At 39.2% G+C, this 144,179-nt stretch overlaps 2 protein-coding genes and 2 pseudogenes across 2 annotated transcripts; 1 reads left to right on the plus strand and 3 right to left on the minus strand.

The window, feature by feature from the left end:
* Positions 1-50,958: 50,958 nt before the first annotated feature.
* LOC114893191 lies at positions 50,959-51,779 on the minus strand (annotated as a pseudogene).
* A 9,303-nt stretch (positions 51,780-61,082) lies between these two features.
* Positions 61,083-67,523, minus strand: HINT1 (histidine triad nucleotide binding protein 1). Its single transcript, XM_029215584.1, has 3 exons — positions 67,268-67,523; positions 64,710-64,814; positions 61,083-62,734 (listed from the first exon to the last, which is right to left on the minus strand). The coding sequence occupies exons 1-3, from the start codon at positions 67,376-67,378 to the stop codon at positions 62,570-62,572; spliced, it is 381 nt and encodes a 126-aa protein (XP_029071417.1). The 5' UTR covers positions 67,379-67,523; the 3' UTR covers positions 61,083-62,569.
* Positions 67,524-72,149: 4,626 nt separating this feature from the next.
* Positions 72,150-114,000, plus strand: LYRM7 (LYR motif containing 7). Its single transcript, XM_029219195.1, has 5 exons — positions 72,150-72,226; positions 79,654-79,726; positions 82,077-82,147; positions 86,966-87,047; positions 113,873-114,000. Exons 1-5 carry the CDS (start codon positions 72,209-72,211, stop codon positions 113,941-113,943), a joined length of 315 nt encoding a protein of 104 aa, XP_029075028.1. The 5' UTR covers positions 72,150-72,208; the 3' UTR covers positions 113,944-114,000.
* On the minus strand, positions 101,534-105,179 carry LOC114891668 (annotated as a pseudogene).
* Positions 114,001-144,179: the final 30,179 nt, after the last annotated feature.

The following is a 144,179-nucleotide window of genomic DNA, read 5'->3' on the forward strand; positions in this document are numbered from 1 at the left end:
CCTGCAGTTATAGTACTCTAAAAAACACACTTCTGGAAACACTGAATTAGATATAGTCAGTCAAAAATGGAATGACTTCAGGCACATTTTTTTATTAAAACTCTTTTGTTGAAAATATACAATTTAAGTTCAAAATTATATGCCACCTGACAGCATTATAGCACAGGTAGTCAAGAGAGAGAAACACATTGCATTTGTTCTGCAACTGTGATTGAATTTTCAGGGTGTCTGTAGTGATTGAATTTTCAGGGTGTCTGTACTTTACTAGGAAACTAAAGATTCAAAATTGGATCTTCAGCTTTGCATGTTCAGCTGTTCAGTTATATCAGTTGTATTCAGTCTCTGTGAAAATGAGTCACATGACCAAGCTCTTGAGACCTCAATTTAGAAAATGATTTGTTAATCATAATTAATGATATATTTTTTCTAAAAATGTTTTATGTAATACATATTTTTCAAAATGTTTCTTTTATCTGTAATAACAGTATTTCTTTGTCAAGTAACCTGTTAGAGATTTGATTTCATTTATTGCACTGTGATTTTCCAGGAGGAAGATAAAATATGCAACTATAGGAGTTTTTGTGGAATAGACTAGAAAATGTCGCTGACAACATTTGGGATTTCAAGAAGGCACCAATGTAACAGCAGACCTTTCTTCTCATTTTTGTCAATGAAATTAAACCTGAAATCTGAGACCTAATTAGACAACAGAAATTATAATGGGAAATAGTGCTGTTACAACTGGCATGACATTTTGAAAGGCCTTGAGAATAAAACAAGACAGGCCCCAAATAAACTTATGGCCTTCCAGATCAAAAAGGTAGGTGACCCACTTCCTAACAGACCACCTATTAACAAGGACAATTGTAGATATTGTAAATAAAAAGAACACTAGGTAAAAAACATTGATCCATCTTACAAAAGAAAACGAAGACAGAAAAATCCCTCAATTAAGATCAATGAGAACGCTCCGGGAAAGGAAAAAGCTCCCAATATACTGCCTTCACCTTAAGCATTTAAGGTGAATTAACTATAAATATAAATGGTCAACTACATCAGTACCTGGTAGATACCAGCACTTCTCTTTCTACATCAAATCCTGCCACATTTGCTCAATCTCTTCCTTGGAGTAAACATACCACACAGGTGGTGGATATTTTAAATAACCCACAGACCTTCCCTTTTTCTCAGTCCTTGCGCAACGACTGAAAAGTATTTCTTTCTGCTTTGTGACACCAGTCCTCCAACAGGGAGAGGCTTGCTTTGCAAATGGAATTGTCACATTAAATGCACACCAAAGGGACTATTTCTAGAGGCTCCAAAGGACTCTTCTTTTCATAGTCAAGTGTGTCTGCTCTGGATATACCTTTGCCGTCTCAATTACATTTGACCCCTGTTGTTGTCCATTCATAATTACCCTATTTCTCTTTTCTTTCCTCTTTCTGATAACTGTTAGGTCAGAACAAACTTATTCTAATGCCATTCTTAGATTATCCCAAACAGTAGCCACTGCTTTTAATCTTACCGACTGCTGGATATACCATCTGTCACCAGACAAAAAAAAACCTCTGCACAATTCTAGTCTCATCAAATGAGAACAAAGGGAATGATAGCTAGTAGCATTTCCACTTGCACCTACATAAACAAATGACCTTAAAAACCTACATATGACTTTGATGGTTACCGCCTCTCAGAAAAAGGACAAATTATTACAACTGATCAGTTAGAGGTAATTTTAAATCTGAATTCAACAACCTTCATTGAATGATGGGCCAAGAAATTGTCACTTAGAACAGACTAATAGAGATTCAAATATGTAACCAAGCTAAGGTAAGGCCCTAATTCTCATCTCATGTTTTGAACAACTCCTTTTTTCCTCTGCTCCTACTGGCTACTACTTCCTTTACAGCCAGAACGTCTGGTCCAGTTTGCCTCAGACTAGCATCTCATGTGTTTTAGGAATAATACTCGGAAATCTAATTCTATAAATCACCAAGGGTGAAAATTCCAGCTTAGACATGAGCTACAAAATGTGGCTACCCCTGATTATTCTGGCACTCTACCTGGAAGAATTACTGACTCAGTGTTGACGCAGTCAGAGCAGTGTTCCCAGTGGTGAGCATCTTACAAATAGAAAAGACCGAAAGAAACTTTTCACTAACTCTGGCAGAAGTTATTAATGATACCACCTCTTATTTAGACGGACAACAAATCATTCTCAACCTATTGGCATGAGTAACTCTAGATTTCTTATTGACTAATCATGATGGCATCTATGCCATTGCTAAAATTTCTGTGAGGGTTGGTCTGTTAGGAGCTTACTCTGACAAGCCAAAGAAGACAATCCTGGAATAGATATGGTATGGATTGGAGAGATCTAGGTTTATTATTTTTTCATTTGCTTGTCAATTATATATCTGAAGTTTGGGGAACATACATTCTTTTCTCACTGCATTGGAGTGACACAACATGTAGAATAACTCTATATGTGTTTATATCTCAGTTTTTTATTCAGCTCCTTACTCTGTTCCATTGATCTATTTATCAATCCTTAATTAATATCACACTGTCGTATTTACAGTGAATGTCAGATCCATTGTATCTTTACAATAAGTCTTGATATCTAGAAGTATAATATCTCAAGTTTTATTCTCCTTCTTCAGGGTTATCTTTGTTATTTTTGGCCCTTTGCATTTCCATATACATTTTAGAATGAGCTCACTAATTTCTACTCAAAAAAAATCCTACCTGGATTTTGACTGAGATTATGCTGAATCTATAGATTTTTCATTATTGAATCTCTCAATTCATGCACCTGGTATATTCATCTAAGTCTTTGGTAGGTTGTTTTGTTGTTTTTTTTTTTTTAACTACATAGCATCTGTCTCCAACAAACTACCTTTATTTTCCTTTTTGTTGACTTATTTTTATATGTCCTTCCACTGAAAGCTTAAAAAGCTGATTAAAAGCCTGTAACAAATGAGTTAACTTGTTGAATTTAACCTTCTTTGGTAGAGTGATCAGGTAGGTTGTTTGTTGAGAAACTCTGGTATACAGTATTTTTAGATATTTTCTCTTGGCCTAATCAGTTTTCCTAAATATACGCCTTTTATCTTCTCTTTGGAGGGTAAAGTACTACCTATTAGAGTTCTAGGGAGTGAAGGAAATTGGGATCTCAGTAAATAATCTGCATAAGATCACTTAACCTATCTATTTTTGTTACTGCACCAATGCCCTTAACTTTGCCTTCTGTTCCCTAGGCTAGATGCCCTGTGTTTACTCTCTCCAGTCCTGAATTATCATGGGTAGAGTGGAATCAGTTGCCCAGAAACATATAATGGTGAGTACGTTCAGAAATATCTTTTTCATTCAATTTTCATTAAATCAGTATTATTTAGCATTCCCTTTGAACTCCATTTCAGAGGTATTTTGTACTGCCGGTTTCCAAGTCTTTGAATATTCTGCAGTGAAAATCAGATTGTTTCTCGGTTTTTACTCTTATTGGCTTAGTATTCAGCTCTGTACTCTGCTAAGTTGCTTATTGTGTATCTCTTTTCCAGCCTCCAAATTTTTGTGTATGTTTTCTCTTTTTTTGTTCTCACTGTCTTTCTGAGTTTATTTTTTTAATCCCTTCTTAAAATTCCTTGCAGTTTAAAAACGTAATAAAAAAAATTTTAAGCCCTTACTGTATTTTTAGTTGCATTTGAGGAATAAAATTTGATACCTTTGTTCAGTTAGCCACCTTAATTTGGAATGTGACATCTCCATTTTCAGGATATTCCTAAAATTCCTTACTGAGATGTATTTAGCACCCTAGTTATACCAGCATTGTGCTTACAAATACATGTTTAAATTAGCTATGCTCTTTTAAAAGGGAGTTAAATATCATCCATATTTTAATGATCGTTATGCTATTTTAAAGGGACAGTTTCTGACCTTTTTCTAAAATTTCAGATATATGATAAAGTTAGCTCTTATATTTCCCTCAGCACTGCCTACACACACACACACACACACACACACACACAAACACAAACACAAACACACACACCACAGATTGTCATTTTAGCCTAACATTTACTTTTTAGTTTTTATTTATGTTATTAGCATTATTTGGGATTACATAATAAATCATTTTAAGGGTCACATAAGTTTCAGCAGTATTAAAAACAGATATTATTTTTGAAGTAAATAAGCAATTGATCAAATTCTGATTATTTATATTATGTACATCTAACAAGAGTACATTTATCATATTGAAGATGTTGAGCTGTAATTGTCCATTAGTGATGTTGTCTTATTTAACAAGACAGCTATTATAGATGTCTGGATAAAAGACGATATAGGATGGATTACGAGGGTAGTTTGGACAAAGGAAGAAGTGGACAAATTCAAGAGGTATTTTGGAGGTAGACCCCAAAGGATTTGCTGATGGATGTAGAGGGTGATAAATGGAGAGGATACAAGGATGGCTCCTAGCTTTTGGTCCTTGCAATTGAGTGGGTTGTGCCGCCATTTATTAGGATGGAACAGACTATGAAAAGGTAACCTGGGAAAGGAATAAGTTAACAATCTGTTGTACACATAATTACATTTAAGATGCTTTTTAGGCACTAAGCTGTATGAATAAGGATGTTAGGGGAAAGGAGCTGGAGTTTAGAGAAAATCTCCCTCTCTCTCTTTCTCTACCTATATATATATAATGTATACATATATAATATATATAATATAATTTGCTGATTTTATAAGTATATTAACAGAAACAGATTTTTCATATCCTGGCACCCAAACTACATCTCCTACCTTCCCCTACACCAAAGCGACAGCTTCACAGTTGTGGTAAATCAGATGGAATGCTACCCGGGAGAGCAAAATTATATGAGCACACAAGCACAAGGAGGTTGGCAATAATATATAACAAGGCATAGTTAAAAAAAGAAAACTGGTCCAGCACACATTCACTATTTACCTAAAACCAGTTTTCTATATCCTTTAGTACAGAATCAATACAAAGTTTATGTGAAAACTCTAGCGGCAAATATCAGGCTGAGTTTCAAGCAAATCCTGTATCATGAGATCTGGACTGATAATGTAAAACTCTATTTTTCCAGGAGAGAAAAAATGAGAAATCCCCCAAATCTGCGTCCATTAGATTAATTTAGAATTGATCTTTGCCTTCTCTCTTGTTCCCCCATTTATTCCTTTTAGGAATATGTGAATCATAAAATTTGTGTTAATAACTTCAAGTTGAAAGCAATTAACTTGTGATTAAGACATTACAACCGCTGGAGCTTAAAACATTAAAATAAATCCCAATCTACATGATGAAAGTGCTTTTATTCGTTCCTTTTACAGCTGAAGAATAGAAATGAGTATGATGACTATCCCTACACTTTTAGATTTTACTACCTAGTATTTTCCTCTCTCAGTACATCCAGATTTTTATGGTCACTCACTCCAGATAATTGCATAGACTAAGAGTTCAGCACAGTTCCCTGAAAAATAGTTATAACCCAAGCCCTTCCTCCAGCCTGATTCCAACACATTAGTGGGCTAGGATACTTCTGTGGAGGATTGCTGATCTAGGTGATAGAGGCAAGCATATAAATAATTCCAATGAAGTGTTAAAAGTTCAAGGGTATTGCAACCAAAATCAGTAGACTCTCTCAGCCCAGCCCACTAAGGAACTTCTGGCATGTGCCTTCCCTCCCTGCCACCCCAACCCTGTTAGGCAGAAGCAAGTAATAAGTAAGGGCAGAGGACTAAGGAATCTGACAGGAAACTAATCCATGGAAGCATCCGTAGAGCTGTGAGGGATATAGAGAGTGAGAAGACTGGGAAAATAGCTAGTTTGAAAAGTAGTCCTGTGGATTATTTTTTAATACATTTATTTATTTATGTATTTATTTGGCTGCATTTGGTATTCGTTGCTGCGCATGGGCTTTCTCTAGTTGCAGCAAGTGGGGGCTACTGTTCATTGTGGTGCATGGGCTTCTCATGGCAGTGGCTTCTCCTGTTGCCGAGCACAGGCTCTAGGCGTGCAGGCTCAGTAGTTGTGGCACACGGGCTCAGTAGTTGTGGTTCGCGGGCTCTAGAGCACAGGCTCAGTAGTTGTGGCACGCAGGCTCAGTAGTTGTGGCTCACGGGCTCTAGAGTGCAGGCTCAGTAGTTGTGACACACAGGCTTAGTTGCTCCGCAGCATGTGGGATCTTCCCGGACCAGGGCTCAAACCCATGTCCACTGCATTGGCAGGTGGATTCTTAACCACTGCGCAACCAGGGAAGTTGCAGTCCTGTGAATTTTGAATTGAGTCTCCTCTAATGTTCTTCAAGAGACATAAGTGAATATTCGAATTAATTTTAATTACTTCTGGTTGATCAATTATTTGAATGTGACAGTGCTGAGATTGGCAACATGGAGCTTTTGGATTCACTCAGGTTATAAGGGAAGTACATATGGAAGGTCTAGGATATGATGAAGAAAAAGGGTTGAGAAGAAAAGTCAAGAGGGGCAAGTCAGGTTTCCAAGCATGAGCAGTAGCAGAGACGAAGAATGGTAAGATATGACTCAGCTTCATGGTTCATGGCTCAAGCCAGACACAGAGAAAGAGATGGGAGAGTAGCAAGTAAACAAGCCTAGCAACAGTCAGATGCTGACTGTTTTTCCCACCTTCTCTTTAGAAAACCACGTATTTGAGTGTACATGTCGTAGGGACACTCTAGACTTAGCAAGAAGCTAAGCCACCTAGAAGAACAGATAGTGGAGACAGCATAGGTGAGATTAACCTATGCATATTTGATTGCCCTAATGTGTCTTAACTAGAGCATTTGTAAGCCTGACAGGATAAACTCAGATTTTGCTCTTCCTCTGAAGAAATAACTCTCTGTAATATACCAAAAACTCATTAGAGAATTAAGAAGCAAAATTTCTGTCTCTAAAGGAGGCTAAAACTGCTAAAATAGAATCCTGGGCATCCATCCCAGTTGCTTTTAATGGCACCAGGAAACTAAGATAATCCTCTTCCTCCTTGCTTTGGCTCATTTTAACAGCCCTGAGCCTTTCTGAAAGCCAGCCCTTTCCACTTTTGTCCAATGACATTTCTTTGTGCTCAACTGACCAGTTTAGGTTATTTTCTGCCTCTTTGGGATTTTTTTGCTCCAGGTCCCCTGTAGTTTTAACATTACATTCTTCTAACCATTATTTATCTTTCACTTTCATAAGTCAACTTTTATTCACACTTTAATCTACACCTAGTTACACAAACTAGAAATGAAAGGGTCATCCTTGCCCTTGCCTCTCTCTTTTACTGGCCTTATTCAGTCATGGGAATTTAACCTCCTAAGTATCTCAGGTTTATCCGCCTGCCCCCACTACCTTGGTTTAGGCCATCATCACCCCTGGTCTGAACAGCTGCTACACCATTACCGAGTGCTCCTTCCTGCAGCCGCAATCATGTCACTGCCCAGATTTAAATCCTTTAATGCCCTCCCCCACCCTACAGGGTAAAACCCCAGCTCTTAAGCATGGTGGACAAAGTCTTTTAGGCCTGGTCCCCGTTGGCTGTCCCTGTATCTTCTTCTCCCTCTCCTAGACACACTCCCTCTGTGAGTCAGTAATACTGAGCCTCTAGAAATTCTCCAGATGCACCCAGCTCCTTCCTAAGCTCTGTGCTCTTGCACATGCTCTTCCCACACCCAAGATGCCCAACCTCAATTGTCTGCCTTCAAGTCACGACTTAAAACCGCCCTAATTACTCAGGTGGACTTGGGAATTTCCTCCTGAACTCCTCTCACTCCTTGTCTACTCTTCTGCTACAGCACTTGTCACCCAGTAGTATCATTATCTGATTGTGAACTCAAGTTCTTCTTGCACTGTGACCTTTTTAAGGGCAGAGACAGCATGGTGCCTGGCATAATTGTACAATGAGTAAATAAACAAAGCAGAAAAGGGATCACTTAGAACACAGAAGGGCAGTTTTGTCACAGGCCCAAAGCCACAGTTCAGAGTCCCCAGAGATCAGTGACACATCAGGGTAATGGCTTAGGGTTGTCTTTATGTCTTTAAGGAACAAAATCTAGACAGATGGTCTCTGACATGAAGTTCTATATGGTTCTTGTTCCAGTCTATTAGATCATTTTTATGGTCTCTTGTTCTGTGCTCATATTTTCACGTCACCCTTTTTTTTGAGGGAAAACTTATAATAAAAACATACCTTGTCTCTTCTACTTGCTGTAGCAATCAAACTAAAAGTTCTCAGTCACTAAGGTTGAATAGATTCCTTCAGGCTAAACCACTCCCCAGGATTCCTTCTTTCACTTTATTTTTTTGGCTTCTGTAGATTCTTTCATTCCTTGCTGTCTCAGCAACTCATTTAACATAGTGATTGTTATGTATTATTTAGCTTTTGCAGTCGTTTCATTGGGAAAGTCCTTAGGATAGCTAATCAACAAGCTTGCCTTCCTTTTGTCCATGTAAACAGACCCAGAATATCCTGATCATGGATGGACACATAACAGAGGCTGAGACTTAGTCTTCAGTCTCTCTGGGCCCTTGATTGGTCCAGGCTGAGAATGTACCCCAAGTGAAGACAGAGAACCGCAGGAGTTTTCTAATCCCAGCCAAGGGCAAAGGGATTTTTTTTTTTCCTCTCTTTGGTTTTGAGCTGTGAGAATGTGATACCAGACATCTTTGGTACTCATTTTCTCCCCTGCCATGAGATGAAAGCTTGTTTGCTATGGAAGTGGTTAAAGCCAAGCAAAGACCAGCAAAGATGAGAGATGAGTTGAGAAAGAGTGATAGAGGGGAAAGAAAGAGCGCTTTGGAGGTATTAGGTTTTCAGTTCCAATTCCTGAGATCCTTGGAGCTTCATGAGTTCCTACAGCCCTGCCTTTGATACTATGACAAAACCAAATATCCTTCCTATAAACTCCTTTTTTATGCTTAATTTAGTATCAGTTGGATTTCTAACACTTTTAGCCAACTCATTCTAATATAGGTCCTCCTTTTTTATTTTTGCTCTGAATATATGATATTGCAAACACTCAAAGTTTTCACTAATACCAAGAGTCCCTGCTTTTTTTTTTTTTTTCTGAAGACCATTGTCTCTTTCAAATGGAGTTCTGACTGACCACACTACTGTAGCATTATGGCATGGGAATGTGACAACCTTTTGGGGTAGCAGAGGATGTGGGAGTCACTGGTTTATCCTGGTCTGTACTGACACCCTGCTTTTTGAAACTAAAATAATAGAGTGGCAGAGTTCTTATAAAACCAAATGATGATAGAATTTGTATCAGTCAGGGCCTAGTCACTAAACAGAGTAATTTAGTAATTAGATAGGAAAAATTTAATAGGAAGAATTATCAACTTGTAACAGGAGATTGGAGTAACAGGAGATTTACCCCTTGGTAAAGAGGACTTAAAAATAAAGCAATAGCAGCTATAAGGAACAGCTACTACCCCTTGGTCTGAGGCAGAATACCCAAGGAAGGAACACGTTTGGGATATTCTGCTTCTCCCCAGCTAATGCTGATATTCAGACCTCTTTGGGGAAGGTGCAGCTATAACCCTCTGGGTGGCAAAGGAGTTCACTAAGAAGCTGTGGGCCAAGATTGGAAAGCAGGAAATAGGCTGCTGGGATGCTGAAGAAACTCACTGGCAAGCTTCCCGTGGAGAGGGGCTGTTGTTGAATTTCCTGGGAAGTTAACTGGTCATCAGTGGGACTCATTGGGAAGTCACTCACCCAGGGGGAACAGGGTGCTTGCTGGGAATCTGGCTGGAGTGTCTACAGAACTCATGGGAAGGTGTGTGTGCAGAATGCTGCTGAGCTTGCAGAGATGTTATCTGGTGCACCCATGGAACTTGCTGGAAAGATACCTGCCTGGGTGCCCCCTGAAATCTGCTGTTTGTCCTGCATGCTAGCTGAGTCACTTCAGTGCCCTCCACTGGCATAGCTTAACATCATGCCAGCTGTCAAAGGAAGAATACACATAAGATTTGGCTCTAATACAAGGTTTGTACAAATTAGGTTTCTGTATAGGGCAAGGAGCAGCTGAAATGCCACATTTCAGAGTCTATTTTTTTTTTAACTGATGTATAGTTGATTTACAATGTTGTGTTAGTTTCTGCTGTACAGCAAAGTTATTCAGTTATACATATGTATACATTCTTTTTTCATATTCTTTTCCATTATCGTTTGTCACAGGATATTGAATATAGTTCCCTGTACCATACAGTAGGACCTTGTTGTTTATCCATTCTATACATAATAGTTTGCATCTGCTAATCCCAAACTCCCAATCCATCCTTCCCTACCCACCCCACCTTGTCAACCACAAGCCTGTTCTCTGTCAGCGAGTCTGTTTCTGTTTTGTACATAGGTTCATTTGTGTCATACTTTAGATTCCACATATCAGTGACATCATATGGTATTTGTCTTTCTCTTTCTGACTTACTTCACTTAGTATAATAATCTCTAAGTCCATCCATATTGCTGTAACAAGCATTATTTCATTCCTTTTTATGGCTGCATAGTATTCCATTGCATATATGTACCACATCTTCAGAGTCTACTTTAGAGTCTACTAGTAAAGACAGTGTGTGGTCTTGGAGCTGGGTGTGGAAGCATCTGGGAGAGCTGGGCCGGAGGTCACGGGACCAGTTCTGGGAGCTCAGACATTATCACATGAGCTATGAACACACCTTGTCCTGCCCTTCATTTGTAGATAGGTGAGACCTGGTTAAAGTGATCCTGAATGGGAACAATGAAGGTAAAATGAGGAGAAGAAAGCCCACCAAAAGGCAGTAGACAGAGTGGCATGTGTAAAAGCAGAGAGGCTTACCCTCCAGGTCCCTAGCCTTTAGGCAATGCTGGGTATACAGCATATTTCTGAGCCTCAGTTCTTCTGTAGCGCCAGCTGGCTCATTTCCTGCTTCCTTTTTCTCTTCTCTGTGGTGTTTCAGCTGCTTGTCTCCACAGTCCAGTGCAAGCACTGAATCCAGGCCCTTAATAATGTGCTGATTGCTACAGGTGATTCTGACTACATGTAATAATGCAGAATTAAATTCACCATTCTAATGAAAGAGGGAAAACAGAAATCCATTATACAGGAATTCAAATTTAGTTCTAGTATAAATTGCAAGTATTTTAAAAGAAAAAAAAAGAAAGAAGACATTACAATTGATACCACAGAAATACAAAGGATCGTAAGAAACTACTATGAATAATTATAGGCCAAAAAATCAGACAACCTAGGAGAAATGATAAATTTCTAGAAACATACCAAGACTAAATCATGAAGAAATAGAAAATAGAAAATTTGAATAGACCAGGTAATAGTAAAGATGAATCAGTAATCAAAACTCTCAACAAATAAAATCCAGGACCAGATGGCTTCACTGGTGAATTCTACCAAACATTCAAAGAAGAGTTAATACCAATCCTTTTCAAACTCTTCCAAAAAATAGAAGAGGAGGGAACACTTCCAAATTCATTTATGAGGCCAGCATTACCCTGATACCAAAACCAGACAAGAAGCCCAGAAGAAAAAAAAAATTACAGGCCAATATCCCTGATGAACATAGATGCAAAAATCCTCAACAAAATGGTAGCAAACTGAATTCAACAATACATTAAAAGGATCATACACCATGATCAAGTGGGATTTATTTCAAGAATACAAGGATGGTTCTATATCTGCAACTCAATCAACGTGATACACCACATCAATAAAATGAAGGATAAAAATCATATGATTATCTCAATAGATGCAGGAAAAACTTTTGACAGAATTCAACATCCACTTATGATAAAAATTCTCAACAAAGTAGGTATAGCAGGAACGTACATCAACATAATAAAGACCATATATGACAAGCCCACAGCTAACATCATACTCAACAGTAAAAACCTGACAGCTTTTCCTCTAAGGTCAGGAACAAGACAAGGATGTCCACTCTTGCCACTTTTATTCAACATAGCGTTGGAAATCCTAAATCAAAATAATTAGGGAACAAAAGGAAATAAAAGACATCCAAATTGAAAAGGAAGAACAAAAACTGTCTCTACTTGTAAATGACATGATATTATTTATAGAAAACCCTAAAGATTCCACCAAAAACTGTTAGAATAAATGAATTCAGTAAAGTTGCAGAATAAAATATTAACCTACAAAAATCAGTTGTATTTCTATACACTAATAACAAACTATCAGAAATAAAAGTCAAGAAAACAATCCTATTTAAAACTGCATCAAAAAGAATAAGATACCTATGAATAAATTTAACCAAGAAAGTGAAAGACTTGTACACTGAAAACTGTACATTGATGAAAGAAATTAAAGAAGACACAAATAAATGGCAAGATATTACATTTTCGTAGATTGGAAGAATTAATATTCTTTAAATGTCCATGCTACCCAAAGCAATGTACTGATTCAATGCAATTCCTATCAAAATTCAATGGCATTTGTCACAAAAATAGAACAAACAATCCTAAAATTTGTATGGAACTGCAGAAGAGCCCAAATAGCCAAAGCAACCTTGAGAAAGAAGAACAAAGCTGGAGGCATAACACTTCCTGATTTCAAACTACACTACAAAGCTATAGTAGTCAACAGTGTAGTATTGGCATAAAAACAAACACATAGATCAGTGGAATAGAACAGAGGGCCCAAAAACAAACCTGTGCATACAAGATCAGTTAATTTGTGACAAAAGAGACAAGAATTTACAGTGGGGAAAAGTTAGTCTCCTTGATAAATGGTGCTGGGAAAATTGGAGAGCCACATGTTAAAGAATGAAGCTGGACCACTTTCTTATACCATACACAAAAATCAACTCAGATTCAATTAAACACTTGAACATAAGACCTAAAGCCATAAAACTAAAAGAAAACAGGGATTAAGCTCCTTGACTTTGGTCTTGGCAATGATTCTTTGGATTTGACACCAATTCTGAACAGCAGAGGAAACAATCATAAAACAAAAAGTTAACCTACAGAATGGGAGGAAATTATTTGCAAATCACATATCTGATAAGGGGCTAATATCTAAAATAAATAAAGAAGTTATACAACTCAAAGCAAAAAATAAATAATCCAATGGGCAAAATTAACAATGAACAGAGGAACTGAATAGACATTTTTACCAAGAAGATATACAAATGGCCCAAAGGTACATGAAAAGGTGCTCAATATTACTAGTCGTCAAGGAGATGCAAATCAAATCCACATTAAGATATTACCTCATTCCTGTTAGAATGGCTGTCATCAACAAGACAAGAGATAACAATGTGGAAAAAAGGGAACCCTTGTGCAGTATTGGTGGGAATGTAAATTGGTGCAGCCACTATGGAAAACAGTATGGAGGTTCCTCAAAAAGTTAGAAATAGAATTACCATATGATCCAGCCTTTCTACTTCTGGATATGTATATGAAGGAAATGAAATAACTATCTCAAAGAGATATCTGCACCCCCATGCTCATTGCAGCATTATTTACAATAGCCAATACATGGAAATAACCTAAGTGTCCATCAACAGATGAATGGATAAAGAAAATGTGACACACACACACACACAAAATATTGTCATTCAGCCATAAAAAAAGAAGGCAATCCTGTCATTTGCAACAACATGGATGGACCTTGAGGGCATTATGCTAAGTGAAATAAGTCAGAGAAAGATAAATACCATATGGTCTCACATATATGTGGAATTCTTTTAAAAACACCAAACTCATAGAAAAAAACAATCAGATTTGTGGTTACCAGAAGCAGGGAGGTGGGGGAGAGAAGGAATTAGATGAAGGTAGTGAAAAGGTACAAACTTCCAGTTACAACATAAATAAGTACTAGGGATATAATGTACAACATGATAACTATAGTTAACACTGCTATATGGTATATATGAAAGTTGTTGAGAGATCCTAGGAGATCTTATCATAAGGAATTTTTTTTCTTTCTTTTCCTTCCCTTTATATGTATAGGAGATAATGGATGTCAACTAAACTTGTTGTGATAATCTTTTTTTTTTTTTTAAGTTGCTAAGAGAGTAGATCTTAAAAGTTCTCATCACAAGAAAAAAAATTTATGTGAGGTGATGGATGTTAACTAAACCTGTTGTGGTAATCATTTAGCAATAAATACATAGAGCAAATTCTTAGGTTATATATACCTTAAATGAATACACTGTTATATATCAATTATATCTCAATAAAACTGGGGGGAGGTAGGACTTCCCTGGTGGTGCAGTGGTTAAGAGTCCACCTGCCAATGCAGGCAACAGGGTTCAAGCCCTGGTCCAGGAAGATCCCAAATGCCATGGAGCAGTTAAGCCGTGAACCAGAGCTACTGAGCCTCTGCTCTAGAGCCTGCGAGCCACAACTACTGAGCCTGCGTGCCACAACTACTGAACCCCATGCACCTAGAGCCCGTGCTCTGCAACAAGACAAGCCACTGCAATGAGAAGCCCACGCACTTCAATGAAGAGTAGCCCCCACTCGCTGCAACTAGAGAAAGCCTGCGCAGCAATGAAGACACAATGCAGCCAAAAATAAACAAAAAAAAAACTTGGGGGGGTGATGAAGAACAGGATAATTTAAAACTTTTTTTATGAGATGAGTTCAAGATGGCAGAGTAGGAGGACATGCTCTCACTCCCTCTTGTGAGAACACTGGAATCACAACTAACTGCTGAACAATCATCCACAGGAAGACACTGGAACACACCAAAAAAAATACCCCACATCCAAAGACAAAGGAGAAGCCACAATGAGATGGTAGGAGGGGCGCAATCACAATAAAATCAAATCCCATAACTGCTGGGTTGGAGACCCACAAACTGGAGAACACTTATACCACACAAGTCCACCCACTGGAGTGAAGGTTCTGAGCCCCACGTCAGGCTTCCAAAGCTGGGGGTCCGGCAATGGGAGGAGGAATTCCTAGAGAATCAGCCTTTGAAGGCTTGTGGGATTTGACTGCAGGACTTCGACAGGACTGGGGTAAACAGAGACTCCACTCTTGGAGGGCCCAGACAAAGTAGTGTGCACATTGGGACCCAGGGGAAGGAGCAGTGACCCCCATAGGAGACTGAACCAGACCTACCTGCTAGTGTTGGAGGGTGTCCTGCAGAGGTGGGGGGTGGCTCTGTCTCACTGTGAGGACAAGGACACTGGCAGCAAAAGTTCTGGGAAGTACTCCTTGGCGGGGGCCCTCCCAGAGTCCGCCATTAGCCCCAACAAAGAGCCTGGGTAGGCTCCAGTGTTGGGTCCCCTCAGGCCAAACAACCAACAGGGAGGGGACCCAGCCCCACCTATCATCAGACAAGCGGATTAAAGTTTTACTGAGCACTGCCCACCAGAGCAACAGCCAGCTCTACCCACCACCAGTCCCTCCCATCAGGAAACTTGGACAAGCCTCTTAGATAGCCTCATCCACTAGAGGGCAGACAGCAGAAGCAAGAAGAACTACAGTCCTGCAGCCTGTGGAACAGAAACCACATTCACAGAAAAGTAGACAAGTTGAAAAGGCAGAGGGCTATGTACCAGATGAAGAGCAAGATAAACCCCCAGAAAAACAACTAAATGAAGTGGAGATAGGCAACCTTCCAGAAAAAGAATTCAGAATAATGATAGTGAAGATGATCCAGGACCTCGGAAAAAGAATGGAAGCAAAGAACCAGAAGGTGCAAGAAATGTTTAACAAAGACCTAGAAGAATTAAAGAACAAACAAACAGAGATGAACAATATAATAATTGAAATGAAAAATACTCTACAAGGAATCAATAGCAGAATAACTGAGGCAGAAGAACGGAGAAGTGACCTGGAAGACAGAATGGTGGAATTCACTGCTGCAGAACAGAATAAAGAAAAAAGAATGAAGACAGCATAAGAGACCTCGGAGACAACATTAAACGCAACAACATTCACATTATAGGGGTCCCAGAAGGAGAAGAGAGAGATAAAGGACCTGAGAAAATATTTGAAGAGATTATAGTTGAAAACTTCCCTAACATGGGAAAGGAAATAGCCACCCAAGTCCAGGAAGTGCAGAGAGTCCCATACAGGATAAACCCAAGGAGAAACATGACGAGACACATAGTAATCAAATTGGTAAAAATTAAAGACAAAGAAAATTATTGAAAGCAGCAAGGGAAAAATGACAAATAACATACAAGGGAAATCCCATAGGGTTAACAGCTGATTTCTCAGCAAAAACTCTACAAGCCAGAAGGGACAGGCATGATATACTTAAAGTGATGAAAAGGAAAAACCTACAACCAAGATTACTCTACGCAGCAAGGATCTCATTCAGATTCAATGGAGAAATCAAAAGCTTTACAGACAAGCAAAAGCTAAGAGAATTCAGCACCACCAGAACAGCTCTACAACAAATGCTAAAGGAACTTCTCTAAGTGGGAAACACAAAAGAAGAAAAGGACCGACAAAAACAAACCCAAAACGATTAAGAAAATGGTAATAGGAACATGCATATCAATAATTACCTTATATGTGAATAGATTAAATACTCCAACCAAAAGACACAGGCTTGCTGAATGGATACAAAAACAAGACCCATATATATGCTGTCTACAAGAGACCCACTTCAGACCTAGAGACGCATACAGACCGAAAGTGAGGGGTTGGAAAAAGATATTAAATGGAAATCAAAAGAAAGCTGGAGTAGCAATACTCATATGAGGTAAAATAGACTTTAAAATAAAGAATGGTACAAGAGACAAGGAAGGACACTACATAGTGATCAAGGGAACAATCCAAGAAGAAGATATAACAATTATAAATATACATGCACCCAACATGGGAGCACATCAATACATAAGGCAACTGCTAACAGCTATAAAACAGGAAATTGACAGTGACATAATAATAGTGGGGGACTTTAACACCTCACTTACACGAATGGACAGATCATCCAAACAGAAAATTAATAAGGAAAGACAAGTTTTAAATGACACAATAGACCAGATAGATTTAATTGATATTTATAGGACCTTCCATCCCAAAACAGCAGATTACACTTTCTTCTCAACTGTGCATGGAACATTCTCCAGGATAGATTACATTTTGGGTCACAAATCAAGCCTCAGTAAATTTAAGAAAATTGAAATCATATCAAGCATCTTTTCTGACCACAAGACTATGAGATTAGAAATCAGTTACAGGGGAAAAAATGTAAAAACCACAAACACACAGAGGCTAAACAATATGTTACTAAATAACCAAGTGGTCACTGAAGAAATCAAAGAGGAAATCAAAAAATACATAGAGACAAATGACAATGAAAACACGATGATCCAAAACCTATGGGATGCAGCAAAAGCAGTTCTAAGAGGGAAGTTTATAGCTATACAAGCCTACCTCAAGAAACAATAAAAATCTCAAATAAATAATCTAACGTTACACCTAAAGAAACTAGAGAAAGAAGAACAAACAAAACCCAAAGTTAGCAGAAGGAAAGAAATCATAAAGGTCAGAGCAAAAATAAATGAAATAGAAACAAAGAAACCAATAGCAAAGATCAATAAAACTAAAAGCTGGCTCTTTGAGAAGGTAAACAAAATTGATAAACCATTAGCCAGACTCATCAAGAAAAAGAGGGAGAGGACTCAAATCAATAAAATTAGAAATGAACAAGGAGAAGTTACAACAGGCACTGCAGAAATACCAAGCATCCTAAGAGACTACTACAAGCAACTCTATACCAATAAAATGGACAACCTGGAAGAAACGGACAAATTCTTAGAAAGGTATAACCTCCCAAGACTGAACCAGGAAGAAATAGAAAATATAAACAGACCAATCACAAGTAATGAAATTGAAACTGTGATTAAAAATCTTCCAGCAAACAAAAGTCCAAGACCAGATGGCTTCACAGGTGAATTCTATCAAACATTTAGAGAAGAGCTAACACCCATCCTTCTCAACTCTTCCCAAAAATTGCAGAGGAAGGAAAACACCCAAACTCATTCTATGAGGCCACCATCACCCTGATACCAAAACCAGACAAAGGTACTACAAAAAAAAGAAAATTACACAACAATATCACTGATGAATATAGATGCAAAAATCCAGAACAAAATACTAGCAAACAGAATCTAACAACACATTAAAAGGATCATACCCCATGATCAAGTGGGATTTATCCCAGGGATGCAAGGATTCTTCAATATACGTAAATCAATCAATGTGATACAACATATTAACAAACTGAAGAATAAAAACTATATGATCATCTCAATAGATGTAGAAAAAGCTTTTGAAAATTCAACACCCATTTGTGATAAAAACTCTCCAGAAAGTGGGCATAGAGGGAACCTACCTCAACATAATAAAGGCCATATACGACAAACCCACAGCAAACATCATTCTCAATGGTGAAAAACTGAAATCTTTCCTCTCAGATCAGGAACAAGACAAGGATGTCCACTCTCACCACTATTATTCAACATAGTTTTGGAAGTCCTAGCCACAGCAATCAGAGAAGAAAAAGAAATAAAAGGAATACAAATCAGAAAAGAAGAAGTAAAACTGTCACTGTTTGCAGATGACATGATACTATACATAGAGAATCCTAAAGATGCCACCAGAAAACTACTAGAGCTAATCAATGAATTTGATAAAGTTGCAGGATACAAAATTAATGCACAGAAATCTCTTGCATTCCTATACACTAATGATGAAAAATCTGAAAGAGAAAGTAAGGACACACTCCCATTTACCATTGAAAGAAAAAGAATAAAATATCTAGGAATAAACCTACCTAGGGAAACAAAAGACCTGTATGCAGAAAACTATAAGACATTGATGAAAGAAATTAAAGGTGATACCAACAGATGGAGAGATATACCATGTTCTTGGATTGGAAGAATCAATACTGTGAAAATGACTATACTACCCAAAGCAATCTACAGATTCAATGCAATCCCTATCAATTTACCAGTGGCATTTTTTTACAGAACTAGAACAAAAAATCTTAAAATTTGTATGGATACACAAAAGACCCCAAATAGCCAATGCAGTCTGAGGGAAGAAAACAGAGCTGGAGGAATCAGACTCCCTGACTTCAGACTATACTACAAAGCTACAGTAATCAAGACAATATGGTACTGGCACAAAAACAGAAACATAGATCAGTGGAACAAGATAGAAAGCCCAGAGATAAACCCACGCACCTATGGTCAACTAATCTAGGACAAAGGAGGCAAGGATGTACAATGGAGAAAAGACAGTCTCTTCAATAAGTGGTGCTGGAAAAACTGGACAGCTACATGTAAAAGAATGAAATTAGAACACTCCCTAATACCATACACAAAAATAAACTCAAAATGGATTATAAACCTAAATGTAAGACCAGACACTATAAAACTCTTGGAGGAAAACATAGGAAGAACACTCTTTGACATAAATCACAGGAAGATCTTTTTTGATCGACCTCCTAGAGTAATTAATGGAAATAAAAACAAAAATAAACAAATGGGACCTAATGAAACTTCAAAGCTTTTGCACATCAAAGGAAACCATAAGCAAGATGAAAGGACAACCCTCAGAATGGGAGAAAATATTTGCAAATGAATCAACCTACAAAAGATCAATCGCCAAAATATATAAACAGCTCATGCAGCTCAATATTAAGGAAACAAACAACCCAATCCAAAAATGGGCAGAAGACCTAAATAGACATTTCTCCAAAGAAGACACACAGATGGCCAAGAAGCACATGAAAAGCTACTCAACATCACTAATTATTAGAGAAATGCAAATCAAAACTACAGTGAGGTATCACCTCACACCAGTTAGAATGGGCATCATCAGAAAATCTACAAGCAACAAATGCTGGAGAGGGTGTGGAGAAAAGCAAACCATCTTGCACTGTTGGTGGGAATGTCAATTGATACAGCCACTATGGAGAACAGTATGGAGGTTCCTTAAAAAACTAAAAATAGAATTACCATATGACCCAGCAATCCCACTACTGGGCATATACCCAGAGAAAACCATAATTCAAAAAGACACACGCACCCCAATGTTCCTTGCAGCACTATTTACAATAGCCGGGTCATGGAAGCAACCTAAATGCCCATCAACAGACGAATGGATAAAGAAGAAGTGGTACATATATACAATGGAATATTACTCAGCCATAAAAAGAAACGAAATTGGGTCATTTGTAGAGATGTGGATGTACCTATAGACTGTCAAACAGAGTGAAGTAAGTCAGAAAGAAAAACAAATATCGTATATTAACGCATGTATGTGGAACCTAGAAAAATGGTACAGATGAACAGGTTTGCAGGACAGAAGTTGAGACACAGATGTAGAGAACAAACGTATGGACACCAAGTGGGGGAAGCCACGGTGGGGTGGGGATGGTGGTGTGCTGAATTGGGCTATGGAGTTGACATGTATACACTGATGTGTATAAAATTGATGACTAATAAGAACCTGCTGTATAAAAAAATAAATAGGGCTTCCCTGGTGGCACAGTGGTTGAGAGTCCGCCTGCCGATGCACGGGACACGGGTTCGTGCCCCGGTCCGGGAAGATCCCACATGCCATGGAGCGGCTAGGCCCGTGAGCCATGGCCGCTGATCCTGCGCGTCTGGAGCCTGTGCTCTGCAATGGGAGAGGCCACAACAGTGAGAGGCCCGCATACCGCAAAAAATAAATTAATTAATTAAATTTTAAAAATATATATTTTTTAAAGGTTCAGGAGACTTGAGACTTAAAACTTCTTTTTGTAATCTCAGGGTATATATATATATATATATATATATATATATGTGATTGGGATGAAAAAGACAGAATTTTTTTACAAGTCCCCAGGCAACCAAAATAAAATTCTAAACTGAAACATGGTATATGTCTAAGAAGCCTTTTACTGAAAAAGTATCTACCAAGAAAATGTGAATAATGCTGAATTGAGAGTGACTGGAAGCCCCACACGGTAAGGCAAGCAGGACAGTGTTGGCCCAGGAAGTAGTAGGAGGTGTGATTTGCAAGGGGTGCCCAGGATTCTCAGTGGCACCAACAGGGAGAAAGGCTTCTTTGATCATCAGGATGTAAAAGGTGGAAAAAAGAAAAGAGCCCTGAACATTTTGTGAGTGAAGCAATTTGACCATCAATCTAGGAGGTGTTTGTCCCATGAAATTGCCGTTGGCTGAGGAATAAGGCTTTGATAAGTCTAGGAACTCATTTTGCATAAATGTCCATATTTTATTTAAACCACTTTGCAAGAGACTACTCTTCCCATTCATAGAGAAAGGAAGAGTGGAGTTAATGATCCTAAACAAGAGCCCAAAATTTCAATTACTCTAGATTGGCACCCAACTACTTAAGCTTGGGAAAGAAATGAATTATGTATTTCATGCTGTCCAAATCTGTGGGAGAGCAAGGTATCCCATAGGAGGATTTTACTCCATTAAGCTTTGTTGCAATCCATAAGACTAACCAATCGATGTGTGTGTGTGTGTGTGATGTTTGGGGGAAAATAGTTCAAAAATACTGCATGCAGAAGCAGTTTGAGGTTTCACAATTTGTTGTGGGTAAGTCATGGCTTGGATGATAAACCTACTGATAATTTTGGTTTGGTTGTCTTAGCATTTCCTAGGGCCCATGAGAGATTGGGATAAAATTACTATGGAAGGTTGAAATTAATAAAATGTATTATTTCAATTGCAGGGGCTTTGGGTTTTGTTTTTCTTCTTTTTATTCCAAGTATGGAAATGGGATATAATTTTTTTCTGGTGCAGTGCTTAACTCCACTTCTTTGATGGGTAATTTTCACCTCAAAAACATCAAAGTGTTTTCCCACCCCATCTAAAACTGGAAAATTTGTAACCTATGTTTTCAGAGACTTTGAAATATAAACTACCTCCAGCTGTAGGAGCAATGTGGAAATGGATTGATCACAGTTTGAAAATAATCAAGCTAGACCAACAAAATCTCTAGCCAAAAAGTCTGTTTGATTTAACTATCCCATTGGTATTATGAGTTATTAAAAAATGAAGAGTCTCCCTGGCTGCAGAATAAGTATACCAATTCCCCACTTCCTTCCATTTTTGGAAACTTCTCAGAAATGTAAATGCACAGAGGGAGAAAATATAATAAATATGCTCCCTTGGTGAGAATGAAGGAAAAGTTAGGCAGTAAATAACTCAGTGAGTTCATTGTGAATTCTTAAAACCTCTCTTTCAGGATCATACTCTTTTATTATTTTTTTTTAACATCTTTATTGGGGTATAATTGCTTTACAATGGTGTGTTAGTTTCTGCTTTATAACAAAGTGAATCAGTTACATATATACATATGTTCCCATATCTCTTTTAAATGCAAACTCAAAGCAAAAAAAAGGAAGTTCATCTCAGATTTGTCATTTATGACAGCAGTGTGGAAGGATTAATAAATGTTATGAGACTTCCTGAAGAATAAAGACACTTATCAGAGTGAATAAAAAGTACTTTTAATAGATACAAATCCCATTTTCATCAATATAAGTTTTGAATTTCCCCCAAGGTGAATAGAGAGATAAAGGAGACAGCCAGGATAACTAGTTGGTTGTTTTATTGTAGTATATACTCCAACACGAATGGCAGTTCAAGGGTTCAGTTTTCAGTATTAACTAACATTGTACCTTCTTCATCTCCACACTCCCTGTTTCTAACTCCTTCTCCCTTCTAACCAAGTTGATGCTTGAGAAGTGAAGCTGGGAATGCTTGCTGCAAACATCCGCATATATTCTATACATAGGTTTTTGAGGTGTGTAGCATAGAGAAGTTTTGCAAACCTCTGGTCCACATAATGGTTATCTCTGTGGCCTGGGATCCTTGCATCAACATTCTCATCTCTACTGAGGCTCTGTTGTCAGAATGAGGCTTGCTAGTTGATTGTCTGTGATTTAAGCCTGTGGTCTCAGATGGAGGACCCCTAGAGCTCTCTTCTTTTATATTCTTCATGATTTAGTGTCATTGAAACCCAACTGAGATTCTCCCTGGCTACATGGGACTTTTACTTGCTTACTTTGGGATGCATCTGTAGCTGATTCGTAATTGTCTCTATTCACTTCAGAATATTTACTAGCATGTACCATTCAAACTTCTGCATAAATCCTCCTAGGACATTTTCATGTGCATATTTCAATTACTTGGGGATTATTCCAAATTATGTAGAGCCCAATAAGAAGATCTGCTAGAGTATGCCTGAGGTTGGTCTGGGGCTGAAAGGCTCAGTTATCTAAAACACGTTCTTGAAGTGCCAGTACACCCTGTTTTATAGCATATCTGTCTCTTCTGTAATCTTTCTTGAAATTGATATGTCTGGATTCATTAACCCTGTTCCCACTCAGGAGAAAACTGAATTGGGTTAAGTTGGTAAAGGAGTGACTGTGAGTGATATTTCCTGTTTATATATAAGTAAAGCAACAGATAAAACAGCTTAGTAGATAGAATCCATAGAGTCAACTTAGACATTTTTGTATACGTATTTTTTATCATGATATAATCTATATGGTGTAAAATGCACAATTTTAAAGTGTACAATTCAGTAGTTTTCTAGCATATTCACAAAGTTGTGCAACCATCTGTTTAGTTTCATAACATTTTCATCATCCTAGACTCCTTTTTGACCTCAAAAAAGTACTTTTGTTTTGCAATGGCTTAAGAAGGAGATAGTGTTGTAGACAGAATAATGCACCCCACCCCAAGTGTCTATATCCTAATCCCCAGAGCCTGTGAAGGTGTTAGGTTACATGGAAAAGGTAGATTAAGATTGCAGGTGGAGGGACTTCCCTGTTGGGGCAGTGGTTAAGAATCCGCTTGCCAATGCAGGGAACATGGGTTTGAGCCCTGGTCCGGGAAGATCCCACATGCCGCGGAGCAACTAAGCCCACGCGCCACAACTACTGAGCCTGCACTCCAGAGCCCGCGAGCCACAACTGCTAAAGCCTGTGTGCCTAGAACCCGTGCTCAGCAATAAAGAGAAGCCACCTCAATGAGAAACCCGTGCACCGCAAGGAAGAGTAGCCGCCGCTCACTGCAACTAGAGAAAGCCCGCACACAGCAACAAAGACCCAATGCAGCCAAAATATAAAAAATAAAAATAAAAAAAGATTGTAGGTGGAATTAAGGTTGCTAATCAGCTAACCTTGAAATGGGGAGATTACCCCAGATTATCTGTATGGTCCCAGTGTAATCATGAATGTCCTTAAAAGTGAAAAAGAGAATCAGAAGACTGTTTGGCAAAGTCACAGAAGGAGATGTAATGACAGATGCAGAGGTCAGAATGTTGCAGTTGCTTATTTGAAGATGTGTGGAGAGGCCAGGAGCCAAGGAATGCAGGTGACCTGTAGAAGCTGAAAAAGATAAGGAAAGATATTCGCCCCTAGAGCCTCCAGAAGGAACGCAGCCTTGCCAACATGTTGGTTTTTGTCCAGCAAAGCCCATTTTTTGACTTCTGACCTGTAAGATAATACATTCGTGTCGCTTTTAGCCACTAAGTTTGTGGTAGTTTATATAGGAAACTAATACAGATGGGGAAGGATAGTAGTTGGGAGAACGAAGAAAGGAGGAAGAGAAAGGGAGAGAGACACCATGAGGTACTGTTTGCATGTCTAGCCCCTTTGATGCTGTCCCAGACTGAGTGCTGGCTTTGTCATTCACTTGATCCTACTGATCTTTGAAAGAGTGGTTGAGAGTAGATGCACTTTTCTCATATGCTTGTAGGTCACGTGATGTGCTTTGCCTGGTTAGAGTTTAGGAACTCCACTGTTCCTAATGGTGAAGTGAACGGACTAGAATTTTGACTGGTCTTGAGAGTTTACTGAGTCTCTCAGAAGCTGTTAGGAAATTGAGTTTGTTAGTCAAGGAGAATAAAGAGCTGCACACCTCCGTCCCCACCTATTGACTCCATTTCAGGTGAAGCTAACTGCACGAGAGAAACCCCTGACATCAAGAGGGAGTCAGGTAAGTAACTTGATTATTGCACTGTGACTCAGTTTGCCAACTGTTTAAAACCTGAAATCTGACAAGCTTTAAAAGTACAAGTAATATGAATACTGATGTAATGTGCTTCTCATTTCTTTTTGAGAAAATTTAAAAGGTTTTGTAAAATCTGGTGTTAGTTATTTTTTTCTAAAAGCAAAAAATGAAATTAATCTTGAAATTCTTTATATTCACTTTCAAAAATATGTTAAATATTCAATTATGCGTCAAGATATCTTACTTTGCCAAAATTTTGGCAACAGCTGGACATGCAACAGAAAATATAAGAAAGCTAATTTCTCCTAAATGTTGGTTTGAATAAATACAATGCTGGTGAAGGCTCTGAACTGACACATTTGTGGCCTGCAGCTTTAATATTGTCTTTGAAGACACGGTAAAGACTGTGTCACCTCAGCTGCCTTTGATTTGGCTTCCAAATTGGGAGCCCTGTGTGGTGCTCATACCTAGTGTCTCTGATCCTAAATCCTTAGCCTGAGAGCCATGTTGTTGGGTAGTCTAACTTTGAGATTAGAGGGAATAACCCATGGTTATTTTCACAAGCTGCCAGTCTGCAACAGGGTCATACTGGTAAAAGTGTGGCTCTAGGGCTGTCTCCTAAGTATCCCACAGTACTGGGGCCCTGAGGTCCCAGAGGATTCTCACCCATAATAGCTTAAGAAATTTATTGGAAAGATATTGGGATTTGTCACAGAATGAAAGGAAGAGCTGCAGGAACTCATGCAACTCCAAGAATCTCAGCAATTGGAACTGGTAACTTGATACCTCCAAAGTGTTCTCTTTGTATGTCTATCACTCTTCCTCAGCCTATCTCTCATCTTTGCTGATCTTTGCTTGGCTTCAACCTCTCCCATAGCAAACAGGCTTTTGCCTCATGGCAGGAGGAGAAAATGAGTGCCAGAAACTCTAGTATCACATCCTCACAGCTCAACTCCAAGGAGAGGAAAAAATTCTCTTCCCCTTGACTGGGGTTAGAAGACTCCTGGGGAAGGCCTCAGGAGTGGATTGTCTCCACTTGGGACACATGCTCAGAAAGATTGGAGACTAAGATTATGTCAGCCTGTGTCATGTGTCCATCCCATGGTCAGGATACTCTGGGTCTGTTACAGGGATAAATGGAAGGCAAGTTTGTTGATTAGATATTGGAAGGACTTTTCCAATGAAATGACTACAAAAGCTAAATAATATTGAATACTTAATGGTCACCATGTAAAATGAGTTGTTGAGATGGCAAGAAAATAAGGAATCTACAAAAGGCAGAAACAAAGTGAAAGAAGGAATCCCAAGGAATGATTTAGCCTGAAAGAATTTGTCCAACCCTGGTGATCTAGTTCTTCAAACAAACATGCAGGGTTAAGGAAACAAAGGATTGCAGGAACCCAGGCTAACAGCGTCAGAGCTGTTATCAAAGGATGAGGAGAGGGAAAGGTTACCAGAACCCAAAAGGAGAAAGAATCATAAAGAGTAGGCCATCTCAAGAGGAGCAAGGACCTTAGTTGAGGAACATAGCCCTTGCAGGAAAGAATCCAGGTGAATAATTAGCCTCAATCTCATTCTCTGATCTCCACAGTGACTGTTGATCAAACCCTGCTGAAGCCAGAGGGCTTGGGAGCTCTGTTGAAGTAATTAATTCATAATCTGTTTAACCACATAGGACAGATTATAAAGTAGATCTGTAGGAACAAACAGTAGATGTTCAGAACATATATGTCCTACTTGGCCTGCTTCTAACCTTCCCCCTTTCCCACCTCTTCACAGTAATCAGAATGATCTTTCAAAATAAAATTCACCTCCTACCATAACCCCGATTAAAACCCTTAGGGTCTTCCCATTTTTACCTTGAGTTCCATAATGAATAATCTCCATACCTTGTCCTTCAAGGTTCAGTAAACATAATTTGGATTCTACCCACTCTCCAATCCAATTTATACAGTTTCACTTTTTCCCTTAAAGTCTTACACTTATTGTTCCATCTTTTTGGGAATCTTTTCCTTGACTTTTCATGTGTCTAGCTTCTTTACAGCCATCAAGTCTCAGCATAAATGTCAGTTCCTCAGAGAAGTCTTCCATGACCACCCAATTGCAATGCTGAGTTATTTCCTTAATAACACATAATACAGTGTGCAGTTATGTTATTTATTCACTGTCTGCCTGCTTATAATCTGCCTTGCATAGTACAACATAGATCCGTGAAGATGAGGAATTTTCTTATTTTATTCACCATTGTATCCCCAGTTACTGTACTGGTGCTTGGCACAAAGTAGGTGGTAAGGAATTATTTGATGAATGAATGAATGAATGGTTCCTTGTCAAAATAATCATCTTCAGAACCCCATACTGTGTGTCAATCATTTATTAATATTACTAATTTCTTCATGTGCTTCTGTCACCATGGTGGTGCTGATATTAAGCAGTCATCTGTTTCAAACTGACAAAGACTCACTAGAAATCATAGCACCCTAGAAATCCTTCAAGACTAGGAAATGTAGTACAGTTCTTCAGGGAGTTTTTTGGAGGAAGAGACTGAGCAAACACAATGCTCTTGCTTGGGCTCTAAAGAAGCAGCAAAAGCAGAGGCTCAGATACAATGATCTTCAGTAAATTTCTTAAGAAAAGGAAAAATCAAGGAAAATTTGCAGGATTAGAATACCTGCTGTTGAGAATATGGAAATCATGTATGTATTCTTTGACTATTGTGAAAGCCCAGCCTCACACTAGAGCGTTATCAAAGTGTCAGTAAAGGGCTCTTTTCCTTCCCAAACAACAAGAATGTGGAAGGGGAGAGGAAGTCCCCTTTCTTCTGCTGTGTAGAAAACCAATCACAGAAAGGTGGCATAATTAGAACTTCTACAAGTCAATTTATTTGGTCAACAGCCTCACAGATCAAAGCAGTGATGCTCATGGAAAGTGGGCCAAGGGGAAATATATTAACCATGTACACAGATAACTGATTAGTGATAGAATGAAGGTCTTCAGTCAAATTTGTCATTTCACTTTTGGAACCACAGCACAATAAAACAATCTAAAAATGAAACAGAATAAAATAACTTTTTAATATTTCATCGTGCTTATGCCATACAAATGTATAAGCCTAAATGATATATAATAATGTCAATAAAGAGGATACAGAGTTAGTTAATCAATTTCCTTCTCAATCCCATTACACTTATGAAGTTATTCAATAGACCTTTGTGTACTCTGTGGACTGATAGGTGTGCTAATCTGGGCAGCTAACTCTTAGCCTTGAATCCAAGTTAATTCTGATCATGCCATGCCCTTGGACCTGCCATGCCCTAAGGACAAGGCATTCCATACTGAAGCTGACAGCCCTAATAATGAATATCCAACACAGGTCAGTGTATTTTTGTGGAAACCTCTTGACCCAATGCAGAGGGATGCTTGATGCCTTCATGGTAGAGGCATTTCCCAGAAGCCTGGGAAGAAAATCAGGGATATTAATCTTTTGGTTTTCAACTTATTCTGGGCAGGGCAAAGGCAAGTCTTGAACTCTTATCTCTCTTTGAATGTTCTATATTCTTTGTTGAATATTCAGAGACTTGAGGCTCAGAGGGATGTATGACTACAAGTGCCCTTTGGGCACTCCAGCAGAAATTTCCTGACTGACTTCCCAAACCTATAATTTCCTTCAGAAGAACAGATGATATCTTCTTCCTGACTTGACTACAGTCCAGTCAAAGCATTTGGGAAGAACATAATGCCATTCTTGGTGTTTTAAGTGGTCAAAATCATATGCAAGACTTTGACTTCAAGTTAGTTTGGCCTAGGTCTCCATTCATTCTCCATTTACTAAATCATTCATTCACTTGGCTGATCAACAAATACATGCTGAGAGCTGCTTTATCTGCAATAGAGGATATAGTGAGTGATGGACAGTCTCCATTTAATGGGAGAATTCTAAACGTCATACACACAACAAGGCCATATATAAGTATAGACATTGCTATTGATTCCGCCAGTGGGGAGAGATGACTGCAAATAGAGCAGTAAAGGAAGATTCGATTGAAAAAAAAAAAATGATACCAGGGATCCACTTGGACAGGTGATTAACATGTGAATGCAGAGAAAAAACAACAGATAAACAAGGTGCAGAAGAGTACTAAGGCATGAATACACTGTCAGACCTGCTGCAGAGGTTCTGATGTGGGCATAACAGAGGACATTATTGGAAATGTGTGTTTCAACCAGACTGGTAATCCTTGAATGCCAATTTGGGCTTAATCTACTAAATAATAGGGAAATTCTAAGTGTTCTTGAATAAAGGAATTATAATATCTTTGAACTAGAAATGCCTTTAGAAGTCTAAGTAGTGCTCTCAGAAGACTGATACGAAAATGGGTGGCTGGCTAAATTAGAGGGCAGAACCTGGAAGTGAGGAGATAAGACAGGTGGTAAGGGCTTAAACCTAGAGTGGTAACTTCAGAAGTGAAAAGGAGTCTAATATGAGAGGAGTTGTGAAGTAAGAATTGACCATCTTTAATGACAGGTCATGAGATATAAGGAAGAAGGAGTCTAAGATAACTCTGAAGTTTCAACCCTAGTTGAACACAACTATGGTGGTATTCACCATTAGAGAAGTCTGTTGGGAGGGGTGGGGTTGAGGGTAGATGATGGTGATACTTATAGGTAAGTTCAGGATATCCCAGTGCATTTCCACTAAGTGGCTGGATTTTATGACTGGAATCCAGAAGTGTTCAAAGCTAGGGATGTGGATTTGGAAGTTATTTGAGTAGAGGATTCTGCCAGTATTGAAATTATGGTCCGAGAATAGCCACTGACTTCTGAGAAGCCACAGATATTGTGGCTCTCTTATGTGGACACACAAGAAAATTATTCCCTATGTTTTTGTTATCCCAAGAGAGAAGAGTAGGCAGAGTATACTCCACAATTAGTACTTTGCATTAGAAATCACAATAAATATAATAAAGTCAGTACATATAATATAGAACAGTAAGGCCTATTCTTATTTGTCTTTGCATTCCCTGTGCTTTGCACACAGTATGTGGCCCCCCAAAAACTTGTTGATTAAGTAAAAATAAAAGCTAGCTTTTAAGATAGTTAATATACCTTTTTTTAAATTTTATTTTATTTTTTTATACAGCAGGTTCTTATTAGTCATCAATTTTATACACATCAGTGTATACATGTCAATCCCAATTGCCCAATTCATCACAGCCCCACCCCGCCCCCTGCCGCTTTCCCCCCTTGGTGTCCATACGTTTGTTCTCTACATCTGTGTCACAATATCTGCCCTGCAAACCTGTTCGTCTGTACCATTTTTCTAGGTTCCACATACATGCGTTAATATACAATATTTGTTTTTCTCTTTCTGACTTACTTCACTCTGTATGACAGTCTCTAGATCCATCCACACCTCAACAAATGACCCAAATTTGTTTCTTTTTATGGCTGAGTAACATTCCATTGTATATATGTACCACTTCTTCTTTATCCATTCGTCTGTCGACGGGCATTTAGGTTGCTTCCATGACCCGGCTATTGTAAATAGTGCTGCAAGGAACATTGGGGTGCATGTGTCTTTTTGAATTATGGTTTTCTCTGGGTATATGCCCAGTAGCGGGATTGCTGGGTCATATGGTAATTCTATTTTTAGTTTTTTAAGGAACTTCCATACTGTTCTCCATAGTGGCTGTATCAATTGACATTCCCACCAACAGTGCAAGACGGTTCCCTTTTCTCCACACCCTCTCCAGCATTTGTTGTATGTAGATTTTCTGATGATGCCCATTCTAACTGGTGTGAGGTGATAACCTCATTGTAGTTTTGATTTGCATTTCTCTAATAATTAGTGATGTTGAGTAGCTTTTCATGTGCATCTTGGCCATCTGTATGTTTTCTTTGGAGAAATGTCTATTTAGGTCTTCTGCCCATTTTTGGATTGCGTTGTTTCTTTTTTTTAATATTGAGCTGTATGAGCTGTTTATATATTTTGGCGATTAATCTTTTGTAGGTTGATTCATTTGCAAATATTTTCTCCCATTCTGAGGGTTGTCTTTTCGTCTTGTTTATGGTTTCCTTTGCTGTGCAAAAGCTTTGAAGTTTCATTAGGTCCCATTTGTTTATTTTTGTTTTTAATTTCCATTTCTCTAGGAGGTGGATCAAAAAAGATCTTGCTGTGATTTATGTCAAAGAGTGTTCTTCCAATGTTTTCCTCTAAGAGTTTTATAGTGTCCAGTCTTACATTTAGGTCTCTAATCCATTTTGAGTTTATTTTTGTATATGGTGTTAGGAAGTGTTCTAATTTCATTCTTTTACATGTAGCTGTCCAGTTTTCCCAGCACCACTTATTGAAGAGACTGTCTTTTCTCCATTGTATATCCTTGCCTCCTTTGTCATAGATTAGTTGACCATAGGTGCGTGGGTTTAAAAGGCATTGGGAAGGGTTTACAGTGCTCAGTTTTTATCCTAAGTACTTTTTGCTGAGAATTTAGTAAAAAGCCCACAAAAATTAGAAAAACTCTGGCTATTTTTTTTTCCAAAAGGAATTAAAAATATGAGAATTCTTCCTTTTATACATTAATTCATCATTAGTAAGAGTTTTGGGAACCAAAAAAATCAACCTTGAATCTTTATTGTTACTGTTAATCTTCTAAGGCAGTACTAGTTCTATGCCATAAAACTTTGGACCTGCTTATATATTCTTTTTATGTGTCCTCTAAATCATAGAATCAGAATTTTAGAACTGGAAAAATCTTAGTGCTTATCCACTTTAAATGGTAAAAATTTAGAATTCTAGTAATTGTTTAACAAGTCTTATCTCCTGTGTCTTACCTCTCAAACCCAAACTGGACGTTTGTAAAGTCTATATTCTTTGCTTGTTTGAAAACCCTTGTATTAGCAGGGTATTCAATACATGGTATTTAACAAACACTTGTTGACTTGTATGCAAGTCTGCCAAACAAGCCCTAAACGTATAAACACACACACACACATGTATACACACACATATGCAATACACACACTGTAACTTGCTCAAAATAGGGATTAGAAAGTCTTTGGGGGTGGGTATTAATTAAACTATAGTAAAATATTGTTGGTGTCAGTGAAGGTCCTAGACTTTATGGAGAGCAAGGTAGCAAAGGAAATGCTATTTTTCATGTGAACTTTTCTGAAAGGATTGCCAAGATTGAAAAAACAATGTTAATAGTAAATGATTGGGTTTACAACTTGTCATTGGAAAATTTTGCCCATATATGCTCAGTTACTATATTTATTTTTTATTTTTTAATTTACCAGTGTCTCCACAGAGTCCTACCTACAGATTACTCTAGAAGTAGCAAGTTGATGGTTTCTCAAAGGGATCCTCTCAGTCACAACAGCAAAGACAGTGGCTCTCCCAAGCACGAGGCTAGGTTTCTGTTCCCTTCCATTGAGGAATGCATCAGACAAAATGAAAAGCAGTTTTACAGAGTAAACATTAAGTTGTTGTCCTTCTGATGTATATTGAACATATACACACACAAAATGCTCAGAGGGTATGAAAATTCTTCAGAAGGACCTGTGAATTTAATAAGCACAACTTCAGACAAAGGATTCACAGGGTCTCATATTAGACTGCAGAATCAAATAAGGTGAAGGCCAGCAGACATGCATTCTAATGGCTCAGGCTGACTAGTGTTCATTTTATGGTCCTGCTCTGCCCTGCTGTGGGAATGCTGAGAAGTGCATGAGGGGACAGTGCTCAGAACTTGGAATCAGCGAAAATAAATGCCTTTAGTCAGAGAAATAAGCAGGGCACAAAGGAAAAAACAGAGGCTTCTCTTTTAATCAGAAATCCACACTAAATACTCATATTTTCTGAGTATAGTGTTACTGGATGCAATAAGATAAAATATAAATGACTTAGAGGAAAAGTGATTTGCAAATGTCAGATGGTTTTTAACTCATCCACTTGTAAAGTTGAATTTAATGTTCAACTTATCTTCTAATTTTCCCAAGGTGAAATGTTGTTTGATGGTGTACAAAACATGGTATGGGTTTAAATATAAAAAGTAGGGACAATAATAATAATTAATATTAACTGAGCAATTACTGTATATCCGGCACCACGTAAATATTAATTTGTTTAATTTTCACAACAAACCCATGAGATGAGTACTAGCTCTTTGTACTTTTCAAAGTGCTTCATGTAAATGTTTTCTGTTGCTCCTTACACAGCGCTTCCGAGGGAGACCGGGAACTTCATGGTACACAAGACACCTTGAAGACCCTGAGGTGAGTAGGTAGGACCCAAACCTATTGTGAGATTCAGAATCCGAGTCCAAGTATCCTAGCTCCCAGAGCAGCTTTTATTTCATTTACACAAAGATGTGTGGTTTACAGCCCTAAAGAAAAAACATTTACCAGACCAATCCTGATTAAGAAACACCTATCAAAACTGAATAAACAAAAAGTATTATGACTGCATCTGACAATTACATGTTTTCTCTGTACTATTTTTAATTTTTAACATTGTCAGAAAAATGATGCTGACTAAATTATGAAAACAGTAAGGCTTAATTATTTATTCTATTATTTACTAAGCAGGCTTGGTTTCAGGTAAGTTAATTAGCATTTAAGTCCCATATGAAGGTAAAAGTGAACTTGAACTTTCCCAAAGTTTTTTCCCCCATTGATCTGACCTACTTACCTAAATCCTGTTCCTAAAATCTAGACGTGAGACTTCCTCAGGGGCTAATATGGTTTGGTCCTAACCAGCTATCCACTTCCAGCCTGTTTTTTGGGTTTTGTTTATGTTTTCGTTTTGTTGTTTTGTTTCAGTTTGGGGTTTTGTTGCTTTGGGGCAAACAATGACCATCATTTAGATTTGTAAACCTTCAATCTTGTGGTAAATTATATTTGAAAACTGCATTCTAAATTTAGCTTGATTTCACCAGCAAGCTTCTCAAGATCAAGATATTTTATGTATTTTCAGACTGACTGTGCTCATATGACAGTTTACAACAACAGCTGCAAATTAACAAATGCAAGGGCTGGATCAAATTAACATGGACTTGACAGAACAGGGTTCCAAACTTATGACTGGGTTACAAAGGTTTATCTGCAAGTTAACCAGATGGAAATTGTGATGGGTTTTCCAATCTAAATGTTAATACTAAAAGCATTTATTTTTAGCATAGCATTTTTTTTTAATTTATTTTATTTATTTATTTTTGTCTGTGTCGGGTCTTTGTTGCTGTGCGCGGGCTTTCTCTAGTTGCAGTGAGTGAGGGCTACTCTTCATTGCGGTACGCAGGCTTCTCATTGCGGTGGCTTCTCTTGTTGTGGAGCACGGGCTCTGGCACGTGGGCTTCAGTAGTTGTGTGGCTCGCAGGCTCTAGAGTGCAGGCTCAGTAGTTGTGGCACACGGTCTTAGTTGCTCCGCGGCATGTGGGATCTTCTCGGACCAGGGCTTGAACCCGTGTCCCCTGCATTGGCAGGCGGATTTTTAACAACTGTGCCACCAGGGAAGACCTAGCATAGCATCTTTTTGTCACAAAATTATTAATCACTGGATCCCTGCAAGACCTCTGCAAGGAGTGCCTCCATGCGAGCTCTGAACCTTCATTTGGCTCACCTCTCTGCGTGGGGCATGGAGCAAGGTGTCCACAGGACCACAAGGATGAGGCCACCCAGACTCTGTCACCTTCTACTAGTACCTGGGCTCCCAGTTCACTGGGGGTGGGGGTGGAGGGGTCCTTTGTAGGGAGATGCAAGGAGTATGGTTACAAGAGCCAGGGTATAGGCACCCTGAGCACTGCCTCAGGGAAAAAAGGAAAGAAATGGGTAACCCGTGGACCTGGAACTGAGCTGGGGACCAGCCCTCCCTGCAGTGTCACGTTCTAGGAAATTGAACTTAGCCTTCCAGGTCTTTATGAAGGTGTGTCAGCCAGTAGGGAGTCCAGAAAATAATATTTTATTCAAATGTTTATTGGCTAGATTTTTTAAAACAAAAGGAGAAAACGGACAAAACTTGGCAAAATACAGAACCAGGCAACACACATTAGAAGCACTAATAATAAGGACTTCCCTGGTGGTCCAGTGGTTAAGAATCCACCTACCAATGCAGGGGACACGGGTTCGATCCCTGGCCCGGGAAGATCCCACATGACACAGGGCAACTAAGCGCACATGCCACAACTACTGAGCCTGGGCTCTGGAGCCTGTGAGCCACAACTACTGAGCCCGTGCACCACAACTACTGAAGCCTGCATGCTCAGGTGAGCAGCTAGTCCTGCACACCTGCCTTCCTGAGGTTTTCCCCTCTATTTAATCTATCATTTGTACCCCACAAAATGCTACATTTCTAGCCTCTTCCCTGAAGAAAAATAGAGATTAATTACAGCTCCCTATCAGATCTATGAATTTTTTAATGTGTCACCTAAGTGAAATTTAATGAGTCCCCAAAGTACATGACTAAGGTTTATGAAAAGCACTCACCAAAAGTATAATTGTTCCATGTGAGTGGCCTACTAGAGCTTCTAACTGTATGCTGCACTTGGAAAAAAAAAATACACTTCTGGAAAATTAACACTCTGCTACAAAACATGAATAAAATAAAGCCTTCTTTGCTCTACTTGAGTTATATCTTTATTACTTGCTAAGCCCCAGCCTCCCAGTTTGGAATGGAAGCAGAAATTCTCTAACCTCATTAGTCATTCAGGGAAACTAAAGCAATTCACAAAGCCTCCAGGGATGATTCCCACCGTCTAGAGAATGGCAGTTGTCTAGAAGGGGAAAATCACTGTTGACAAGTGAAAAGACGTCTATCCTCTGGAATGCCATTGATATGACAAGAAAGATGTGCTCTCAAGGCACAGACACATCCTCTCCTCCAAGAGAAGAGCTCCAGTAAGCATGGAGCACAGCATTTACAAATCATCCTCCTGTAAAAGGAGACAGGCATTCTCTTGTTCACTATCGAAAACATCATTGCAAAAGTGTAGAGATAACATAGAAGGACAAGATGCTGAACTGTTAGGGACACTGGTTCCCTCTCTCAAGATCAACGCCAAGCATGTAGAGAAGGAAAACTGTGAGAAATCCTTGATAGGGGAAGTGCTTTGAACTGGTTTGTGCAGGGTATGGTGGCTTTAGCCCCAAACAGGAGGCAGCCCAAAAAGGGAAATATTGGCACTCTGGTTCTATTTCTCCTCTGCTGCTGTCTTGGAACAAATACTGCCCATTCCCATGCGTGAAGTGACTCAGATCCACTGATGTGCTGGAACTGGTATTGCGGCTCTCAATAGCTGATTGTTAACTTGTCAGAAATTTTGCAAGCCAGTTTTTAAATACAGCCATTATTAAAAATTAAATTATATAAATGTACAATTAAATAAGTTGTATTAAAAACAAAGGCAACACTCATGTTTATAGCAGCATTATTTACAATAGCCAAAAGGTAGAAGCAATCCAAGTGTCTATCAACAGATTATGGATAAAGAAAATGTGGTATATATACATAATGGAATAGTATTCATGCTTAAAAAGGAAGGAAATGCTGACACATCCTACAGCATGAATGAACCTTGAGGACATTATGCCAAGTGAAATAAGCCAGACACAGAAAGACAGACACTGCATGATTCTACTTAAATGAGGTACATAGAGTCGTCAAAAGACCCCCGAAGTAGAATGGTGGTTTGCCAGGGGTAAGGGGGTGAGAGGAATGAGGAGCTGTTTAATGGGTATAGAGTTTCAGTTTTGCAAGGGAAAAATTCTGGAAGTTGGTTGCACAGCAATGTGCATAAACGTAGCAATTACTGAACTATACACCTAAAAATGGTTAAGATAGTAAGTTTTATGTAGTGTGTATTTTACCACAATTAAAAGTTTAAAAATTATTTTTTTTAAAAAAAGCAAAGGCAATAAAATCTCAATTTCCTGGTTTTCATAATATTTGATAATTATGTAAGATATTACTACTGGGGAAAATGAGTGATGCGTACCCAGAACCTCCCTGTGCTATTTTGCAACTTATTATGAGTCTATATTTTAAAATAAAAAGGGTTTTTTGAACAATAAATACTCAAAAGTCATCACTTCCTAATTATACTACAATTTGCAATTATCTGTATTCTTGAGATTATTTGTATCTATTGTACTTGTAAGGTGGAAACTCTATATAATATTGTGCTACTGCACATCTCTCAACTCCACTTTCAGTTGGCAACTTGAAATCAGCCCTGATTCTATACCATGAAAATCAACAAACCCTACTAATCAGGGCTTCCCCCCAACAACCCCCAGCTGGTTGTTAAGCCTTTACCAGCAGCCTGTGGTCCAGGTGTACTCAGGATTAAAATTAGTTTAACAGTGAAGTCCTGCACTTGTGAGGATATGAGACAAATAAGTGGGGACTAACTGACCTCAAGCAGTTGCTTAGAAACTTCAGAGTTGGGGAATTAGAACCAAGGAATGCCCTCTTCTGCTGTTTCTCCCAAGGAAGCTGTGATAGTTAATTCTATGTGTCAACTTGACTGAGCTAAGGGATACCCAGAGAGCTGAAAAAACATTATTTCGGGGTGCACTGTGAAGGTGTTTCCAGGAGATTAGCATTTGAATCAGTAGACTTAGGAAAGAAGATCCTTGCTCTGGAGTGAGGGCGGCTATCAGCTAATCCATTTTTCAGGGCCTGAAAATATAACAAAAAGATGGAAGAAGGGAGAATTCTCTCTCTTCCTCTCTCCCTCTCTCTCCCTCTCTCCCTTTTCCTCTCCCTCTTCCCTCTCCCTCTACTGGAGCTGGGATTTCTGTCTTTTGCTGACTTTGGGTTTTAGGATATCAGAGCTCCTAGTTCTCCAGCCTTGAACATTGGGATTTACATCAGTCGCCCCGTGGTTCTCGGGCCTCTGCACTCAGACTGAATTATACAGCCTACTTCCCTTGTTCTCTGGCTTGCAGATGACAGATCATGGGACTTCTTGGCCTCCATAACCTCGGTGAGCCAATTCTTTTAATAAATCTCCTCTTATCTATCTATCATCTATCTATCTATCTATCTATCTATCTACATATGTTCTATTGGCTCTGTTTCTCTGGAGAACTCTGATTAATACAGAGGCAATGGAGAAAGACCAGACCGGCAGCGTTGTTTTGAGAGGTAAGGGGTGACTGATTGTGGGTTTTCTTGACAGTGGGTTTTCTCCTGCTTGGAGCTCTGTACCCTAGGGCTCATCCATTCCCAGGTCCTGAGTTCATTGGAGCTGAAGCAGAGTGGTGTCTGGCTTTCTCCCATTTCCTGCTCTTGGGGTAGAGACATATTTTTTTCTAAATTGTGGCTATGATGGGGCCTGTGGACACTTTGAACTTTTTAAAATGGGAGAGTCAGGAGAAACTTGCCTCTAAACAGGTATTATTTCTGGAATTCTGAAGAAAGCATACTCCGTCCATGAGAGTCAGCTGAAACCATAGTTATAGGAGGAACCGCAGTCGCACTCAAGCATTTAGTTCCTCACTAAAACCAAGTAGGAAAAGAAATTTGAGGGAATGGATTTTGGACTTGAAGAATTTTAGGCTTTGGACTTTTAAGTCACAAGAACAAGAGATTTTGATTTTGGATTTTAATTCCTTTATTCAAATTATCTCTGGGCTTAAATTTACAAAACAAATTTCATTATTAGACTTTCATTTCTCCCTGAGAATTTGATAAAGAGAAAAGATGTATATTCACATTAGATGTAGTTCCATATTTTTAGAGTTTTTATTATTAGAGAACCTTACTATTTTCATTCAGTTTTATGCAGAACCTCTGATATACTGTGTTGAGCAATGTAATTGGACATAGTTTGGCATGGAAAATAGGAAATTAATTTTCAGCCTTTGAAATGGAGTATCTTTAGTGTTGATTGATTAGTGTATATTCTTACCCATTTCCTAGCCTTCTGTGGTCAAAACTACACTCCCACCAACAATCCCAGAATGATGCCCAAAAGAAGTGGTTGGTTTGGGAGGAGCACTCTTATGAAACAGGGACAAAACTGAAAACAGCCTATGGTTGACCATAGGCTTAATTACTAAATCAATGGATTAGAAGAACAAAAAGCCAAGGAATGTAGGAATAGAATTCCTTTCTTCTACTCCCCGCTTCCAAGAGAAGGGCTTTTTCCTAAGTATGCTCTTCTCATTTTTTGCACTCCATCCCAAGGTAGGTGGAGTGACTTCTCTGATTGGTAAATCTGTGAAGAATAACCACTAATGCAAATTCTCAGCTCTGCTCTTCTTCCTCTTAGAAGCCCTCAAGAGGCTCACTTCCCCTGCTAACCCACCCAATCCCTTTACCCATCCAAGGTTAAATCTACTTAATTGTAGGTTAAGTATTAGCAAGGACACATGGTTACAGACATAGAGTCACATCCTCTAACCTCATCTTAACAATAATGAAGATGTAATCAAAATGTTGGCCTCTATATTTACTCTTTGTTTTATTTTCTCAATTTGTCCAAAACTCAGGCAAGGAAGAGGGGTGCTGTTTATTTGGGGTCCTCTTGGGAACCCCAATGAAAGATGTTTCATATGTTCCAAAGAGAAATGCTACATTAGAATTTCAAAAGAATAAATAACAAAAACTATTATAGAATCCTAAATACACCTAATAGCTGAATCTTGACAAACGATGCCTTGATGTTAAGGATTATATCCTCCACTTAGCAAACATGAGCTTTCTCTGATAGCCATCTTCTTTCTCTAAAACATTTATCACCATATTTGATGGGATAAAAGTAACATAAATGGCAAAATATATATTACATGCAGAGCTTGCTTAATTATTTCCAACAGGAGGAAAATTCATTCCTTTGTCTTCTGCCTAACCATAGTTAATAGCAAGCAACTATTTGAATGAGACATTTCCTGAACTTTAGAAAAGAAAATCAATGCAATTCCTTTTTAATATAGCAGATTTTTTAAAATTCACGGCATTACACACCATCGTACAGCAATTATACTCCAATAAAGATGTTAAAAAAAAAAAAACAGTAGTCCCCCAAAACAAGTCTTAATCCTCTGAACTAAGTGAATGTGACCTTGTTAGGAAAAAGGGTGTTTGCAGATGTAATTAAGTTAAGGATCTAGAGATGAGATCATCCTGGGTTTAGGGCGAGCCCTAAATTCAATGACAGGGATTCTTAGAAGACAAAGGTAGAGGAAGATGTGAGAAAGAAACACAGAGGGAGGACTTCCCTGGTGGTCCAGTGGTAAAGAATCCACCTTCCAGGGCTTCCCTGGTGGTGCAGTGGTTAAGAGTCTGCCTGCCAATGCAGGGGACATTCCAGCCCTGGTCCGGGAAGATCCCACATGCTGCGGAGCAACTAAGCCCGTGCGCCACAACTACTGAGCCCACACGCCACAACTACTGAAGCCTGCACACCTAGAGCCTGTGCTCTGCAACAAGAGAAGCCACTGTAATGGGAGGCCCACGCACTGCAACAAAGAGTAGTCCCCGCTCACCGCAACTAGAGAAAGCCTGCGCAGCAATGAAGACCCAATGCAGCCAAAAATAAATAAATAAAATAAATTTTTAAAAAATAATAGTAATAAATAGTTGATTTAAAAAAAAAAGAACCCTCCTTCCAATGCAGGGGACACAGGTTCTATCCCTGGTTGGGGAACTAAGATCCCACATGCTGCGGGGCAACTAAGCCTATGTGCCACAACTACTGAGCTTGTGTGCCTCAACTAGAGAGCCTGTGTGCTGCAACTACACAGCCCATGCACTCTGGAGCCCACATGCCCTGGAGCCCCCGTGCCACAACTAGAGAGAGAAAATCCGCACACCACAACTAGAGAGAACCCTGGCGCGCCACAACGAAGAGCCTATGCCACAATGAAAGATCCCACATGCCGCAACTAAGACCCAATGCAGCAAAAAAAATAAAGAAAATAAATAAATAAATATTTAAAAAATAAAGAGACAGAGGGGAGGGCCATGTAAAGATGGAGGCAGAGACTGGAGTGATGCAGCTACAAGCCAAGGAATGCCAACAGCTACCAGAAGTCAGGAGAGAGGCGTGGAGTGGATTCTCCCTCAGAACCTCCAGAAGGAACCAGCCCTGCTGACACCTTGATTTCTGGCCTCCAGAACTGCAAGAGAATAAATTTCTGTTGTTTTAGGCCACCCAGTTTGTGGCACTTAGGTTAGGGCACACCTAAAAAAACAAATGCAACATCTCACAAGTTATCAAAAAAAAAATTCACAGCATTAACAAAAGTTCCGAGAAAGACATTTTGAAGTGGAACATAATTTACTTTCTTTAATAACAAAAACATGCTCCATAAAAGTTTTATTAAATGACAAAATGCAGTCTACCAAATGCTCTTCTGAATCTGACCTGTACTGTGTGGCCAAATATAATGTGATGTAACAAAATACAATTTTGAAAGGATACACTGTTGCTCTCAAGAGTAAGATTCTTATCAATCTCAAAGCTGGTGATAGCCTTTGGACTGTTTTATTTTTAGGAGCTGCTGATGCTGTTCACAGCAGGACAGATACATCATATAAAGAGGAAATAAGAGAAAGAATAGTGACAATGTCTCTTTTATTTAAATTTAATTTTATTGGAGCATAGTTGATTTACAAGGTTGTGTTAGTTTCAGGCGTACAGCAAAGTTATTCAGTTATACATATACATATATTCATTGTTTTTTAGATTCTTTTCTTATATAGGTTATCACAGAATATTGAGTAGAGTTCCCTGTGCTACACAGTAGGTCCTTGTTTATCTATCTTATATGTAGTAGTGTATGTATGTTCATCCCAACCTCCTGATTTATCCCTCCCCACCACATTTCCTCTTTGGTAACCATAAGTTTGTATTTGATATCTGTAAGTCTGTTTCTGTTTTGTAAATAAGTTCATTTGTATCATTTTTTAAAATTAGATTCCACATATGAGTGATATCATATGATATTTGTCTTTCTCTGTCTGACTTACTTCACTTAGTATGATAATCTCTAGGTCCAAGCATGTTGCTGCAAATGACATTATTTCATTCTTTTTCATGGCTGAGTAATATTCCATTGTATATATGTACCACAATCTCTTTATCCATTCCTCTGTGGGTGGACATTTAGGTTGCTTCCATGTCTTGGCTATTGTAAATAGTGCTGCAATGAGATCATATGGTTTTTATTCTTCAGTTAATTTGGTGTATCATACTAATTGATTTGTGGATATTGAAGAATCCTTGCATCCCTGGGATAAATCCCACTTGATCCTGGTGTATGATCCTTTAATGTATTGTTGGATTCAGTTTGCTAGTATTTTGTTGAGTATTTTTGTGCCTGTGTTCATCAGTGATATTGGCCTGTAATTTTCTTTCTTTTGTGGTTTCTTTGTACGGTTTTGGTATCAACGTGATGGTGGCCTCATAGAATGTCATTCTTCCTTTCTCAGATGTTCAGCAATATTAGAAGCAATCACAACACCTCCATAGTCCTAGAATTCTGCTTACCCTTCATATCATGCTATGGCAGTAGCACTTGAAAGTACAAAGTCTTGCCTTCAATTGGCATATTTAGTACAAGTGATCCATGGAATGATTTAGCTATTTTGGTACTATTTACCATGGGCTGTGAAAATCCAGTTTCTTAATGTTAGCTGGATTCTCCTTGTCTTCATCTTAAACCAGACCAAGTAACTAATCTTAGGTCTCCCCCCCACCCCCACCCTTCCCTGAGGATCTGTTGCCTACAACCATCCCTGGTAAAAATTTCTCCAAAATTTAATTTCTTGTAACAATATTTAATGGCTACCTCGCAGATTTAACTGGTAAAACAGGCAAGAATCAAGAGAACATATGCAGATAATACCACAGCCAAAAATAAAACCAAAAAGCTAGTCTATTGGGGCACCACTACTGCTGCCACTGAACAAAGGAACTAACTGCAGCTTGCACTGTTGTCATCCCTGGTATTTAATACTGGATCCAGCAGTTGGCAACACAGACACTGTTGTGCCTGCCAACTGGATGCTGCGGCCACTGACATCAGAAAGCAATCTGCACTGTCCTTTTTTCTTTGTGTCATTAGTTTCAAATTCAAAATCCCAGATGAGTCCATCTGATTGGCAAAGCCTAAGTCAAGGGCTTACATCCCAGCTAGCAGAGGAGCTAGAATACTAGATGTCTTTTCATTTCAACTTCTCTTTTGGGGACAAGGAATCCCTTAAATTCAAGGGGGTTTCAAATGGTGGACATCAGTAATTACTAGTGTTCATTATACATATAATTTCTCAGTAAATGCCGTAGGATGTAATAGATGTACACAGAGTTGTTTGGTTTTTTATCAATAGTATATTTAATATATACAGCAGCATACTGCCTGCCTCTCATAGCAGACAATAAATAGAAATTGCTGTTAATACTATCATAAAACTGTCATAATTACTATCATAATCATGGTCATCATTATTAAAAAATATCAGGCTACAGGGATCAATGAATAAGGATTAAATGAGATAGCTAAAGTCTTGAGAACACTGTAGAGACCAATGACAAAGAAGCGTAGATAGGCCCTCCTGATGCTGTGACACTATATAAGACCTTCCAGAAATTAGGTGTGACCAAGGGATGGAAGAGAGAAACTCTAAACTGACTAAAAATATGCATTTTTCATCATGATGGATCAGAGACTCAAAAGAGAAAGTAAGTTGTTATAGAAGATCAAAAGGAGGTATATTTTTGCATACTACATTGTAAGCTGATATTTGTACACACTACATCTTTTCCCAGGTGCTCTGTACCAGTCAAGCAAGATGCCTGTATTGACCCCTTCAGGAAAACTTCAGAGGACCTGCCACACCCACTGGCCCTTTGCCCTTTTTATAAGATTCTTTGAGTTCTTTACACACTGGCTACCATGGATACCAGATTGGCTCACCACAGTGAAAGCTGGTAAGCCATTTATAGGCTATTTTGCAGCTTATGAGGGGATCTGGCCCCAGGTTTATGCCTTAGGAGTCCTTGTCTTCTCTTAGGAAGTATGAACTCAAGTCACAAAGAGATACAGTAGCAATTGGTCTTAATGGCAGGAGGAGAGAAAGAAAGTAGGCAAGTTAACATAACGGCAGTGGAGTAAACTGATTAATGGCTATATATCTTCCTTCCATACTAGTATGTACCCACCTTTGCAATGTGACTTTTCTGCTTCTCCCTTGTATAAGTGAGGTCTGTTTCTCCAAATCCTTGAATCTAGGCTGGCCTTTTTAACTTGTTTTGACCAATGGGTTGTGGGGGAAGTGATGTTATTTGAGTTCTGAAGCCTAAGCCTCAAGGGGCCTTGCAGCATCTGTTTCACCCTCTTGAAATGCTGCCTTGAGAACATTATGCTGTGAAGAAACTTGAGGTGGAAGACAACATGGAAAAAGGCCAAGCCATTCCAGTTTTCCCTGCTGAATCCATTCCATCCAACCTACATGAGCAAGCCCAGGTAAGATCAGCAGAACAGCCCAACCAACACAAAAAATCATGATGAATAATAAATTGTACTTGTTTTAAGCAAAGTTTGAGATTGCTTATTACCATGTGACCACCATGTAAGCTGGTCTAGCCTACAGGAGAATAAGGGGCCATATAAAGGAGACTCCAAGGACCCCTGCTGACTGCCAGCACCTACTGTGAGGCATCTGAGTGGGATCATCTTGTACCTTCCAACCTTAAACAAAGCACAGCGACATGACTAGGCAAAAAGCAGCAGACTGCCAAGTTGGTCCATAGAATCTTGAGAAATAATAAATCCTGACTACTTTCTTGTGCAATTTACCCATGGGCAAATGCTGCCAGCTTTACCTTCAAAATGCATGCTGAATCTGATCACTTCTCATCAGCTCCATCACTATCATACAGGACCAAGCTACAGTCATCTCTTGCATGGATTATAAAATGATCTCCTGACAAGTCTTTTTGGAGTGATTAAAATATTCTATATCTTGATTGTGGTGATGGATACATGATGTACATTTGTCAAAAGTCATCAAGCTGCACACTTTTAAAAAGGTAGAGTTTACGGTATTTAAATTATAAATCAATAATCTTGACTTTTAAAAAAATAACGTGAAGCCATCCAAGCTTTCAGGTCATTTTCAAACAGAGTACAATAAATCCATGTTAAACCAACTGCATTTTTCTAGGACAAATGCAAATACTCTTCAGTATGGAACAAAGAGAAGAAATCAGGCTATAAAAACATCAGAATTTACTCTTAGTAAACAAATGCATGTACAAGTCACACTACCTCAGAGAAGCTTATAGAACTGGATATCATTATAATAAATATGCTCAGGAAGAAAACTTAATGAGCTACTATAGGCAAAAATCTCTTTATTAAATAATCCTGTATATCATAGAAGGCAAAGCAAGAAGCAATTACTATCGTCAGCTGGTGCTTTTAAATAGTTTGCTTCATAGATGGATGAAAGGATTGATATACAGAGAACTGATATCAACTCTTGGCATACTTGCAGTACATATTTGAAAAAGGCTTAACCACTTTTTGTTCTTTTTCCTTACAGTTTTATTGAAATATAATTGATGTACCCACTATATGTTTAAGGTGTACAGCATAATGATTTGACTTACACGCATCATGAAATGATTACTGCAATAAGTTTAGTGAACATCCATCATATTATATATATATAAAATTAGAGAAATAGAAAAAAAATTTTTTCTTGTGATCATAAGATTGACCCTCAACAACTTTCATATATAACATAAAGCAGTGTTGATTTATCATGTTGTATATCACATCCCTAGTATTTATTTGTCTTGTACCTGGAAGTTTGTACCTTTGATCGCCTTCATCCAATTCTCCCTCCCCACATCCCGCTTCTGCTAACCACAAATCTGATTGCTTTTTCCATGAGTTTGTTTGTTTTTGAAGTATAATTGACCTGTAACACTTTGTTACTTCCTGTTACACAACATAATGATTCAGTACTTCTGTACATTTCAAAATGATCACAATAAGTCTAGTCACGATCTGTCAACATAGAAAGATACTACATAGTTATTGGCTATATTACTCACCCTGTACATTTCATACCCCTGACGCATTTATTTTACAACTGGAAATCTGTACTTCTTATCTCCCTCACCTATTTCTTTCCTCTCACCACCCTCATCCCCTCTGGCAACCACCTGAATGTATTTCTAATTCTGTTTCTGTTTTGTTTGTTCATTTGTGGTTTTTCTAGAGTCCACATATAAGTGAAATCAGATATTATTTGTCTTTCTCTGTCTTAATCACTTAGCATAATATACTCTAGGTACATCCATGATGCCACAACTGGCAAGATATTATTCTTTTTTATGGCTGAGAAATATTCCATTGTGTATATATATACCACATCTTCTTTATCCATTCATTTATCAGTGAGCACTTAGGTTACTTCCATATCTTGTCTATTTTAAATAATGCTACAGTGAACACAGGGGTACCTATATCTTTTCAAATTACTGTTTTTGTTTTCTTAGATAAATACCCAGAAGTGGAATTGCTGGATCCTATGGTAGTTCTACTTCTGATTTTTTTTTTTTTTTTTTTTTTGGCCATGCTGCATGGCATGTGGGATCTTAGTTCCCCAATCAGGGATTGAACCCATGCCCCCTGCAGTAGAAGCACAGAGTCTTAACCACTGGACCCTCCAGGGAAGTCCTCTACTTTAAGTTTTTTGAGGACTGTCCATACTGTTATCCACAGGTGCTGCATCAATTTACATTTCCACCATCAGAGGACCAGGGATCTCTTTTCTGTACATGCTCACCAACACTTATTATTTGTTGTATTTTTTATAATAGCCATTCTGACAGGTATGAAGTGATACTTCGTTGTAGTTTTGTTTTGCTTTTTCCTGATCATTCGTGATGTTGAGCATCTTTTCTTGTGCCTGTTGACCATCTCTATGTCTTCTTTGGGAAGATGTCTACTCAGGTCCTCTGCCCATTTTTTAATCAGATAGTTTGTTTGTTTGATGCTGAGTTGTATGAGTTCTTTGTATATTTTGGATATTAACCCCTTGTCAAATATATGGCTTGCAAATCTCTTCCCCTGGTCCGTAGGCAGCCTTTTCATTTTGTTAATAATTTCCTTTGCTGTGCAAAAGCTTTTTAGTTGGATGTAGTCACATTTGTTTATTTTTGCTTCTGTTTCCCTTGCCTGAGGAGACAGATCCCAAAAAATATTACTAAGACCAGTGTCAAAGAGCTTAGTGCCTATGTTTTCTTCTAGAATTTTTATGATTTCAGGTTTTACCTTTAAGTCTTTAATCCATTTTGAGTTTATTTTTGGGCATGTGTGAGAGAGTAGTCCCGTTTGATTCTTTTGCATGGAGATGTCCAATTGGAAAAATTGAAGTGACCATTTATTGAAGAAGCTGTCTTTTCTCCATTGTATATTCTTGCCTTCTTTGTCATAGATTAGTTGCCCATAAAAGTGTGAATTCATTTCTGGGCTTTCTATTCTGTTCCATTGATCTATGTGTCTGTTTTTGTGCTGGCACCATACTGTTTTGGTTACTGTAGCTTCGTAGTATAGTGTGAAATCAGGGCGCATGAGACCTCTGAAGCTTTGTTCTTCTTTCTCAAGGTTGCTTTGACTATTCAAGGTCTTTTCTGTTTCCAAAACATTTAAAAATTATTTGTTCTTGCTCTGTGAAAAATGTCGTTGGTATTTTGAAAGAGATTGCATTGAATCTGTAGATTGCCTTGAGTAGTATGGTCATTTTAATAATATTAATTCTTCCAATTCGTGAACATGGTATATCTTTCCATTTGTTTGTGTCATCTTCAGTTTCTTTCATCAGTGCCTTATAGTTTCCAAGTAGAGATCTTTTACCTCTTTAGTTAGATTTACTCCTAGGTATTTTATTCTTTTTGATACAGTGGGATTGTTTTCTTAATTTTCTTTGTGATAGTTCATTGTTAGTATATAGAAACCCAACAGATTTCTGTGTATTAATTTTGTATCCTGCAACATTACCAAATTCATTCATGAGTTGTAGTAGTTTTTTGGTGGCATCTTTAGGATTTCCTGTGTATAGTATCATCTTTTCTGCAAAAAATGACGCTTTAACTTTTTCCTTTCAAATTTAGATTCCTTTTATTTTTTTTTCTTGTATGATTGCTATGGCTAGGACTTCCAATAGTATGTTGTAAAAGTGGCAAGAGTGGATATCCTTGTCTTGTTCCTAATCTTAGAGGGAAAGCTTTCAGATTTTTACTATTCAGTATGATGTTAGCTGTGGGTTTGTCATATATGGCCTGTGTTATGTCGAGAAACATTCCCTCCATAACCACTTTGTTGAGAGTCTTTATCATAAATAGATCTTGAAATCTGTCAAAAAGTTTTTCTGTATCTATTGAGAGGATTATATGATTTTTTATTCTTCCACTTGTTAATGTGGTGTATCACATTGATCTATTTGTGGGTATTGAATTATCCTTGCATCCCTTGGAAAATCCTACTTGATCATGGTGCATGATCTATCCTTTTAATGTATTGTTGAATTTGCTTTGCAATTACTTTGTTAAGGATTTTTGCATTTATGTTCACTAGTGATATTGTCCTGTAATTTGGTGATGTCTTTCCATGGTACTGGTATCAGGGTGATGCTGGCCTCATAAAATGAGTTCAGAAGCTTTCTTCCTCTGCAATTTTTTGGAATATTTTGAGAAGGATAAGCATTAACTCTTCTCAAAATATTTGATAGAATTCACCTGTGAAGCCATCTAATTCTACACTTTTTGTTTGTTGGGAGTATTTTTATTACTGATTCAATTTCATTATTGCTAATTGGTCTGTTCATGTATTCTGTTTCTTCCTGGTTCAGTCTTAAAAGATTATACATTTCTAGGAATTTGTCCATTTCTTCTAGGTTGTCCATTTTATTGGTGTATAATTGTTCATAGTAATCTCTTTTAATCCTTTGTATTTCTGTGATATTGGTTGTAACTTTTCCTTTTTCGTTTCTTATTTTATTGATTCAGTCCCTCTTTCTTTCTTTCTTTTTTTTTTTTTTTTGATGAGTCTGGCTGAAGGTTGTCAATTTTGTTCATCTTTTCAAAGGACCAACTCTATGGTTTGTTTTTTTTTATATCTTTATTGGAGTATAATTACTTTACAATGGTGTGTTAGTTTCTGCTTTATAACAAAGTGAATCAGCTATACATATACATATATCCCCATATCTCCTCCCTCTTACATCTCCCTCCCACCCTCCCTATCCCACCCCTCTAGGTGTTTCTATGGTTTTTTACATCTCTATTTCATTTATGATTTTATTTATGATTTCTTGCCTTGTACTAACTTTGGGTTGTTTTTTTTTTTTCTACAGTAAGTCCCCTACATACGAACCTTCAAGTTGCAGACTTTCAAAGATGCGAACGTGCGTTCACATGTCCAATCACGTAAGTTAGTTCACGTGTCTGGTGTACACTGTCACATGCATGCATCCTCTACAAGTGGTTGTGCTTTTGTGTACTTTAGTGTACAGTACTTTATAGAGTACAGTAGTACAGTATCTTTATTTCAAGCCCAGGATGTCTGGAAGCAAGAGTAAAAGCAGCAATGATGTAGCTGGTACTGTACTGTACTTTTCATGGTACTGTACTGTAAGATTAAAATTTTTTTTTATTTTTTGAGTTCATTTGTTATGTGTTATTTGTGTGAAAAGTATTATAAACCTATTACAGTACAGTACTATATAGCCTATTGTGTTAGTTGGGTACCTAGGCTAATTTTGTTGGACTTACAAACAAATTAGACTCATGAATGCTCTCTTGGAACAGAACTCGTTCGTGTGTAGGGGACTTACTGTAGTTCCTTTAAGTGTAGGGTTAGGTTTATTTGAGATTTCTCTTGTTTCTTGAGGTAGACTTGTATCACTATAAACTTCTCTCTTAGAACTGCTCTTGCTGCATCCCATAGATTTGGATCATTGTGTTTTCATTTTCATTTATCTCCAGGTATTTGCTTACTTCTTTGATTTTTTTCAGTAATCTATTGGTTGTTTAGTAGCATATCATTTAGTCTCCACATGTTAGTGTTTTTTTCTTTCTTTTCTTTTCTTTTTTTTTTTTTTTTTTTTTTGGCTGCGCAGCTTGTGGAATCTTAGTTCCCCAACCAGGGATCAAACCCAGGCCCTCAGCAGTGAGAGCAGAGTCCTAACCATTTGACTGCCAGGGAATTCCCTACAGTTTTTTTCTTGTATTGGCATTGTGGCTGGAAAAGATGCTTGATATGATTTCAGCCTTCTTAAAGTTTACTGAGACTTGTTTTGTGGCCTAGCATATGATCTGTCCTGGAGAATGTTCCATGTATGCTTTAAAAAAATGCATATACTGCTGCTTTTGGACAGAATGTTCTATATATATCCATTAAGTTCATTTCATCTAATATGTCATTTAAGGACAGTATTTCCGTATTGATTTTCTGTCTAGATGATTTGCCCATTCATGTAAGTGGGGTGTAAAAGTCTACTACTATTATTGTGTTACTGTCAATTTCTCCCTTTATGTCTGATAATATTTGCATTATGTATTTAAGTGCTCCGATGTTGGGTGTGTATATATTTACAGTTTGTTTTTGAAAGACTAAAATTGTCACTTGGAAATAAAGTGGGGGAGGGCACACAGAAATAGGTTGAGAACACAATGGTTGGAGAGCGAGGAGCTGTAAATACAGCAACCTACACACCACACATCTCAGAGGAACAGGCTCCCGCACACATGGACTTCATAATACCAGATGGTCTATTTGTTCACAGTATTAAAGGGCATCTAGAATTAGCTACAGTAAGGGATAAAAAGTTGTCTGAAGAATGGGCACAGAAAGGCTATGTCTGAAGATGACCTGTCACTTGGGAGGGTGGAGCTGCTGGGCCTTCCTTTTGACCACTGTCTTGCAAAAAGTGCAGAAGGAGGAGGGGTGGCTTTAGTCATCTGCCATCATTCCTTTCACTGGGTCCTTTTGCCTTGTCTCATCCAGCTATCTCTTCATCTCTTCTTCCATCCTTTGAATGCTATCCATAGTCAGGTCAACCCACTTATTGAGCCAACAGAACAGCTGCCTGTGGAAGTTTGTAAACAGACACCTCTCTTACTTATGTATAAAGTTTTCCACTTTGTTCTGCAGGCCCCACCACTTGAACTTGACAGTAACCATTTTGTATGTATGAATGTATGGGTAGTCTTTCTGATTTACAAGTTCTTGCTTCCAGTTGGGGCTCAAGGGTTCTCAGCCTGTTTTGATAGGTTTAAATTTTGCTGGGTCTTCCTCTACCTTGAAATCCTTTCTAAGTACTTGGTTTTGATCTGCAGTGTCTATATATATGGCTTCCACATGTTTTCATGCCTCAGGTTCCAGTTTATGCACATTCTCCTGGGTGCCAAGATATGGTTTGTGCCAGGTTTCAATTTTAATAAGAAAGTCTTCTTTCATGTACTCATTTGTAATAACAGTTCAGCAATAAGGGTAGGAGGGTAGGCATTCCATGCTTTTTCATGTATATTCATGGCTCCCTCTGGGGCCAGCATTTGAACAAACATGGGCACTTTGCTCTATAAGTGGTAGATATTGTGTGTTTACTGGCCTTTCTCACTGTCCTTCTCATAGGGCTCATTCACCAGGACCTCTATGCCTTTACCACCACCAGTTTCATTTTTGTTGACCTCAGCCACAGAATACAGCTACCCCACTTGATACTCTTCCACAGCCACAGGTAAGATGACTTGATACTCCTTGAGCAGCACCATGTTGCTTCACGGCTAGGCAGCTGCCCACTGCCCACCCAGCCTCCTGCCTGCTTCCCAGTGGCCACTCTCCCCATGGCCTGGCCCAGTCTGGCTGCCTGTGCACCTTCCTTGTGGTCTGCTCTGTCCCTGCCACTCTTGCTCCAATCACTGGTTGGCTTCTGCTATCGCAGCCTCGCTGCCTCCTATGTCACTGTTGGTGCTGCCCAGAGCTCCAGTTCTGCCTACAATTATTATATCTTTTTCTTGGACTGACACTTGATCATTATGTGGTATCCTTCTTTGTCTCTTGTCACAGTCTCTTTAAAATGGACTTTAAGTCTATTTTGTCTGATATAAATATCACTACCCCAGCTTTCTTTTCATTTCCATTTACGTGGAAAGCCTTTTCGCAATCTCTCACTTCCAGTCTGTGTATGTCTTTAGATCTGAAATGAGTCTCTTGTAAGGAGCTTATATATGGGCCTTGTTTTTGTATCATTCAACCACTCTATATCTTTTGATTGGAGCACTTAGTTCCTTTACATTTAAAGTAATTGTTGATAGCTTTGTACTTACTGCCACTCTGTTAATTGTTTGGGGGTTATTTTTATACTTCTTTTTTGCTCCTTTCTTCTTTTGTTCTCTTCCCTTGTGATTTGATGACTATTTATAGTGTTATGTTTGGAATCCTTTCTTTTTTGTGTATCTATATAGATTTTTAGTTTGTACTTACCATAAGGTTTATATATAGAAATATATGTGAGTGTATAATTATTTTAAGTTGCTGATTTCTTAAGTCTGAACACCTTTTAACAACCCTGCATTTTTACTCTCCCCACCTTTACTGTTTTTGACATCCTATTTTGCATCTTTTTATTTTGTGTACCCCTTGACTACTTATTGAGAATATAGATGATTTTTACTACTTCTGTCTTTTGACCTTCCTACTAGCTTTATACATGGTTGATTTACTATCTTTATTGTATATTTGCTTTTATCGATGAGATTTTTCCTCTGTAATTTTCATGTTCTAGTTGTGACCTTTTTTTTGTTTTGTTTTGTTTTTTTGCTTAGAGAGTTCCCCTTAACATTTCTTGTAAAGCTGGCTTGGTGGTGCTGAACTCTTTTAGTTTTTGCTTGTCTGTAAAACTTTTGATCTCTCCATCAAATCTGAATGAAAGCCTTGCTGGGTAGAGTATTCCTGATTGGAGGTTTTTCCTTTCATCACTTTAAAGTGGGTGGCTGTGCAGCTGGGGATCCTGGATCTAGTGTCCACCTGCTGGTAGGCAGGACAGGTTCCTGACATGGCTGGCTGCAGGGTCCTGGGTGTCCCAAAGCTGGCGCTGGCCCACTGATGAATGGGGCTCAATCTCAAGGGTGGCCGGCTGACGGGTCCAAGGTGTCTCAGAGCTGGTGGTGTAAACCTGCTGGAGGGCAGGGCCAGGGCCCTTGGGGTCCCAAGGCTGCTGCTGGCCCACTGGTGGGTGGAGCCAGTTCCCAGGGTTTCTGGCTGCAGAGCCCTGGGGGACCAGAGCTGGTGTCAGCCACTGGTCTGTGGGGCCAGATCTTGAGCAGCTGGTTCAGGGGCCCAGGGTTTCCCAGAGTTGTCCTGCTGGTGGATAGGGCCAGGGCCCAAGGGTCTCAGGGCTGGTGCTGGGTGTTTGTAGGTGGGCTGTGTCCTGACACAGCAAGATGCAGGACTGCAGTTGTCCTGGGGCTCATGTCTACCCACTGGTGGGAAGGGCTGGGTCCTGAGGCCTCTGGCTATAGGGCCTTGGGGGTCATGAAGCTGGTGCTGGCCTGTTGGTGGGTAGGCTGGGTTCTAACATGGCAAATTGTCGTACTTTAGTGGTCCTGGGGCTGATAGCCTGTTAGTGGGCAGGGCTAGGTTCTGGGGTCTCTGGCTGCGGGGTCCTGGGGGGTCCCAGGGTTGGTGCCAACCCTCTAGCAGGTGGAGTCTGGGCCCAGGCTGTCCTGGAGCTATTGCCTGCCCACTGGTGTGTAGAGTTGGGTCCTAAGGTCTCTGGCTGCAAGGCTCTGGGTGTACCAGAGTTGGTGTTATGCCCACTGCTGAGCAAAGCCAGGTCTCAACAACTAGCTGTTGGACCTTGGGGCTCTGAGGCTAGTTCTGGTGCACTGATGGGTGGGACCAGATCCTGGGCCCTCTGGTGGGCAGGGTCAGGTACCAGGGCAGCTGGGGGCTTAGGGGTTCCTAAGGCAGCCAATCTGCTAGTGGGTGAGGCTGTGCCCCTGCCTGGCTAACTGCTTGGCCTCAGGCATCCCAGTACTTGTACCAACATGCTGATGATCAGGGCTGGGTCCCAGCACTAATACGCTCGGAGGACTCAAAAATGGCACTTGTGGGCTTCCTTGCTGGTGCAGTGGTTGAGAGTCTGCCTGCCAATGCAGGGGACGTGGGTTCGTACCCCGGTCTGGGAAGATCCCACATGCCGCGGAGCGGCTAGGCCCATGAGCCGTGGCCGCTGAGGCTGCGCGTCCGGAGCCTGTGCTCCGGAGAGGCCACAACAGTGAGAGGCCCACATACCGCAAAAAACAAAAATGGCACTTGTCAGCACCAGTGTCCTCGTGGTAGAACACATTCCCCATAATGGCTGCTACCAGTGTGTGCGTCCCCAGAGTGACCTCCAGTTGCTTCCTGTCTCTCTGGGAGGCTCTCCAAGATCAGCAGGTGGGTCTGACCCAGGCACCTTTCAAATTACTGCTTCTGCTCTGAATCTTGGAGCGTGTGAGATTTTGTGTGTACCCTTAAAGAGTGGACTCTCTATTTCCTACAGCCCTTTGTTTCTTCCAAAAGTAAGCACCACTGGCTTTCAAAGCCAAACGTTCTGGGGGCTTATCTTCCTGGTGAAAGACCCCCAGGCCCGAAGCTGGGGAGCCCAATGTGGGGTGGACCTCTCACTCCTTGGGGAGAACCTCTGCAATTGTAATTATGCTCCCATTTGTGGGTCGCCCACCCAAGAGTATGAGTTTTGACTATACAGCATTTCTGCCCCTCCTACCCATTTCACTGTGGTTCTTTCTTTATATCTTTAGTTGCAGAAGATCTTTTCTGCTAGTCTCCAGGTCTTTCTCATCAATAATTGCTCTGTAAATAGCTATCATTTTGGTGTGCCTGTGGGAGGAGGTGAGCTCAGGGTCTTCCTACTCTGCCATCTGGGCCACTCTCCCCACTTTTTGTTCTTTTTAACTAGAATTGATGCCATAATTTTTAAATTTTAGTCACTTATTATTTTGTAAGTCATAATATGAGTAGAAAAGATATGTTGTCAGTGTAATAGGACACTAGAAATGAGTGCAATAAGAAAGGCGCTTTTTTTTTTTTTTTTTTTGCGGTACACGGCCTCTCACTGTTGTGGTCTCTCCCGTTGCGGAGCACAGGCTCTGGACGCGCAGGCTCAGCGGCCATGGCACATGGACCCAGCTGCTCCGCAGCACGCGGGATCCTCCCGGACCGGGGCACAAACCCACATCCCCTGCATCGGCAGGTGGACTCTCAACCACTGCGCCACCAGGGAAGCCCAAGAAAGGAGCTTTGACATGTATACACTGATGGGGATAATATTGATGACTAATAAGAACCTGCTGTATAAAAAAATAAATAAAATAATTTTTTTTAAAAAAGGAGCTTTACCTGGAATTAAAATTGCACCCACTACTATTTTCTTTTAATTTTTATTGGAGTGTAATTGATTTACAATGTGTTACTTTCAGCAAAGTGAATCAGTTATACATATACATATATCCCCTCTTTTTTAGCTTCTTTTCCCATATAGGCCATTACAGAGTATTGGGTAGAGTTCCCTGTGCTATACAGTAGGTCCTTATTAGTTATCTATTCTATATATAGTAGTGTGTATGTGTCGATCCCAATCTTCCAATTTATCCCTCCCCCTCCTTACCCCCCAGTAACCATAAGTTTATTTTTTACATCTGTAACTCTATTTTTGTTTTATAGATAAGTTCATTTGTAGCCTTTTTTTATATTCCACATATAAGCAATGTCATATGATATTTGTCTTTCTCTGTCTGACTTATTTCACTCAGTATGACAATCTCTAGATCCATCCATGACTTACTTCACTCAGTATGACAATCCCTAGGTCCATCCATGTTGCTGCAAATGGCATTATTTTGTTCTTTTATTTATGGCCAAGTAATATTCCATTGTATATATGTACCACATCTTCTTTATCCACTCCTCTGTTGATGGACACTTAGGTTACTTCCATGTCCTGGCTGTTGTGAATAGTGCTGCAATGAACATTGTGGTACATGACTCTTTTTGAATTATGGCTTTCTCAGGGTATATGCCCAGTAGTGCGATTGCTGGGTCATATGGTAGTTCTATTTTTAGTTTTTTAAGGAACCTCCATACTGTTCTCCATAGTGACGGTATCAATTTACATTCCCACCAACAGTGTAGGAGGGTTCCCTTTTCTCCACACCCTCTCTAGCATTTATTGTTTGTAGATTTTTTTTTCTTTTTTTTTTTTTGTGGTACGCAGGCCTCTCACCGTGTGGCCTCTCCTGTTGCGGAGCACAGGCTCTGGACGCGCAGGCTCAGCGGCCATGGCTCACGGGCCCAGCTGCTACGCAGCATGTGGGATCTTCCTGGACCGGGGCACGAACCAGTGTCCCCTGCATTGGCAGGCGGACTCTCAACCACTGCGCCACCAGGGAAGCCCCTCATTGTAGTTTTGATTTGCATTTCTCTAATAATTAGTGATGTTGAGCATCTCTTCATGTGCCTCTTGGCCATCTGCATGTCTTCCTTGGTGAAATGTCTATTTAGGTTTTCCACCCATTTTTTAACTGGATTGTTTGTTTTTCTGATATTGAGCTACATGAGCTCTTTGTATATTTAGGAGATTAATCCTTTGTCTGTTGTTTCATTTGCAAATATTTTCTCCCATTCTGAGGGTTGTCTTTTTTGTCTTGTTTAGGGTTTCCTTTGCTGTGCAAAAGCTTTTAAGTTTAATTAAGTCCCATTTGTTTATTTTTGTTTTTATTTCTTTTACTCTAGGAGGTGGGTCAATAAAGATCTTGCTGTGATTTATGTCAAAGAGTGTTTTTCCTAGTTTTCCTCTGAAAGTTTTATAGTGTCTGGTCGTACATTTAAGTCCTTAATCCATTTGGAGTTTATTTTTGTGCATGGTGTTAGGGAGTGTTCTAATTTCATTCTTTTACATGTAGCTGTCCAGTTTTCCCAGCAGCACTTATTGAAGAGGCTGTCTTTTCTCCATTGTATTTTCTTGCCTCCTATGTCGTAAATTAGGTGCCCATATGTGCATGGGTTTATCTCTGGGCATTCTATCCTGTACCATTGCTCTATATTTCTGTTTTTGTGCCAGTACCATACTGTCTTGATTACTGTAGCTTTATGGTATAGTTTGAAGTCGGGGAGCCTGATTCCTCCAACTCTGTTTTTCTTTCTCAAGATTGCTTTGGCTATTTGGGGTCTTTTGTGTTTCCATATGAATTGTAAGATTTTTTTGTTCTAATTCTGTGAAGAATGCCATGGGTAGTTTGATAGGGATTGCATTGAATCTGTAGATTGCTTTGGTTAGTATAGTCATTTTCACAATATTGATTCTACCAATCCAAGAACATAGTATATTTCTCCATCTGTTTATGTCATCTTTGATTTCTTTCATCAGTGTTTTATAGTTTTCTGAGTACAGTCTTTCTCCTCCTTAGGCAGGTTTATTCCTAGGTATTTTATTCTTTTTGTTGCAGTAGTAAATGGGAGTGTTTCCTTAAGTTCTCTTTCTGATTTTTTGTTGTTGGTGTATAGGAATGTCAGAGATTTCTGTGCATTAATTTTGTATCCTGCAACTTTACCAAATTCATTGATTCATTCTAGTAGTTTTGTGGTAGCATTTTTAGGATTTTCTATGTATAGTATCATGTCATTGGCAAATAGTGACAGTTTTACTTCTTCTTTTCCAATTTGTATTCCTTTTATTTCTTTTTCTTCTCTGATTGCTGTGGCTAGGACTTCCAAAACTCTGTTGAATAAGAGTGGCGAGAGTGAACATCCTTGTCTTGTTCCTGATCTTAGTGGAAGTGCTTTCAGTTTTTCACTATTGAGTATGATGCTTTCTGTGGGTTTGTCATATATGGCCTTTATTATGTTAAGGTAGGTTCCCTCTATGCCCATTTTCTGGAGAGTTTTTATCATAAATGGGTGTTGAATTTTGTCAAAAGCTTTTTCTGCATCTATTGAAATGATCATATGGTTTTCATTCCTTAATTTGTTAATGCGGTGTATCACATTGATTGAGAAAAATAACATTTTTAAAAATGAAGGATAAAGGCCACTTTTTCTTAGTAGCTTACTCAAGCAAATTATCTCAGTGATAAATTAAAACCCTTGAATGGTCTGAATCTATCACTTTTGGTCTAAACTTACAACATTTAATGTTAAAGGTAGGAGTCATTTCCCATTTAGCCTCCCTCTCAGTTCAGTTCAATCAAGCTGTGCTACAGAAACTGGCTTACACTCTGCTTATGAGCCCAACTGTTAACTCCAAGTTCTAACCCTGCTTACCCTGTCAGTCTCACCCTCCTAGGTAATTCAAAGGGCAGAACAATCAAATAGGCTGCTATGATTGTTAAAAGCCCAAGCCACCTTATGCAGACAAGTAAGTTCCACCACTCCTGAATGGACCTTGTATTAATTATGGTAAATATTCCTAGCTGCTGTTACCTAATCCCTGAAATCTCAGTGGATTTGAAACTGTAACTCAGATTGGGACTTGAACCCAGCAAAAACCCAGATTGAGACTTGAGCCCATGGGCCGGGACTCAAACCCAGGCAAAAACCGGATTGGGACTCAAACCCAGGGTTTTTTAACTGAGATCACACACCTGGTCTCAGGACTTAATGAAGCTCGGGTTCTTTTTTTAAAATTTATTTATTTTGGGCTGTGTTGGGTCTTCATTGCTGAGCACGGGCTTTCTCTAGTTGCGGCGAGCAGGGGCTACTCTTCGTTGTGGTGCGTGGGCTTCTCATTGCGGTGGCTTCTCATGTTGAGGAGCACGGGCTCTAGGCACGTGGGCTTCAGTAGTTGTGGCTCGCGGTCTCTAGAGTACAGACTCAGTCATTATGGCGCATGGGCTTAGTTGCTCCGCAGCATGTGGGATCTTCCTGGACCAGAAATTGAACCTGTTTCCCCTGCATTGGCAGGCAGATTCTTATCCACTGCGCCACCAGGGAAGCCCGAAGCTTGGATTCTTGTTGTCTTGTCACAGAAAGAATTCAGTGAGAGACAAAGTGATAGGTAAGAAGTGGATTTACTTAGAAACACACTCCACAGACAGAGCGTGGGCCATCTCAGAAGGCAAGAGTGGCCCTCAGGGTATGGGGTTGTCAGTTTTTATAGGGGTGGGTAATTTCATAGGCTAATGAGTGGGAGGAATATTCCAGCTATTTTGGAGAAGGGGTGGGGATTCCAAAAATTAGGCCAGCACCTACTTTTTGACCTTTATGGTCAGCCTTGGAACTGTCATGGCACCTGTGAGTGTGTCATTTAGCTTGCTGATGTGTTACAATGAGCGTATCCTGAGGCTTAAGGTCTAGTGAACTTGTCCGCCTTCTTGGACCTGTTGGTTCTAATCAGTTTATATTGTGTCCTCGGGCTATGTCATTCTTTTAAAAGTTGTGCCCTGCCCCCTCCCCTCCTGTTTCAGCTTAACAAATTCTGATGTGGGTCAGGAATAATGAGGACTCTGCCCCATTCATTCAGGGATTCAAGCTCCTTCCATCAAACAGCTCATTGTCCTCTGCTGGATCCTTTCTGCATTTTGCCAAGACAAAGGAAAAGAGAAAGCATGGGGGATAAATAGCATGGGAGATTTTTCTGGGGCTTGAAATGGCATACATCAGTTCCTCACACATCTCACTGACCAGACTATAGGCACATGCCCCCACATAGCTGAAGGGATGCAGGGAAATGTAACTTAGCTATATGCTAAGGAAAAGAGGATGTTTGTTATCTATTGCTATGTAACAAATTATCCCCAAACTTAGTGGCTTAAAACAATCCTTTGTTATCTCTTAATTTCTGTGGGGTAGGGATTTGGGAGATTAGTCAGGTGGTTCTGCCTTGGAGCCTCTCATGAGGTTGCGGTCATCTGAAGGCTTGACTGGAGCTGGAGGATCTACTTCCAGGGTGGTTTATTCATAGCTGACATGTTAACTCTGGCTGCTGGAGGAGGCCTCAGTTCCTCCCAACATAGGCTTTCCCACTGGGCTGCCTGCGTGTCCTTGGCCATAGCAGCTGGCTTCCCCCAAAGTGAGCAATCCAAGAGAACAAGGTATATAAGCCACAAGCCCTTTGTGACCCACTACACAAGGGTGTGGATGCTAGGAGAGGATGTCTGTGGGCTATCTTGTAAATTGGCTACCACCTGCGTTTGGTGAATATCTGACACAAGTCTGTTTCAGGCAGTTTGATACTGTGATTTATGGTAAGAAATATATATTTGGTCTTCCTCTCCCTTTCTGGCACAGAGCTCCTAAAACCCTTGTAATTATCCTAAGTGATAAGAGGGATAAATGTATCTTTTGTTATGTTAATGAGGTGACTTTTGGACCACCCTTAGGTAACCTAAGGGAATCAACCCCTTGATTGGAACTTTCAGCCCCACCCAGCAACCTCAGGGAGGGGGAAAAGGGCTGGAAGTTGAATTCATTTCCAATGGCCAATGATTTAATCAATCGTGCCTATGCAGTGAAGCCTCCATAAAACCCAAAAGAACATTTTTCAGAGATTCCACATTGGTGAATACGTGATTTGGGGAGAGTGGTGCACTGAAAGAAAGCATGGAAGCTCCTGGCCCTTCCCCATACTTTGTGCTATGTATCTCTTATCTGGCTGCTTCTGAATTATATCCTTTTCTATTAAACCACTGATCTAGTAAGTAAAATGTTTGAGCCCTGTGAGCCACTCTAGCAAATTAATTGAAGTCAAGGAAGAGTCTTGAGAATGTGTGATTTACAGCCAGCTGGTCAGAAGTACAGGTAACAACCCGAGCTTGTGAATGGCATCTGAAGTTGGAGGGATAGGGGGATGGCAGTTGTGTAGGACTGAACCCTTAACCTGTGCAATCTGATGTTATCTCTGGGTAGTGTCAGAATTGAATTGAACTGTAGGACGCCCAGCTGGTATCTGGAGAATTAGCAGATGCTGTGTGGGATACTCACCCCACCCCCACCCCCCACCCCCCCGCACACACTGAAAATTGAGTCTCAGAATGATTTTAGGCAGAAAGGTCGGACACAATCAGCAAGACAACTTAGCGGTTATCTACCTGATTTATTAGCACTAGTTTGACGAAATCAATGGTAAAGTTAATATGCCTAAGGAAACTAGACTCAACCCTCTTATATATAGTACAAATGCTTCTCTCATTATTACATTTTTTACAGTGGCACAAATCCCTCCAAAACTCATCCCCCGCCCCAGAACTTCCATCATAAAAAAGTCATAAAAATATGTAAAGCCATAAAGTATTAGGGGAATAATTTCTTTTATAAATCCTCCTAGGGTGGGAAAGGTTCTTAAAAATATGAACTAAATTAAAAATTGGTACATTAACTATATAAAAATATGAACTAAATTAAAAATGGATACATGAACTATATAAATATTTTAAACACCATAAACAAAGTAAAAAAATGACAGTTGGAAAAAACTCACTTGTAAGACAAATACAGCCAATTTCCCTAATCCACCCCCCCTAAATTTTTTAAGTCACTAATAAAATTAAAAATTTAGAAGAAAAACAATTTGCAATAAAATGTGTCACAATCTACTAAAATGGCCTTAGGGATTAAAAATGGAAGGAACCCATAAACACAAAGAGAATGAGAGAAGAGACAAAGCAGGCAAGAAGTATTAAATAAATTTTAGAAGCTGGAAAGTGCCTACATGAAAGAAAGCAAAGAAGCAAACCTGTTTGCCCTGCACAAACTTAGAAAGGCTAGGGTGCATGGCAAGACCAAAAAAAAAAAGTTTTGTTGTCAGCCTACATAAGAACTCAAACCCTGAGATTCCCCCCCAACTCTACACAGCCAGAGTCATGCATAACTTAAAAATTTTTGCTAGTGTGCACATACACATTCACAACAATGAGTTTTCAATTTGGAGAGTTGATTCTAAATAATATATTTTCAAGTCTTTATAATAAATAGCATTAGGTAACAAGGAAACATCATAGTATGGCTTCACATGGTCATCAAAGATTCTGTGACAAATCTACTTTCATCCCTTCCACACTAGCCCAGTAGTCCAGGAGAAACACGTGAGCTGGACAAAAAGCATTTTTGCTAGACCCACAACTGTCATTTTCTGGATCAATCACATCACATACTCCTTTGTTCTTAGAAAATAAGAGAACTGGATTAGAAAATCTTCTCCTGGACTAATATTTTACCCTAAAAGGATATTTCAAAGCTAAAGCTAATTTTATGAAATTTTTACATTTGTCTTCAAAGATCAGTCACACCATTATAGCCATGTACATATGCTGAGTCCTCCATGGGGAGAAAAAACAAAAACCTCCCAAATTATGAACTCCACCTTCAAACATTCCAACAAATATGTTTTTAAAATAAGTCAAATACAGAATTCAGACCATGCAACAATGTCTTTTATTATGTATGGGTTTTTAAAATTATTTCTGCAATCTCTCCATACACACGCAAAAAAAAGTATTGTTTTGCATATTGGAACTTGCAGACCTGATCACTGCATAGAGAAGGGAAAATGATCCCTACAATACACTTAACCAGGAGGCCAATTCATCTGCCGACCTCCAAGAACATGGAGATGAACATGATAGACAGACTGTCCCCCATCTGAACCTTCATTCACCACCATTCGATAACCCTTCTTCAGGCCCAGATCAGCAGCACATTTCTTGCCAACAATCATTAAATGTCCAAGAAGCTGGAAAAAAAAAAAAAAAAAGTTTCTTAAGCAATGGTAATTTACAACTTCTTGTCATCATGTAACAAACTACCAAGTTGAAATATTAAATTAAAAGACTGCCAAACTGAAACAGACTTTGGGCAAATATTTGGAAACACTTTTAATCCTAAAATAATATAATCTACAATTAAAAACCCAGTAAGGTTAGGTATTGAAATTAGTATTAGGTAATTACTAATTTCAATAAACATATTAGAGACAAAAATCTGCTCAATTAAAACAATTTTTAGGGCTTCCCTGTGGTGCAGTGGTTGAGAGTCCGCCTGCCGATGCAGGGGACACGGGTTCGTGCCCCGGTCCGGGAAGATCCCACATGCCACAGAGCGGCTGGGCCCGTGAGCCATGGCCGTCTGGAGCCTGTGCTCCGCAACGGGAGAGGCCACAACAGTGAGAGGCCCGCGTACCGCGAAAAAAAAAAAAAAAAAACTTTTTAAAATCGTATTCCAAGTGGTATTTAAGTTTTCTTAATAAGGCACGATACCTTGCTTGCTTGTTACGGGGGAGTGTATCAGTCGGGATAGAATTGGTTATGCTGTGGTAACAAACCACCTCCAAATCTGGTTTACAACAAACATACATTTCTTGTGTTTACTACATCTTCATCACAAGTTGACCAGGCTCTATATTCTACATCTTTTTCACTTTGAAACCCATGCTGATGGAACAGTCTCTGTATGATAACAGTGGCAGAGGCAAGAGAGAACATGGCAAACCGGGTGCTAGCTCTTAAAGTTTCTATTCAAAAGACATGTATCACTTCTGTTTGTACTCACTGGCCAAGTTAAGTCATACGACCAGGCCCAACATCAGTGAGCTCAGAAATATAATGTACCCCTAAATAAAATAGTATTTATGAACAATTATATAATCTACTACAAAGAGCACCAGGAAAAATTTTAATTGAGGCCAGTACCTCCTAGCAAAATCAAATAATTATTTTTCTTTAACGGCATTAACAGAAGAGCCAATGAACCCTCTCCTGTACGATAACACTATTTCTTACTTAAGGAAAAATTAGTCTCACCAACTAATCCTTGCTTAGAACCCTTTTTTGTTTAAAAATTTGTGGTGATGACTTCTTTTGGGCATCATTCTGGGATTGTTGGTGGGAGTGTAGTTTTGACCACAGAAGGCTAGGAAATGGGTAAGAAAATACACTAATCAGTCAACACTAAAGATACTCCATTTCAAAGGCTGAAAATTAATTTCCTATTTTCCATGCCAAACTATGTCCAATTACATTGCTCAACATAGTATATCAGAGGTTCTGCATAAGACTGAATGAAAATAGTAAGGTTCTCTAATAATAAAAACTCTAAAAATATGGAACTACATCTAATGTGAATATACATCTTTTCTCTTTATCAAATTCTCAGGGAGAAATGAAAGTCTAAAGATGAAATTTGTTTTGTAAACTTAAGCCCAGAGAGCATTTGAATAAAGGAATTAAAATCCAAAAAAAAAAAGAATTTGTGGTGATAGATGTAAACAAGACTTACTGTGATCATTTTCTTTTTGAAAATAAAAAAATTATTTATTTATTTGGCTACGCCAGGTCTTGGTTGCAGCACTCGGGATCTTCGTTGAGGCATGTGGGATCTACTTCCCTGACTGGGGATTGAACCCAGGCCCCCTGCATTGGGAGCGCAGAGTCTTACCCACTGGACCACCAGGGAAGTCCCACGGTGATCATTTTGTAGTACATACATATATCAAATCATTTTGTTATATACTTAAATCTAATATGTTATATGCCAATTATATCTCATTAAAAAATCAAATTACTTATACATTGCATTGAACCCCTGATGATTTTCTGATTTTCCTCAGTAATGCCCTCAGGAAAATGAAAATGTGATATCACTTTAAAGTCAAAATTTAGTCTCCCAATTTAAAAAGCAAGAAAATTAATCATGTTAGTAAATGTACTTACACTTTCATCGTCATCTTCTGCTGCAGAAATCTGGGATATATGTTTCTTGGGTATCACCAGAAAATGTGTTGGTGCTTGAGGGGAAACGTCATGGAAAGCAAGACACTGGAATAGGGGGGGAGGGGAAATCAAGATTTTCGTATATAATCTTACAGCCTAAACTTATCATTCTTTCACACTAACCCCATGGGAAACACTGTAATAAATGCTAGGAAATCAGAATTGGACACAACACATGTGGTCCTCTGGTCCTTTTCATGGAAATTACAGTCTAATGGTATCTTTTTGAATTATAGTTTTGTCCGGGTATATGCCTAGGAGTGAGATTGCTGGATCATATGGTAACTCTATTTTTAGTTTTCTGAGGAACGTCCATACTGTTCTCCATAGTGGCTGCACCAATTTACATTCCCACCAACAGTGTTGGAGGTTCCCTTTTCTCCACACCCTCTCCAGCATTTATTTGTAGACTTTTTGATGATGGCCATTCTGACTGTTGTGAGGTGGTACCTCATTGTATTTTCGATTTGCATTTCTCTAATAATTAGTGATGTTGAGCATCTTTTCATGTGCCTGTGGCCATCTGTATGTCTTCTTTGGAGAAATGTCTCTTCTGCCCATTTTCCCATTGGGTTGTTTGTTTTTTTGTTGTTGAGCTGTATGAGCTGTTTGTATATTTTGGAAATTAAGCCCTGTGGGTCATATCATTTGCAAATATTTTCTCCCATTCCGTAGGTTGTCTTTTCGGTTTTCTTTTTTTATGGTTTCCTTTGCTGTGCAAAAGCCTGAAGCCTGTAAGTTTGATTAGGTCCCATTTGTTTATTTTTGCTTTTATTTCTATTGCCTTGGGAGACTGACCTAAGAAAACATTGGTACAATTTATGTCAGAGAATGTTTTGCCTGTGTTCTCTTCTGTGAGTTTTATGGTGTCACGTCTTATGTTTAAGTCTTTAAACATAAGCCATTTAAGCCATTTTGAGTTTATTTTTGTGCATGGTGTGAGGGTGTGTTCTAACTTAATTGATTTATATGCAGCTATCCAACTTTCCCAGCGCCACTTAAAGGAAATCTTTTGATTCACGTCCCCACCTTCCCTAGGTCAGGAGTCCTGGTTGTGCAATTTGGTTTTTTTCCTTTATGGTGGTGATCACTTTTGTAATGAGAAATTTGCTGATATTTGACCAACACCGATTTCTTCCAACTTTACTCAATTACTTAATAAATATATCTATTCTCTTTTGTAGAAATGAAGAGCATAAGTAACATTTAGACAAATTACATACCACTTGAATGGTTTTGAATCTCTTGTTCTCTACTGAAGGTGGAAGCTGTTTAATAGAACCTATCCCAGCTTAACTGTCTCAGGAGTTATTCTACTTGGTACTCTGTACAAAAATGCTGTATCATTTAGATTGCTTCATGCTGTTACACCCTGGAACTTTGATGGCTCAAAAGTCAGTATTTCAACGATCATTTATTAAAAGAAACTTAAAATATTTTTAAAGAAATACACATTACTTACAACAAAAGAACTCCCCTAACGGACAAATAAAGATATTTAAATAAATTCACCTCGAGGTAGGTGTTCTGAATCTAAGAACGCTACTGGTAGCATAAAATCTTTCCTTATATTCCATATTTCATAAAGCTAATTTATTAAAGTGCACAAACCTTGTATCTAAATCAGCCAACCTGTCCAGCTTTATGTGAGATCCATAAATATAACCGCCCACTAAATATTTTATACAAGATGTCTCGAAGTCAAATGAACTTGGCCTTTCTAAAACAGTTTCACCTAGAGTGAAGTCAACAAAAACGACATTCTTAATCCCTTGGCATAAAATTGCTTCCTGAAAATATAAAAGGAACCATTCTTCCCGGGAGGGGCCAAAGGAAAGCAAATCCGAGATGCAGGCCCACTCTCATCTCAGGAGTCCTAGGCCCGAGAATGGGCGGCGGGGGTGGGTCCGGGTGGCGTTGGCTAGCGGCCCTCGCCCAGGCCCAGCGCGTCTGTGCCGCCCCCAGGCCGTTCGCCCCCGGCCCTCTAGCGCAAGGCGGCGGGGAGAGGCGCCCGGGAGCTCCCGGGCAGGCCGGCTGCGCGCGGGAGATCGCGGAGATTGGGCCCGAGTCAGGGTGCGATCAGGTTTCTGCCTGTCAGGCAGAGCGCGGGCGAGATTGTCAGATTCCTGACACAGGAGAGGTCCGAGGCAGTCGGGGAGCAGGCGAGCGCTCATGCCGAGGACCCGGCGCGCCCACAACAAGCACCCAGACCCCGCAGCGCGGGCCCGCGGGCGCCCGGCGGCCTGGCCAGCGCTCCGGGCTGATAACGCGTAACCGGAGCGCAGGCACGCGCCGGCCGGCCGCCTCGGAGCGGCCGCGGCCCAGCCCGCTGGCTGTGGGCCCGAGGCAGAGGCCGCGCGAGGCGGCCCGCTGCCTTCCCTTCTCCGCGGCGCACCCCCACCCCGACTCTTCCCTTCCCTTCCCACTACGGGAAACCCGCGTGTCCACAGGCGGCTGCCCCGCCTCAGCCCACGAGCGAGGCGGCGCCCGGTGCCTACCTGGTCATCCTCATAAATGATTTTGGCTGGGATTTCCTTGCGAATGATCTTCCCGAAGATCGTGTCGCCACCAGGCCGAGCGGCCTGAGCCTTAGCGATCTCATCTGCCATCTCGGCCTCCCTCCCGCGCGGCTGGCCGGGGAGAAGGTCGGGAGGAGGGAGGAGCCGTGGGAGCTGGCAGAGGGCGGGAGCTGGCGGCCAAGCCCGCTAGGGGACCGCTGCTCTCTTGCCCCGGCAGCTCGTGCGCGTGCGCACTGGCGACGTGCGCTGGGCTGCTGCGGGCGCGCGGCAGCTCTAGGGGAATCGCTGGGCGCGACTAAGCTGGAGGGCGGTTCCTGATTGGAGGCCCGAGGGTTCCGCACCAAGGTCGTTTTTCTTCCTTTCTAGTCTCTCGGGGAGCGGTGTTACTACAGTAAGCCCTTTGCTTAACTTATGGATGCTTGTAGGAAAAATCGGATACTGTAACTGAAAAGATTTGATAACCTAAGCAGTACTGGCCGTTTTTGCTGGCAGAGGCACCATGATAACTTCATTTGTCAGCTACATAGGTCTTAACTCCAGCAAGTAAGCCCTCCTGCATCCGTTTTTTTCCCTCCCTCTAGCAGTGGTTCGCAATCTTGACTGCACGTTAAAATCACTTGGGGAGCATGTAAAACGTCCCCGGGAACTTGGCCACACCTCAGGTCAGTTAAATCAGACTCTCTGGGGGTGAGAGACCCAGGCATCAGTAGTTTGTAAACCTCCCTAGACTGTTCTGCAAAGAATTATTCCCAGCATTAATCAGCATAATGTAAGATGCCCCACCTTAAAAGAACAACACCTTTCCTAACCCCACATACCCCTCCATGTCTTTGCTCCTTTTTAAAAGAGTTTTCTATATATTGTGTACACTTTACCTTTCTTTTTTGAAACCATTTGCCTCTTGTCAAGGTCACTAAGGACCTCCACTTACAAAATCCTATAGGCAATTCCAATTATACTTGACCCCTTGGCAACATTTGCCACTGTTGACCATGCCCTCTTTTCAGCAAAAGCCTTCACTCTCCTACCTTTCTGGATGCTATTTCTCCTTCATAGTGAGCCTTCTGTTCCAGGTCTTTCAATGCATGCCATTCTTTGCCCTCTTCTCTAACACTTAATCTCCAAGTGTCCTTATTATGAAAAATTATACCTTTAGCACTTTGCCTTGGCAAAATTATTGATAGTGGTCCCCTTTAATCACAAAAGTGTCCTATTTGGTACTTTTGGTATTAAAGACATTCCTGAGACAATTGGTGAAATCTAAATAATGCATACAAATTAGGAAATAGTTTTGAAAGTCTTGTTAATTTCCTCACATACATATAGCAAAATTATCAAAATCAGTTGATCTGGGGTGGGGCTCTATAATTTAGGTTTCTAACAGTTTCCAGGTGATGCAGTTGCTGCTAACCTGGGAACTACACTTTGAGAACCACTGATGTAAGAGAATGTCTTTTTTGTAGGAGAAAAACCTACTGAAGTGTTTAGGAGTATAGCAGTATTGTGTCTGCAACTCACTTTCAAACAGTAAAGAGATCCCCAAAAAAGAAAAGGATAAAGCAACTGTAGTAAAATGTTAACAGTAGGGGAAACTGAGTGAAAGGTATTTGCAAATTCAATCATTCTTGCAACTTTTCTGTAAGACTGAAATTGTCAAAATTAAAAAATGAATATATACTGGGTTGGGTAGTAAATAATATTGTCATCTTTCACTAAGAGGCTTTGCTATCTACAGAGTAATGACTCCAGTATTTATCTCCCAACTTCTTAATTCCAGATTGGTGTATGATACATATTTCTGCCTACTCACCACCTTCAGTAGGATGTCTACCAGGCACTTCAAATTTATTTTTACTCCCTCACAACAAACAATCTAAAAACCTCTTCCTGCAGCATTTTACATCTACTATGATACCATGCACCAAATTGTGCAAGCCAAAAGCCTTGCAATCATCAACTCTTCTTTGTGGATTTTCAACACATATGAATCTAATCACTTCTCACCTCCTCGACTCCACCACCCTAATCCAAGCCTCTATCATATCTTGCCTGGAGTACTTCAAAAGCCTCCTAGTTTGCCTATCTGCTTCTACTCTAGTCTATTTGCTATACAGTAGCCAAGATAACTTTTATAAAATATAAATCATGATGTCACTCTCCTGATGGTAAGGCATTTCATCATAGAATTAAATATAAAATCCTAAACTTGGCTTATAAGCTATTAAGCAATCGGGCCCATGGCTGCTTCTCCTACTTCATTTCCTTCCATTTCATCCTTATTGACCAGCTTCACCCAAAGTGGGTATGAGAGGCAGAAGATTTCCATGTCCTAATCCCTGGAGCCTGTGAATATGTTACTTTACATGGTAAAGGGGATGTGCAGATATGATTAAGTTAAGGGTCTTCAGGTGGGGAGATTCCTCAATTATCCAGGTGGGCCCAGTGTAATCACATGGACCCCTTTAAATGAAAGAGGGATACGGGACAGTGAGACTCAGACAAGGAGATATGATGATGGAAGCAGGGGTGAGAATCAAAGATTGAAGATGCTCCACTGTTGACTTAGAAGATGGAAGGGGCCACAAGCAGATGACATTCTGGAAGTCAGAAGTCCAAATTGGGTTTCACTGGGCTAAAATCATGGTGTCAGCAGGGCTGCATTCCTTCTAAAGGCTCTGGGGGAGACCTGTTCCCTTGCCTTTTCTGTCTTGTAGAGGCCACCTGTGTCCCTGGGCTTCTGGCCCTTCCTCCATCTTCAAAGACCACAGAAGAGCATCTGCAAACCTCTCTCTGACTCTGCTTCCTTCTTCCACTTATAAAGATCCTTGTGTTGGGACTTCCCTGGTGGTCCAGTGGTAAAGAATCTGCCTTCCAATGCAGGGGATGCGGGTTCTATCCCTGATTGGGGAACTAGGATCCCACATGCCACGGGGCAGCCAGGCCAGCGTGCCACAACTACTGAGCTCAAGCGCCTCAACTAGAGAGCCTGCATGCTGCAAACTACAGAGCCCACTTGTTCTGGATTCTGCGCGCCACAACTACAGAGCCCGCCCGCCCTGGAGCCTGCGTGCCACAGCTAGAGAAGAGGAAAACCGCACGCCACAACTAGAGAGAAGCCCATGTGCTGTAACGAAAGATCCCGCATGCCTCAATGAAGACCCCGGGTGCCACAACTAAGACCCGACACAGCCAAAAATAAATATAAATAAATAAATAACTAATAAGTAAATCTTAAAAAAAAAGATCCTGTGTTTACATTGGGCCCATCAGACAACCCAGGATAACCTTCCCATCTTAAAATCCTTAATTTAATCACATCTGCAAAGCCCCTTTTGTCATAAATGGTAATAACATATTCAAAAGTCCCTAGGATTTAAATAGGGACATGTTTTGGAAGCCATTAGTCTGCCTACCACATAGTCCATGACCTTACATGATGAACATGTAGGAATTTCCTGTTCAGTTCTGGGTCCCGCACTTTGAGATGCCAACAAACCAAGACATATTCCCAGAACAACCAGAATAGTCGCTTCTTTTATGGAACAGCTCAAGGAACCATACAGATTTACCTAAGAGAAGAGAAGCTTCAGAACTGAATTGATTTTTGGGCACTATGGAAACTGTACTTTCAAATATTGGCAGATAAGCGGCTTTAGTTAACTGAATACAGGACCCTAGTTAGCCAGAAATTATAAAAATAAATTATGAATGTTTAGGAGATTGGGCTGTGATTCTAAACTGAAAATGAAAATTGGCATCTTTGACTCATTCATTAGCAGTCAGAAGGCACTACTATACAATGTCACAAGATCATCTAATTTGTTGTTTCCTGGATAAAAGACAGTATCCAGAATATTTGGTTTAATTGCTTATGTTAAACACTCTTTTGCAAATCCAATTCATTTTAATTTTTAAAAAGTCAACTATTGCTATTCTCATGATGACTTGCAATATTCTTTAAAATGACATAAATCACAGAGAAGGAAAAGGGTCTTGGATATCCATTGGTCTAAATCTTTCATTCCTAATAAGTCAATTTTACCTAAAAGTTAACCTGGGGGGGGGGTGGGTAGGGAAGACAAACTGATTATGCAATGGGAGCAAGGTTGAGATTTTTTTCTTGATGCTTGCAAGGTCATAAGTTAAATGTACTTAAATGCTTTATGATTGTTTATGATCATGATGCTGCTAATAAACTATCTGTTTCCAACCTCTTGACCAGCAAAACCAAGGAGTAGGGCGAGTTGAGTAGGCAGGATGAGTAGAGGGTAAGACTGAGCTTTCAGGTTAATCATAGGCATTTGTATCCCAGACCTCCATTTGCTAATCGTGTGGACTTGAGCAACTAACTCAACCTCTCCTGCTAGAGGAATGAAGTGGGATAATGTACCAATACCGCTTTTGGGAGTCAGCGTTCCAGTCAACGCCTACTGTAGTTGTTAGTGCTTGGCTCTTATTTATGCACTTTTGCAAGGACACATTTGCAACCCAGAAACGTTTAAATAATGATTCCTTAATAGATAACCCCAACCGCCAAACAGGAGGTAAGTACATAAACGTGCTGAAGCCATCAACTAAGTGTCAATGCACATTCCGCCACCGGCGGTTGCCTCAGAAATGGCCGGAAGTGCCGCTGCCCCTAACTAACATGGCGTCCAGGTGATTTCCGTTCCCCTCTCGGCTGTAATTGAGCTCGGCGGCTCCTCGCGGTTTTCCTAGAGGGTACCGGCTTAGCGAACACCTCACGCCTGTCCCTCCACGGGGGGCGGGGCTACGAAGGAGATGCTGCGTGGTGATTGGTTGAGGCTCGTTAAGAATGTGGCTACGGGGTGTTGGACCGTCCATACCAGGCGGTGACTGGTTGCAGAGAGGCGGGGCGACTCGACCGTTGGAGAAGTAGCTGCAGCTGTGAGGAGAGCCATGAGTCAGGCGGCCAAGGTGACTGGGTCCGGGGAGGGGTTGGGTGCGATGCCGGCGGGGTGGGTAAGAGCGCGGCCTTGCGAACGTAGTCTGGAATCTCTGTAGCTGGGGTTCAGGACCCTCCACGGAGTATGTGGCCTTTACAGCTGAGGAGCCGGTGACCGACCCTGCAGGGCAGTCGAAGGTTTGTGCAGGTGCGGAGGAGAGAGGGCGACACAGGTGGTCCTACTTCTTCGTCTACCGGGTACGGAATGTTTGTCCGTGATGCATGCCGGCGACTTGAGTTCTGCCCCCTTGCCATCTCCACACCGAGCGTTTGTGTGAGGGGCCCATTTCACATCCTTGGGAATTGTACGAGACCCCAAAATCAGTCCTGCGCTGAAACCTTCCTATGAGGTGAAAGGTTTCGTCAGATAACCAGAAGGTGCACAGACGTCTAGGAACCAAGGAAACCGATTCCCAGCAAAACCGTTTGCCAGAAGTAGCACTTAGCGAGACAGAGCAGAAACCTGTGATTCCTGAGTGTTCTGAAGGAGCTTGGGAAGTGATGGCCCCGCCGGGGTCGGGGGTCACATCCCCGAGGACCTGGTGTCGGATTTATTTCTTGTCAAACTGATGCGCATTCCTGGCCAGTGTACAGTTCTCTGGGAGCAGCCATCCCTAACTTTAAGTATTATCAGCATGGCCGGTTGAGACCAGTCCCTGTCACTGGTTGAGATATGGAAAATGGGAAACGGCCTGCTATAGTATAGTAAGGAAAAGCAGTGCTTATAATTGTTGGTCAATAACAGGGAGCCACCAAGAGTGCCTCCTGTACTACTGAACTCTGTTCTTAGTACATTTCAATATATGTCACAAGACCAAGAGAAACAGAACTATAAACGGTTATTCATTCAAAACACTTACTGAGCGTCCATAATAGTTATTAGTAGCACCTAACAGCCAGCATTTAGCCTATACTGTCTAGGCATAGTGGAAGCAACAGTAACTTCATACAGAAATCTGGCAGGTAGGGAGAGTTTAAACAATTAATTACAAGTGTAGTAAGTGCTTTGAATTGAAAATACAGTGTGTGTTTTTTTTTTAATATACAGCAGGTTCTTTTTGGTTATCTGTTTTTTACATATTAGTGTATACATGTCAATCCCAATCTCCCAGTTCATCCCCCCCACCCCCAGCTTTCCCCCCTTGGTGTCCATACGTTTGTTCTCCACATCTTTGTCTCTATTTCTGCCCTGCAAACCGGTTCACCTGTACCATTTTTCTAGATTCCACATATATGCGTTAATATACGATATTTTTCTCTTTCTGACTTACTTCACTCTGTAAGACAGCCTCTAGGTCCATCTCTGTCTCTACAAATGACCCAATTTTGTTCCTTTTTATGGTTGAGTAATATTCCATTGTATATATGTACCACATCTTCTTTATACATTCATCTGTCAGTGCACACTTAGGTTGCTTCCATGTCCTGGCTATTGTAAATAGTGCTGAAATGAACACTGGGGTGCATGTGTCTTTTTGAGTTATGGTTTTCTCTGGGTATATGCCCAGAAGTGGGATTGTTGGGGTGTATGGTAGTTCTATTTTTAGTTTTTTAAGGAACCTCCATACTGTTCTCCATAGTGGCTGTATCAATTTACATTCCCACCAACAGTGCAAGACGGTTCCCTTTTCTCCACACCCTCTCCAGCATTTGTTGTTTGTAGATTTTGTGATGATGCCCATTCTAACTGGTGTGAGGTGATATCTCATTGTAGTTTTGATTTGCATTTCTCTAATAATTAGTGATGTTGGGCAGCTTTTCATGTGCCTCTTGGCCATCTGTATGTCTTCTATGGAGAAATGTCTGTTTAGGTCTTCTGCCCATTTATTGATTGCGTTGTTTGTTTTTTTAATATTGAGCTGCATGAGCTGTTTATATATTTTGGAGATTAATCCTTTGTCCGTTGATTTGTTTGCAAATATTTTCTCCCATTCTGAAGGTTGTCTTTTTGTCTTGTTTATAGTTTCCTTTGCTGTGCAAAAGCTTTTAAGTTTCATTAGGTCCCATTTGTTTATTTTTGTTTTGTTTTTATTTCCATTACTCTAGGAGGTGGGTCAAAAAAGATCTTGCTGTGATTTATGTCAAAGAGCGTTCTTCCTATGTTTTCCTCTAAGAGTTTTATAGTGTCCGGTCTTACATTTAGGTCTTTAATCCATTTTGAGTTTATTTTTGTGTATCGTGTTAGGTAGTTTTCTAATTTCATTCTTTTACATGTAGCTGTCCAGTTTTCCCAGCACCACTTATAGAAGAGATTGTCTTTTCTCCATTGTATATCCTTGCCTCCTTTGTCATAGATTAGTTGACCATAAGTACGTGGGTTTATCTCTGGGCTTTCTATCCTGTTCCACTGATCTATATTTCCTTTTTTTTTTTTTTTTTTTATCTTTTACTTTCTTTATTTTTGGCTGTGTTGGGTCTTCGTTGCTGCATGCAGGGTTTCTCTAGTTGTGGCGAGCGGGGGCTACTCTTCGTTGCGGTGCGCGGGCTTCTCATTGCAGTGGCTTCTCTTGTTGTGGAGCATGGGCTCTAGAGCGCATCAGCTTCAGTAGTTGTTGCCTGCGGGTATGGTTGCTCTGAGGCATGTGGGATCTTCCTGGACCAGGGCTTGAACTTGTGTCCCCTGCATTGGCAGGTGGATTCTTAACCACTGCACCACCAGGGGTGGTGATGTATATTTCTGTTGAAAATACAGTGTGTTTGGTGAGCACATAACTCAGATTTAACCTGTGTGGAGGGATGCAAAAAAAAGAAAAACAAATCCCTCATAAAAGTATGAGTTGAGACCTGAAGTTTTGTTAGAAACTAGCTAGAATAGAGAAAAGAGTATTCTATGAAGAAGAAATATCACATGGACCATCCTTGAAGTGGGAAGTTGCTTGGAAAACTTGAATACAAGTGAAGTTAAATAGAATTCATTCCAGAAACACTCTTGGTGAGAACTGCCATGTGTAGAAGACACCTGTGCCATGTGGAAGATACAAAGATGACTGAGAAGCCTTTCAGGAAGTAGGGGACACAGCAAGTAATTGTAGTAAGTGCCCACTGCTATGGATGTACTCAAGAGGGGCATATAACCCAGACTTAGAAGAGACAGAAAAGTACTAACCAGCTAAAGTGATACCTAGTACAGAAATTATATCATCCACCCTTAAAATTAGCCCATTATTCAAGCCTTTTTGAGGCAAAAAGGCTAAGTAATTTGACTTTCCATATATACTGCCAGAATTTGTCCAATCAATATAAATAAATTAGGAAGAGAAGACAGTCTATGACCTAGCTGTCTACATTTTAATAAAAGTTTATTAACTCCAAGGTGATACTAGCTATTTTTTTTTTTGCGGTACGCCGGCCTCTCACTGTTGTGGCCTCTCCCGTTGCGGAGCACAGGCTCCGGACGCGCAGGCTCAGCGGCCATGGCTCACGGGCCCAGCCGCTCCGCGGCACCTGGGATCTTCCCGGACCGGGACACGAACCCGTGTCCCCTGCATCGGCAGGTGGACTCTCAACCACTGCACCACCAGGGAAGCCCTAAGGCATTTCTTAATACTAATTTTCTTTTTCTTAATACTAATTCTTAACGTAGGGTTACTGGTTGTTGTACTAATGGAATCACTTTGTTTTTTCCCTGAATAGAATGTAAAATGATTAGGCTTACTTACTTCTCACTTTTTTCTTAATCCCATGCAACCTCTTCCACTGCTCTTGTAATATTAAACTCCCTGGGTTTCTATGATGTTCTGCCACCTTTAATGTCCCTATTTCTACCGACAATCTTTGCAAGACAGTCTTGGCTTTTACTATCAAACATCTCAAAATTTTTCCAGTCTCTACACATTACTCAATTCCAAAGCCAATTTCACATTATTAGATGTTTGTTACAGCAGCATCCCGCTTCCCAGTAGTAAAATCTGTGTTAGTTTCCTATGGCTGCTCTAACAAATTACCACAAATTGGGTGGCTTAAAACAACAGAAATTTATTGTCTCACAGTTCTGGAGGCTAGAAGTCTGAAATCAAGGTGACAGCAGAGCCATACTCCCTCTGAAACTCTGGGCAGAATCTTTACTTCTTCCTAAATTCTGATGGTGCCCATCAATCCTTAGTGTTCCTTGGCTTGCTGTTGCATCACTCCAATCTCTGCTTCATCTTCACATGGTGGTCTTACACCTTTGTGTTTCTTTCTTCACCTGGCATTATCCTCTTCTTTTAAGGATACTAGTCATATTGGATTAGGGCCTACTCTAATGATTCATTTTAACTCAGTTATAGCTGTGAAGACCCTACTAGGTCACATTTACATGTACTGAGGATTAGGACTCTAATCCTCTAATGTCTTTTGAGGGGACACACAGTTCAAGCCATAACAATATAGATACACCATGTTTTATTTATCCATTCCTGAGTTGGTAGACATTTGGGTTATTTCTACTTTTTGACTGTTTTGTATAATGCTAGTATGCACATTCATGTGCAAGTTTTTATATGAACATATGTTTTCATCTTGGTTGTATATGTAGGCATGGAATTGCTGGGTCATATGATAGATAACTCTGTTTAATTTTTTGAACAACTGCTAAACTTTTCCAAAGCAGCTGCAGGATTTTACGTTCCCACCAACAATATATAAGAGTTATAATTTTTCCACATCTTACACATGTTATTGACTGTCTGTTTGTTTGACTGTAGCCATCCTATTGGGATGAAGTGGTACCTCACTGAAATTTAGATTTGTATTTCCCAGATGGCTAATTATGTTGAGCATCTTTTCATGGCCTTAATAGCCATTTGTGTGTCTTCTTTTGAGAAATGTCTATTCAAATCCTTTGCCTATTTTTAAATTAGTTTTTTATTTGAATTGTAGAAGTTCTTTATACATTCTAGATACTAGCCCATTATCAGGTATACGATTTATAAATATTTTCTTTCCTTCTGTGGGTTGTCTTTTCTCTTTCTTGATAGTGTCCTTTCCCTTTATCTTTTTAAAATAATTTTTTTAGTTTTTATAAAGGGGATAAATGTGTAAAATTTAAGAAGTCAAATAGTGTTACACAGAAACCAGTAGGTGTCTACTGACTTCTACATACTCCCAATTCCTGCTCCCCAAATATAAGCACTTTTAATCATTTTACTTATTTTTTCTGATATTTACCTCCATGTTTCTAAATAACATGTTTAAACTACTATTGATTTTTTTTTTTTTTCTCTTTGAGGATATTTATTGACCTTTGTCTATGAAAGTTGAGGACTAAGTTCCCCCTTATACCCTATTCCTCTCAATATACAGATTTTGGTGAAGCAGTTTTTCATCTTTGATATTAATATGACTATATAGAACTTGTCCACAGCTGAGCCCTCTAATATAAATATATGATTACGTTGCCTTTCTAAGTCTTAGTTTTTCTTTCTTTCTTTTTTTTTTTAATATGTATTTATTTAGCTGTACCAAGTCTTAGTTTCATCATGCGGGCTCTTAGTTGCGGCATGTGGGAGCTAGTTCCCCGCCCGGCCAGGCATTGAACCCAGGCCCCCTGAATTGGGAGCATGGAGTCTTAACCACTGGACCACCAGGGAAGTCCCAGCTTTTCTTGAAGTTAATAACTGTCTTGTTTTTATTATCATTTTCCTACATAGCTATTTCCGAACTCTGAGCAAAACTGATGTCTACTAGTATCGTTTTTTCCTAGCAGCATCTTTTGTAGAGCAATATAGCCTTTTGCTATAGTCCAGACTAGTTGCTTTCTATGCTGGCTGCAGAAATGCTGACCTATATTTGTCCTTCACCATCATCTCTGCCTCTCCTATGTTGGATTACCTGTGTCCCTCATTCCCATTTTTTTTCTTTGTGATTCATCTCCTTATTTTGGTGGAGCACAATCTTCTATAGCTTTCCAAGAAAGGGCGTATGGCAAATAAGAGACTTTGCATTTCTAAAAATCTTTATTTGCCGTTGCAGTTAGGTGATAGTTTGGATATGTATGGTGTTCTAAGCTGGACATTTTATACAAAACTTGAAGATTTTATACCATTGTCTTCTCACAGTGATGCTATTTGGAAATCCGGTACCATTCTGATTTTCTATTTTTTATACGTGAACTGTTTTTTTCCCTCCAAGATTATTCATGGGTTTTGTGTTGAGCACTTGATGGAGGCTGTTTTCTTTGTTCAGTCTTGTTGGAGATCTGTGAATATAACTGTTGGTCCATCTAGACTACTCCTTTAATTTTCTTATCCTTTCTCTCCTTATTTTGTATCTCTGAATTCTTATTCGACTTTTGGGGTAGTTTTTCTCAACTTAATCTTTGCTATCACTCTTTTGATATCCAAGAGTTTGGGGGCATTTTCTGAATGTTCCTTTTTAAATTTACTCTAACTTCTTTTTGTTGTTATTCCATGTTTGCAATAATTTATGTTTCTGAGAAGGTTCTTTGTGGTTGGTCAGTCTTTGTTTTGTTTTATTTTTATGTTTTCTGCTCCCTGTTTTCTGTTTCTGTTTTGGTATCTGCCTTTGATGTTTTAGGTTTTCTAGTATATGTAAAATACTTAAAATAGTGCCTAGCGCACAGGAAACACTTAGTAAAGTTTAGGTATTGTTATCTGGTGAATGGACTTAGGGAAAGGAGAGAATGGTGGCAGAGTGACAAATCTTTGTCAGTAGTCTAAGCAAGAGATAGGGAGAGGTCTGAACTTAAATTGTTTTGGATGATGGAGAATGTACAAAAGATTAGAGAAACATCCCTACAGTTTCTACATGAGGAGTAAGGTAGATTTAAAGAATGACCTAGAGATTTCTGGCATGAGAAATCCATTGTTTTCCATAACTGAAATTGAGAAGACAGAAGAAAGAGCAATATTGGGGGGACAATATTGAATACCTTTTTGTTTGTTTTTTTTTTTAGCACAGTCTTAGAATATTCAGAAGTCTCAACATTCCACTTCTTTTTTGAGAAAGCACAATTAAACCTGCCTAAATTATCTGAAACATCTTCCTCTGGCCTCTTCTAAGATGTAGTATATTCACGAGTTTGTGTGCATGTGTGTATGACTTTAAGAGCAGATGAAGTTCTCAGGTTAAGCAAAATAAGAACAAATACCAGACTGGTAAAGTTGATTAACTTAGCAAACTAGTTTTGGCAGGGGGAATCATTAACTTTTTAACCATTCTCATATTGTTTTGTTTCAAAGAATTTTGTATTGTTTTTGTAAATACATAAGGCTAATTTTTTTTTTTAATTTAAAGATAAATAATCAAGGGAAAGTTATTTTGGCCAACCCTTGTTTTCACCAACTATTTCGAAAAATAGTCTAAAAAACAAACAGAAAATAAATACTGTTTAATCCATGTAATTATGTAAAATGTGAAATTTTTTCTTTTGAGGTCTGAATTCTAATTTTCTTTATAGGTTTTACAGCTCTTTAAAACACTGCACAGGACCAGACAACAAGTTTTTAAAAATGATGCTAGGGCATTAGAAGGTAAGTTTATATTTTGCCCCTTTGGAGCAAGTCCATTCTTTAGGTGGCTGCTAATAATACAAGAGACCATGTATGGTGGTCAAGACCTATCTTGGGGAATGACCTTCACGATCTCTCCCCTAATGTTTTTTTAAATAAAAATGAGTTTACCTTACCCTTCTTTGAGAAGTATCTACAAAGAAAAAATTTTAAAGATCAACTTTTCTTAAAAAATTAGGAAAAAAAAAAGGATCAGAATTTCAATGTGCTCCATTACTTGCCTTATGTTCAAGCCATGAAACTCATTTGTCTATTATATAATCAAATTTTCAGATCCTCTAGGACCAGATACTACCATATTGTTAATGCTTTGTGTCTTTCTAGAAGTGACAGCAGCTATGAAAGGGAATCTATCACAAATGATTCCAAATTCAGTATTTCACTGTTTAAAGTGGTTTCTGTCTTACCGGAACTCAGAGCTCTAAAGCTTAGGTTCTGTGTTGGTCATACTCAGTTTCTAAACCTCTTTAAGAAGGCACCTTGGGGGAGGAGTGGACGGATAAATTGGGGTATTGGGATTGACATATACACACCGCTATATATAAAATAGATAACTAATAAGGACCTACTGTATAGCACAGATTTTTTTTTTTGCGGTATGCGGGCCTCTCACTGCTGTGGCCTCTCCCGTTGCGGAGCACAGGCTCCGGACGCGCAGGGTCAGCGGCCATGGCTCACAGACCCAGCCGCTCCGCGGCCTGTGGGATCTTCCCGGACTGGGGCACGAACCCGTGTCCCCTGCATTGGCAGGCGGACTCTCAACCACTGCGCCACCAGGGAAGCCTGGGAACTCTTCTTAATACTCTGTAATGACCTATATGGGAAAAGAATCTAAAAAAGAGCGGATATATGTATAGGTATAACTGATTCACTTTGCTGTATAACAGAAACTAATACAACATTATAAATCAACTATGCTCAAATAAAAATTAAAAAAAAAATTCAACCTCCATTTAAAAAAAAGAGGCCACCTACGTAAAGTGTCCCCACTGTCCCTAGGAATTCAAGTTTTTCTAATTTATCGAAAAAATTTTCTTGAATATTAAAGTATATGCCTCATATTATATGTACTTTACACAAATTCCTCATTTAATTCTTATCACAGCCCTGTGAAGTAGTTACTATCATAATTTCTATTTTTTCAGATGAGAAAACTGACAAAATGTGAAAGGATTTACCCCACATCATACTTAGTAAGAGGTGGAGCTGGGATTTAGCCGAAACATTCTGGCTCCAAAGCCTAAACTCTTACCCACCTTACATATTGAAATGTATCGAGCACAGAAGGAAGGTTTTATGGCTAATCTCCATCAGCATAACATTTTTAAATGTTTTAAATGTTTTTAAGTGAAATAATTATAAGAATAGCTAATACTGCATATTTACTAAGCACTGTACATGAATTGTTCCATTAAATGCTCACAGCACACTCTAAGGCAATTTATCAGTTATATTGAATTATGCTGCTTAGTGATGCCAAAGTCTCAGTGGTATATGAACAAAAGTTTTATTTATCAGTCACTTTACTTGTCAGTCAAGGCACCCAGAATTATTTGTATATCCTCTTTGCTGCTATATCTTCATTTTAAGTGTGTCTTTGGCGGGGGGGTAGGGTTAACATGCTTGTATGCATTGAGTTTTGCCATCTTAAAAAAAGCATGTTAATTCAAATCCTTAGATTTACAAAAACAAAGTATTAACTTGAATTTATTAGGATCTCATAGCTAGAGGTTCAAAATGAAATTAGAAATAAAAAGCAGGACACAAAAGTATTAGAGTGCTAAAAATATGTATTAAGTTTAATTACAAATTTGCCAGCCTGTCAAAAGCTCTCCAAGGACTTTTAAAATAAATTTCTTATTTTTATACTTTGTTTTACATGGGGCAAAATTATTTTTTCTACTAGAGAACTAGTAGATATATGTATATAGCATATAGTATTGTAGTATAATGAATAATATGTAAATTATTGGGACAGGAATTATAAATTAGAAAAGCAGGGACTTCCCTGGTTGTCCAGTGGGTAAGACTCCATGCTCCCAATGCAGGGGGCCCCAGTTTGATCCCTGGTCGGGGGAACTAGATCCCGCATGCATGCCGCAACTAAGAGTCCGTATGCCGCAACTAAGAATTCCACATGCCGCAACTAAAGATCCCACACGCCGCAACAAAGGATCCCACACGCCACAGTGAAGATCCTGCATGCCGCAACTAAGACCTGGTGCAGCCAAAATAAATAAATAAATATTTAAAAAGAAAAAGGAAAAGAAAGGAAAGCAAATAACTATATACATATTTTTTCTTTTTCTAGCAGCCAGAATAAAGATAAATGAAGAATTCAAATGTAATAAAAGTGAAACTTCTCCTAAGAAAATAGAAGAGGTACAGTAATTAAGTTTTTCAATTATAATAAAACTCAAATTTTAGCAACTAAGGAAATGATAAAAATAGAGGGATTATATGAAATAAAAATTATTACTTGATAGTTAAAGCAAGCCATCACAACTATAGATAACCTTTACTTGTTTGGTTTGGCTCACCTTCTCAGGGTCATCAGCCTACACCCTTAAGATAGCAAGTTGCCTGGTGAAAAGAACGTGAGTGTAGCCATGATCAAAGCAAGAGCAGCTGAACCAACCCAGAAGTTCACAGAAATGCTGTCTTCATCTAAGGCAAGTGACTGAAACTAAGGAGGGTGAGTGTTGTGGTAACTCACTCAGAATTACACAGAGGGAACGTCTACTCATTTAGCTCAACTAGACAGAATTTTTTTAAAAATTCATATCTTGGCTGTGGAAGTTAACCATCCAGAGTTTATGAACTATTCTTGCTTTGCCTTCTGTATTTGCATTTTAGTCACTTGCCGCAGTTGAAGACAATCTACTAGTCGGTGAGCTCCCTAGTATTCCTAGTATATGTTCATTGAAAAAGTGCACAATGATTCTTTTCCTGTATAAAATCATATGCATATACACATTGTCTCTGTCTTAGGAAGGAACACTGCTTCCTAGGTGTTCCTGTATCTAACTGTATAAATGTAGGGAAAGGACCATTAGGAAGAAAATGAAAAATTATTTGTTGGAATAATTAAGATTCCAAGAATTGGTTTGGTAAAGAGGAAGGTACAAATTAGAGAAATTCTTCCATGTTTAATAGAATTTCCACATAGTGAAAAAAAATTTTTTTATACAAATACTTTTCTACTTAGTAGAGAAAATGCTATTTTTGAAATAGTAAATATCTATGATAAACTAATGAGACAAAATGAGATAGCCTAAGGATTTCTTTCCCTATAACATAAAGAAAAAAGGGGGAGATTTCACTTAAGCGTATGATAGGGCAAACAGGGACTATGTAATTTCTATTCATGAAAGAAGTTAAAATGACATTCTAATCAGATCATGACATGAAGAGAAGTTAAAATGTATATACTGAAATTGGTAATATTTTGCTATTTGGTAGACTGATTATAACAATATGGTACAGGTATACCTCGTTTTATTGTGCTTCGCTCTATTGCACTTCACAGAATCTGTGTTTTTTACAAATTGAAGATTTGGGGCAACCCTGCATTGTCAGATGCTGGTTAGCATTTTTTAGTGATAAGGTGTTTTTAATTAAGGTACGCACATTGTTTTTTTAGACATAATGCTGTTGCACACTTAATAGACTACTGTATATTGTAAACATAACTTTTATATGCAGTTGGAAACAAAAAAATTTGTATGACTCACTTTATTATGATATTTGTTTTATTGTGGTGGTCTGGAACTGAACCCACAATATCTCTGAGTTATGCCTGTAAGTGTTTTTAAATTTTGAAGTCATGATTTAAAAATTTTTTAATTGAGGTCTGTTTATATTAACTAAACTGGAAAAATGAACTACCATCTCCCAAATTAATTTTACTTGTAGAACACTAACATTAAGCATTCCTTTTTGTTATATATAAATTTATTTATTTTATTTATTTATCTTTGGTTGCGTGCGGGCTTTCTCTAGCTGTGGCGAGTGGGGGCTACTCTTCATTGTGGTGTGCGGGCTTCTCATTGTGGTGGCTTCTCTTGTTGTGGAGCATGAGCTGTAGGCATGCAGGCTTTAGTAGTTGTGGCTCGTGGGCTCTAGAGCACAGGCTCAGTAGTTGTGGCACACAGGCTTAGTTGCTCCACAGCATGTGGAATCTTCATGGACCAGAGCTCAAACCCATGTCCCCTGCATTGGCAGGCAGATTCTTAACCACTGCACCACCAGGGAAGCCCACATTAAGCACTCTTGAAATTAGATATTTGTTATATACAAGTGTATATTTTATACTTTCTGTAACTCTGCATATATTAAATACTTAGTAGTAATATTTACCATATTAGGATTTAAAACTGAGAAATTTTTAAAATATATGTTGATTAAATAATTTAAGAATAATAAGCTCGGGCCCACGTACCGCAAAAAAGAAAAAAAAAATAAGCTCATTACCTATTAAATACAATACTTATGAAAAATAACTATATTTTCCAAAAAATTTAGTAAGGGGAAAGGCATTATTTTATACTTTTGCAAATCTCTTTAATGTCTGGCTTAATAGGAGTCAGCTAAATTTTCATACCTGCTTCCTCATTCAATCTGGCACTGTATTTTTTTTTTTTTTTTTTTCAGTACGCGGGCCTCTCACTGTTGTGGCCTCTCCCATTGCGGAGCACAGGCTCTGGACGCGCAGGCTCAGCGGCTATGGCTCACGGGCCCAGCCGCTCCGCGGCATGTGGGATCTTCCCAAACGTTCGTGTCCCCTGCATTGGCAGGCAGATTCTCAACCACTGCGCCACCAGGGAAGCCCAACTGTATGTTTTTTTAGATTGAATTATATGAAGAAAATTCAGCCTTATGCAGATATGTGGTTGGAAGGGGGTAGGTGTATATATTAGCCTTTTCAAATAATTGCGAATATTCTTTGATATCAGACCTCAACAAGTGGTAAATTTCTTTAAAGGTTAGATGCAATGCGGAACTCTGTTATCTGTTAGACCAATGGATGTGTGTGGGTGTGTGTGTTTATCCTTTGCTGGGGTGGTTCCTAGGACTTATACATACCACATCGTGCTCATCCCCTTTGATCTCCCATAATCCCTTGTTTCTCATCTAGCCTTGTTTCCAGCCTTAAACCTAAGACTCAGCTCAGTTTATGCACCTCCAGTGGGTGAGGAGTCGCATTGTTTTTCTTTCTCTCCCCTTCTAAGCCCCTTCTCAGCTCTGTAGGGAGGTGAGGCTTTGCTCTCCTACAGCCTTCTCCATTTCAATTAATGGCCACTCCCTCCTTTTGATGCTCAGACCAAAACCCTTGGTGCTCTCTTTTTCGACTGCTTTCCTTCTCTCACATTTACATCCAATCTGGCAGCAAATCCTGTTGACTTAACCTTCAAAATATACCCAGAATTCAACCACTTCTTATTCGCCCTATTATTATTTCCTGGTTCAAGCCATCATTATTTCTCACTGGGTTGTTACAGCAGCCTCCTAGTGGGTCTTGCTTCTGCCCTAACTCCCTGCAGCCTATTCTCAATACTTATAAAGGCAGTGAGCCTTTTAAAAAAAGGCATATCCCATCACTCCTCTGCTCACAATCCCCATGGCTCCTCATCCTATTCAAATTAAAATCTAAAGTCTCTACCTACCATGACCTATAACACTGTATTATCTGACCCCTGTTAACTTCCTGCCTCAATTCACCACGTACTTCTCACTCTTCCAGTCTCAGTGCCTTCTTTGAGGGTGCTTCAGTTTACCAAGAACTTTCCTATCTCAGGCCATTTATGCTGTTGCTTCTTCCTACGATATTCTTCTCCAATATGCCCTTCTCTAATATGGTAAATATTGATAGGTATAACATATAAATCTGTTGGTCATTTAGTAGACCAACAGATTTTAATCTGTCTTTCCCTTTGAATGGATCTTTCAGTCATGCATGTTTTGTAACATCATGGACTGATGATTTGGAAAATGTAGGTTCACCAAGTAAGGCAGATCTTCCAAATGTTGACATAGTTCAATATGTAATATTTTAAAATTATATCTTAATATCCATCTCATCAGAAAAATCTTTAAGTATTGGGAAGCTGTCAAGCTTACACTGACAGATACAGCTTCTCCAGAATTCTGATTTTTGCTTGAAAGCTTGAATTTTATCATTGCCATTAAATACTGTCAGTTGTTTTCTTAAAGTGACATACTCATTTCACCTATCTGCCAGTTACCCAAATCTGAATAAACAGAGTTTGTCTATAAAAGTAAAAATGGTATTCCAAAGAGAAAACTCTACTTGTGCTCACAACTCAAACAATGCAGACAGCTCTAGTATTATGAAAATAATTTTGACTTTATGGGTCCCCTGAAAGGGTCTCGGGGTCCACAGCTTTGAGACTCACTGTTTTAGTTCAGTTCTTCATTTTGCAATGATGAGTTCTGAAACTTAGTGAGTAGGTATTAACCCAAGGCCATACACTTGATGACAGAGCCAGAGTTGGGAGTCCAAGTATTCTGTCTCCTGATCCAGTACTCTTTCTAGTGTTCAGAACATCCAACTCTACAGTAAAAGAAAGATTTAGCCCCTCTCAAAAAAACAAAATGCACATTTTAAACACATTGTAAAATATATATTACAACAAAAAATACTCCAATCTGTTTTGGAACAAAATATGGAATGGATAGATAAAAGGTAAAAATATACGCATGTCTGAGCTTTCTGTATGCTTGGAATGGTTACAAAAAGTTAAAGGCAAGGGGCTTCCCTGGTGGCATGGTGGTTAAGAATCCGCCTGCCAATGCAGGGGACACGGGTTCGAGCCCTGGTCCAGGAAGGTCCCACATGCCACGGAGCAACTAAGCCCGTGCACCACAACTACTGAGCCTGTGCTCTAGAGCCTGCCAGCCACAACTACTGAAGCCTGCATTCCTAGAGCCCGTGCTCCGCAACAAGAGAAGCCACCGCAATGAGAAGCCTGTGCACTTGCCACAATTAGAGAAAGCCTGTGCGCAGCAACGAAGACCCAATGCAGCCAATAAATAAATAAATATATTCTTTAAAAAAAAGAAGTTAAAGGCAAGTATCACCTAAAAAGAATTGTAAACCTTTAGTTTTCAAAAACAGTGCATTCATGTGAACCATTGAAAAAACAGAGGATTTAGTCTATTTTTTTTTTTTCTTAACAGCTAATAAAAATAGGTTCTGATGTTGAGTTGATACTCAGAACATCTGTTATACAAGGTATTCACACAGACCACAATACGCTGAGTAAGTAATATTAAAGAAAAATGTTGCTTGCAATGTGTTTTAAACTATTGAGCAATTACAGTGCTTTTAATGCTGATTACTAAGCTTGATTTTGCCAGACAATGTGGTATATATTGTACACATTTATAAGGCTGTATTTAAAAATGCTGAATTATGAAACTTTGTTTTACCAGACGTTTTCTTTTATATATTTTTTCTTTTTAATCTTAACCACTGGTTATACTGCAAAACTACAGTTACAAAGGCAGTATATGCATACCGCAATTTATTGCACTTCCCAGATAATGCATTTTTCACAAACTGGAGGTTTGTGGCAACCCTGTGTCAAGCAAGTCTATCGGTGCCATTTTTCTAACAGCATTTGCTCACTTGGTGTCTTGGTGTAACATTTTGGTAATTCTTGGAGTATTTCAAACTTTTTCATTATTACTGTATCTGTTATAGTGATCTGTGGTCAGTGATCTTTGATGTTACTGCTACGACTTGCTGAAGGCTCAGATAATGGTTAGCATATTATAGCAATAAAGTATTTTTAAATTAATATATGTACATTGTTTTTTAGACATAATGCTATTAGACATTTAATAGACTATAGTATAGTGTAAACACAACTCTTATATGCGCTAGGAAACCAAAAATTGGTGTGATTTGCTTTATTGAGATACTTTATTGTAGTGGTCTGGAACCGAACCTGCAATATCTCGGAAGTTTGCCTGTGTGACTGTTTTAATAAAATATATCTGGCATTCCTAATTTTCCTAGTATAATTTGTCACCTACCTAGACTGTGTCTATTTCTTTATCTTTTCTCCTATGATTCTACTATTTTAATTCAGAAGAATTGGGATTATACAAAATGGTAATATAGTTGAGAATCCTCCATTATACCTCCAAACTCCTGGTGGGGCTTCAGCAGACTCTCATTTCACATAATATTTGGTTTTCATTCCCTGAAGTATTTTGGGGGACAGAAACAACAGCAAAGATACAAACAACATACAAACAGAAAAGTACACAATTTATAATAGTATAGCCCAGTGAATTTTCACCAAGTGAAATATCATGTAACCAACATCCACATCAAGTTATATAATGTTACCACTTTCCCAAAAGCACCATCAGGCCCTGATGTCCCTCACCGTCAGCCCCTTGCCATAAGTATAACTGATGTCCTTTTAACACTATCAATTTTAACCTAATATAATAAAGTGTTTGAACTTTATGTAAATGGAATCATATAGGATTTCTGTTTTGTCTGGCTTCTTTCTCTCAATATTATATTTGTGAGATTCATCTTTATCATTGTGTGTAGCAACATTTCTGTGAATATTGTATGAGTGAAACTTCCATGTCATATGGTATGTGTTTATTCAGCTTTAATAGGTACTGCTAACCAGCTTTCCAAAGTAGTTAGACTAAGTTACACTTGAAGCAGTGGTATCTGAGAACTCCAGGTGATTTATCCTTACCAGCTCTTTGATACTGTGCATCTCTTAATTTTAGAGTTTCTGGTGGTTATGTAATGGTATCACATTGTGATTTTAATTTGCATTTCTCTGGTAATTAATGAAGGACTAGCACCTTTTCAGTTGTTTAATGGCCATTTGGATATTCTCTTTTATGAAGTGGCTGTTCAGGTCTTTTGCCCATTTTTCTAAGAGGTTATCTGCCTTTTTATTATTGATTTGAAGAAATTCTTTGTATGTTCTGAATATAAATCCTTTGTTGGATATATATATATTATAAGAATCTTCTGCTTTTTGTCTTGCTTTTTCGTTTTGCTGTTTTTATCTTTTGATGAGAAGGTCTTAATTTTAATGTAGTGCAGTTTATCCCTTTTTTCCTTTATGGTTAATATTTTTCTGAGTCTTGTTTAAGAAATCTTTTCCTGTCTCAAGCAAGGTCATGAAGAGATTATCCTATGCTTATTCCAAAAGCTTTATTGTTTGGTCTTTTTCATTTTGTTGTTTATATCAACTAGAGTTGCATTTTTGTATATGGTATGAGATAGCAGTCAAGATTTATTTTTTTATATCTGAATATTCAGTTGATCCAGCATCATTTATTGAAAAGACCACTCTTTCCCCACTGCACTGTAGGGCCACCTTTATCATAAAATCAAATAACAGAAGAGACAAAGAAGGACACTACATAATGATCAAGGGTTCGATCCAAGAAGAAGATATAACAATTGTAAATATTTATGCACCCAACATAGGAGCACCTCAATACATAAGGCAAATACTAACAGCCATAAAAGGGGAAATCGACAGTAACACATTCATAGTAGGGGACTTTAACACCCCACTTTCACCAATGGACAGATCATCCAAAATGAAAATAAATAAGGAAACACAAGCTTTAAATGATACATTAAACAAGATGGACTTAATTGATATTTATAGGACATTCCATCCAAAAACAACAGAATACACATTTTTCTCAAGTGCTCATGGAACATTCTCCAGGATAGATCATATCTTGGGTCACAAGTCAAGCCTTGGTAAATTTAAGAAAACTGAAATTGTTTCAAGTATCTTTTCTGACCACAACGCTATGAGACTAGATATCAATTACAGGAAAAGATCTGTAAAAGAATACAAACACATGGAGGCTAAACAATACACTACTTAATAATGAAGTGATCACTGAAGAAATCAAAGAGGAAATCAAAAAATACCTAGAAACAAATGACAATGGAGGCACGACAACGCAAAAGCTATGGGATGAAACACAAGCAGTTCTAAGAGGGAAGTTTATAGCAATACAATCCTACCTTAAGAAACAGGAAACATCTCGAATAAACAACCTAACCTTGCACCTAAAGCAATTAGAGAAAGAAGAACAAAAAACCCCCAAAGTTAGCAGAAGGAAAGAAATCATAAAAATCATATCAGAAATAAATGAAAAAGAAATGAAGGAAACGATAGCAAAGATCAATAAAACTAAAAGCTGGCTCTTTGAGAAGATAAACAAAATTGATAAACCATTAGCCAGACTCATCAAGAAAAAAAGGGAGAAGACTCAAATCAATAGAATTAGAAATGAGAAAGGAGAAGTAACAACTGACACTGCAGAAATACAAAAGATCATGAGAGATTACTACAAGCAACTCTATGCCAATAAAATGGATAGGCTGGAAGAAATGGACAAATTCTTAGAAATGCACAACCTGCCAAGACTGAATCAGGAAGAAATAGAAAATATGAACAGACCAGTCACAAGCACTGAAGTTGAAACTGTGATTAAAAATCTTCCAACAAACAAAAGCCCAGGACCAGATGGCTTCACAGGAGAATTCTATCAAACATTTACAGAAGAGCTAACACCTATCCTTCTCAAACTCTTCCAAAATATAGCAGAGAGAGGAACACTCCCAAACTCATTGTACGAGGCCACCATCACCTTGATACCAAAATCAGACAAGGATGTCACAAAGGAAGAAAACTACAGGCCAATATCACTGATGAACATAGATGCAAATATCCTCAACACAATACTAGCAAACAGAATCCAACAGCACATTAAAAGGATCATACACCGTGATCAAGTAGGGTTTATTCCAGGAATGCAAGGATTCTTCAATATGTGCAAAACAATCAATATGATAAAACATATTAACAGATTGAAGGAGCAAAACCATATGATCATCTCAATAGATGGCAGAGAAAGCTTTCGACAAAATTCAACACCCATTTATGGTAAAAACCCTGCAGAAAGTAGGCATAGAGCGAACTTTCCTCAACATAATAAAGGCCATATATGACAAACCCACAGCCAACATCGTCCTCAATGGTGAAAAACTGAAAGCATTTCCACTAAGGTCAGGGACAAGACAAGGTTGCCCACTCTCACCACTTATTCAACATAGTTTTGGAAGTTTTAGACACAGCAATCAGAGAAGAGAAGGAAATAAACGGAATCCAAATTGGAAAAGAAGAAGTAAAGCTGTCACTGTTTGCAGATGACATGATACTATACATAGAGAATCCTAAAGATGCTACCAGAAAACTACTAGAGTTAATCAATGAATTTGGTAAAGTAGCAGGATACAAAATTAATGCACAGAAATCTCTGGCATTCCTATACACTAATGATGAAAAATCTGAAAGTGAAATCAAGAAAACACTCCCATTTACCATTGCAACAAAAAGAATAAAATATCTAGGAATAAACCTATCTAAGGAGACAAAAGCCCTGTATGCAGAAAATTATAAGACACTGATGAAAGAAATTAAAGATGATACAAATAGATGGAGAGATATACCATGTTCTTGGATTGGAAGAATCAACATTGTGAAAATGACTCTACTGCCCAAAGCAATCTACAGATTCAATAAAATCCCTATCAAACTACCAGTGGTATTTTTCACAGAACTAGAACAAAAAATTTCACAATTTGTATGGAAACACAAAAGACCCCGAATAGCCAAAGCAATCTTGAGAACGAAAAATGGAGCTGGAGGAATCAGGCTCCCTGACTTCAGACTATACTACAAAGCTACAGTAATCAAGACAGTGTGGTACTGGCACAAAACCAGAAAGATAGATCAATGGAACAGGATAGAAAGCCCAGAGATAAACCCATGAACATATGGTCACCTTATCTTTGATAAAGGAGGCAGGAATGTACAGTGGAGAAAGGACAGCCTCTTCAATAAGTGGTGCTGGGAAAACTGGACAGGTACATGTAAAAGTATGAGATTAGAACACTCCCTAACACCATACACAAAAATAAGCTCAAAATGGATTAAAGACCTAAATATAAGGCCAGAAACTATCAAACTCTTAGAGGAAAACATAGGCAGAACACTCTATGACATAAATCGCAGCAAGATCCTTTTAGACCCACCTCCTAGAGAAATGGAAATAAAAACAAAAATAAACAATTGGGTCCTAATGAAACTTCAAAGCTTTTGCACAGCAAAGGAAACCATAAACAAGACGAAAAGACAACCCTCAGAATGGGAGAAAATATTTGCAAATGAAGCAACTGACAAAGGATTAATTTCCAAAATTTATAAGCAGCTCATGCAGCTCAATAAGAAAAAAACAAACAACCCAATCCAAAAATGGGCAGAAGACCTAAATAGACATTTCTCCAAAGAAGATATACAGACTGCCAACAAACACATGAAAGAATGCTCAACTTCATTAATCATTAAAGAAATGCAAATCAAAACTACAATGAGATATCATGTCACACCAGTCAGAATGGCCATCATCTAAAAATCTATAAACAATAAATGCTGGAGAGGGTGTGGAGAAAGGTAACCCTCTTGCACTGTTGGTGGGGATGTAAATTGATACAGCCACTGTGGAGAACAGTATGGAGGTTCCTTAAAAAACTACAAATAGAACTACCATATGACCCAGCAATCCCACTACTAGGCATATACCCTGAGAAAACCATAATTCAAAAAGAGTCATGTACCAAAATGTTCATTGCAGCTCTATTTACAATAGCCAGGATATGGAAACAACCTAAGTGTCCATCATCTGATGAATGGATAAAGAAGATATGGCACATATATACAATGGAATATTACTCAGCCATAAAAAGAAATGAAATTGAGCTATTTGTAATGAGGCGGATAGACCTAAAATCTGTCATACAGAGTGAAGTAAGTCAGAAAGGGAAAGACAAATACCGTTTGCTAACACATATATATGGAATTTAAGAAGAAAAAAATGTCATGAAGAGCCTAGGGGTAAGACAGGAATAAAGACACAGACCTACTAGAGAATGGACTTGAGGATATGGGGAGGGGGAAGGGTAAGCTGTGACAAAGCGAGAGAGAGGCATGGACATAAAAAAAAAACAAAAACTTTCTGTTGGGAAAGTAGTCTTTAAAACGGTATAAAAATAATTACATTTAAAGTATAATTAGTATAGCACAGGGCACTCTGCTCAGTGTTATGTGGCAGCCTGGATGGGAGGGAGTCTGGGGGAGAATGGGTACATGTGTATGTATGGCTGAGTCACTTTGCTGTGCACCTGAAACTTTCACAACATTGTTAATTGGCTATACTCCAATATAAAATAAAAAGTTAAAAAAAATCAAATAACTATATATGTGTGCATCTGTTTCTGGACTTTATAATCTCTTCAATTAGTTTGTTTTTCCGTCCTTGCATCACAAACCATAATGTCTTGATTACTACAGCCTTACAGTAAATCTTAATATCTAGTAGTATATGTCCTATAGGACTTTTAAAATTATTTTTAGTTCATGAGTATTTATCAGAAATTATCAGGTCCAGTTATATTTCTAAGGGCAATAAACATGGTTAATCCTAAATTGAAAATTTGTAGTCATTGTCTTTAATCTTAATAATAATCTTTAGAGCTTCTGTGTACTATAGCCAAAATTTTATATGGGTAATTACAGCAAAATATTATCTTTATTATATGAATAAAAATTTAGGTTATTTCAGATAGCTAAATTTGATAGCTACATTTCAGAAGCCTGGTTTTAAATATGATAATATTGGTTTAAATTTCTTTTTTTCTTTTGGTTTTCTGTATAGTTTAATTTTTCCACAAGATTGAAAATTTTGACTCGTACATGATTATTAGTATCTAATGCTATATTGCCTTAATAAAGGCCTCATTCTTTCTGTTAAGTTATATATGGGTCTCTTTTTCCTACTTTATTCCTATGGGTTTAAGATAGAACAAATTTGAGTCTTTAATCTCTGTTTTAAGAAGTTACTTTAAGTAAAATTCCTCCACATATTTTAGCAATGTCTTTATTGACATACAGAAGTGAGAGGAATTAAAATTCTTCTTGCCTAGAAAATAGAGTTATGACTGTGTATCTCTAAAAAAGATCAGATAAAGTCCCAACATGAAAAATAATAGAAACTGAAAATAATGAAATGAAACTTCCTCTGCATAATTAATTACCTGTATGCGTAAATTCTCAATCCATCTCTTTTTTTCTCCCTTCTAAGTAATATCTACAGTGGAAATTAAATACTGAGTAGCAGAAAGAACTCTTTATCCTAAATAATTTCTCTTTTTTTCCTTTTAAAAAAGACTGCTTTCCTTATCCTTGAAGATAATTTCACTATTCTTTATTATAGATATAATAATTTCATCATTTGAGAAAAACTCCTTATTTTTAAAATCTCAAAAATATTGGGAAAACTATTTTCTTTCCAAGCATTCCCTACTTTTTTTGTATTTTTATTTTTGGTATGATCACAGGTACATGAATTTGGATTAATCATAATTTTTAATTCATATCAGTCTCATCATTGGTCCATTCTAGCCTTCCTAGGTTTTCTGTAGAAAAGTAAAAACTAACTATGACTTAGAACAATGAGTTAATTTCAGTATTTTTCTATACTTGCTTTGTCGTTGACTATTGACATTTTCAAAGCCCTCTTTCTAATATGGATATTGGTCAACTGGTTTCAGTGTTGGCCTTTATCAAACATATATTCTATAGACAGTAACCACATGTATGGTTATAGATGGTACCAAGAAAACTCAAGACTTTAGGGCTACATATTTACCTAGTTTCTGAGTAGCGTTATCCATGTTTTTTTAACTTCCTGTCTGGCATATATGTAAGACAAACAAAATAGGAACATGCTTCTGAACATGTGTGATACATTTTTTAAAAAACAGTATATACCCTTTCATATGCTCTCATGGTACCTTGTAATCTCCCTTCAGATTATTTACGCAGCTTGCCATTGGGTATTATCTTTGTGATGTGTATATGTGCTTTATTTCTCTCTCTGGTGCTAGATATTAGACTCCCTGAGGCAGGAACTGTCTCACTCATTATTTTATCTATAGTTATTCATGAATATTCATTAATTGTAGGAAAAAATACCCTTTCTGATCCAGAGTTTACCTTTATTGTTCCATCATCATTTTTCTCCCTAGTGGTTCAATATACTTTGGACCTTTGGACAGTTGCTTTTTTTCCTTTTCTTATCCTTTTACAAGATTTTATGCAGCACACCATTTAGACAGGGTTTAGAGAACACGTAGCATGCTGTTTTTTGTTTTGTTTCTTTTAAATGGATGAATAATCTCATACCATGGATTTGATGTACCACAATGCAACCATTTTAGCATTCATGCCGCCTACAAAGGATCTCAAAGTCACCAGAGAGCAATATGATATTGCTGAGAATTAAAACAAACGTGGGTGGGATGAATGATGAGCTAGTAAAGAAGGAGGATGATGGATAAACATTTCTGCCTATGGATGGAAGGAGTTTTTTGAGATATGTGCTTCAAGGTCAGAGGCTTTAAGAAGACATAGTTTCTGGCTAATGTGCTTGTGCAGAAAAGCAGAGGATATCTGCATATTTAACAAGGTCCCCAGAATTTGAGCTCTTTGAGATCAGAGGCCTATATCGTGAGTCTTCTCCATATTTCACAGAGTGGATATTGCTGAAGAAAAAAAGGTTAAATATATTCTTTGCCTGCATTGTGTTACCTAAGTGATTGTAAAATAAGGTGTTTTTTGTTTTAATTGGAAAATAATAAAGAACAGTACTGAAAGAGAAAAAAAAAAGCTCTAGGAAGCTATTCTTTATTTCAGATGTGTTTTTAAACTTCTGTCCTTTGGCTTTTTATATTCGTCTTTGCCCTAAACTATCTTTATAGTTTGTATTCTAAGGTAGGTTAATGTGATTCAACAACCATTTATTCAATACCTCTTGTGCTAGGCACTAAGAATAGAACAATGGTCAGTCTTTATGGAACTTAGAGCACAGTATTAGAAGATAAACAATAAAGTGTTCAGTCACAGTCCTTTGGCTGCCATATCAGGAGAGGTAGAGGGGCTGTTCAGGTACATAGGCAGAGCTCCAAATCCCAAACTTGGTGGGTCAGGAAGAGGTTCTTAAAGAAAACAATTTTGAGCAACCTAAATGTCCATCAACAGAGGAATGGATAAAGAAGAATGTGATACCTGTATACAACGGAATATTACTCAGCCATAAAAAGGAACGAAATTGGGTCATTTGTAGAGATGTGGATGGACCTAGAGACTGTCATACAGAGTGAAGTAAGTCAGAAAGAGAAAAACAAATATCGCATATTAACGCATATATGTGGAATCTAGAAAAAATGGTATAGATCATCTTATTTGCACAACAGAAGTAGAGACACAGACATAGAGAACAAATATATGGACACCAAGGGGGGACGGGGGAGGGTGGGATGAATTGGGAGTTTGGGATTGACATATATACACTATTGATACTATGTATAAAATAGATAACTAATGAGAACCTGCCTTATAGCTCAGGGAACTCTACTCAGTGCTCTGCAGTGACCTAAATGGGAAGGAAATCCAAAAGGAGGTATATATATATATATATATATACCTATATATATACCTATATATATATACATATAGGTGATTCACTTTGCTGTACAGTAGAAACTAACAACATTGTAAAGCAACTATACTCCAATAAAAAATTAATTATAAAAAAAGAAAATTTTATATGCAAGTTGTCTATTTAAACTCATTTGTATTTTTGTGTTTTATATATTTAGAGACTTTTTATAATTGCAGAGTTAAATATTTTAATGTCCTATAAATTATTTATATCCTAAATGCCTCTGTGATTTTCACACTCTTACAAACCATGCCATTGAAAGATTTTTTTAATTGACAGTTAACATACAACATTGTATTAGTTTTAGGTGTACAACATAATGGTTATATGTAATCATTTCATTATGTATACAACATATATGTGTATATAGTGAAATGATTACCACAGTAAGTTTTTAGTTAATATCCATGACCATACACAGTGACAAATTTTTTCTTGTGATGAGAACTTTTAAGATTTACTGTTAGCGTCTTTCAAATACACAATACAGTATTTTTAACATTTATTTTATTGAAGTAGTTGATTTACAATGTTATGTTAATTTCTGCTGTACAGCAAAGTGATTCAGTTATACATATATACATTCTTTTTCATATTCTTTTCCATTATGGTTTATTACAGGATATTGAATATAGTTCCCTGTGCTATACAGTAGGACTTTGTTGTTTATCCATTCTATTTATAGTAGTTTGCATCTGCTAATCCCAAACTCCCAGTCCATCCCTCCCATACCGGCCCTCCCCTTTGGCAACCACAAGTCTGTTCGCTATGTCCGTGAGTCTGTTTCTGTTTCTAGATAAGTTTATTTATGTCATATTTTAGATTCCACATGTAAGTGATATCATATGGTATTTGTCTTTCTCTTTCTGACTTACTTCACTTAGTATGATAATCTTTAGATCCATCTATGTTGCTGCAAGTGGCATTATTTTATTATTTTTTGTGTTTGAGTAGTATTCCACTGTGTATTTATACCACATCTTCTTTATGCATTCATCTGTTGATGAACATTTAGGTTGCTTCTGTGTCTTGGTTATTGTGAATAGTGTTGCTATAAACATAGGGGTGCATGAATCTTTTCATATTATAGTTCCAAATATATGCCTAGGAGTAGGATTGCTGGGTCATATGGAAACTCTATTTTTAGCTCCCCCCCATCTATATATACATTTATTTCCCTTTCCTGAAAAAAACTTAGTTCAAACTAGTAGCATATGCTCCCTTTCAAATTTGAGTTACGTGCGTTTCCTTTGTTGTTTGGCTTGGTTTGGGGAAGAGAGAGAGTTAACCAAAGCATCCCAAAGTGCCGGGCGACCACCAGCCACACTCTCCACACGCCCAAGCCACGGGACTTCACAGAGCCCTCAGTAGTCAGTCATTGGAGGGAAGCTACTCAGGGTCAGCATTCTAAGGACATTCTAGCCTCGTGGTGACTTCACAGTACAGCTGAATTGTCAACCTGATCGTACGGACAGGGGACTACGGTGTCCCCACCTGCGTGCACTGTGGGACGGGGTGTGCCAGCTTATGTGGGAACACTCCCAGAGGAAGGAGCCTGCTGGGTCCTCAGGGGTGGAGGCAGCACCAGCAGCCTCCCCTAAAGGTCCAGGCAGTGACTGCTGTAGGTTTCGTGGGCCATGGCACCTGTGACTTATCTTCTCCCTGCCGCCGGCGTAGCCACAGAAGCAGCCACAGGCGTTGCGCGGTGCATGGTGGGGCTGTGTGCTGTTAAAACTTGATTCATGATAGCCGGTGGCTGAGCAGGCCCAGGCTTCGGGTGTGTGAGCCTCTGTCCACTTGGTGCTTCAGAGGGACGCCACGGCCTGCCCTGAGCTCTTAGCCACTGGGGCGTGGACATAGAGCAGCTTAGACAGGAGGCGATGCCGCTGGAGCTCTGCGTGCCTCTTCCTGACTGTAATTTTCATCGGCCTCAAACCTTAAGACTGAGGATATTCAAGGTGTAAAAATACTCCAGTATGGGGGGCTTCCCTGGTGGCACAGTGGTTGAGAATCTGCCTGCTAATGCAGGGGACACGGGTTTGAGCCCTGGTCTGGGAGGATCCCACATGCCGCGGAGCAACTAGGCCCGTGAGCCACAACTACTGAGCCTCGTGTCTGGAGCTTGTGCTCCGCAACGAGAGGCCGTGATAGTGAGAGGCCTGTGCACCGCGATGAAGAGTGCCCCCTGCTTGCCACAACTAGAGAAAGCCCTCGCACAGAAACGAAGACCCAACACAGCAAAAATTAATTAATTAATAAACTCCTACCCAACATCTTCTTAAAAAAAAATACTCCAGTATAAATACAGATCTCTTCCTATAATATTTTAAACTTACGTAATTTGAACTTCAATTTTGGTGAACTGACCACCGTCTAGTTGCTTATCCTAGAGCATTAAGTAGAAATAAATAAGTACCGTAGTGCGATCAGTGTTCTCAAATGCTCGCTCTGCTGTCCCGGCACTCGGCGCAGTCAGCATGGTTCGCCCTGACCACGGGTCCCTGCTTTCTGGTGGGCTTGCTGTGCAGTTTCCTTTGTTCACAGAGAGACATGTAGTTCCTAGTTAACCACAGTTAGTAGAAGCGAATGGGTATTGCATAGAACATGTAGCAAAGATGCACACTTGCCTGTGTGTCCACAGCGTCCAGAGCCTGAGGGAGGCACGTGTGTCTGTGCAGAGCTTGGAGCCCGAGCGACGTGCTGTGTTGGGGCTACACACAGATGCCGTGATAGAGCCGACGGGGAGGGGGCCACCGCTTCCTCCTGCCCTGAGCGGGAGATGTGCTTCCAGAGCTACACTTTGGGAAAGAAGCCTCAGGCGGGCTGGGGACACCTGAGACCCACCCGGACACCTCGGCCTCAGCAGTTTGGGAGCCCGCAAGTGCGGGCCTGAGGCAGGGATGGCCACGGGGGCAGCTGTGTGCAGTTGACTTTCCTTAACCCAAGGAGGAGGTGCTGCTGTAACCATCGGGAAGATGGTTTCCTGCAGCGGGTGGTGTCGGCCCCGCAGGCCGGCCCCGGGGTGGGGGGCAGCGTGAGGAAGCGTCCCAGGATGCCACTGGCGTGGTTTCTTCTGCTCAGACCACCTCCCGTGTGCTCCCGGGCAGGCCAGCCCCTGACCAGCTGGGAGGGCTGGACTCCAGGGTCCTGCTGCGGGACGGCTTGGGGGGGTGCCGGGCTGTCAGGCAGGCAGAGACCCACAGCGACTGGGTAGAGCATGGGTCTGGGGAGGAGTCCTGTCCCGAGTCCACAGAGAGGAACCGGCTGGCCCTGGAACACGGGCTTTCCCATCTGTGATGAACTTAGTGCTTAGAAACACTCTGCACGTTCAGAGTTCTCTGCACGTTCAGAGTTCTCTGCAGACGCAATTCCCCAGGTGACTCTTGCCTCTGGAGGGAGGAGAGGAGCCTAGGGTGGGGGTCGGTGTCCTGCCTGCTTTCCCCCAGCCCTCGGGCCTCAGTTTCCTGGTGGTGGATTGGGGGCCTGGCCGGGCAGGTTCGGATCCCCAAGTTTTAGAAACTTTCTAGACGGCAGCGATTCACATCCTCGCAGTGACCCCTGACCTGTGCTCCATCACTTCCTGGGTGACAGTGCGGTGAGGTGCCAGGGCCTCAGGACGAAGCTGCCTGCAGAGGCCACTGCCATCCCAGGGGGAGCCCCGTGCGAGTGGCCGTGTTGGCTGGGAGCGCTGGCCTGAGCCCCTCTGTGTGGGTGGGCGGGGTCTCCCAGGTCCAGCTGTGACCAACGTGCCTACCATGGCAGTGCTGTGGCACTCACGGCCACCTGTGCCGTGGGCCAGGACGTGTGCCCATGGAGGGGTGCCCCTAACTGGCCTGTTGCCCTGGACACAGGACAGATAGCGTCAGGGCAGTTGGATTCCTGGGAAGCATTCCCCAGGGGCTGCCATGGGCTTCCCCCAGGACCAAAACCAGGACCACAGGGCCCAGAGCATTACCTGCTAGGCTGTGGCCATGTCCATGCAAAGGGACACATTACCAAGGGCCTACTGTGACAGCAGGAGGCCCCACCTCTGGCCTCTCAGAGAAACCAAACCCCGCAGATGCTGCCGGCCTCTGGCCCTCCCCTGGCCTGGACCTGCCCTGCGGTTTCTGCACTCCAGGGCAGGGAGGACGGGGAAGGCTGCTCACGGAGGTTCCAGAGAGGCCAGAGGAACCACAGTGGCTGGAGGAGCAAGGAGAGAGCCGGCGGGCAACCCGCAGCCTCTAGTCCAGGGCCCGGCCCCTGGGGGTCTTCCCCGCTCAGGGCCGGGAGACAGGGGCTGCTGGGAGGGAGTCACAGAGACGGAATATTCTGAGTCTTCCCTGAGCCATTCTGAGAATAAACATGCATCACTGTTTCCTATTTCTTCTCAAAGAAGCGAAATGAATTGCCCTTAGTTTCCATTTTGAAATCTTGTGACATCACACTTCGAGTCACTTTGATCGACAGAGGAGGCGTCTTCCTTTGCACTGCAGCCCTCAACTCGGCGCCCGCCATCAGCGCAGACCTGGTCCTCGGTTTGTGTGCCTGAGCGCGTGTGCGTGCATGCGTGTGCGTGCGTGGGTGCGTGTGTAGCTACGTGTGTGCGTGTGTTGTGGGTGCTTAGTGCGTGTGTGTGTAGGTGCGTGCATGGGTGAATGTGCGTGCGTGTATGTGTGCATTGGTGTGCAAGCGTGCACGGTGTGCCCTGCCTCCCATACCTGCGTGGTGCTCTCTGGGTACTGCGGCGCCCTGTCCAGGGCTCCGTCTGCTTTATCGGTGCTGCTGGTTGGTGCCTTGGCGCTTGCGGGTCAGCACCCCCAGACAGCGTCTGCCCACCAGCTCCTTTAAAACACCCCCTTTGCTGCAAACCAGTGGCCGGTGTGGTCTGGCCCTGGGAGACACTTTGGAAAGGGTCATCTGCCCACTTCCTGGCAGGGACGAGGCAGTTGCGTTAGGAAAGGTGAGTCGGGGCCAAAGCTGGGGTCGAGGGGAGTGCAGGTCCATGGGGGAGGGAGGCCTGGTGCCTCCGTGGCCGTCCAGCCCTGGGTCAGAGTTCTGCCTGCAAGCACAGGAATATGACGAAGTGTGAGGCGGTGGGGGGGGGGGACCGGGCGACAGGAGAAGGCCCCACCGGCTACTTGTCTCCCTGCACCTTCTGGTCATAGGTGCCCGCGTGCTTGTAGCCCGGCACGTAGCCCGACTCATCCACCAGGTCCATGCGGCCCGCCCTGCCCTTGCCCCTTCTGGACGGGTCGAAGCACTCCTTGTGGGAGCCCGTGAACTTGGTGGTGTCTGTGAGCCGCGACACGGTGAGCGAGGAGATGGCTTTCGTCACCCCCGAAATGATGGGGGCCTTGCCCTCACTGAGCCTGTGCACCTCTTGGGTGGCCTCCTCACGGCTCTTGTCTTTGAATCTCTTCTTGGCCAGCTCCTCCAGAGCTTCCTTGAACTGCTCAAATGTGATGGTCCTGCAGGACTTGCCCTTGATCTTGCTGAAGACGATGTCCACGTCGGTGACGGTTATGTTCCTGCCATCGATCACCTGGCCGTCCCTGCATAGTTTGGACCAGTTCTTGCCATGCATCTCCTTACAGGTGGCCCTGGTGTACCAGTGCACCGTAAACCTCCTCCAGGGCGCTGGGCTCCGGGCCGTGGTGGCTGCCCCTTCACTGGCGTCCTCCGACTCTAGTGACAGCCTCTTGGCTGCCTTGTCCTTCGTGGGGTCCCCTGGGGACTTGGGGGGCGTCTTGTTGGCAGGCTTGGGGGGCTTGGGCTTGCTGTCAGCCAGGCTCAGAGATGCGGCAACTGCAGCAGGTGCCTCTGCGACTCGCAGGCGAATGACCCAGTCTATTTTTAGTTTTTTGAGGCACCTTCATACTGTTTTCTGTAGTGGCTGCACCAATTTACATTCCTACCAACAAGTAGGAGGGTTCGCTTTTTTCCACACCCTCTCCAGCATTTGTTATTTGTAAATTTTTTTCTGATGGCCCTTCTGACTGGTGTGAGGTGGTACCTCACTGTAGTTTTGATTTGCATTTCTCTAATGATTAGTGATGTTGAGCAGGTTTTCATGTGCCTATTGGTCATCTGTATGTCTTCTTTGGAGAAATGTCTATTTAGGTCTTTTGCCCGTTTTTCAATTGGGTTTTTTTAATTGTTGAGTTTTGTGAACTGTTGGTATATTTTGGAAATTAAGCCCTTGTCAGTCATATCATTTGCAGATATTTTCTCCCAGTCTATAGGTTGTCTTTTCATTTTGTTTATGGTTTCCTTTGCTGTACAAAAGCTTGTAACTTTGATTAGGTCCCATTTGTTTACTTTTGCTTTTATTTCTATTGCCTTAGGAGACTGACCTAAGAAAACATTGATATGATCTATGTCAGAGAATGCTTTGCCTCTGTTCTCTTCTAGGAGTTTTATGGTGTCATGTCTTATGTCTAAGTCTTTAAGGCATTTGAAGTTTGTTTTTTGTGTGTGGTGTGAGGGTGTGTTCTAACCTCATTGTTTTACATGCACCTGTCCAACTTTCCCAGCACCACTTGCTGAAGAGACTGTTTTCCATGATATATTCTTGCTTCTTTTGTCAAAGATTTGACCATAGGTATATGGATTTATTTCTGGGCTCTCTATTCTGTTCCATTGATCCATGTTTGTTTTTGTGCCAATACCACACTGTTTGGTTTACTGTAGCTTTGTAGTGTACAATACAGTATTTTTAACTATAGTTACCATGCTGTACATTGCATCACCAGAGCTTATCTCTCTTATAACTGGAAGTTTGTACTTTTTGACCAGCCTCACCCATTTCACACACACACCCTGATCCTACCTTTGACAACCACAAATCTTTTCTCTGTGTCTATGTGTTCCAGTTTTGGTGGTTGTTGTGTGCTGTTTTTCTTTTATGCCAATACCATACTGTTTTGATTGTTATAGATTTGTAGTATAGTTTGAAATGAGGAAGTGTGATGTTGTCAGCCTTGTACTTTTTCAAGATTGTTTTGGCTCTTCAGGGTCTTTCATGTTACAAATTTTAGGATTGTTTGTTCTGTTTCTGTGAAAAATGCCATTGAAATGTTGATAAGAATTGCATTGAGGGCTTCCCTGGTGGCGCAGTGGTTGAGAGTCTGCCTGCTGATGCAGGGGACACGGATTTGTGACCCGGTCCGGGAAGATCCCACATGCCGTGGAGCGTCTGGGCCCGTGAGCCATGGCTGCTGAGCCTGCACGTCCGGAGCCTGTGCTCCGCAATGGGAGAGGCCACAACAGTGAGAGGCCCACGTACCGCAAAAAAAACAATTGCGTTGAATGTGTAGATTGGCTTTGGTAGTATGGACATTTTAATGATAATGTTAATTCTTCCAATCCGTGAGGACACAATATCTTTCCATTTATTTGTGTTTTCAGTTTCTTTCATCAGTGTCATAGTTTTCAGGGTACCAGTCTCTCCCTCCTTGGTTAAATATATTCCTAGATATTTTATTCATTTGTATGCAATTGTTAATAGGGTTTTTTCTTAATTGCTCTTTCTGATGTTTATTCCATTCATTATTAGTGTATAGAAATGCAACAGATTTTTTTGTATTGCTTTTGTATCCTACAACTTTACTGAATTTGTTTATTAGTTCTAACAGTTTCTTGGTGGATTCTTTAGGATTTTCTTTATATAATGTCATGTCATGTTCAAACAGTGACAGTTTTACTACTTTCCAATTTGGATGCCTGTATTTCTTTTTCTTGCCTGGTTGCTCTGGCTAGGACTTGCAAAACTGTGTTGAATGAAAGTAGTGGGTAGGCATCCTTGTCTTGTTCCTGATCTTAGAGGGAAAGCTTTCAGGTTTTCACCAGTGAGTATGATGTTAGCTGTAGGCTTCTCATATATGGTCTTCATTATGTTGAGGTATATTCCCTCTGTACTCACTTTGTTGAGAGGTTTTTGTCATAAACAGATATTGAATTTTGTCAAGTGCTTTTTTGGCATTTATTACATGATCATATGATTTTTATCCTTCATTTTATTGATGTGGTGTATCACGTTTATTTGCTGATATTGAAAAATCCTTGCATCTGGAATAAATGCCACTTGATCATGGTATATGATCCTTTTAATGTATTGTTGAATTCAGTTTGCTACCATTTTGTTGAGGGTTTTTGCATCTATGTTCAACTGGGACATTGGCCTGTAATTTTCTTAATAGTGTGCTTGTTTGGTTTTAGTATTAGGCTAATGCTGGACTCATAAAATGAGTTTGGACGTGTACCTTCCTCTTCTATTTTTTATTTTTTTCAATCTTGACCTAAATTTTGATTTGGGGCCATAATTGAGTTAAAACATGTTTATTTTAAGAAATTAATTTTTAAATGATACATTTAATATGACCATAAGAGAGAAGCTTTTTCAGGGGCCTAAAATACAGGAAATAAATCACGATCTTAGTGTGGTTCCTTGTTGAGATCTGACAACTTCCTAAACTAATGTTGTTTTGGTACTTTGATATCTAATATAGAGAGCAAGGTTAGGAATTTTATAATCAATAAAATAATCACAGTGAAAAATAGTATACTGCATGTAAATATACTTGTAATATGTTTGGCCTAATTAAAGTATTAGCAATTAATGAATATAGAAAAATTCAATTGTAGGATGCCTTTTGATTTCAAAGATTGCATAATAAGATAAATTGTGTGAAGGGATAGAGTAATGAATATCTGACAGTTTTTCTGGTTATTTACCACTTTTTGAATGTCCTTGTCTTACTTCAGGAATTTCCATCTCTATGAGTTCTAAATTCCCAGGAAAGGATCTAGAATATTCATTTCCTCAGTTTCCTTTGCACCTCAGGCACATGTATTTAACATAGCTGCAGCACACTACCTGTACTGTATTCAGAAGTGAGTTTGAGAAAAGAGGCTTGGCACAGAACTCATTTTGCTGGCAGGAGTTAGCATCAGTGGTTGCGGAGTCAAGTTACTGATCCAGAAGTGTCATTGGTGTGGTAGCAGGAACAGATGTAGTAAAGTTGAGTTTCTGGCAACATCCAAAGTATAGCATGTTGTGCTCCATGAGGGTAGAAATAGTGGTAGTTATTTCTAGTGCTCCATAGGCAGCAGCAGTTTTTGTCATCAGGCCAGTTCTATGGTATGTCTTTGGACATTGTTCCTGGAAGCTTAGACTCAAACCTGCCTGATTCTTAAGCCTTCACAGTAATTCCTTGAGTTAGATTAATAAACTGTTAATGAATACCTTTTCTGCCTCATTAGCCAGAGTCAGCTTCTGTTACTTATAACTAAGAACAACAGAAGTTGTTGCCAGAAGTGAGATACTGAAAATTACACAACCTAAAATGTGAAATTAGTTGAATGGAAGACAGGGATAGAGGGGAGTGTTGTTAACATGGACCTGACCATTACAGGCCTTAAGCTGGTGGCCCTTGTTATGTAGTAGTGAACGTAAGGTTAGTGCCACTTAACTGTTTTTTGGGAGTACAGCTACAGCAATAAGGGATATAATCAGAATGTCAATGTGTGCTCGTTATTGCTTCCTGCTTTCAGCAAAATATTGAAAAAGAGGATTAATGCAGGTTAAGCTAGTCAGTCTTCAAAGCAAAGATGGAAAGAAGTACTACTTTGTGAAGGGACACTTCTTGCTACAACCTGGAATCTGATTGAGGGTCCTATAATTTAGAGCCTTGCAGGCCTAAAAATGCCGGTTGCTCCTATCCACTAAAACTAAAGCCAATACAAGCAGGGGGTCTTTTAGCTCTAATATAAGATCAGTGCCCCAAGCTTTCTCATTTGCCAGACAAAGATCAGATATATGATGCATTTACTCACTGGAGCCTATAGTTTTTCATTGTGTTAAGAAGTGTCCATTAAGCTAAGAGTTAAGGAGATGAGACAGCATAGAGACCATAACCAGAGAATGAAAATCTTCATGCTTAGTAACTGTGTCAACATGTTTGCCTGTGGCTACTTGCACATGGAAATGACTGGAAAAAAATAGATTGGAAGTTATAAAGTTTTTGAATAAGTTGTATTGCCAAGAAACCCCAAGTTTGGTTAGCTCTCTTTCACTCTTAAGGCCATCCCTGGGTCCCTTAACTCATATCAACAGGAAGTGGATTATGAAAGCTTCAGAGCCTCAGAGAAGGGCATTTTTTGTAATATCTCCATCTGGATCCCCCAGAGGACAGACCAGAAGCCTTGAAGGGCAGTGGACAATAGAGGGTCTTTGGGTCTCCCAGAAAACAGGATTAGGTGTTGCCAATTTGGCTGACTGGAGTTTATTGCTCTGCCAAAAGCAAGGAGCTTTTGCTCCTCTGTCCAGAAGAATTAGGGTTTAGGATTTGCTGTGGAGCAGTAACTGCCATGTGTTTTCCATTCCAGGTTTTTATTGCTGTATCCTGTTTATTCTTTACTATGGTCCAGTAGGTATCTACCATGTGAGCCACAGCTGGACCTAATGGAAAGGTTAGCACATCAGCTAGAGATCCTTGATTTGAACATGGATGAGATCTTAGGGGTCAAGCAGTAAACGGATGTAGTATTCTATATATCGGAGGAAGGGTGCATATTCATGTTGTGTAGCTAAAAGGGTGAATGGGTTGTTGCCTCTCAATATCCTTTCTTTCTCACTAACTGAAAAATTGTGTTCAGAGTACGGTGTGACAGGGGAGGAAAAAATGTGATATCTCAGACCATGTGAAACCTTTCTGGTCAGTGTAAGCAGCTGTCTACTGAATGTTGCTTCCAGTAAAACTATTGTTTTCCTGTTAAAAGGCAGAGGCCGAGCTAGCACTCTCTTTTTTGCCCTTTTCCCCTCTTCCTACCGGGAATGCAGATGTGATGTGACAGCAGCAGTGAAGACAGAAACCATACATGAAGAGGAGCAGAACAGGAAAAAAAAGAAGACCCTGGGTCCTTGGTGGTACTAAGGACCTGCAGTAGCCTAGGGTTGCCTTAATCTATATTTCTTGATATGTGAGAAAGTTAAATCTCTTACTTAAACCACTATTTGTTGGACTTTTGGTTAATCTGTCTTTTCCACTAGCTTGTGAACTGTTTGAAGCTGAGGAGACTTGTTTTTTTAATTGAGGTATAGTTGACATATAACACTATACTAGTTTCAAGTATACAACATAATGATTTTATATATATATATATATATATATATTTTGATCCTTTTAATTTGTTGTTGGATTCTGTTTGCTAGTATTTTGTTGAGGATTTTTGTGTCTATATTCATCAGTGATATTGGTCGGTAATTTTCTTTTTTTTGTAGTATCTTTGTCTGGTTTTGGTATCAGAGTGATGGTAGCCTCATAGAATGAGTTTGGGAGTGTTCCTTCCTCTGCAATTTTTTGGAGGAGTTTGAGAAGGATGGATGTTAGCTCTTCTCTAAATGTTTGATAGAATTCACCTGTGAAGCCATGTGGTCCTGGACTTTTGTTTGTTGGAAGATTTTTAATCACAGTTTCAATTTCATTACTTGTGATTGGTCTGTTTATATTTTCTATTTCTTCCTGGTTCAGTCTTGGAAGGTTATACCTTTCTAAGAATTTGTCCATTTCTTCTAGGTTGTTCATTTTATTGGCATAGAGTTGCTTGTAGTAGTCTCTTAGGATGCTTTGTATTTCTGTGGTGTCTGTTGTTACTTCTCCTTTTTCATTTCTAATTTTATTGATTTGAGTCTTCTCCCTCTTTTTCTTGATGAGTCTGGCTAATGGTTTATCAATTTTGCTTATCTTCTCAGAACCAGTTTTTAGTTTCATGATCTTTGCTTTTGTTTTTTTTGGTTTCTATTTCATTTATTTCTGCTCTGATCTTTATGATTTCTTTCCTTCTACTAACTGTGGGTTTTGTTTGTTTTCTTTCTCTAGTTCCTTTAGGTGTAAGGTTAGATTGTTTGAGATTTTTCTTGTTTCTTGAGGTAGGCTTGTATAGCTATAAACTTCCCTCTTAGAACTGCTTTTGCTGCATCCCATAAGTTTTGAATCATTGTGTTTTCATTGTCATTTGTCTCTAGATATTTTTTGATTTCCTCTTTGATTTCTTCAGTGATCTCTTGGTTATTTAGTAACGTATTGTTTAGCCTCCATGTGTTTGTGTTTTTAACATTTTTTTCCCTGTAATTGATTTCTGATCTCATAGTGTTGTGGTCAGAAAAGATGCTCTGTATGATTTCAATTTTCTTAAATTTACTGAGGCTTGATTTGTGACCCAAGATGTGATCTATCCTGGAGAATGTTCCATGTGCACTTGAGAAGAAAGTGTAATCTGTTTTTGGTTGGAATGTCCTATAAATATCAAATCTATCTGGTCTGTTGTGTCATTTAAAGCTTGTGTTTCCTTACTAATTTTCTGTTTGGATGATCTGTCCATTGGTGTAACTGAGGTGTTAAAATCCCCCACTATTACTGTGTTACTGTTTCCACTTTTATAGCTGTTAGCAGTTGCCTTATGTATTGAGGTGCTCCTGTGTTGGGTGCATATATATTTATAATGGTTATATCTTCTTGGATTGTTCTCTTGATCACTATGTAGTGTCCTTCCTTGTCTCTTATAACATTCTTTATTTTAAAGTCTATTTTATCTGATATGAGTATTGCTACTTCAGCTTTCTTTTGATTTCCATTTGCATGGAATATCTTTTTCCATCCCCTCACTTTCAGTTTGTATGTGTCCCTAGGTGTGAAGTATGTTTCTTGTAGACAGCATATATATGGGTCTTATTTTTGTATCCATTCAGCGAGCCTGTGTCTTTTGGTTGGAGCATTTAATCCATTCACATTTAAGGTAATTATCAATATGTATGTTCCTATTACTATTTTCTTAATTGTTATGGGTTTGTTTTTGTCAGTCCTTTTCTTCTTTTGTGTTTCCCACTTAGAGTAGTTCCTTTAGCATTTGTTGTAGAGCTGGCTTGGTGGTGCCGAATTCTCTTAGCTTTTGCTTGTCTGTAAAGCTTTTGATTTCTCCATCGAATCTGAATGAGATCCTTGCTGGGTAGAGTAGTTTTGGTTGTAGGTTCTTCCCTTTCATTACTAAATATATCGTGCCACTCCCTTCTGGCTTGTAGAGTTTCTGCTGAGAAATCAACTGTTAACCTTATGGGAGTTCCCTTGTATGTTATTTGTCATTTTTCCCTTGTTGCTTTTGATAATTTTTCTTTGTCTTTAACTTTTGTCAATTTGATTACTATGTGTCTTGGCGTGTTTGTTTCTCCTTGGGTTTATGCTGCCTGTGACTCTCTGTGCTTCCTGGACTTGGGTCGCTGTTTCCTTTCCCATGTTAGGGAAGTTTTTGACTACAATCTCTTCAAATATTTTCTCAGGTCCTTTCTCTCTCTTTTCTCCTTCTTGGACCCCTATAATGTGAATGTTGTTGTGTTTAACGTTGTCCCAGAGGTCTCTTAGGCTGTCTTCATTTCTTTTCATTCTTTTTTCTTTATTCTGTTCCGTGGCAGTGAATTCCACCATTCTGTCTTCCAGGTCACTCATCTGTTCTTTTACCTCAGTTATTCTGCTGTTGATTTCTTCCAGTGTATTTTTCATTTCAGTTATTGTATTGTTCATCTCTGTTTGCTTGTTCTTTAATTCTTCTACATGTTTGTTCTTTAATTCTTCTACGTCTTTGTTAAACATTTCTTGTATCTTCTCGATCTTTGCCTTCATTCTTTTTCTGAGGTCCTGGATCATCTTCACTATCATTATTCTGAATTCCTTTTCTGGAAGGTTTCCTATCTCCACTTTCATTTAGTTGTTTTTCTGGGGTTTTATCTTGTTCCTTCATCTGGTACATAGCCCTCTGCCTTTTCATCTTTCTGTGAATGTGGTTTTTGTTCCACAGGCTGCAGGATTGTAGTTGCTCTTGCTTCTGCTGTCTGTCCTCTGTATTTATATATACTTTGAAATGATCACCACAGTAAGTCTAGTTAATCTGTCCCCATATATAGTTACAAAAATTTTTTTTGGGGGGGATGAGTACTTCTAAGATTTTATTAGCAACTTTCAAGTATGCAGTACAGTATTATTAACTAAAGTCACTGTGCTGTACTTAAGAGACTATTATATATTTATTTCTGTATCTTCATTTTGTGATGTAATGTCTAGCAAAAAATAAGCACATGTATGTTTGATAAATGAAAGAATTTACTGCCATTGTTAATAAGTTAAAACCTAAATTATAATTTGCTGTCTGGTGAAACCTCCAAATATTTGGTAACAGCAAGTGAGATATAAAAAATGGTTAAATAATACTTATTTAACTGGTTTTCATTTCAGTAAGCCAGATTTACCATGTGGCTCATAAGAGCATTATCTTTAGTCAGATCACTTATTTTTTTGTGAGAATTTCAGTTTTCCTTTTGAACTCATTTAGTAATATCTCTAAAACATTTTTTAATGATTCAGATTTACAGAAAAGGTGCAAGAAAAGTTGAAGAATATGTGAATTTCCTTTATCCAGATTCTACAAATGCTAACATTTTACCACATTTGCTTTATCATCTCTCCCTCATTTTTTTCTTGAACTTTCTGAAGCTAAATACAGGCATAATGTACTGTTTCCCCCAAATGAGCATTTTTCAGATCATAACAGCCCACTTGGGTTTAGATCTGGAGAAATACTTCAGTGTATATTTCTTAAGAATACTACATTGTGTATTTCCTAAATTTGTAAAGACGTTCTCTTATATGACAACAGTATAATTATCAAAATCAGTATATTAACATTGATTCAGTTCTGTTATTCAAATTTTCCATTTGACCTAAGAGTGCCCTTTATAGCAGAAGAAAAAAAAAATGGATTGGATCTCTGGTGTAGGGTCCAATTGAAGGTCACACAGATCGCATTCAATCATCGTGTGTGTGTGTGTGTGTGTGTGTGTGTGTGTGTGTGTGTGTGTGTTTCCAGCATCGTGATTTAATTAAGGGAGCATATTCATTGTAGAGAATATATTGATGATTGTAAATGTGACTCCTCATTACAGCCTTAAAATTTTTGAAACACCAAAGCACGAAGATGTCAACTATATATCCAAACTACAGGTACAAAACAAGGGCTTCCCTGGTGGCTCAGTGGCTGAGAGTCTGCCTGCTGATGCAGGGGACATGGGTTCGTGCCCCGGTCCGGGAAGATCCCACATGCCGCGGAGTGGCTGGGCCCATGAGCCATGGCCGCTGAGCCTGCGTGTCCGGAGCCTGTGCTCCGCAACGGGAGAGTCCTCAACAGTGAGAGGCCCGCGTACTGCAAAACAAAACAAAACAAAAACCAAATAAGTACATGTATTTTCCACACTCCAAAATTGAGTACACACTGTACTGTCATAGGGAAGGGGGTTACCAATGATGACCTGACAATAGAGTACTCAAGATTGATATACCAAAATAAAATATAAAATAGGAGTTTATAAAAACAAGTTTGACAGTAGCAGAGAGAACCCTTTTCATTTCTGAGCAAAAATGCATTTCATTATACATACTCTCTCCTAAAATGAATAAATCAGTTACTTGAGAATGTTCTATTTATTTCTTCCATTATACAACAACATTCTCCGTGTCTTTTGAAAAAAAAATATTGTGCGTGAACTGTGGGATAAGCATGCATGTGAATGGAACAGCACAATTACAGTGGTTCTTACAACTCACCTCTAGATAAGAAGAAAGTGTTTTTCATTAGTGTGGCCCCGTCTTAGCCAATATTCAGTTTGGAAAGACACTGGGTTAAGATCAGAAGGAACTGAAATTCCAAGTTCTAGAATTGATGATTATATATGCCATTGTATTAGTCAGGCTTCTTTTTTTTTCTTTTTATTGAAGTATAGTTCATCTACAATGTTGTGTTAGTTTCTACTGTACAGAAAAGTGAATTGGCCACACATACACATATATCCACTCTTCTCTACATTCCCCTCCCATACATGTCATTATAGAGTATTGAGAAGAGCTCCCCGAGCTACACAGCAGGTCCCTATGAGCCATCTGCCATTATATGTAGTAGTATGTATATGTTTTTAGTCTTCCTTAATCTGGAGCAGTTCCTTAGTCTTTCTTTGTCTTTCATGACCTTGTTCTTTTTTTTGTTTCTGCGGTATGCGGGCCTCTCACTGCTGTGGCCTCTCCCGTTGCGGAGCACAGGCTCCAGACTCGCAGCCTCAGCGGCCATGGCTCACGGGCCCAGCTGCTCCGCGGCATGCGGGATCCTCCCGGACCAGGGCACGAACCCATGTCCCCTGCATCGGCAGGCGGACTCTCAACCACTGCACCACCAGGGAAGCCCGACCTTGTTCTTTTTGAAGAATATAGGCAAGTTATTTCATAGAATTTGGTGTGAGCATTTTTTGATCATGGCAGTTCACCTGGATTCAGCTCTTCTAAAAACTTTCTATCTTAAGAGCTTTACCTCAGTTGACTCCAGCAGGATGTCTTCCCTAGGACTCAGCATTTGTTGTTGTTGTTCTTGTTGTTGAACAGTGTTTCTCAGTGGGGCCCTATTGTCATTTTGAGCAGATAGTTCTGCACTACACAGACTATCCCACACATCCCTGGCTCCTCTCTAAATTCCAGTAGCATTCTTCAGTTGGTGTGACCACCCAGAACACCTCCAGTTGAGAACCACTGTTATGTAAAATTTGAAATCGCATGCAGGATCTTAGTTCCCCAAACAGGGATGAACCCAGGTGCCCTGCAGTGGAAGCGCAGAGTCCTAACCACTGGACCGCCAGGGAAGTCACTGAAATCTTTAAATTAGGAAAGTGGTCTTGCTTTTTATATAGTTGGTAGCATGAGCTAATTTTCCAGTTGATGGTTTTAATTAATTAATTTATTTATTTTTGGCTGTGTTGGGTCTTTGTTGCTGCGCTCAGGCTTTTTCTAGTTGCGGAAAAGGGGGGCTACTCTTCATTGCAGTGCGTAGGCTTCTCACTGCGGTGGCTTTTCTTGTTGCAGAGCACGGGCTCTAGGCGTGTGGGCACAGTAGTTGTGGCTCGTGGGCTCTAGAGCGGGCACAAGCTCAGTAGTTGCGGTGCACGGGTTTAGTTGCTCCGCGGCATGTGGGATCTTCCTGGACCAGGGCTCAAACCCGTGTCCCCTGCATTGACAGGCAGATTCTTAACCACTGTGCCACCAGGGAAGTCCCCAGTTGATGGTTTTACTTATCATTAATCTGTAATCTGCTACGGACAGCGTGCTTTAGCTGAATTCTAGTCAGTTATTTAGTTATATTTAATAAATTGATGGTAAATGGTTAAGTTGGTCATGTATGTTTTTGTATAATCTGAAATGAGAGTCCTATTAACTATCTCCATTTAAAATTAGGAACACTACCTTAGAAGTTAACTGAAATAAAATATCACTGGGAAGATTTATTTTAAAACTAGATAATTTACTGTTACAAATTTTAGGGGGAAATGAGTGTATTTGCATTTAATTTTAATGATGTTAAATATTCTTCTTGTTTTTCTTTCAGAATTGGTCCCTAGGAAAGACCTTCTTATAGAAAATGTGCCATATTGTGATGCACCAACTCAGAAGCAATGAATTTTTCTCGAATAAAATTAAGTCTTTATCATTTTTAATTTTAAAGTATATAACTCTGGCTAAACTCCTGGAAATGCAAATATTTTTCTCTGAAATGGCATATTGAAATTTAGTGCATTAAATTATAGTTTCATAATTAAGTTTCACATTGAAAGAATATTGCTGAAAACTGCAGAACATAGTTAAGTATTTCTAAAGAACATTAGGTAAGAAGACATTTCATTTTCACTGAAAATCAAACTGTATAAAGTGAAATAAATGCTTACGGAGGTATATCATATTCACTTCTGTTTGACCTTAATGAGTATTTTGGTTTTATCATAGCTATTTGAGAATGAAGTGTTTTGACAGGTTGGTGGGTTTTCTTCCCATGTGAAATGAAACTATTAGATTAAAATTATTAGATTAAGTTAACGTTTAGTCCCGAAAAGAATTGGTCTAAAAATCACAGTGTGTGCCAACTTTCCACAGAAGGCAGCCTTTGTTCCTAAAGCACTGAAATTATTCCTGTAGCTAACAAATAATTATACAGTTTCCTTTTAGAGATAGAGTGTATCTCTGTTCCTAAGAGAAAATTTTTAATCAGTCTTCTGAAGATAGATGAATAAAATGTCAAAATCACGTAAGATAACTGTGGAATAAAGAAATTCTAGTTTTTTAAGGAAATAGTGTCCCTTGATCCAACTATATAATATAGGCTTAGTAGAATTAGCTGTACTTAGACCACAGCTAGACCTTATTGTGAAAATGTAATATATGGCTGCATCCTCTTCATTTTAATCAATAAAATCTAAATGGCTTTTTTTTTTTCTCCAACATTTTTCATCCCTGACAAGATTGACAGTATCACAGAACAGCTTGGCATTCTACCATCTAATGATAGGAACTATAAAACTGTGTTTAATATTCTTTTTGTTTCTCTTTTATCTATGCATCTTTACCATTCTGTTTTCTCAGTGAGCAGTGTATTCTCTTCCATTCACTGGTCAGTTCTCCCATTTGATGATGATACAGCGTTTTTAATTTTTACAGGATTCTCAATGCGAGCTTTGTTTGTTGGCAAACATATTGGTATTGCCATGCTCAATATAAAATGTCATGTTTTAAAATAATTTAATTTTAGTAGATAAAAAAATTATCAAAATTGCCTAGACATAGAACACTTAACAGTAAACCAGAGACTACCCTTAATGCCTCCTAATACTTTGGAGATTAGTAGTCTGCGAAATGGATTATATAGGTCAAAAGATTTGCTACATAATTTTTTTATCTCTCACGCCTCTTTCTTATTGTGTGTATGGAAATTATACCTACATAAACGTTGTTTCAGATTTGAAATTTGCCCTTATAAGAAAATGCTAAAGGTCGTCATGACACAATCACTGGTAAATTCTCTGACTTACTATTATTTCAGTAAGTGTTTATATTATGTCTTTTGAGGAAAGTTGGCTAAAATAGTTTAAATTTAATATATATTTTAATATTATTTAACATTTTTAGAAGTTTCTAGTATTTTTTCTTTAACCTGAATTCCCCTGTTCCATTCTTCACTCATGTTAATTTAAATATCTCATCAAAACATAGTTTAGTTTTTTTTTTACAATCTAGTTATCATTAGGAGCAACAGAGATTAATAACTAACATGTTACATAAAAAGTAATCATTCAGATGTTTATTTTATTGAAGCTAGTACGTTAGACATTTTAAAATATATACTATATATGTATATGTATTATATATGTGTATATATATAAATATATATATATAGTGATTTTGTGCCTTAAGACTATGCAGTACAGTTCCTATGTAATATACCAGGATATCAACAATAGGTTTCACTGTCATAGTTTTGAGAGATTTGGCACCCTGTCCTTAAAGAGCATATATTTATATTTCAAATTAATTTTAACATTATTTAATAGTTTTATTAGATCAGTTAAAACAATTTATGAGTTCTTGGCCTGTTGTGAAACAAAGATTGTCAGTATTCTAGAGAGTAAATTTTGAGAATGATGATTATCTAAGTGCTTGACTTCTCTGTGGTACAATGTCAAATTTAATTAAATCTTTTTTAGTTAGTTAAAAAAAGCTTCCCATGTTCCCAGAGGGAATTACCCACATCTAACATTTCACTTTGACTATTGAAACCCAGTGAAAGTGGGTGGGTGCAAATTCTAATTGCAGATATCTAGGCTCAGAGGCCCAGCAGGACTTTGTAAAACAGTCTTTTGGCAGAAGTCAGAAAGAGTGTATGCCAGGAGACTTAGATTTGGCAAGCATATGTGGGGAAGAATCCTTCACTAAAGATTTGAAGCTAAAGGAAATATGAGAGATAGTTTGCATAACATCTAATTCAGAACATTGAAATTAAGATTTGAGTATAATTGTGTTTAAGTTGGTCCTCATTTTGCCTTCAGTTGCATATTTTAACATCAGTACAATGTCCAAAAAGCACACAATAATAAGAATAGGTAGAATTTCTACACTCATTGACAAAACCAATCATTTCACTGTAAACACAAAGCCATAGGTCAACAAAGAAGTGAAAATTCCATTTCTTAAGCAGAATTTTCTAAAGTGAAAGTAGATAAATAAAAAATTAATGTAACTTTACTATATATCAGGAGTAACCTATCAGAAATGAAATGGAAAAAAGATCCTGTGTATAATAGCAAACAAAACTAAAATAGGAAGCAACTTTTTAAAAAAACTGTAAAACTTAAAAATGAAAGACATACTGTGTTCCTAGATGGGACAGTTGAAAATTGTAGAGATGACAGTTCTTTAAAATGTAGTCTATCAAGATCCCAACAGATTCACAGATATGTGTACATAAAAATATAAAACTTCTGTATTCTGTGAAAGCTACTATAAATAAAGTTTAGACAAATTTGCCACCGATGTAGTAATTAAAAATAGTTAAGATATAAGATGTTCCTATGACTCAGCAAAAGATAACTCTATGGAAAAATGGGCAAATGATATAAATAAGAAATTCATAAAACAAGCAATACTAACCCATTTAGTGGTCAAAGAAATGTAGGTTAAAACAAAGGAAACATTTTTCGTCATCAAAGTTGCAAAAGTTAAAGAAACTGGTCATATCCAGTATATGTAAAGGTGATACGCATGTGAGAAAATGGGCACTCTCATATATTTCAGGAAGGAATGTAAGTTATAGGGCCTTTTTGAAAGGGAAATTGACATCAAAATTTAAAATAAACATACTATTCAGAATGTATCCCAGTGGCTCACAAGAATACTAATAAATGTACACTTCAGGTATATGTACAGAAATTTCTACAGCATTGTTTAAACAGCCTAAATTTCCAAATTTAGGGGAACAATGAAGGAAGATATGGCTCATTCATACTCTGGGATATTATGCAGAAGTTGAAAAGTATGATATAGAATATATATATATGTATATATACATATACATGTCAAGTGAAAGAAGCACGTCACAGAATATATATTCTCTTTGAATCCACTTAGATACAAAACAACTATTTTTGTACACATATATGCGTATGTGTATATAAATACTTAGAAGTAATGCATGCTAAATGTTAATAATTAGTCTGGGAGAAAAATGAGATTTGGGGAAGGGGACTAGTAACTTGAGGACTTTTATTCTGATAACTCCTGAATGTTTAAATGTTTTATAATTTTTAAAGGACAATAATACCTAAGCTACTAGTGATTTTTATGTAAAATTTTAAATTATAAAATGTTTCAAATATCAGCAGCTGGTACATCAGACACTTGTAAACCTAATTCCCACATTTGACAGATGTTACATTTTGCCATATTTGTTTAACAAAAATCTCCTTCCTTTTAAGCCATAAAATCCTGTAAAGCTGAAATCCTACCTCCCTTTTTATTTTCTTGTCTCATTTCAGGGATAATCACTATTTTATAGTCAGTGGATATCACTCCTGTACTTGTCTTTATACTTTTATCAAACGTGTGTGTGTTCAAAACAATATATTGTATTGTTCTGTGGCTTTAAAATGCAAGTGAATGGTGTTATGCTCCATATATTCTGCAACTTACTTTTCATCACACATTAGGTTCTGAGATTTATCTATACTGTTGGATAAATATCTAGGTCTTTCACTTTTATGTCTTATTCCATTGTAAGAATAAGCTAGTTTATTTATCCATGTCTCTTGATAAACAATAGTATTGTTTCATTTTTTTGATATTGCAAATGAATTTACTGAAAGCACTAGCACATGGATTCTTGCACCCATGTAAAAGTTTATCTAGGTATATACCAAGAAGCAGAACTGTTGAGGCATAAGGTATGTACATATTCCAGTTTTCCAGGAATTTTTTACTTGTTCTTTAAAGTAACTGTACCAGTTTATACCCCAATCAACCCTGTGTGAGAGGTCCCTTTTCACCATATCCTCACTGTTATTGTTATGTATAACTTTTCTCATTTTTGTCAAACTCATGGATATGAAAAGGTATCACATTGTTTTAATTTGCATTTCTGGATTACTGGTGAGGTAGATCAGCTTGTCATGCTTATGGTCATTACAGTTTTCCATTATGAATGTGTGTTCATATCCTTTGTTCACTTTTCTCTATTGGGTTGTCTGGCTTTTTCTTACTGATCCTTTATATACTCTTGATATTAATCCTGTGTTGGTTATCTGTGGTACAATTGCCTTTTTCCAATATGTGACTTGTCTTTCAATTCTGTTTATGATAAACCTGTAGTTTGGGACTTTTTTTTTTATCATATTCATTAAAAAAACTTTTCCTTTATTAATTTTGCCTTTATAGCTTTTTAAGAAATTCTTTCTACTCCAAATCATAAAGATATTCTAGTACATTTTCCTCTGAATGTTGAAGTTTTGCTTTTTATGCTTGGGCCTTTACATCATCTAGAATTTATTTTTATTTATGACATGAGAGAGGGATCTAATTTTATTTTTGTTAATGAGTTAACAGTTTGCTTCACCATCATTTATTGAATGGTCCGTCCTTTTCCTGATAACATGTAAAGCTACTTTGATCATATCCCAAGCTACTATATATTGGAATCAGTCTAACCCTCTTAGCTATTCAAAGACTGCTCCTACAGTTGTCCCCCTCCTCTGCCAAATATCTTTTTCCCTTTCTCCACTGGATTGTTCTCAACAGCATTCAACATTCTGAAATATTTCCCATCAAAAAAAAAACTTTCTTGAGCCCCAGCTCCCCACCTTGAGCTTCAGCACCATTTTTCTGCTCTTCTTTGTTCTAAGAGGTTTCTATATTTACTGTCTCCACTTCTGTCCCCATTCTCTCTTATACACACCCCAATCAGAATTTAATCCCAACCACTCCACTAAAACCCTTCTTGTCCCAGTTACCATTGACCTTTACTTGGTAAGTCCAAAGGTCAGTTCTCATTTCTTACTTTATTCACCCTGTCAGTAGCAATTGCATAATTGGTCATTCCCTCTTTTTTGAACCAAGACCTAGACACGTGTTTATTATAGACCTACTACAAGTAAGATACAGCCATGAACCAAAGTAACAAAAATGCCTGCCTCATCTTCTGCTTGTGATTTTAGATACACTCTCAGCCCTTGTTGATGCTGCTCTCAGCCTTCTGTGGGAAGACTGACCTATGTGAATCAGCTCAAGTGGCTCTTGTACCCTCTGACTTTTGGTTGGTTCAGCCAGTGGCCAGAGATCAGAAGGAGGGAAGAGAGTGAAGGCAGGTATTTTTTTTCCTGGCTCTATCCCTGAGAGGTTGCCTCATGTTGGCATTGTGCCTCAAAGTATCTCTCACGGTGACCTCTGTACAGTTCTTTCCTTCCTTGGATAAGAGCTTCCCTCCCATCTTCAGATCTGGGGCAGCAACATCTCATCTGCTGCTATCCATGTGAGTTCCTTTACATGCACAGTTTTGTAAATAGACTCTTTATAAATAAATCTTCCTCAAACATGTATTTTTAAGTACATCATCTATTTCCTTTTAGGACTCTCACTAATTCACTGCCCTGGGGGAACTTAACTTTCTGTAGGTGAGAGACAGATAATAAACAAAATTAAAAAGTAAATAAGAAGGTGATAAGTAATGTGGAGAAAGATAAGGTAGAAAAGGGAAATAGGAAAGCCAGGAGGAACGAGGTGTTGCAATTTGAAGTCCTGCGATCAGGGAAGGTCTCACTAAGGAAGTGATAGTTGAGCAAAGACGAAGGATCTGAGGGATCTAGCCATGCAGATATCTAAGGGAAGAGCTTCCCAAGCAGAGCAAACTGCTAATGCAGTGTTCCTGAGACAGGTTCTTGTCTGCTATGTTTGAGGAGAACCAAGTAACAGGAGCAAAGTGATTTTAGGGGGAGAGTAGTAGGAGACAGAGTCATAGAAATGAGGGATTTCCCTGGTGGCTTAGTGGATAAGGCTCTGCGCTCCTAAAGCAGGGGGCCTGGATTTGATCCCTGGTCAGGGAACTAGATTCCACACACATGCCGCAACTAAGGAGCCCGCCTGCTGCAACTAAGACCTGGTGCAAACAAATAAATAAATATATATTTTTAAAAAGTCATGGAAATGATATGGTAGAAGGAGGCAGAGAGTAGATGCCAGGTTACGTAGGCTATTATAAGGACTGTGGTTTTTACTCTTAATAAAATGCAGAGCCATTAGATGGTTTTGGAAAGAGGAGTGATATGATCTGATTTTAAGTTTTAAAGACATCATTCTGGCTGTTGTGTTGAGAATAGACCATGGTGGCAAGGATGAATTCAGGGATACTAACTAGAAGTTTCTTGCGTTATTCTAGGTAAGAGATGATAGTGGCTTATACCAGAGTGGCAGCAGTGATGGTGGTGAGAAGTGGCAAAATTATGGTTATATTTTGATACAGCTCCTGGGTTTCCTGATGGATTGAATCTAAGGTAAGAGGAAAAGAAAAGAGTCAGGGATGATTCCCAAGGGTTTTGGCCTGTGCAGGTGGAAGGATATTGTTGCCGTCAATTGTAATGGTGAAAACAGACTAGATTTGTGAAAAAAGATCAAGCATTTCATTTTGGGCATGTATTAATTGAAATATCTAGAAGGTATCCAAGTGGAGATGTTAATAAGACACTGGACTAAGATCTGAAGTTCAGGAAGTGGTCTGGGCTGGAGATATAAATTTGGGAGCCATTAATATAGATAAAATACTTAGAGTCATGGCATTGGATGAAATCACTAAGCAATTGACATAGAGAAGAAGAAAAGTCCATGATTGAGTCTTTTTTGGCACTCCAATGTTAAAAGTTAAAGAGAGAAGAAACAACAAGCACAAGAGACAAAGAAGTTTCTGAAAACAAGGAGAATGTAGAACAGAAGTTGGCAAACTATGGCTCACAGGGGCCAAATCTGACCCACTGTCTTTTTTTGTAAATAAACTTTTATTGGAACACTACCACACTTATTCATTTACATATTCTCTATGGCTGCTTTCATACTACAGTGGCATAGTTGAGTAATTTCAACAAACTGTATTATCCACAAAGCCCAAAATTGCTATCTGGCCCCCTTGCAGAAAAAGCTTGTTGACCCCTGGTGTGTAGAGTCTTAGAAGCCAAATAAAAAAAAGTGTTTCGTTGCGAGGGAGTGACTGCATTGCGATCATAATTAAAAATTCCACTAGGAAGGGCAACATGGAGCTGACTTTGGTGACTTTGGCAAGACAGTTTCAGTGAAATAATTGGAGAAACATACTCTTGTTGATTATTCCCAGATTGATCTTTAAATTTGTTGTAATCACAGTTAAAATTGCAGTAGGATTTTTATAAGGAACTGATAAAACTTACTAAAAAATTTATGAGGAATAATAAAAGTCCTTAAATGGCTAAATCAGCTATGACAAAAGAATAAAATTAGATATCCATATGCAAAAAAATGGAACTTTGGTCTATGCTTGACACCGTATACAACAGTTATCTCAAAATCAATCATAGATCTAAATACAAAGCCTCAAACTGTAAAACTTCTTGAAGTAGCAGGAGAAAATCTTTGTGACTTTGGGTTAGACAAAGTTTTCTAAGATACGACACCAAAAGCACAATACATACAAGAAAAAATTAATAAACTGGACTTTGTCAAAATTAAAAACCTTGCCCTGTAAAAGATAATTGTTAAGAGAATGAGAAGATAAGCCACAGATGGGGAGAAAATACTAAAAATCATAAACTGATTAAAAAAAAACTTGTTATCCAGAAAATATAAAAGACTTTTAATAGGAAAACAAAAAACAATTTTTTAATATTTGAGTAGATACTTTTTCAAAAAATATATAAATGGAAAAACTATATATGTACAAATGGAAAATAAGCACATAAAAAGATCTCAACATCATTAGTCATTACAAATTAAAATCATAATGAGATACTACTACATACCTATTATGATAGCTAAAATTAGAATGACTGAACATACCACGTCTTGGCAAGGATGTAAAGGAACTGAAATCCTCATTCATTACTGAGAGAAATGTAAAATGGCAGAACAACTTTGGAAAACTATTCAGCCATTTCTTACAAAGTTAAACATATACTTCCTTTATAATCCAGACTTCCGCTCCTAGGTATTTACCTAAGGGAAGTGAAAGCACAAAGACTTACATGTTTATATTACACAGCAAAAGAAATCATCAACAAAATGAAAAGGCAACTTCCAGACAGAAAATATTTGCAAATAATATATCTGATAAGGAGTTAATATCCAAATTATATAAATAACTCATATAACTGAATAGCAAAAAAAATCTAATTTTAAAATAGGCAGAGGATCTGAATAGACATTTTTCCAAAGAAGACATTCAGATGGCCAACAGGTACATGAAAAGATGTTTTTTTTTTTTGGCCACGCCACACAGCTTGTGGGATTATAGTTCCCCAACCAGGGATCAAACCCAAGCCCTCAGCTGTGAAAGCACAGGGTCCTAACCATTGGACCGCCAGGGAATTACCGAAAAGATGTTCAGCATCACTAATCATCAGGGTAATGCAAATCAAAACCACAGTGAGCTATCATCTCACACCTGTTAGAATGGCTATTAGCAAAAAGACAAGAAATAGCAAGTGTTGGCAAGCATGTGGAGAAAAGGGAGCTCTTGTTCACTGGTAGTGGGAATGTAAATTGGTGGAGCCACTATGGAAAACAGTATGGAGGTTCCTCAAAAAATTAAAAATAGTACAACTGTGTGACCCACCTACTCCACTTCTGGGTACTTATCTGAAGAACATGAGAACACTAATTTGAAAAGGTATATGCATCCCTGTGTTCACTGCACCATTATTTATAATAGCCAAGATATGGAAACAACCTAAGTGTCCATCAGTGGGTGAATGGATAAAGATGTGACATATATACACAATGGAGTACTACTTAGCCATAGAAAAGAATGAAATCCTGCCATTTGAACAACATGGATGGACCTTGAAAGTATTATGCTAATTGAAGTAAGACAAATGGAGAAAGACAAAACACTTATGATTTCACTCATATGTGGAACCTTAAAAAAACAAAATAAAATAAAACAAAAACAAACTCATAGATACAGAGATTAGATTAGTGGTTGCCAGAGGGGGAGGGGTTGCCAGTGGGTGAAATGGTGAACAGGCCAACTGTATGGTGATGGATGGTAACCAAATTTGTGGTAGTGCTCACTTTGTAGTATATACAGATACAGCATTAAAGTATAATGCTGTATAATGTTGAAGTGTATATAATTTTTTAAAAATAGGCCTAGCATGTCATCCAGCAATTCTCCTTCTGGGTTTTTATGTGAAGGAAATGAAAATGCTAACTGGAAAAAATATATGCACCCCTATGTTCATTGCAGCATTATTTACCATAGCCAAGACATGGAAGCAACCTAAGTGTCTTTTAATGAATGACTGGACAAGGAAAATGTTGTATGTGTCTGTATATATGTATATGTGTGTGTATGCATTTAATACAATGCAATATCATTCAACCATAAAAAAAGAAGGAAATCTTGCCATTTATGACAACATAGGTGGACCTTGTCTGCTAAGTCAAACGGAGAAAGACAAATAATGGATGCTCTCACTTAGACGTGAAATCTAAGAAGGAAACAAAACAAACAAAAAACGCAAACTCATAGTACTGGGTGTTTGCTGAAGGCAGGGTTTGAGGGGTGGGAGAAATGAGTGAAGGGAATCAAAAGGTACAAACTTCCAGTTGTAAAATAAATAAACCATGGGTTTGTAATGTACAGTATGGTGACTATAGTTAATAATATTGTATTATATATTTGAAAGTTGCTAAGAGAAAATATCTTAAAAGTTCTCATCACAAGAAAAAAAGATTTGCAGCTGTGTGTAGACTTAATGTGGTGATCATTTGGCAATATATACAAACATCGAATCATTATGTTGTGTGCGTGATACTGGGATAATGTTGAATGTCAATTACATCTCAATTTTTAAAAAAAGACTTAGTTATAGCAGCCTTATTTATAATGGCCCCAAACTGGAAACAACCCAAATATCTATCAGCAGATGAAGGAATAACCAAATTGTATGTCTGTACAATGGAATACTTCTCATGAATAAAAAGAAATGAACTATTGCTGCAAACAACAGCATAGATGCATCTCAAGGTACTTATCCTGAGTGAAAGAAACCAGACAAAAACAAGTACATATTTTATGATTCCTTTTCTATAAAGTTCTAGAAAACACAAATTAATTCATAGTGACTGAAAGCAGATCAGTGGTTGCCAGGGGATGAGAGCAGGGAGTGGGTGGAGGGAGGGACTGAAAAGGTGCATGAGGAAATTTTAAAGGGTGATGGATATTTTCATTATCCTGATTGTGGTGATGGTTTCATGGGTGTATGTACATTTTTAATGTGTATAATTTACTATATTTCAATCATAACTCAATAAAGCTGTTTAAAAAATACTACAAAGCCATAATGATTTTTTTTTTAAATGTAGTATTGGTGAAAGAACTGAAGGATGGTTAGGAGCTGACCAGAAGAGAGCTCAGGAGTAGAGGAGTATACCCATATTCTCTCTCTCTCTCTTTCTCTCTCTGTTCCTTTTGCACAGTTATGTGTTCTTTATATCTTTCATCATTTAAAGATAATTTTGTACTCTTTCAGAATATTTCATTTGTTCATGACATAGTCTTTCCTCATGTGTTCTGTAGTATTTTTTTTGTTTGTTTTTTTCTGCAGTACACGGGCCTCTCGCTGTTGTGGCCTCTCCCGTTGCAGAGCACAGGCTCTGGACGCGCAGGCTCAGCAGCCATGGCTCACGAGCCCAGCTGCTCCGCGGCACGTGGGATCTCCCCGGACCGGGGCACGAACCTGTGTCCCCTGCATCCACTGCGCCACCAGGGAAGCCCTGTTCTGTAGTTTTTTATTGTAAGTATATCTTGAAGGGCAATTGTTAATTCACTGAGGATCCCATATGGAGTTGTGGATTGTGATATAGGTGCTAGAGAATCAAAGACAAGACAGTCTAGCAGGAAAGACTCAGAAAGTAGGCAATTGTAGTGTAATTAGTGCTACACAGGAATTACAGTTTTAAGAATATAAAGTAATTTATTAGAAAGTGGTTTGTAAAATATAAATATATAAGATAATGTGCTTTTAATCTCTTGAAAGAAGTAAACCTATAAAATAACTCATACCTAACATTTAAAATATATAAATTGGAATAAAAAAATGGGATTTTGTGAGGCAGGAGAAGTTTGGGGAAACCTTAAGCTTTCTGCCACAAACTTCTTTTGTAGCATTTTTCTCTCCTGTTATCTTTTACTCTGGCAACAGAGTGAAAGGGCTACTGTTTTAGGTAAGATTTCCAGAGAAACGGACTTTGAGACAGAGATACGGATACAGGAGTGCAGTCAGGAGTAACCTCTGTGAGGGAGTGAGAAGTGAGATTGGGCAGAAGGAGTTGTTGAACTGTGATGCAGCTGCAGAGGAGCCCTGGAGCTGAACTGGCTTTCAGAATTCTGAACTGCGGGAAGGGGACTGGGCTTTTGTTCGCTGGTATCAACAGTCATTGAAGGTGGGGCAACCCCAGGGAAGAGACAAAACCTTAGTGAGGCAGCTTCCTTCAGTGCGACAACTCCTAGAAAGAACAGTAGCTGTGCACAGTCCCAGGAGCTAAGGAAATGAATGCCTCCTTCTGAAGGGGACGTCTGGGTAGTTGCACAGAACCCACTACACCAAATAAGGTCCTTCTGTAATTAGCTCAAACTGCTTGAGCAAGAGAGGCAGAATTGTAAAGCTGGGTGTTTCTCTTCTGGGAAGTAAGTACCCCAGGGACAGTTTGTTACCTATTCAGACCAAAAGAAGATGGCAAGTCCATTAGAAAAGAGCTAATTATGAGTTGAGATTCAAAGTGAGTTAATGTGTGGGGTCATTATTCATTCAATAAATGTCTAATGTCACCTGGAGATAAGCCTACCAAAGAGGGAACAGGGTCCTGGGTTCTAGTCATAGCTCTGGCAGTGAAAATTGGGTCTTTGAGCAAATCATTTATCATTCCTGGATTTTAGTTTTTTGAGGAATCTCCATACTATTTTTCATAGATGCTGCACCAATTTACATCCTACCAACAGTGTATAAGGTTTCCCTTTTCTCCACATCCATGTCAACATTTGTTATTTGTCATCCTTTTGATGATAGACATTTTTTTTCTTTTTTTAAAAAAATATTTATTTATTTTATTTATTTGACTGCGCCGGGTCTTAGTTGCGGCACACGGGATTTCTGTTGCTGCCTGCAGGATCTTCGTTGCAGCATGTGGGATCTTTAGTTGTGGCATGTGGGATCTTTTAGTTGTGGCACGCTGGATCTTTTTAGTTGCAGCATGCAGGATCTTTAGTTGCGGCACATGGGATCTAGTTCCCTGACCAGGGATCAAACCCTGGCCCCCTGCATTGGGAGCATGGGTGTTAGCCACTGGACCACCGGGGAAGTCCCTTGATGATAGCCATTCTGACAGGTGTGAAGTGGTATCTCAGTGTGGTTTTGATTTGCATTTCTCTGATGATTAATTACATCAAGCATCTTTTCATGTGCCTGTTGGCCATTTGTACGCCTTCTTTGAAAAGAATCTATTCAGATCTTCTCCCCATTTTTTATTCCAGTTGTTTGTTTTTTTGATGTTGAGTTATATGAGCTGTTTCTATATTTTGGATATTAATCCCTTATAGGTCACATCATTTGCAAATATTTTCCCCCATTCAGTAGGTTGCCTTTTCGTTTTGTTGATGGTTTCCTTTGCTGTGCAAAAACTTTTAAATTTAATTAGGTCCCATTGGTTTATTTTTGCTTTTATTTCTTTTTCCTTAGGAGACAGATCCAAAAACATATTGCTACAATTTATGTCAGTGCTCCACCTATGTTTTCTTCTAGGAGTTTTATGGTTTTTGGTCTTACATATAAGTGTTTAATCCATTTTGAGTTTATTTTTGTATATGGTGTGAGAAAATGTCCTAAATTCATTATACTACATGTAGCTGTCCAGTTTTCCCAGCACTTCTTTTTAAAGTGACTATATTTTCCTCATTGTATATTCTTTTCTCCTTTGCTGTAGATTAATTGACGATAAGTGCATGGGTTTATTTCTGAGCTCTCTATTCTGACCATTGATCTATGTGTCTGTTTTTGTGTCAGTACCACACTGTTTTGTTTTTTTTTTTTGGGTTTTTTTTTTTGCGGTACACGGGCCTCTCACTGTTGTGGCCTCTCCCGTTGTGGAACACAGGCTCCAGATGCGCAGGCTCAGCGGCCATGGCTCACGGGCCCAGGTGCTCTGCGGCATGTGGGATCTTTCCAGACCGGGGCACAAACCCGTGTCCCCTGCATCGGCAGGCGGACTCTCAACCACTGCGCCACCAGGGAAGCCCCACACTGTTTTGATTACTGTAGCTTTGTAGTATAGTCTGAAGTCAATGGCTTGTAATTTTCTTTTTGTGATATCTTTGTCTAGTTTTGGTATCAGGGCGATGCTGGCCTTGTAGAATGAGTTTGGAACTGTTCCTTCCTCTGCAATTTTTTGGAATAGTTTGAGAAGAATAGGTGTTAATACTAAATGTTTGGTAGAATTCACCTGTGAAGCCTTCTGGTTCTGAACTTCTGTTGGTTGGGAGTTTTGCAATTACTGATTCAATATCATTATTGGTAATTGGTCTGTTCATATTTTCTGTATCTCCCTGGTTCAGTCTTACAAGATTGTACATTTCTAGGAATTTGTCCTAGGTTGTCCATTTTATTTATTTACTAATCTCTCATGATCCTTTGTATTTCTGTGGTGTCAATGTAACTTTTCCTTTTACATTTCTTATTCTGTTGATTTGGGCCCTCTTTTTTTCTTGATGAGGTTGGCTAAAAGTTTATCAATTTTGTTTATCTTTTCAAAGAACCAACTTTTAGTTTCATTGATCTTTTCTATGTTTCTTTTTTTAGTCTCTTTCATTTATTTCTGCTCTGATCTTTATTATATTTTTCCTTCTCTAACTTTGGGTTTTGTTTGTTCTTCTTCTGGTTCCTTTAGGTATAAGTTTAGGTTGTTTATTTGAGATTTTTCTTGTTTCCTGAGGTAGGCTTGTGTCACTATAAACTTCCCTTTTAGAACTGCACAAAACATAAACAAGTAGAAATGCATGAGACACTAAAAAGTCCATGGAGTTCTGGGGCTAGTGCTGGCTCAGTGGTGGGTGGACCCAGGCCCCTGGATCTCTGGCTTCAGGGTCCTGGGGGTCCTGGAGCTGGTTTTGGCCCACTCGTGGGCTGGGCAAGTTCCTGACACAGTTGGCTGTAGGGTCCAGGGTGTCCTGAAGTTTGTGTCACCTGCTGGTGAGTGAGACCAGACTTGGGGCAGCTGGGTGAGGGGCCCAAGGTGTCTCAGAGCTGATGTTGGCCCCTTGAGTGTGGGCTGGGTCCTGGCACAGAAAGCTGTGGGGCTGTGGTGTTCCTGGGGCTAGCGTCTGCCTGCTGGTGGGTGGGGCCTGAGTCCAGGAAATCCTGGGGCTGGTGCCTGCCAGTAGTGGGTGGAGCTGGGTCCAAGGCTGTCTGACTTCAGGGCCCACTGGTGGATGGAGCCGAGGCCCAGGGGTTCCAGGGCTAATGCCACCTCACTGGTAGGCAGAGCTGGGCCCCAAGGTCTCTGGCTGCAGGGCCCTGGGGTTCCTGGGGCTTGTGCCTGTCCACTGGTGTGTAAGGCCAGGTCCTGGGCCCTCTGGTGGACAGGGCTGTGTCCCAGGCTTGTTGTGAGCTCAGGGAGTCTTAAAGCAACCTGCCTGATGGTGGGTGGGCCTGTGTCTAGTTGCTTGGCCTGAGGTGTTTCCATATGGTGTCCAGAGGCTGGTGGGTAGGGCCAGGTCCTGATGCTAATAAGCTAGAGGGAAGATTCTAAAATGGCACTCACCAGCACCAGTGTCCACGTGGTAGAACAAGTTCCCCAAAAGTGCTGCCACCAGTGTCTGTGATCTCAGGGTGAGCTCCAGTTGCCTCCTTGTCTCTCTGGGGGACTCTCCAAGATCAGCAGGTGAATGTGACCCCGTCTCCTTTCGAATTACTGCTTCTGCCCTGGCTCCCGGAGCTTGTGAGATTTTGTGTGCTTCCTTTAAGAGTGCAGTCTCTAATCCCTGCAGCCCCTTGGGTGTCCTGAATGTAAGCCCCATTGACCTTCAAAGCCAAACGTTCTGGGGATCTGTCTTCCTGGTGCAGGACCTCTGGGCTGGGGAGCCCTATGTGTTTCCTGGACCACTCAATCCTTGAGGGAAACCTCTGCAATTGTAATTATCCTCCTATTTGTTGGTTGCCCACTCAGGGAATGGGTCTTGACTATACTGCGTCTCTGCCTGCCCGCCCCCCTGCCCCCCGTCCCATCTTGTTGTGGTTCCTTCTTTATAACTTTAGATGTAGAAGATCTTTTCTGCTAGATTCCAGTCTTTCTCATCAATAGTTGCTCTCTGAATAGTTGTAATTTTGGTATGCCCATGAGAGGAGGTGAGCTCAGGGTCTTCCTACTCCACCATCTTGACCAATGAAAGTTTTTATTTAAAAATAAACTACAATATATGTTACATTGTTAGCCCCTGTGATCTTGGGATAGTGACTTGAACATAACATTTGAAAAATAAAAGAAATTGTCGATATTAATAATGGTATACATTATACCAGTAAGTGGTAAGCTCATAATCCTGTTATATTTCAAGATTTTAAAATAATCCAATTACCATTTAATTCAGTCTGGTACCAGGAAGCTCCCTGATTGATAGTAGCTTATATTTTTGCTAATTGTGAATGTACCTCAGTATCCCTTTCTGATGAATGTAATTCTGACCCTTTACACTAAAAATAAAGTCTGACCATTTTTTCCAGGAACTGTAGAGCTTTATTACTTCCCTCTACAATAGTGAACCAATAAGGCTGAAAAATAGAATTCTTTGAGATGCATCATTAACTATTATATACAGAACTTGAGATGCTATAAATGTCATTTGCAAACACATCGTGTTGCGGCTTTGATACACACACAATGCAGAAAAGAAAAGTTGTGGGTGGCCACAGCAACTGTGTTGTAGGTGTCTATTGGAATAAGGTCTTGATTAATTCTGTTTATGATCACTCTAATTTCTTTGCATTTTATATCAATATGGCTGAGTAACGGTTGGTACAGGAATTACTTTAAAGTACTGAATTTCTATAAATGTTATCTGTCAGCACGTAATGCTCTGATCACACACTTGCACTTAATTATGTCATTTGTTTTAGGAATAACCTGTTTAAAAAATACTTTTGACTTTTTTCTCAGAAAATATTTCCAAGCAAGCAGCATGTGACACTTCATCTGCAATAGAATATTTAGCTAATGTGACTTTATAGCACCTTGATAGGACATCTTATTATACATGTAGAAAATGAGGTAGAATGACAGAAGATAATAAATTATTTAAGATCACACAGTAAATCAGGACAGAACTGTTATTGATATTTTGCTCAGGACAAGCCATTCTCGAAGTGGTATTTTGTGAAACGTGTGCTATGCCTGATTGCTAGAGCACAGTTCTACATTATCAGTGCCTATGTGTACTTGACTTTAATCTCCAAGTTATACACACTTGTTTGTGTGTCTCCAAGGTTGAAATGTTTCCAGGAGTACCTCACCTGAGACTAAATGTTTTGCTTATCTATTCTGTGAAAATTAGTTAGGGTTTTCTGGAGAAACAGACCAATATCTGTAAATCTTTATACTTATAGGAATTGGCTCATGCCAGCTATGGAGGTCAAGTCCCACGATCTGCCATCTCCAAGCTGGAGAACCAGGAAAGCTGGTGATATGGAGTCAGTCCCAGTCCAAAGTCCTAAGAATAGGAGTGGGAGTGGCAGAGCCACGTGGTGTCAATCCTGATCTGAGTCTGACAGCCTGAGGACCAGGAGCACCCGTGTCTGAGGGCAGGAGAAGATGGATGTTTCAGCTCAAACAGAGCAAATTTGTCATTCCTCCACTTTTTGTTCTGTTCATGCCCACAACATTGGTAAGGAAGATCTTCTATACTGATTCAAAAGCTAATCTCTTCTGGAGACACCCTCACAGAAACACCCAGAAATAAGGTCTTACCAACTATCTGGGCATCCTTTTTTTAAAAATTAATTTATTAATTTATTTATTTTTGGCTGTGTTGGGTCTTCGTTGCTGCGTGCAGGCTTTTCTCTAGCTGTGGAGAGCGGGGGCTACTTTACTTTGCGGTGCGCGGGTTTCTCATTGTGGTGGCTTCTGTTGTTGTGGAGCATGGGCTGTAGGCACACGGGCTTCAGTAGTTGTGGCACGCGGGCTCTTGAGCGCAGGCTCAGTAGTTGTGGCGCATGGGCTTAGTTGCTCCGTGGTGTGTGGGATCTTCCCGGACCAGGGCTCAAACCCGTGTTTCCTGCATTGGCAGGCGGGTTCTCAACCACTGCACCACCAGGGAAGCCCTGGGCATCCTTTAGCCAATCAGGTTGACACATAAAATTAATCATCATACCCAGCCAAATCAATATTTATTAATAACACCCTCTCCTATGCAAAGCACCAGATACTATGAAAAATATACAGGAAGTGAGAAATGTGACCATACCCTCAGAATTTACAATGTAATACTCCCTTGTGTGAGCACACTATCTGTGGGAAAAACAACAACAAAAAGCAATCCCAGAATACCCACTCTTTCTCCAGAGGATGAAGCTTTCATGAACTACTTCTGTTACAGGGTGGAAGAGCTTCATGCCTAACAATATCCTCTGACTTCTTTGTTTCATTTTTCCACCTCTACAATTTATAAAATAAAGAGGAAAATGTTTTTACTTACTTGCAAAAATGAACTGTTCTTTCTCATTTTTTTTCTCTATTAGCCCCCTTTTTTCGCACTTGCCATCAGCTGTTTTCCATAGGTGAATTGTGTAAATTTTAATGTTTTATTAATTGGTAAATACGGGTATTGAAAAGAACATGGCAAGTTAGCATTGATTCATATGTATACATAAAGTCAGAAATAATTTGAATAACTAAACTGCACCTGAAGAATATTCACAATAAACATTGTGCAAATTTATAATTTTAGTATGATAATTAGCAGTATAAATAATGTATCACTCCCCAAACCTTTCAAACAGTTCTGACTCACCATTACATAGTGCTCACATGGATGAGTGCTCCCAGAAATTGTTTGGATTCATAAGAAAGAGTAGCTAAGTTTTTCTATTTTAAAATCTCTGTGAAGACAAGAAATTTCCACTCAAATTTTAATATTGAAATAGAATCTCATAATGCAAAGATAAAACAGATTTTTTCACAAACACCCAAGTCAGTAAGAAGTTCTTTAGCAATCCAGAAGTCCCCAAGTCCTGAGATGAGACTATTCCAGAGTAGGTAGGAATATTGGCTTTTGTCACTAGACTGCCTGGATTGTCTCCCAACTTAGCCACTAGCTTTGTGTGCAGAGTCAGGTTATCTAACCTCTGTGTGTCAGCTTCCTCATCCGTAAAGGGAGAATAATAGTCCCTGCTTGAAATTAATTAAATACGTTTTTAAAAAATATTTATTTGGCTGCACCAGGTCTTAGTTGCAGCATTCGGGATCTTTAGTTGCGACATGCAAACTCTTAGTTGTGGCATGTGGGATCTAGTTCTCTGACCAGGGATTGAACCCAGGCCCCCTGCATTGGGAGCGAGGAGTCTTAGCCACTGGACCACCAGGGGAGTCCCTAAATAAATACATTTTAACTACTTAGAACAGTGCCTGGCACATTGTAAGTTCATAATATGTTACCTATTATTGGCATTATTTGATAGCGACAGTGAATCAAAGAAAACAGAGCTACTGCTAAATGAAATTTTAAACAAAACGAATGCAGGTGAAGACTCACACATCACTGCACTTGTATTTGCATTTCTACTATTTGTTGTAGACGAGTACCCTGCAATTCTGTTTTGGTCTCAGATGATACACTCTCTGCTTCTTGTCCAGATCTTGTGCTTCAGCAGGCTTCTTTAACAGAGTGACAAGTGAGTGGCATGGACGCAGATGAGGACATGAGTGTGGGACATGGCACCCTTAACTTCTCCATACCATTCTCAGCAGTTCCCTCAGAAAGACAAATCCAGATTGCAGTGTCATTTTCTACCTTTATCCTACTGCTTATCCAGTCTTGGCTTCTTACTCTGCTTGCTGCCAAGCTTCTAGATTTGTGCAAGATTCAAGTTTTCAGGCCTCTCCCCCTGAAACGTACAATAAGCGCTGACTGGTTTCTTAGCTAATGTAATGAAATCATTGTCACCCCATCCATTTTCTTAAAATAGCAGATTATTTTCTCTCCTTCCTAGCACTGTTTCTTAGCTAATTTATTGACTCATCATCACCCTATTCATTTACTTAAAATAGAAAACTGTTTCTTTTTTCTTCCTTTCTAGTCCTAAATGGAACTCAATTGACAGAAAAACACAAGTGTTTCTTTCCTCTATTCCCACCTGATGTTCTAATCAAATCAGGAGCATCTGCAAACCAGAATTGAATGTCAGTGACCACCATAAAGACCCCTTTCTTTGGCCTTCCCTAAATATGCCTGGGGCCTGGACCACCCCTTGGGATTGGGCATGTGTGTGCCGGATGAGTACTGGGGGAGAATGTGTAGGGGCACAGCTGCCAACTTGGAAAGCTGATTTTCCATTGATCTGACAAACCCTCTGCTCTCTTATGACCAATATTACAAACCAGATTAAAAATTGCCATTTTCTGCACGAAGCAAAATCTCCCCCATAGCGGCTTGTTACCATAGATGAGCTATTCCTGCTCTGTTTAAAGCCAGTCCCTCAACTTAGACACTGAGGTCCTATTCCCTCTCACCCAATAAAAGACATTGCTCCAGTAGTTCCTGCTCCCTAGGCCCTGTTATCAGCTTTTCACTCTCCACTAAATCATTTCCATCAGCCTACAAGGGCGCTATTATTTTTACTGTCTTTAATAAAATGAGCAAAAAACTCCTTTTGACCTACTTTTCCCTCCCCCTACTGTCCAATTTCTTTACAGTTAAACTCCTTAATAGCCATTTATAGATTCTAATTTTTCCCTTTCCACCTCTATTGAACCAAATTCAGTGAAGCTTTTGCCTACACTACTCTACCAAAATTGTTCTTGTCAAGGCCATCAAGTGACCTCATATTGATCATTCCATTGGTCAATTTTCAGTCCTCATCTTGTCTGACCAGCAGCATTTTATGACATTGATCACTCCCTCCTCTTTGATGTACTTTCTTTTGACTTCCAGGATACCACACTCTTTTAGTTTTCCTCCTACCTTCTTGGCTATTTCTTCTCAGTCTTTGACTGACTTGGTGTCTCCTCTCTAACCTTTTAGTGTTGGAGTGCCCCAGGCTCAGCCTTGGGCCCTTTCTTCTCTATCCAAACTCACTACCTTGATGATCTCATCTGGTCTCTGGGCTGTAAATGTAAACCTCTTATCTGACAACTCCCAAATGTCTCTCTTCAGCCCAGTTCTCCCTCTTGAATCCTGAGTTGAATATCCAACTGCCTATTCAACATCTCCTTGAATGTCTAATAGGCATCTCATACTTTACAGGTCTCCAGCAGAACTCCGGACCTTACTCTTTAAACTTGGCCCACCTGCGGCGTTCCGTATCTTGGCATCTTGACAGTTCGCAACAGCTCCTTCCTTCCATCTGCTCAGGTAAAAAATATTAGTGTTAGCTTTGACTCCTCTCTATCTCTCACATCCAATTTCTTGGGAGATCCTATGTGACTGTCCCTTCAAGTATTACCAGAATCTGAGTACTCACCACCCCTTCAGTTACTACCTTGGTCTGAGCCACCATCCTCTCTCATTTGGACTAACCTCATAACCTCTTCACTATCCCTCTTCCTCTAACCTAAACGTCATAGTTAGAAGCCAGAGCTTTAAAAAATGTAAGACAGGTCGTATCATTTGTCTGATCAAAGTCCTCCAAAAACTTCCCATTTTAGTCAGAGTAAAAGTGAAAACCTTTACAACAGGTTCAAGGTCCAACTTAACCTGGCATCCCATTATCTCTCTGACTTTGTCTCTTTCTACTCTCCCTTTCACTCAGCTTCACTCCCCTTCAACAGCTTACTTGCTGTTAACTCCATTACACCATGCACACTCTTGGGTTAGGACTTTGCCCTGGCTGTGCCCTCTCCCTGAAATGTTCTTCTCCTTAGCTAACTTTCTCTCTTCCTTCTTGTCTTCCCTCAGTGAGGGAACCTTCTCAGTGAGACTTGCCCTAACCATCTGGTTTACTACAACTGTGCCCATGCATGCAGGCACACATTCACACATGTGCACACACATACCACTGACACTTCAGATTATCCTTACCCTGTTCTAGTGTTATATTTTTTCTGCAGTCGTCAGCTACTAATACATATTATATTTGTTTTTTTTTTCTGTCTTCCCACTAAATGTAAGCGCTTTGAAGACAAAGATCTTTGTTTTCCTCATAGATATACTTGGAGCATCTGTCACAATATATGTATCTGACAAATAATTGTTGATACATGTACATACAAACATACACACATATACATGTATGAAATGAAGTTACTTCCCTCTGATAAAGCCAAATGAGAGTTTTTAAATCCTACAGTGGAGTGACTATTCTTTATATTCTAGTGTGGAGTGAGGCCCTCACACACCACTGGATCTGTTTGTACTCACTGGCATCTTCTAGGACAAGCATTCGAACTGTGTTCATGATAGGAATTCAAACTGAGTAGAAAACTGGGTAAAAGAGAAGTAGATTATGCAGCTCCTGTAAGAAACCTGGCACAATCTCAAGGAAAGAAGCCTAACACAATAAACTAAACTCAGTAATAAGACCTGAGATTTCAAGAGGATTTCTGGGTGTAGTGCAGTGCCTCTGACTCAACCTCCCCACAAGCTCTACTGTTGTCCTAATCGCCAACATGAACCTATGAGGACAGGAGCATGTGTGGATAATACTGAAGACTCCTTATACTATGTAACACCTCAGGCCCCAAGCAGCTCTGAGGTGGAATTCTATAAGAGGACAGAGCACAGAGGAGAGGAAAATGTTTCTCTACGCATTTTATACAAGGTGAATGCTAGCAGCCTAAGGCAGATTGGTGATGACAGTGAAGGATGTTGACTGGCTGCAAAGGATAGGGTGACCACAGCAGAAGCAGGAGGCAAAGCAGAAGGTCTGGCAATGGAGTAGGACAGAGCAGCAAGGCACCCAGAAGTAGCATCCAGGTAGAGTGACAGCAGCTGGGCCAGCAGCAGCCCATGTGGAAAGGCCAAGAGAGTTAGTTACCTTGGGCAGCAGCACCAGCATAAACAGCAGCCTGAGGGAGAGGGAATGGGGGTCCAGGTGAAGCAGCTATGACAGGGATGGCAGGCATAGAGTGTAAAGGAGCAGCCCCTGTGTCAACAGTGGCTTAGGTGGAGCACAGAGCAGCAATTCAGAGTAGGGCTGTGGTGCCAGCTCCAGCAACAGTCTGCTGGGAGTATGGAGTGGTGGCCCAGAGCCAAGTGAAAGCAGTGCCACGCACAGTGGCCATGCATGCTTTGTGACACTATGCGACAACCTCCAAAAACACCAGAGGTATGTCTGTAAGAGAGAAACCTCAAAAGAGGCCCAAGGTTTTACAGTTATGTACGTGAGAGCTTTCAAACTAGTGGAATTCAGTCTTCAATATTAAGGTGACTTTAGTTGTTTCCACAAGCCAGGGAATTCTAGGAACGTTCAGAATTACAAACTTGTTTATGACTGCCCTAAAAGAAACTCTATCTCATGCAGTAGCAAAGTTTCTGAAATTTTTCTGAAAAACAAAAGGCTAATCCTGTGGGTGATTGAATTACAAGGCAAATTGAATTTACCACTCCATAGGGTCTTTTTTGTTCAAGTTAGGGCATTGATTGGGAAGAAGAGGGACTTTGAAAATTGATATGGGGACTTTATGGGCAGATGTGAATGAACCTTGGCCCATGGCCTTTAAATTTTGCTCTGCCTTCTATTCCAGTAGAAGTAGCCCTTCTTTCTGCATGAGAAGGTCAGTCTCCGCTTGCCTGAAGAACCTGAGAGAGTGGCTTTGCAGGAGACAAAGCCTCCTCAGGACCTATCCCCACCATCCCTCATTGTTTCTCAAACTTGAAATAGACTTAAATCCTGGCAGGCCTCGGGAGGTCAGTTACAAAATGACCTACAAGAAGGAGCCAAATGCACCAAAAGAATAGTGAGATTTTGCTAATTTTGACTGATAAAATACATTTGGGACCCTAAGAGTGTTGGATCAGGGTGGAAAGAATGTAAAGTAGGATCAGGCCAAATGTATTGATTTGGGTGTACAAAGCAGAAATTCTGGATCTGATATGTTAGGCCAAGGAACTAAGAATGGCTTTCCACTCTTGGAGTTGGCTTGTTTGTTCACTAAACCCTGGAACCAAAGGATCATAGGCTCCTGTGGTGAAAAGGACAAAATGGCAATGCTTAATTGCCAAAGACAAGTGGGTTTGGTTAATGTAACAGACAGCAAAGCCAAAGGGGTAATCAGAACGAGTTGACCCATAGAGATCTTTGGTGTTGGCTGATTGCTTATGGCGGCCCTAGGTCAGAATTAGATAAGCAATGTACTGAAATCTTACTTTAGCATAGTAAGTTAGTATCATTTATATTTAGTATGATTTGCATAAGCAGGAAACGCTAGGTCTGATGAGCCGAAGTCTGACTTGAATCACGCAATACAAAACTCTTGGCTCCTGAACCAATTACCAGACTTGAGCCAATTTACAGACCCAGAGCCTCTTAAATAAAGGGGAGACCAGGTTCCCCTGAGGAACAACCCTAATGCACAGCCCAAAATATATACTGTAAATCTTGCTCCTAAACTTACGCAAAGGGCCCTGCAGTCATTTACTAGGGTGATATGCATTGAGGAAGGTGGAATAACCAAACTATGGAAATTATGGGACACGGGCACTAATTCCTAGAGAACCAAAGCACCATTATGGTCCATCAGTCAGAGTAGGGGCTTACGAAGGTCAGGTATTTATTGGAATTTTGGCTCCAGTCCACTTCACTGCAAGCTCAGTAGGCTCTTGAATTCACCTAATGGTTATTTCTCCAGTTCTGGCATGCATAGTTGGAATAGCCCCCACATTGGTTGCTTTACTCTTGGAAAAAAAAACTATTGTAGTAGGAAAGGCCAAATGGAAGTCACCACAAACTCACCTCTGCTTACCAAAAAGATATTCTTACTGGTTTGCTTGTCTAATCAAACCCTGACTGATACAATTACTCAAACCACTTTAAAGCTGACCTGGGATACTAACACTATTGTGGCTGCAAATAGAAAATCAGTCAGTTCAGGAGCTGGCCAGTCATAAGGGACACCATTACCATCAGTAATATTCATGGTATTTTTAAAGAAGATCCCTTTACAAGATGTGGTCTTAAAAAGAAGTAAGCCTTTATAGTTATGAAATCTAACTTCTTTATTTGGTAGCTCATGACTCGTTGTCAGGTTGGATACATTTGCTTTGTAAAAACTAAAATTGAACATTAATTTATAGAATTTGATTTTATTTTGTACTTTCGTATTTGTCTCCATTGGCAACTTTTCTTACCAAGTATAAAAATGAAAAATTCTGTTTATTTGGGTGATTAAAATCTCATGTCTTTCAAATGTGGTATAGTTCGCCAATTTCAAGAATCCTAGAATTAAAGGTGGTACAAAGAAGTTTGGAAAAGGAAATTTTAGAATTAACAATAGCAACCGCTGCTATTTTACTAATATAGTAAACTTATGGACGAGTGGAATATTTGTTAGAGGTACATAACCAACCTCATGGTTAATAACCATATTAGACATATCTTATTGTCTGCCTGACCTACAGCACCATATAAAGAATCTGCCCCATAGACTGTAAACATAGAGTGGCCTTGGTCCCTGGTGGCTTTCTAGTTCCCATGAAGTCCATTGGAATTTGGCTTTGGTCTTTGGTTTCTGTGAGACTTACATCCTTTATCTGAGTTAATCAGAGGCTCTATTCCCTGTAGTAAAGGACACTTGGCTCTAAAGGTAATTAAGAATACCTCAGTTTTAGAGTGCAGACACAAACAGCCTAGCTCCTTGCCCTTTTTCAGGGTATTTGTCCATTGTTATGGATAGAATGTTTGTGTCCCCCTCAAATTCATATTGAGGCCCTAACCCCTGGTGTGGCAGTATTTAGAGAGGACCCTCTAAGGAAGTTATTGAGGTTGAATGAAGTTGTAAAGGTGGGTCCCTGATCCTGTAAGATCAGTTTCCCTTATAGGAAGAGATGCCAGAGAGCGCTCATGCGCCCCCTCCTCCATCTCACTCTCTCGTTCTTCCCTAATCATCACTGTTAATGATATTTGTTGCAGAGTCTGGTGGATACCTATATCAGTTATTAACCAGTTTGAAAAACACAAACCAATTAGGTATGTCAGAGGGAAGCTAACACACGGAACTAATTACAAAATTGTTGGAAAGGTTAAGGAGCAAAAAGGTGAAAGTGCTGTTAACTCAGAGCCCTAGAATGCTGTGCTTCTGGGCAGCTGGGGCACAGCTGCTACAGCTGCTCCTGCTACTAGAGCCAGAAACAGAAGAAGGAAACAAATGGCTTCTCTCCCTTTGCCACCTTTTAAATCCTCAACCATTGTCTCCCATTGACAGAATCTAACCAAACCACAGCAAGGGAGCACGGGAAATACAGTTATCAGGCTTCCAGCCCCCTGTGATAGAGAGAAGAGAAAACGCAAGTGCAAGAATGAAGCTGACAGCTAAAAGTCAAAAAGCTGCACAATGTCCTTATTCAGATTAGGAAAGTTTCTGTCCATATATGTAGTCTTCTACGAGTTTTCTTTTTCTGTACCTAATAAGACGATAAAATGGCTTTTCTTTTTTGAATCTTTTAATGAGGACAGTAATGAATTAATTAGGTTCTGGATTTTCTCATTGTTGAATCTGCTTTGCATTCTTGCTATAATATCTACTTTGTCATGATAGATTTATATGTGTATATATGTTTTCTGTATATATATGCTAGATTTTGTTTGCTAATATTTTGTGTAGGACTTTTTCATCCATGTTTATCAGCAGGATTGACCTTTAATTTTTCTTTCTCCATACTCTTCTTGTATAATTTTATAGCAAAGTTACACCAGTTATACCAGGTTTTATCTTTTCCCTACTTTACAATTCTACGGAAATTAACTGTTACTGAAGTTTGGTTTTTAAAAAATCTAACGTAAACTCTAAACCTAGTGCTTTAAATGAGGGTATATTTTAGATTAATGGTTTATGTTTATTCATAGTTTCACTCTCTTTTTGAATCTGTTTCTGGAGTTGATCTTTTTCAAAAAAGTTGTCTTTTTTACAGGTTTTCAAAATTTAATAGCATAAAACTGTTGCAAGTATTTTTTTATAATTTTTAAAGTCCCAACTCTACCAGTTAACTTTTGCTGCAAAACGTAGTGGCTTAACATATATTATTGTTTTGATTCTGTGGGTTAGCTGTATGGTCTATTCTGGTCTGGGCTAATTTGGCTGGGATTGAATGATCTTAACATGACCTTTCTCACATCTTTGGTGATTGGCAGGCTGCTCAATCTAAAGGAGCCTATCTGAAGTTACCTTGTCTTTTGCTTGTGAGTTTCATGAGCTCACACTCATTGTGATTTCTGATATATTTGAATTTATTACTGCCAGTCCTATTTTATGCCTTTTATTTGTTTCTTCCTTTTTGCCTTCTGCTGAATTATTTTTTTCTTTACCCTTATTCTATTTTAGAATTGTACATTTTATATCCATTCTTAGCAGTTACCTTAGAATTTTATCCTGCATACATGTCTTTAAATTATATGATTCATTCTCATAACTACCTTTCAGCCTAATTCCCATCATCTTTCATATTATTATTCTCTGATATTTGGTATATTTTTAAGTATTTTATGTTTTGACTAGGTTGTACGTAGTGAAAAAAATTATTTTGAAAGCTACAAAAAGCTGTACAGTGTAAGGTTTATTCCCATCTCTGTCCCTTGTCTTCAAGGCCCCCTCCCCAGAGGCAACCATTAGTATCAGTTTATTGTATATCTGTCCAGAAGCAGTGTATGGATATACAAGCATATAAGGTGTGTACATATTTCTTCTTTCTCATGTAAATGGTAGCATATGACCCACACTGTTCTACATGTTGTTTTTTTTATCTAAAAGTATTTCTTTGAAATTACTTCATATCAGTACATATAGAGCTCCCTCACTCCTTGTAATAATTTATATAATTATTTATAATAATATAAATATATATTTTATACTACATATATAAATATATAATAGTATAATGGCTTTGTAATTCTTGTAATAGCCATTAGATACACGTATCATAATGTATTTAACCAATCACCTACTTTGGATATTTAGGTTGTTTAATGTTTTTGCTACTAAAAACAATATTGTAGTGAGCATATTTGTATAGACCTCATTTTGCACATGTGTATATCTGTAGTATAAATTCCTCAAAGGGCATGCAACAACAGGCATGTGTGTTTTAATTTCAATAAATTCGTCTCCAAATGCGTTTCATTGTCTTCCTATGATGCCCCATTAAAACGTCCTATTATGAAATGAATGTTTGTAAACACCCAAGATTCATATGTTGAAACCCTAGTCTCAATGCAGTGGTATTTGGAGGTGGGGCCTTTGGGAGGTGACCAGATCATGAGGGTGGAGCCCTCATGAATGAGATTAATGCCCTTACAACAAGAGGCCAGAGAGCTAGCTCCTTCTTTTTCTGCCATACCAGAAGTAAGCCATTTGGAATCCAGAAGAGGGCTCTCATCAGAGCCCAACCATGTTGGCATCACCTTGATCTCAGACTTCCCAGCTTCTAGAACTATGAGAAAAAAAATTTTGCCGCCAAAGTCACCCAGTCTATAGTATTTTGTTAAGAGTAGCACAAGTTGGCTAAGACATTTCCCATGCACTCTTCTCCATGTTCTTTCTGCTTTTCTTGGCTGGATGTCAGTACTCAGGGCAATTTGGAAAGCCACTTGCTGAAGAAACAGAATTATTACCAACCTAGGTCCCTGAGTGACTTCATGGATTAGACCTCCATCCCTATACCTCCCTTTCTCCTCCCTTGCTCCCATCACTAGGAAATTCTGCACTGGTCTATTTCTTGTACAAAAATTACACTTCTGTGTGTTAAGTAAATGAAATTATGGGGTCTATTTGAAGCAGCAATCAACATTTCCTCATCAAATCACCTTCATGTTCATCAAGTACATTTTAAACCAAAATAAATAAAGGAATGAATGAATGAGTAAAATTTAAAAAAAACATTTCTCTATGCCCTTGTTAAAACAATGTGTTAGAAACTCTTTTGTTGTTTACCCACCAAAAGGTAAACAATCCATCTTATTGGAGTTTCAAGTTGCATTTCTTTTATTATGACTCAAGTCAAAAGTCTTTTTGTATCTTTTCATATATTAAGATCCATTGGTATTTCCTTCTGTGTGAACTGTCAGTTCACGTCCTATGCCCATTTTTCTATAGAATTGTTGGGTTTTCTTTTGTTCATGATATGAATTGCAAGTATTTTTTCCCAGATCATCATTTGTCTTTTAACTTTGTTTAGGTATTTTTTTAAATCAGTATTTTCTTTTACAGTTTCTGGGTTTTTTGTCACTTAGAAAAGTCTTCTCTACTTCAAGATTTTTAATAAGTATTCTTCCATATTTTTGTGTAGTATTTTTATAGTTTTTTTTTACATTTAAATCTTTGATTCAATTAAATTTTATTTTGCTGTGGGGTTTTAGGTAGATAGATAGTAAATTTATTTTTTTCCCCAATAGCTACCAGTTATTCTAACACACTAATTGCTTAATCTAGCTTTTCCCCAAGACTTGAAGTGCTACCTTTGTCATGTACTAAAATCCAACATATGATACAATAGTTTCTGTGCTTTCTGTTCTGCTCCACTGACTTGTCAGTATCACATTATTCTTTTATCTCTATAACAACGTTTGAATGTCTTGTAGAGCGAGTTCCCACTCATTACTTTTCTATTTCATAATTTTACCAACTATTTTGGCTTATTTTTCCATATACACTTTAAAATAGGTTTATCTAGTTCTCAAAAAAATAACACCAGTTTTTTTGGGGGGGACGGAGGGGGAATCACCTTATTTTAAACACCCAAATTAGTCATTTTTGTTGTTTTCTTAGGTCAGCATTTTCCAGTCCTGTGATAACTGTTATTTCTTGCATCTCACTCTTCCTTAGTTCAATTTTCTTTTTGTTAAGAAAGTTCTTTCTCTGAGGGTCTGTGAGAGGCACATTCCCTTAACTGGCTTGTCTAAAATGTCTTTATTTCTCTTTCATTTGTGAATAATAGTTTCACTTGATGTAGAATTCTCTTCTGACAGTTATTTATCTTAAAGACTTTGAAAGTATTATTCTTTGCTTTCTGGTGTCTGTAGTTGCTCCTGATATATCTTTTGTCAATGATACTGTTTTTCCATTGCCTTTCAGATTTTCTTTTTATCTGAGATATGTTGTACTAACCATCTCTTCTCAAGGTTGCCATAAGAATTTCCTTTTAATATATATGTTTTGTAATATCACTGTTATGTGTCTAGATATGGATTTACTTTTATTATTCTTCACCAGTCTCCTCTGATTTGGAAATT

The sequence above is a fragment of the Monodon monoceros genome, unplaced genomic scaffold (genome assembly GCF_005190385.1).
Source record: "Monodon monoceros isolate NGI ecotype Baffin Bay Population unplaced genomic scaffold, NGI_Narwhal_1 Super_Scaffold_12, whole genome shotgun sequence".
Classification (NCBI taxonomy): Eukaryota; Metazoa; Chordata; class Mammalia; order Artiodactyla; family Monodontidae; genus Monodon; species Monodon monoceros.

Excerpts from the sequence above, each read along its gene's own strand:
- LYRM7 (XM_029219195.1), top strand. Across the intron at positions 82,148-86,965 it reads CTCCTAAGAAAATAGAAGAG|CTAATAAAAATAGGTTCTGA; the intron begins GTACAGTAATTA and ends TTTTCTTAACAG. Across the intron at positions 87,048-113,872 it reads CACAGACCACAATACGCTGA|AATTGGTCCCTAGGAAAGAC; the intron begins GTAAGTAATATT and ends TTTTTCTTTCAG.
- HINT1 (XM_029215584.1), bottom strand. The coding sequence starts at position 67,378 with ATGGCAGATGAGATCGCTAAGGCTCAGGCCGCTCGGCCTGGTGGCGAC. Across the intron at positions 64,815-67,267 it reads TCATTTATGAGGATGACCAG|TGTCTTGCTTTCCATGACGT; the intron begins GTAGGCACCGGG and ends CCCCTATTCCAG. Across the intron at positions 62,735-64,709 it reads CAGAAGATGACGATGAAAGT|CTTCTTGGACATTTAATGAT; the intron begins GTAAGTACATTT and ends TTTTTTTTCCAG.